This window comes from Corythoichthys intestinalis, chromosome 19 (assembly GCF_030265065.1).
Source record: "Corythoichthys intestinalis isolate RoL2023-P3 chromosome 19, ASM3026506v1, whole genome shotgun sequence".
Taxonomy (NCBI): Eukaryota; Metazoa; Chordata; class Actinopteri; order Syngnathiformes; family Syngnathidae; genus Corythoichthys; species Corythoichthys intestinalis.
In genome coordinates, this window is record NC_080413.1 from 35,121,390 (window position 1) to 35,243,285 (window position 121,896).

Here is a 121,896-nt window from a genome sequence, read left to right on the forward strand (position 1 = left end):
TCATTTCAATCAAAAAAAGAATAATTTAAATCATAGAATAAGGTTTTTGACTGCAAAAAAATATTTGAGATTGAAAAATTTGCATTTGAACACTTAATTTTTCATTGAAAAAGTTTTCTTTGATTGAAGCAATCCTTTTTGTGTTTGGGCAATATTATGATTAGGACATTTGTGTCTAAATCATTAAATCCCCCATAAAGTTGCTTCAATCAGAAAAAAAGAAAAGAAAGAAAGAAAAAGAAAAAAACGATTTTTAAATATATTTTTTCTCTCTAATATATACAGTAAATATATATATATATATATATATATAAAGTTATGTGAAAAGCAAATGACTGTCTAAGGTGCTCGAAAAATAATTTCGACCCATTATAAAAATCTTTTTTTGTTCATTTCATTCATTTTTGTTGCGGTTTTATTGCTTTGGGGTTAGGTAACTTTTATATAAATATAAGAAAGTCAATTACATGCAATGACACTTTTCGCCCCCCCTTAAAATCCGCATAAGGTTCATATTCGAGAGAAATGTATCCCTAACCCCCGTTAACCCAATCTGATTGGTCTCATTAATGTCCCGTCCACAGCAAAAAGTGGTTATTCAGGTTACGCTGTTATATCGTCCCTACCATTGTTAAGACCAAACTTACGCCATTGCCACAAACGGACCGACGAATAAACAAATAAATAAATAAATGGACCAACCGGAAGACGTGTGCATTTTTTCCAACTAGTTTTACATTGGAAAAAAATAACCGGAAGCAGTTTAGTTCCCACCCAGTAACTTGGCAGTTGATATGACAGCGCGCTGAGAGTCCGTGAAGAGTTGAAGCTGCCGGCTGGCAGCGATTACAGTACAGTTCGGCAAGAAACACCAGCGGCATCACGGGACTATTTTGTTTTTTGTTTGTTTGCTTAAAACCAAGAAACTGGCGCTTTTTTAATTATTTTTTCTTTCGGAGCATTTTCCCTAAAGAGTAACAATTATTTTGTTTCTAGAGCTTTTACTCTAACCCGGGGTGACTAATGACCGATCGCCCAAAGGTGAGCTGAGCATTGACTTAAATATACATTTATCAAATGCCTCAATGTCTTCTTGATGGGTTTAAGCAGCATGTTACTAACAGTGCTGATAAATGACGCTTTTTGTTGTTGTTGTTGTCTGTTCACGTGACATCATTTCCCTCTCAGTTCTGTTTATGGTAAGAATATACACACATGTTCACTTAAAGGCTATAATCCAACAAGGTAGAAATTCAGCCTTGAATAGAAAAGGTTTGATCATCTTTAATATTGATGTCTGTATTGAATAGATAGATAGATTTTTATTTAACAGACTCAATATCCAAATCACAACAACGCAACACAAGATATCAAAAACATAAATACCTTTTGTGTTCAATTAAAAAAAAAAAAAACATTCATACCAGTTATACATGCAACCTACATCAATAACAAATACACACATACACGAACACGCTAAAGGAATGCTCAATTCAATTGAAATAATCAGTTCTATTAATTTATCAGTATTATTAATTTGTGATTTAGTTGAACACTGAAATTTGTCTTAATTCAGTCGTGCAAATAAAATAATGATAAATGCTCATCGTTGCATATCTTAACCAACGTGAATGTCTAGACACTTTTTGTGGTGATCTATAACACAAAATCTTACAAACTGTTAAGTCCCATTTGTATTTGACCTCGCTCCTCTAACAATAGACTATTTTTGTTTTCATTGGAAAGCTCAAGTCCATAAATACCTACTTTTCTGCTTGTTAATTGCTCAAATGACCACTCTAATCACTCCTGAACATGTACAGTACATGATTCATGAACAGCAATGACTAATGCAACAACTGTCACGGCTGACACGAAAGCAACAATGAGTGACCACAGAATAAGTTGATACAGTACATTCAATAGTCTATGTCTAGATTGGAGCATTGCATTAGATCAAAATATGATTTCTGCTATGATTGCTTTATTTTGACTGTCTAGGCATAAATTGTTGTGTTTCTTTTTGAAAATACTGTGGATTTAATCATGCGTAAATCCATCTATGCATATGCCGCTTTTCCTCATTTCTTGTATTATATGAGCTGATAAAGAGCAAAAGGTGTTGTACTGAACACCCCTTGCCATTCAGTTTTAGCAAACATGCAGAAATTGTGAAGGAGACTTGTTGAGGGCTCGTCTATACTTTACTGCAATAGGGGAACTCAGTTATGAGTATGTTATGCAAACAGCCATGCTCAGCTCTACATGCTTTTCTGCAGTTTCGTCCTCACACCCAAGTCTCATTTGATTGTATTAGTGTTCTCTCGTCGCCATCAGCAATCATTTTTATAGAAGGCTTTTTTTTTTTTTTAGTGCAGCACTACGGGAAGTTGATCATTTAGGCCCCAAAGACACTTCCAAAAAGCTATTAAACGTATGAGGAACGAATAATGGGATAAGTATTTTATTGAGATGAGCAAATAAGCTCTTTTTTCCACATTTTAGTAATTATACAGGGTGACACAAACAAACAGGAACTAACAATCCAATAAAACTAAGAGTGATGGAAGAAAAATATTTATTCATCGTAATTTATACCTTAAAACATGCCGTTGAAGAAAGGATGGAATGCAACATCTCAGCTGGGTTACTGTGAATTTTATCCAAAGTTCACTATAGTTACTACAATGGGGGAGTGTTTACTGACGTGTTCTTTTTGGGTCCCCTGCATTTAATTGGCAAAGAAGCACGAATACCAGCTGTACGTGTAGTATAAGTGGAATATGTCAAAAAGTACCTGAACCTTTTGGAATTTCCCACATTTCTGCATAAAATCACCATCAAATGTGATCTGATCTTCGTCAAAATCACACAGATGAAAATACAGTGTCTGCCTCAACTAAAACCACCCAAACATTTATAGGTTTTCATATTTTAATGAGGATAGCACACAAACAATGACAGAAAGGGGAAAATAAGTAAGTAAACCCTAAGTAGTAAGTAAGTAAAAAGAGCAATTGAAACCAATTTTTACCAAACATTTTAGGTCAGGTGTGTGCCCAATCACCAGTGAGTGGTTTAAAGCCGCCCTGAACACTATAAAACATACACCTGGTAATAAATGTCTTGATTAGAAGCATTGTCTTATGTGCATCATGGCTCGGTCAAAAGAGCTGTCTGATGACCTGTGATCAAGGATTGTTGATTTGTATAAAGCTGGGAAAGGATACAAAGCCTTCTATTAAAAGCCTGGATATTCATCAATCGACAGTCAGAGAAGTTGTCTAGATATGGAGAGAGTTTGGAACTGTTGCTTCTCTCCCAAAGAGTGGCCGTCACTAAAAATAACGCCAAGAGTTCAGCGCAGAATACTCAAAGAGGTAAAAAAACAAAAAAAACCTCGGGTATCTGCTAAAGACTTATAGAAATCACTGGCACAGTCCAATATCTCTGTGCACACATCAACTACTGGACTGTCTCAGAAAATTAGAATACACAATATTCTAATTTTTTGAGACAGTCCTGTGTATATATACAGGACTGTCTCAGGAAATTAGAATACACAATATTCTAATTTCCTGAGACAGTCAGACTGTCTCAAAAAATTAGAATATTCTGTATTCTAATTTTCTGAGACAGTCCAGTATATGTAAAACTATGGCCAAGAATGGTGTTCAATGGTGGACTCCACGGAGGAAGCCACTGCTGTCTATAAAAACATTGTTGCTCGTTTAATGTTCGCAAAAAGGCACTTTGACACTCCACAGAAGTTTTGGCAAGCTATTTTGTGGACTGATGAAACCAAAGTTGAATTGTTTGGGAGTAACGCAGAATGTCATGTGAGGATGAAAAATGGAACAGCTCACCAACATAAACCCCTCATCCCCATCGTGAAGCATGGTGGAGGGAGCATCATGATTTTTGCTGCCTCAGGGCCTGGACAACTTGCAGTCATTAATGGAAGAATAAATTCAAAAGTTTATCAGGAAATTTTGCAGGAAAACCTGAGGCTGTCTGTTAGAAAGCTAAAAATCTAAAAAGAGGATGGATGCAGCAATAAGACAATGATCCAAAACACAGAAGTAAATCAACTTCAGAATGGTTTCAGAAGAACAAAATACATGTTCTGGAGTGGCCAAGTCAAAGTCTAGACTTGAACCCTATTGAGATGCTGTGGCATGCACTAAAAACAGCGATTCATGCCAGACATCCCATGATTCCGACTGAACTACAGCAATTTTGTAGAGAACAACGGGCAAAGATATGTCCTGATTGATGTGCCAGACATATCTGCAGCGACAGGAAGCGTCTGGTTGAAGTTATGTCTGCCAAAGAGGGGAGGGGGGCGCACAAAATATTAAATGTGTTGGTTCACTTACTTATTTTTCCCCAATCTGTCATTGTTTGCATACTATCCTCATTAAAATATGAATGTTTGGGCGGTTTTAGTTAGAGCAGACACTGTTTTTTTCATCTGTGTGATTTTGACAAACTTTAGATCACATTTGATGGTGATTTTATGTAGAAATGTGAGAAATTCCAAAAGGCTCAGACACTTTTTCATACCACAGTAAATTAAATACAAGGCATTTTACACTTTACGGTACAGCAGTTTATTCACTATTTTATTCATCATTACTTTATTTCATAAGCAATGGTCATCATCGGATTAGTGCTGCAACAAAAAGATTGTTTTTAGAATCGATTAATCAGACGATTACTTAAACGATCGATTCATTGGATAAATGCCACTTTTTTAAATTACCTTCACAATTTAACTTGTTTAAATTGTTTTAGGCATGTTGTAAATAACAATGAAGACAAAATGGATGACTATTTCCTTTCCAAAAAATATTTCGTTACAGCTTCCGGACTTAATTGTAGTCTACAGCTGTACTGTTTTAAGTACATGCAACTTATTCAAGTTTTTGATTTGAGGCTCTGAGTATTAAACATAAAAATGATTTCCCAATAAACAAATCAGACAAAAGCCCTGTTCATTCAAATAAAAATAAAAAAAATGCCGATTGACATTGGTTTTCCTGTTAGCAAAGTTCTGATATAAATTGTGTTAATGACTCATTTATTTTTATTGAGCAAACTAAACAACAAAATCAAATAACGTGGAGGCAGACTGTAATAAATCAGTTTTCTTTTTCAAACAGTTGTTCATAAAAACAATCAAAATCCAATTTCAAAGCTCTTGTATAACAATTTTAGTTTGAATGGGAGTTTGTGTTGAAATGAGACGCTAAGCTGTTCTATGAATAGGCTTATGTGTATGGTTTCTTTAGAAAAAGAAATGAGACCCATTTACTAGCTAACAATAACTCAAGTGCTAATATGCTTCTCCAAAACATAATACAAATGCACACATGAGACACTGATGAGCATAATTGCTAACTAGCTTAGCGCCCCATGCTAAGTAGTAACGTCTCATCAACAAAGAATACAAACAATACAATCGGCGTTATTTACTCACCTCTGACGGAGGCACACTGCATCTAACAAAACAAAAGACAATCTAAGTCTCTTTGTCATATTATGTATTCATCAACCTGACCTGAGTGTAGCAGTGAACTCTCTCTCTCTCTTGCTCTAATCACTGGCACGAGCGTACAGCCTGACATTACACACAAACAAGTACACAAACAGAACTGCTAATAGCTGCTGGCAAAAATCAATTATGAAATTCGTATGAAACAATTTCATTAATCGATTTTATTAGAATTGTTCTTGCAGCCTTGCATCGGATCCAACAAATCGTTACAATCCACTTATGGTCAATTGCAATTCTGGGTGCTATGAAAACTGCAATAAGTGGCTTAAAAATGATAGCAGTCCATATTTTTGACACAAATCTATCAAAAAAAGTGACAGGAAAAACTTAATTATGAAAGTACAACCCTTAGCGAAATGTATGGAATCACCAGTCTCAGACAAGCACTCACTCAGACATTTTATCATGTCGATCAAACTCAGATAAAAAGCTCGAAAAAATAATGAATTAGATCAAAAGTGCAACTCTTTAGCATTCAGAAACACTAAAATAAATGAATAAAAAACATTGTGCTGGTCAGTAAATTTTACTTTTGTAGAGCAAGTGCAGGGAAATATATATGGAATCACTCCATTCTGAGAAAAAAAATATGGAATCATAAGAAACAAACAAAGAAATATCAATCAAAACACATCTCTAGTATTTAGTAGCACCACCTATGCCTCAGAGACTGCATGACAGCCTGCAGTCTCTGAGGCATGGACTTGATGAGTATTCTTCATCATTTTGGTGCCATTCTCTTTGAGTGCAGTTGCCAGATCATCCTTGCAGGTCGGTGCCTTGCTATGGACCATTTTTTTTTCAATTTCCACCACAGGTTATCAATACGGTTGAGATCTGGGCTATTTGCAGACTATAACAGTGGCTGTATCAGCACCAAACAAAAGTTCCAGCATCATCACCTTGTCCAATGCAGATTCTTGACTCTTTACACCTTGTCCAATGCAGATTCTTGGCTCTTTACACCTTGTGCAATACAGATTCTTGACTCTTGACAAGGTGATAATGCTGGAGCTTTTGTTTGGTGCTGTTCCAGTGAGATTTACAAAGATGACTGCCCGAAGAAGACATTCCCTCAGTCCTTGGTGATATGGGGTTGTATGTCAGGCAAAGGCACTGGGGAGATGGCTGTCTTCAATAAATGCTCAAGTTTACATTGACATTTTTGACATCTTTCTATCCCTTCAATTGAAAATATGTTTGTCATTTTCCAAGATGACAATGCATCATGCCACAGAGCTAAAACTGTTAAAGCATTCCTTGGAGAATGACTCATCCAGTCAATGTCATGACCTGCAACTAGCCCAGATCTCAACCGTATTAATAACCTGTGGTGGAAATTCAAAAAAATGGTCCAGAGCAAGGCTCCGACCTGCAAGGATGATCTGGCAACTGCGATCAAAGAGAGTTGGCACCAAATTGAGGAAGAATACTCATCAAGTCCATGCCTCTGAGACTGTAAGCTGTCATAAAAGCCAGAGGTGGTGCTACTAAATACCGTATTGGCCCGAATATAGGACAGTATCTTTTTTGCATTGAAATAAGACAGAAAAAGTGGGGGTCGTCTTATATTCGGGGTCTAGACATTATACCCATTCACAACGCTAGATGGCGCCAGATATCATTGAAGCGAATGCTGAACCCCTAGGCCAAAGCGACCCCCTATGGTTAATGCAGTTATTGCAATTTTGTTGTTTTATCACAATAGATTGGTTTTCAAAAACCAGAAGCCATTCATTTACAAATGTGATTGCACTTTAGTTTACATATTTAAATGTTCAGATATTAAGATTTGAATGAGGCAAAATAACATGCTTTTTCTCTCAAATATATTGTTATAATCATTTGTTTCAGATATACTGTAATTATTTTTTGTGTAAAACTAATTTGGTCTTCAAAAAGTATTTTTTTCAAACTTGAGTCATGAAAAAGAGGGGGTTGTCTTATAATCAGAGTATCAAATATTCGGGCCAATATGGTACTAGAGATGTGTTTTGATTGTTATTTCTTTGTTTCTTTTCTCATGATTCTATATTTTTTTTTCCCTCAGAATGGAGTTATTCCAAATATATTTCCCTGCACTTGCTCTATAAAATTAACATTTACTGACCACCACAATGTTTTTTATTCAATCTTTTCTGAATGCTAATGAGTTACGCTTTTGGACTAATTCATTATTTTTTTCAAGCTTTTTATCTGAGATTGTTCTACATGATAACATGTCCGAGTGAGTGCTTGTCCGAGACTGGTGATTCCACACTTTTTGCTAGCGATTGTATTCCTATTTCAGCTGCTTTTGCCGTGCCCAGTAAAAAAATCTCTAAACAGAAGATGATGTCACACCCAGAATGTTTTGAGAGTTTTGCAGTCTGCTGGCATGTTATCCGAACGCTTTCTATTCTGTTGTTGCTGTGTGACCAAAAATTTGGCGCCGACAACTTTCGGCTGAAAATTGTTAATATTGCATTTTTGGTTTTTGGTCAAAAGATTGAAAGTTTACCACGAAAAAGTGTGAAGAACCTTAGTCCTATTGTGATGATGTCATCAAAACACGGCGAGAAGCAAAACTACTGGCTCACAGTCAACAAGTACGCTTTTTATTTTGGATTTTTTTATTTGGAGGTATCAAAGAAATATATAAATTGTTAAATGAAAGAAAATGAAATATATTTGCAAGTTGCTTTCCACTGATGGCCCGCGTCACATCGAGTTTAACCCATACAGACCTAAGCATGCTGCTGAAGGACATGACGTGTTCGCGTCTCTAAACCAATAAATTGAATTTAGTTGCTACTGCCACTTCTGGGAGATGATTGGATGAAACTTTACCCATCGAAATCAAATGATGAGGTTTGGCACTCCCTTTTTGCCATTTTTGGCTCTTTGAAAATGACTGACCAAACCAAATGCAACTTCAAAAGGATAACAAAAAGTGCTCATTTCTCATTAAAGACATTAACATTAAAAATAACTTATAAAGCATGAAAATGAAATGAAATGAAATTGAGCATTATCTGACAGAATTGCAGGGGTGCCAATACTTTTTGCCAGCAGTGTATATAAATAAATACATGCATGTATGGATATACAGTGGGGAAAATAAGTATTTAGTCAACCCCTAATTGTGCAGTTCTCCCACTTGAAAATATTAGAGAGGCCTGTAATTGACAACATGGGTAAACCTCAACCATGAGAGACGGAATGTGTAAAAAACCCCCCAGAAAATCTCATTTTTTGATTTTCAAATAATTTATTTGCAAATCATGGTGGAAAATAAGTATTTGGTCTATACCAAAAGTTCATCTCAATACTTTGTTATGTACCCTTTGTTGGTAATAACGGAGGCCAAACGTTTTCTGTAACTCTTCCCAAGCTTTTCACAAACTGTTGCTGGTATTTTGGCCCATTCCTCCATGCAGATCTACTCTAGAGCAGTGATGCTTTGGGGCTGTCGTTGGGCAACGCGGACTTTCAACTCCTCCCCTCACCCCGTGGCGTCAAAATGATAACAAGAACGGGGAGCAAGAATCACACACGGGGGGACCTAGTGAATGACCTACAGAGAGCTGGGACCACAGTAACAAAGGCTACTATCAGTAACACGATGCGCCGCCAGGGACTCAAATCCTGTACTGCCAGACGTGTCCCCCAGCTGTAGCCAGTACACGTCCAGGCCCGTCTGCGGTTCGCTAGAGAGTTTTTGGATGATTCAGAAGAGGACTGGGAGAATGTGTTATGGTCAGATGAAACCAAAATAGAACTTTTTGGTAGAAACACAGGTTCTCGTGTTTGGAGGAGAAAGAATAGAGAATTGCATCCGAAGAACACCATACCCACTGTGAAGCATGGGGGTGGAAACATCATGTTCTGGGGCTGTTTTTCTGCAAAGGAACGAGGACGACTGATCTGTGTAAACGAAAGAATGAATGGGGCCATGTATCGAGAGATTTTGAGTGAAAATATCCTTCCATCTGCAAGGACATTGAAGATGAGACGTGGCTGGGTCTTTCAGCATGACAATGATCCCAAACACACATCCAGGCCAACAAAGGAGTGGCTTCGTAAGCAGCATTTCAAGGTCCTGGAGTTGCCTAGCCTGTCTCCAGGTCTCAACACCATCGAAAATCTACGGAGGGAGTTGAAAGTCCGTGTTGCCCAACAAAGGGTACATAACAAAGTATTGAGATGAACTTTTGGTATTGACCAAATCCTTATTTTCCACCATGATTTGCAAATAGATTATTTAAAAATCAAACAATGTGATTTTTTCCCCCCCACATTCTGACTCTCATGGTTGAAGTTTAACCATGTTGACAATTACAGACTTCTCTAATATTTTCAAGTGGGAGAACTTGCACAATTAGGGTTGACTTAATAGTTATTTGCCCCACTGTACACAACCCCAACCACTACTACTACTGCTGCGCCATGTAATGCGGTGCGCCCTCTATATGGAAACGGTTTTAAAATAGGCCATTCATTGAAGATGCACCTTGTATTCCGATGCGTCATATATTGCTGAAAATACGGTATGTTTTTTTTTTTCATTGTATTATGTATGTGCCACTGCGCCTTTCATGTTTTCAACGATACTTGCAAGTTGTTAGTTTCAGTGATATTTTTCTAAAACATACAGTGGGGAGAACAACTATTTGATACAATGCCGATTTTGCCTGTTTTCCCACTTGCAAGCCATGTAGAGGTCTGTAATTTGTATCATAAATTCTCTTCAACTGTGAGGGACGGAATCTAATACAAAAATCCAGAAAATCACATTGTATAATTTTTAAATAATAAATTTGCATTTAACTGCATGAAATAAGTATTTGATACATTACCAACTAGTAAATATTTCGGCTCTCAGTTCTGTTTTAAGAACCCTTCCTGTTCTCCACTCATTACCGGAAGTAACTGTTACCTGTACAAAAGACACCTGTTCACATGCTCAAACAAACAAACTCCAACCTCTCCACAATGGCCAAGACCAAAGAGCTGTGTAAGGACATCAGTGATAAAATAATAGACCTGCACAAGGCTGGGATGGGCTACAGGAAAATAAGAAAGCAGCTTGGTGAGAAGGTAACAACTGTTGGAGGGATTATTAGAAAATGGAAGAAGTTCAAGTTGACGGTCAATCTGCCTCGTTCTGGGGCTGCATGCAAGATCTCACCTCGTGGGGCATCACTGATCATGAGGAAGGTGAGGGATCAGCCCAGAACTACACGGCAGGACCTGGTCAATGACCTGAAGAGAGCTGGAACCACAGTCTCGAAGAAACCCATCAGAAACACATTACGCCGTCATGGATTAAAATCCTACAGCGCACGCAAGGTCCCGCTGCTGAAGCCAGTGCATGTCCAGACACGTCTGAAGTTTGCCACTGACCATCTGGATGATCCAGAGGCGCAATGGGAGAAGGTCATGTGGTCGGATGAGACCAAAATTGAACTTTTTGGTCTAAACTCGGCTCGTCGTGTTTGGAGGAAAAAGAAGGATGAGTACAACCCCAAGAACACCATCCCAACCGTGAAACATGGACGAGGAAACATCATTTTTTGGGGCTGCTTCTCTGCCGAGGGTACAGGACGACTGCACCGTATTGAGGGGAGGATGGATGGGGCTATGTATCGCCAGATCTTGGCTGACAACCTCCTTCCTTCAGTGAGAGCCCTGAAGATGGGTCGTGGCTGGGTCTTCCAGCATGACAACGACCCAAAGCCTCAGCCAAGGCAACTAAAGAGTGGCTCCGCAAGAAGCATCTTAAGGTCCTGGAGTGGCCTAGCCAGTCACTAGATCTGAACCCAATAGAAAATCTATGGAGGGAGCTGAAAGTCAGTGTTGCCCTGCAGCAGCCCCGAAACCTGAAGGCTCTGGAGAAGATCTGCATGGAGGAGTGGGCCAAAATCCCTGCTGCAGTGTGTGCAAACCTTGTCAAGGACTACAGGAAACGTTTGGTTATCTGTAATATTAAACAAAGGTTTCTGTACCAAATACTAAGTTCAATTTTTGTGATGTATCAAATACTTATTTCATGCAATTAAATGCAAATTTATTATTTAAAAATCATACAAGGTGAGTTTCTGTTTTTTTTGTATTAGACTCTGTCCCTCACAGTTGAAGAGAACTTATTATACAAATTACAGACCTCTACATGCTTTGCAAGTGGGAAAACCAGCAAAATCGGTCGTGTATCAAATACTTGTTCTCCCCTCTGTATATTTTTAATTTTACACGTATCTAATAAGAATATTGTATGTGCAATTCCTGACATATATTGTTAAGTTCCCAAAATATACATGTTTCATTTTGTACAAATTTACTAAGGATATGTGGTTTGAATGTCACATGCTTTACATACAAGTTCAATATAAAACATGTATGAACTTTATACATTTTATATATAACATTTCCATATAGGAGCAGTGTTTTGGGTGAAATAACTGAAATGGTCGAGTTCCATGAGAGTTGATTGAAACGACATTTGAGTGCCAAATTTGTTTTCTACATGTTGTTTTTGTTTGGTCTTTATTCCTTAGAACCTTTGAACCCGTCTATTAATTTTATGTAATTACGTACTGCTGACTACACAAAAGCAAGTTGTGTCACAGCACATTTACAGTCAATCATCATTGAATTGAACGCATGGTTTAAGCGGGAGGAGGAAGGGGTGGTTAGGTCGTGCTTATCACTCTTGATTTCAAGGCAAATCACGGGATGCAGCTGTTTTATTGCATAAGAGTGAACCCTTTGTTCATTCATGCACTCTCTCTAACTAGGCTTGTCACGATAATTTATTTAATACGATAGGTTTTCTGAGAAACAATTGTGATAAATGATCGTGTTGCTGATTTCTTTTTTCCTGCTGGCGTGATATTACACCATGAAAATTAATCATCACAGAAACACTTTGAAGGTCATGAAAGGGGAGATTTAGCAATTGCAGTTGAATGAATATTAAATAGTTTCTGCTTCTCGGACCTGCAGTCACTTCGATCAGATCAATGCTAAAATATGCAGTATTGCATACTGGTATACTAGACACAGTCTATGTATAATTCCTGGCTCTTGTGGACAGCTTGTCGGCAAAGACACGACAAGGCAGTGTAATGTATGTCTATGACACATGTAATTTATTGCACCTTTTTATAACTATCGTATCCATTTTTTATATTGGACGTCAAAGTTGATATAATAATTATCGTTACATGTCTATCTCTGACACTAATGGAAGTTTTTTCATAGTTACTGGGTGGATTTATTCAGGGTTCCTGTGTGTCCTTAAGAGGTCTTAAAATGTCTTAAATTTAAAATCAGGATGATCAAGGTCTTAAATTGTCTTCAATTTCATTGAAAATTGCAGTAGGGATTAAGTTTTCAGAAGATGCGTTTAATGCCAGGGTTGCTCCCAAAATCTTCCATTAGAATAGTGTTAGCTCATTGGCGCTAGACATCCAATTCATTTTGACTGGATTGGACGTCACAGTCAGTCTTTTGTGTGCATTTACAGGTCACTTCCTGTTCATTTGAGGGCATTTACAGATTGATTCCGACTCACTGCCGATTCATTTGGGGACATTCTAGAATCACTTCCTTTTCAGTAACCCAAAATCATAGGCGGAGATTTAGGGGGGGCAGTGGCCCCCTGGTGGCTAAAAAAAATGGCATTGCATGTAATTGAGTATAAAACAATTTAAATGGTAAATGGTAAATAGTGTTATACTTATAAGGGAAAGTTTAGAATTTTTGACATGAAGCTTAAAGTGCATACGACTGGATAAAAAAAGTCTTAAATAGCATTGTGTTAATTAGAATAATATTTTGAGACGATTTGACTATATACAACAATTTGGCAAAGCGAACAAGGCGAGAAATTAGTCTTTTAATCTGCCGTTTAGCCACACCTACCATTATAGGCCTCTAGCGTCCCCAGCAGGATGATGATGTCGGCAAGGTCATGGTTTCATCTTATTTAGAATTCAGCCCATTGAGGAGGAATTATTCAGAATGAGGGAAATGTGACGAAGAGAGTTGCAACATGTCATTGTTTCAGTCTCTGTACTCCAATATTTTTACAGGATATTGTTTTTATCGAAGTATTTTCCCCATTTGCCAAATAAATGCTATGGTCATGACGAATAAGTCTTGTGCTAAATGGAATATGAAATATTAAATGGCAAAATTACTCCATAATGGTTAAAACTGTCCACTTCTTGCACCTCCCAAACATTTTATGCCACCGGAGTTAGTCCTGCTTTTGTCATTTCCCTGCCCCTTCAGAGAGCGTAAACAAACCAGGAGGCATGACAGCTAGCCGACATGCTAACCTGAACCGAGTGATGTTTCAAAGTCTATTTTCAGCTTTCGAAGTGAAAAAATAACCCAAGACCGGGATTATTTCACGCGGTGGCGGGGTTGTCGATTGTCTTCGAGCAAGTTACAGTTCGTCGGACTCGTTCCCCTGTTGTGGGCAGAGAGCTCGTTTGCCGGGAAAACATCTGGAGCAGTGTTGTAGGGAGGTCATCAGGCACTTGGAGGCCAAATACACTACTGTGCCTCATTTTGACTTGTTTACATGAAAGTTGAATCAGCCTGTAGTGTGTTTTTCCACTTTCATTTTGAGTATAAATCCAAATCCGGACCTCCATGAGTTGATACATTTTATTTTCATGGATAATTTTTGTCTGACTTTATTGGCAGCATGTCAACTATGGAAAGAACAAAATATTTAATAAAAATATTTCATTCATTCAGATCTACAACGTGTTATGTTAGTGTTCCCTTTATTTATTTTTAACAATATAGTTCAAAATGATGTTCTCAAATTTTAAAATGAACTGTTCGGTTCATAGGAGAGATAGACCGATTATTGGCGCCGATATTTGGAAATGTGATGAATCGATATCTGCCTCTTTTTTTTTTTTTTTTTTTTTAAATCCGACTGACCGATATGAAAAAATCAATTTAGAAAGGCATTATTCCGGCTCAGATGCAGCCGCGCCTGTCTCTCTTGCACTAGTATTCACCCTGTCCCCTGATTGGTTAAATGGTAATGGAAAATGGAGTTACACTTGTATTGCGTCTTTCCACCTTTTTAAGACCCTCAAAGCGCTTCACACTATATCTTCATCTACAGTACCTACTGGTGACGCAGTACCAGGAGAAACGTGGGGTTTAGTATCTTGCTCAAGGATACTTAGGGGAGGTCATCAGAGCGGAGAATCGAATCCACAACCTCTGGGTTGGGGAACGATTACGATACCACTGAACTACGCCATATTTTTAGCTATAATTTATCAATTTGTGTTATTCAATGAAAATGCTGTTGGCCTTTCGATAAAGTTCAGTGATTCAGCATGAATCAATTTTTACACTTTTAGTGTAAATGAATATCGGCTCCAAAATTCGGTTATCGGTTGCTCTAACTACTAATAGTATCAGTCCTGAAAAACCCATATTGGTCAATCTCTAGTTCATAGTTCATAATTCAAAATTTTCAATTACAGTTAATGGTTAAAAAAAAGAACTCTTCTAGTTCCGTTCTTTCATCTCTGTAATGATTCCTGCAAGCTATTATTGACAAAGTCAAGATAGAATGGCAGACAGCAATTATTTTATCCACTTTGCCACTTGAAACTGTGTCAAATTCATCTTCATATTGAATTTCAAATCCTCGTCGGTACCTTTTTGTAAAGCTCGCTTAAACAAAGAAACAAGTGTCTATGCCTTCAAAAGCATTTATTTTGGCTTCCTCAGATTGCACTTGCAAAAGAACATCAAATGCAATACACATAACATTCCTGAGTGTTTATTCAAACTATGCAGACTTGCACTTTCATTTCACAAGAGCAATAAATGCATAAAAAAAAACTAAATTAAAAGACCTGAGCTTAGCCTCAAAAGGTATTAAAAATGAGGATCTAAGTACAACAAAAGAATACTTGGCTAACTTGCATTGCAAAAGTCCGCTACCTTAACTCATTCACTCCCAGTCATTTTCACCGGAGCAAAGCCCTTCGCTCCCAGCCGTTTTACTGGATTTTGACTGATTTTGCAAGGCCACCAGAAAATTCTGTTCTATTGCTGTATAAACATGGAACCCACCAAAAGAAAGACTAGACTCTCTTCTTTCAGCAGAAAAAAAATAAGTTCATATCTTTTTTCATTCTTTAGAAATCAGCATTAGAAAAATAGCTTAGTTTGAGCAATTTTCCAATTTCTGATGAAAAAACGGCGAAAATGAGCTTTTTGTAAACGCATACATTTCAAACATAACTTTGACTTCAACACAGCTATTTTTTGCTTTAGTTACATCCCAAACATCTGAATAATGTTTTCCTTTTACAAAATAACATAAACAACCAGACAAATAGAGCTTTTGATAGCAAAGTAACAATTTATTTACACATAACTAACTGAGAGATGATGCTTGGTGGCCGCGACAGCGGGTTAAACCCCTCGTTGCCGCCTGACTCGTACAGATGGATTTTTTCTAGTCTTTCTTTTGTGGTGACCACTGCCTCGTTTGCCTGGGTAACTTGTGTTCCTGGGGAGGAACTGGTTTGGCTGTGCGCGCCGTGCAGGACACTGGAGGGTGCGGGGGACGCGACAGGCAAGCGCGGCGGCGTGGGCTATGCTCGGCAGGCAGCACGGACTCAACTACGCTGTACTGGTTGAATTGGGTTGGGGGTCTTACCAAATGCGCTACTGCCCTCCAGTGGCCAGTTTTATTACTTGAAAATGGGTTTTGAGCTTTGTGCATTCTATCATAGATACATGGGAACCTATAGATGCCGATTGTCAACAAAAAAAACAAAAAAAATGCAAAAGACCTATAAATACGTATTTGGGAGCAAATGAGTTAAATGCTATTAAATGCTAACTTCTTTTTGTTTTTACAAAGCTCTTAACAAATCATTCAAACACATATACCCACCAAAAAAAACGTTAAATGTACTCATATACTAAATAATTAGTTCAAACAAAAATATACCATATGTTGGTCTTAACAAGGAGCAGCTGGATTCAGTCACGTTAGACATGTTATGGCATATTCACTGTTGCCACTAGAGAGCAGTGTATCCACCCAATCAATAAAACTAAATGCCACACTTTCAAAACAAACCATTGCAACGTCACTCTAATTAAACGAATCCTCGACGCAGTAAAATTTGATTCGAAGCTTTTTTTTTTCTAATCGAATTATTCAAGTTAATTGATGAATTGTTGTAGCAGTACTTATGTTTGGTCATGGACGCAAACAAAGGAAAATTCTCCTGATATACTGGACTGTCTCAGAAAATTAGAATACACAATATTCTAATTTTTTGAGACAGTCCTGTACATTAGGGCTGTCCCAAACTACTGTTTTTTCCCAGACTAGTCAGCAGACTTTTTTTTTTAACGATTAGTCGACTTTTTTTTTTTTTTTTCAACTAATCTAGCAATTAAATTTTTGTTGACACTTATTAGTTCACGAAAACATTTTGGAACACTTACATTTTTTAATAATGTACAAATAAACACGTAAATAACAATAATAAATCACAAATAAACAATGAGGTCAAATGGTGATAACATTAACTAGTGCAAAAGAATGGACAGTAAACAGATCCAGGACACTAACATATCTAGAATTGATACAGTGGTATTAAAAAGTATCTGAACCTTTTCTCACATTTCTGCATAAAATCACCCTCAAATGTGATCTGATCTTTTTCAAAATCACACACACACAAAAAAAAAAATGTGTCTGCTTTAATGAAAAACGCCCAAACATTTATAGGTTTTCATATTTTGATGAGGATAGTGTGGAAACAGTGACAGAAGGGGGAAAATAGGTAAGGGAACCATCACATTTAATATCTTGTACGCCCCCCTCCCCCTTTTGGCAACAAGAACTTCAAACAGACGCTTTCTGTAGCTGCAGATCAGTCTGGCACATCGATTAGGACTAATCTTGGCCCATTCTCCTCTACAAAATTGCTGTAGTTCAGTCAGATTCCGGGGATGTCTGGCATGAATCGCTGTCTTTAAGTCATGCCACAGCATCTCAATGGGGTTCAAGTCTGGACTTTGACTTGACCACTCCACAACGTGCATTTTGTTCTTCTGAAACCAACCATTTTGAAGTTGATTTACTTCTGTTTTTTTGGATCAGTCTTGTTGCAGCATCCATCCTCTTTTTAGCTTCAACTGTCCGACAGACGGCCTCAGGTTTTCCTGCAAAACATCCTGATACACTTTTGAATTCATTCTTCCATTAATGATTGCAAGTTCCCCATGCCCTAAGGTAGCAAAACAGCCCCAAATCATGATGCTCCCTCCACCATCCTTAACGTTGGGGATGAGGTGTTGATGTTGCTAAGATGTTCCATTTTACTTCACACGTGATGTTGTGTGTTAACATCACTCAAACAATTCAACTTTGGTTTCATCAGTCTAAAAAATATTTCGCCAAAACTTCTGTGGAGTGTCCAAGTGCCTTTTTGCGAAGATTACACAAGCAACAATGTTTTTTTTTTTTTTATATACAGCAGTGGCTTCCTCCGTGGAGTCCTCCAATGAACACAATCGTGGCCATAGTTTTACATATAGTTGATGTGTGCACAGAGATATTAGACTGTGCCAGAGATTTCTGTAAGTCTTTAGCAGACATGCTAGTGTTCTTTTTTACCTCTCTGAGTATTCTGCGCTGAAATCTTGGCATCATCTTATGTGGACGGCCACTCCTTGGGAGAGAAGCAACAGTGCCAAACTCTCTCCATTTGTAGACAACTTCTCTGACTGTATATTGATTAACATCCAGACTTTTACAGATGGTTTTCCTTTTCTAATTATGTTCTCATTTGCCGTGTACGGAATTATCTTCCTCAGAATGTATGCCTTGAAAGACACCCATAAAAACGAGACCCCCACTTTCAGTGTTGTGCATGAACGCATTCAATGGACGATCGTTCATGAGCACGTTCATATTTTGGGCTAACGTGGTCTAACGTGAATAGAACACATCCTATTTCTGTCTCATTATTATCATTGTGAACGCGCTCCTTCTAGCGGTTGTGAACTGCTTTCATAACCTCGTTCATGAGCTCAAAATTTGAGACTTTCTGACAAAACTGCAGATCTAACCTGAGGCTTAAAACACAGTATGAAATAAACAAACCTTAATAGCGGAAAACTGCCCAACCTGACTGTACCTCATTGTAGACTGCTATCAGTTGATAAGATGCTAAGTTGGTTAGTACATTATGTTTTTTCCATGAACCTTAATGTAGCAATGCTAACGTTTTACAATGTTTGATATACTGTAATTTTCGGACTATAAGCTGCTAATTTTTTCCTTCATTTTGAATCCTGCGGCTAATAGTCCAGTGCAGCTTATTTTTTCACTTATTCGGGTTAATAGGTAACACATGCCTCTTAGCATGTACTGCAGCGCTAGAGATGTAAATAACAATCTAAATGTTGAGTGCTAATTATTTATTCAGTTACTGTTCTAGTTGTTTCATTAATTGCTAGTTATGGTAGTTGGTAACATTTTATTTGACAGTGCCGTCATAAGACTGTCATAGGACCGTCATAATTATGACATGACACTATCATGGGCATTACTCAATGCTTATGACAGATGTAATTAAGTGTCATCCGGCAAATTATTTCACTCCATTTACTGGACTGTCTCAGAAAATTAGAATACACAATATTCTAATTTTTTGAGACAGTCCTGTGTATATATACAGGACTGTCTCAGGAAATTAGAATACACAATATTCTAATTTCCTGACTTAGAATATTGTGTATTCTAATTTCCTGACTTAGAATATTGTGTATTCTAATTTCCTGAGACAGTCCTGTATATATACACAGGACTGTCTCAAAAAATTAGAATATTGTGTATTCTAATTTTATGAGACAGTCCAGTATGTGTAGCTCTGATCTTTTACATCCATTCAAAAGTGAGATCAGTTGCCGGATAACACTAAATGACATCTTTTATAAGCATTCACTCACTCATTATTCTGATTGTCGAATGACAGTCTTTCAGCGCCACTGTCAAATAAAGCATTACCAAATACCATAACTATCAATTAATGAAACAACTGGAACAGTAACTGAATAATTAGCACAGAACATGAATTTTGATTCTTATTTACATCTGGAGCGCTGCAATGCATGCTAGGAGGCATGTTGGACAACAACAGTGTTGACAGCAGGTGGCAGTAGAGGTTGACTTTCTCCCCCAAGGGAGCAGTGATGGCCAAATGAAGATTCTTGAATCAATGAAGCCTTCCAGCCAATTGGTTCAAAGCTTCAGGGTGGTTCATTTAGTTTTATGACAGCCGTATGATGCCGCTGTCAAATAGTGTTACTGGTTAATATCTTTAGTTTAGATATCCAATAATACAGTGAGGACAACTGCAACTTATAGTCCGGTGCATGTTATCTATGAACAAATGCTGTTTTCGTGTCACATTTGGTGGGTGGTGCCGTATAGTGCGAAAATTACGGTAGATGTGTTTCCTTATTTTGTATGTCTGAATTTTAATTCTACGGTGTATTAATTACCAACAAACATCTGTGAAAGGAACTGAGGTCTCATATGCAATCATTGTATTTTCTTACTCGCCACCCCTTGCTCCTTGAGTCAAACTTACATTATGGGGTGTTTAATACTGAGAGATTTTTTTGGGCACATAGACATTTAAGAAACTTTTTTATACACTTTAGATTCTCTACACGTTGAAATACTTCAAGCTCTTTCAGTATCACACTGTAAATGAAAACGACGTTCATAACCTCGTCCATGAGCTCAGAATTAAAGACTTTCTGACAAAACTGCAGATCTAACCAGAGGCTAAAAGCACACTAAAAAATAAACAAACCTTGATAGCTGAAAACTGTCCAACCTGGCAAACCTAGCTGCCTGTCACGACTGTGTTGTTTTTTGCAAATATGTTAGCTTTTGCTCCCTAAGATTTTATGGTGGTGAATAAGCTTTCTTTTACATTCAGTGGAACTCTAAATGTTATCTAAAGGTGCTAAATAAACAGGTTACATCATAAACATACATATGCAACATGAATACAGCATAAATAAATGTTTAACGGCACAGCGAAGATGTTACTGGACTGGGAGAAAGCGGTGTGCAGTCGAGTTGAGCACAGCCACATGTTGGGATGTACTGGACTGTCTCAGAAAATTAGAATACACAATATTCTAATTTTTTGAGACAGTCCTGTAAATAAAGATTTCTTGAGTTAACATCACATACTTTAGCTTTAAAATGACATGAAAAATCTGATGGGCAATGAATAATGTGGCTTCAAATTTGCTAACATGCGCAATTTCCACGACAAGATGTTAAAACTTGCTGTTATACAGCATTTGCAAACAATGCGGAAAAAAAATCTATTACTGACACCGCATGTATGCGAAAAGAGAAGACAAATGCACTTTTTTTTCCAGAGTGTAAAGCATACTGTTAGCGGTGTAGCTAACGTACTTCCGGTGAAAATTTCAAAAATTAAAGCACGTCATGTTCAACATGTAAATAAAGATTTCAGGAATTAACCTCACATACTTCAGATTAAACATTAAGGATAGCTTTAAAATGACATTATGAAAAATCTGATGAGCAAAGAATAATTTGGCTTCAAATTTGCTAACATGCGCAATTTGGAGGACAAGATGACAGTCATTTTGGATCAAATCAGCACTTTTGATAGGCTCAAATTGGAAGAAAACAAAAATGGCGTTGGCTTTCTCAACTATTTCATATTCTACACTTAGCTCGCTTTCAAATGACATGTTATGCATTGTGTTTTTTTTTTTAACTATTACTTTTAATATAGTTTGTGTTTTATTTAAGAATTAGTTATTGCATCTGAATGAGTGATTTATGTGAATGAATTGTCACTATATTAGTGGTTGAAATGATAAAAAGAAATGACAATGATAATAATAATAATAATATCGCAAATCGGCAATTTATGAGACAGTATATGGCTCACTAAAATTTGTTATCGCGACAGGCCTAATCAATGTTATCATTTGTATTGATACTGTTTTCATTGTAGGCTTATTGGAATTTCTGTCCAACGAAAGGAGGTTTGGGACAGTTGACAGCGGGAACAAAGCAAAAATAATAGAAAACGTGTAGAAGTTTTAATTTTTTCAAAAATACAGTTTTCGATTACTGGCTCGTTCTGAGAGACGTACAAATTAGGACAGAACAGATTTTCATCTTAAGCCGAGAAACACCAGCAGTCTATATTGCTGGCATTTAGCCAATGACATTGATAAGATGTCTTATGATATATATGCAAATTCATACAGACCATGACTTGATTCCCTGGAGTGGATGAAATCTGCCATTTTTAGTCAAAGACATGCAAAGGAGCAGATCTGATATTTTCTTGTGTCCTCATTTCTTAAAGTAATTTGAAAGAATTGCTGGATTTTGGCACTTATAAAATGAATGTCTTAGTTAAAGGAGATCTTAGGTAACTGAAGGTCAAACAGCATACTTCTTGACGGAAGAATGTCGAGCATAAGAATTCATTCCTTGTGATAGCTGGTTTTGTGCTTTAGTGTTGAACGTTAAATACCAAGATGACGTGGGAGGCTAGCGGTGAACAAAAAGCCAATTCAATGGAATTAAGTCGAATATGTTAGTGGAAAAAGGAAAAAAAAAGTGTTTTTGTTTTTTAAACATTTAAAATGGTCTACCTTTTAAAATAAGAGACAAAAAGACCAGCTTGGCAGTTGTCAATTCTTTTTCTGCTTTCAAGTCAATATCCTTGCATCAATCACTGGCCCAAACATCTTAAAGGCACATATCAACAGCTGAATACTGTCTACCATGTGAATTAAATGTGGCTTAAAGTGCCCGTGAAGCAAAAAAACATGTTTATTTCATATTACACACGGTATTTTATGTTCCTGAATGAAATGGACCGTTTGGATATTGTGGAAGCGATCGATATATTTATTCAATTTTTTGAATCCCATGCGACGAAAGAGAAACTCCCGGCTACGGTCTCCGATTGAGGAAGAAGGCGAATGTGACGTCAGCGGACTAATCATCTCAGAATACAACCATTACTATCGTATTCAGAACGACTGCAGATTGATCTGATTTTGAAGATGAATTTGTTTATTTTTTGCGTCACGCCAGCCGGGCTTGACACAGCAAAGAATGGGCAAAACAAGTCAGACAATCATGAGACCATTGGACGGATGACTAAGGCTATGTTCATACTAAAGGTCTTAACACATGAATCCGATTTTTTCGTGATTTTCCGACTCGAGTGAGGCATTAACTTGACAGTCTGAACGTGACATGTCGCATAGAACTGGACCATTTCAAATCCGATCTGGGTCACTTTTGTATGTGGTTTAAATCCGACCTGGGCCACATTTTCCCAGCTCTCTGTACTGTCAAGTCTCCCAGATCGAAATTCATGCTGCAATTACGTCATCAAAGAGCGAGAGATACTACGGTAGCGTTGCAGCTGTGCATTATTAGCGCCTAGCTTGCATTGAACACGGCTTTTAGGGAAGGGCCGGGCTTGACAAATGCCATAAAAAAATAAAAATGGGTTGAGGATAAGCCTGAGAATGATTGGTTTTCTCTCTGCTCTACTGTATATGAGCAATATTTCAACATTGCTTACACAGCCGAAAGTCGGGGCAAACTGCCCGTATGGGAGTGTGACATGCTCGGACAATGCGTGCATGGTTTCGATCTATATAAACTTTGAATATAAGCCTTAATGCGGATTATTTATGTCTGTTATTTGTGTCCTCTTTTTGAAAAGCAAAATTTGATATCCCTGGAATGACGGATGACAGCCAGCGTGTGTGGTCATTTGTTTTGATACTTCTGCGCATGCGGGTCTTCTTGCGCAGCACGTGTCGGACTGCGAATTAGTGCGCATGCGTAATACTTGAATAGTCTCAATGGACAAAGGCAGTTTGAACGGGCATGCCAAAAAAATAGATATGACAAAAAAATCGGATTTGTGCATTAAGACCTGTAGTATGAACCTAGCCTAAGTGAGTAAGCTACGTGTTTTATGTCAAATACTGGGATCATGGCAAACGTTTTAATAAGGAGGTGGCTTGCATTTTGTGGGTGACAATGCTCCCTGTCCACCGAGAAGGCCACTCTGCTGACAACCGGCGGCTTGTCGCAAACCATGGTCGCCGGCCGATAAAGGCGTGCCTGCTAGGGATGCAACGATACAGCTAAGTCACGGTTCAGTACAATTTTTGATAAGAGGAACACGATTTTCGATTCGATTCAATAGATTTAATGCTCTGAAACAAAAAATACAAGTGTTTTTTTTTTTTTTTACTATGTTGTTTTATTTTGCTAAAAAGCAAAAATAACATTGCCATCATATTAACATGCATTTTAGTGCATAATATTTATGTGCTTACTTCCTGATCTGAAGAAATTTTGTATAAATGTGCTGAGAACAATCTTTACTGTTTGTAGATTGAGGCGGGGCACACAGTTGATTGCTACAGCTCTCTTAGCAGCTTGGTTTACCACATGAGCAAAACATCTTATTTGTGGTTTGAGTCCATCTGTGTCACGTACTGAATTAACAATATTAGCCGCATTATCTATCGTCACTGGTTTGGATTGATTTGGCCTGCTTAATTTCCATTCAGTCATAGCGGTTCTTAATTCATTGATGTAGTATATGGACTACGTGTCCTATGATCACTCTGGGCTCACGTACCCAATGGCATGGGACTGGGGAGAAACTAACGTAGCACATTTAGTTTGCTATTTGATGATATGTAGTGTGTGTGCCCGAGTGTTTAGCATTAAAAAAGTTAACAAATGCCACAGAAGTCACGTCTGCTCATTACTGCACAACACCAGCATATAGCAATCGACTTTCATAAACAGGACGAGTTTGAAGTACAGCGCTCTAAATTTTCACTCACTGTTCATCATGTAACCGTGAGGTAGCTCTCAGTGTCCAGCTGTCTGTTGTGAAAGTGAGGTTGTTCGTAGCAGCCAAGTCGGAAGCAATGTTTCGGCGGACTACGTTGTAAATATCCGGGAAGACAGTCTTTGTGAAATACAGTGGGGTAAATAAGTATTTAGTCAATCACTAACTGCGCAAGTTCTCCCACTTGAAAATATTAGAGAGGCCCGTAATTGTCAACATGGGTAAACCTCAACCATGAGAGACAGAATGTGGAAAAACCCCAGAAAATCACATTGTTTGATTTTTTAAAAATTTATTTGCAAATCACGGTGAAAAATAAGTATTTGGTCAATACCAAAAATTCATCTCAATACTTTGTTATTGTACCCTTTGTTGGCAATAACGGAGGGTATACGTTTTCTGTAAATCTTCACAAGCTTTTCACACACTGTTGCTGGTATTTTGGCCCATTCCTCCACGCAGATCTCCTCTAGAGCACTGATGTTTTGGGGCTGTCGTTGAGCAATACGGACTTCCAACTCCCTCCACAGATTTTCTATGGGGTTGAGACCTGGAGACTGGCTAGGCCACTCCAGGACCTTGAAATGCTTCTTACGAAGCCACTCCTTTGTTGCCCTAGCTGTGTGTTTGGGATAATTGTCATGCTGAAAGACCCAGCCACGTCTCATCTTTAATGCTGATGGAAGGAAATTTTCACTCAAAATCTCTCGATACATGGCCCCATTCATTCTTTCCTTTACACAGATCAGTCGTCCTGGTCCCTTTGCAGAAAAACAGCCCCAAAGCATGATGTTTCCACCCCATGCTTCACAGCGTGTATGGTGTTCTATGGATGCAATTCAGTATTCTTTCTCCTCCAAACACGAGAACCTGTGTTTCTACCAAAAAGTTTTATTTTGGTTTCATCTGACCATAACACATTCTCCCAGTCCTCTTCTGGATCAGCCAAATGCTCTCTAGCGAACTGCAGACGGGTCTGGACGTTAACTTTCTTCAGCAGGGGGACACGTCTGGCAGTGCAGGATTTGAGTCCCTGGTGGCGCACTGTGTTACTGATAGTAGCCTTACTTACTTACTGTGGTCCCAGCTCTCTATAGGTCATTCACTAGGTCCCCCTGTGTGGCTCTGGGATTTTTGCTCACCGTTCTTGTTATCATTTTGATGCCACGGGGTGAGATCTTGCATGGAGCCCCAGATCAAGGGAGATTATCAGTGGTCTTGTATGTCTTCTATTTTCTAATTATTGCTCCCACAGTTGATTTCTTTACACCAAGCGTTTTACCTACAGTATTGCAGATTCAGTCTTCCCAGCCTGGTGCAGGTCTACAATTTTGTCTCTGGTAGGGATGGGAATCAAAATCCGATTCCAATTCGGAACCGGTTCCGAGTGTTTCGAGGCCTCAACATCACAATGAAAAAGCCTTAACGATCCCTTTAACAATTCCTAAAGACGCGTATTGCGTCGTGACGTGTCTTGTTGTCCAGACGCATCAAACTAGCATGGCGCCAAGAACCACTCGCTCCAAAGTTTGACTACACTTCACCAGGAAAGAGTGTGAAAATGAAAGGTTACGACGGGTAAGCATGAGCATTGCAGCCATAAACATAACAATGACAGCACGTAGGTTCAAACGCTCGAAAGTGTGTCTTCACTTCACGAGGAAAAAATACAACAAAGCGACTTGCAGTCATTGCAAGGTGGAGGTAACTGCATCGGGAGGGAATACGACTGCGCTGTCCTCACAGAGAGGCTAAAGCTCAGTTCTGGCTATACAGCTAGCTAAACTCCCAAATGACGATGTACAGCTAGCTAAACTCCCAAATGACGATGTAGAAGACGTTGGTATAATTTGCTGACTTTATTCAACCATCACTTGAAGAGTGAAACTAAGAATAGAAATTTAACAAATCAATTTCGTCCCCAATAACAAACAGGTTTGCATCAACGTAAATCAGCGATGATTAGCTGCTAATAACAGTATGGTTAGCATTCGTTCGCTAGCATTAGCACATCGTTCAAACCACTACACAACTGGATTTAAGTGTCCGATCGCGAGTGGAAACACAACAACAACAACACAAAAGATGATACATACAGGCGTTGCCTCTGTAGATATTAACATTAACAAAGAACGTAGGCTCGTAGAAGTGTTTCCCTCTCTCATAGAAGTGTTTCCCTCTCTCACTTCGCTCGCTCACTCGCTTGGATGCGGCATTTCTTCGGGTGCCAAAACTGCGGCCCGCAGCCCAAATACGGCCCGCCTCCACATTTGGTCCGGCCATTTTGATTTTTTTTTTTTTTCTCAATCGTGTTATTTATTTCCTGGCCTTTTTCCTTGAAGAATTCAGAGAACAGGAAAAAGTTTGGGGACCCCTGCTTTAACACATATTGCCAAGGGCAGAACAACAACCTATCTGCCAATATATACCAATATTTTATATTTCTATTAGATAAATGTTTCAGTAAAATGTTACACATTCTTGTGTATTTGCCACTTATTGCCACAGTTAACATTGAGGCTTTGGGCCTCTTTTGATTTCGTTGTGAGTTTGTAAGGTTGTGAGTTCTGATTAAACAAACTCGATGCCAATCAAAACGTTTGTTCTTCTTTTTCCCCAAATTAGAATCGATAAGAGAATCGATAAAGAATCGAATCGTTAAGCAATATCGATAATGGAATCGGAATCGTAAAAATCCTATCAATTCCCATCCCTAGTCTCTGGTGTCCTTTGACAGCTCTTTGGTCTTGGCCATAGTGGAGTTTGGAGTGTGACTGACTGGGTTTGTGGACAGGTGTCTTTTACACCGATAATGAGTTAAAGCAGGTGCCATTAATACAGGTAACGAGTGGAGCCTTGTAAGAACACGTAAGACCTCGTTAGAAAAAGTTAGACCTCTTTGACAGCCAGAAATCTTGCTTGTTTGTAGGTGACCAAATACTAATTTTCCACTCTAATTTGGAAATAAATTCTTTAAAAATCAAACAATGTGATTTTCTGTTTTTTTTTCACATTCTCTCTCTCATGGTTAAGTTTTACCCATGTTGACAATTATAGGCCTCTCTAATGTTTTCAAGTAGGAGAACTTGCACAATTGGTGGTTGACTAAATACTTATTTGCCCCACTGTATGTACGAGAGGGGATAGCATATCAGCAAACCCAAAATGCTGCCACACAGCGGATGTGTACGACGATGAAGCTGCCTCCTCAAACTTCAGTCTTTCCTCGCTAGCCATGATTGTCGTGTCCGTTACCTCTGCCACAAGCAAATGCAGCGGGCTTCACTCCGCTCTCCATGCAGTTTGGGGGAGGAGAGGAGGACGGCTGCTTGCCAGGAGGATCTGCCTCAAAGCTTTTCAAGGCACAGCCCTCAGTTTTCGATGCACCCCGGGCATATCAGCGAGTGCACACAACAAAAAATTCGGAAAATACATTTTGGGAGCTTTTCATTTGCATCGAATATTTTTGCGTATTGAATCGAAGAGTATCGAACGGTTCAATATAAAACCGAGTATTGTTGCATCCTTAGTGCCCGCCTATAGAGCGCTTTCCTCAGCTTGGGCCCGGGGAGCCCCCCGCTCTCGTCTGCGGTTCTTGATTGTGACCAGACTTCCAGCCCCCTCGGTACTCTTCACATGTTCGCCAAGAGAGCGCTATACTCGTCTTGGGCTCGGGTAGCCATGCGCTCTGACGTCGGCCGGTTTGTCCACCGAGAATGCGCCATTTTCGGCGTTCATTCCCCTCTCCGTCCCAGGCGATGAGCACTGCCTGCCTCCCGGGGCCGCAGCAGAATGACGAGCCAAAGCTTGCTCGCCACCGTGTGTGACACGAATCGGGGGAGTTTTGTGTGCTTTTTGTTTTCGAAAGGCTTGTAAAACACTTGGAAGAGCCGCTCGGTTTGGGTTAGCATGTCGCCTAACCCTCACGCCTCCTGTTTTGTTTACGCTCTTTCCTCCGTCCACGAAGCCAAGGCAGGGAAATGACAAAAGCCGGACTAACTCCAGTGGCATAAAATACCGTTCGGGAGGTTTAAGAAGTCGGCAGTTTTGACCATTATTGAGTAATTTAGCTCTGTCGTACTGAATAAATGCATTTTTAATAAGCTATATTCCATTTAGCACAAGGCTGTTATTTGTCATGACCATACCATTTATTTAGCAATTGGAGAAACATACTTAGATAAAAAGAATATCCTGTAAAAATATTGGAGAGATTAAAACAATGATGATGCTCTCTGTTGCATTTCTTCGTTCTGAATCTTCCCCTTCAATGGGCTGAATTCGAAATCAGCTGAAACCATTACTCCGCTGACGTCATCACCTAGATGGAGGCGCTAGAGGGCTATAACTACAGGTGGTGGTAAACAGCAGATTTCTTGTCATCTGCGGTGAGCCAAATTGTTGTATATAGTCGAATCGTCTCAAAATAAGATTTTAATTCAAATAATAATTTTATTTAAGATTTTTGTTATCGTGCCACAGGCACTTTAAATGTTGAAATTGTTATCTAACCGTTTCAATCATTTAGCGTCTATTTTATTATATATATATATATATATATATATATATATATTTTTTTTTTTTTTTTTTTTTTTTTTTTAATGAACCCCACCCTCCCGGTTCTAAAATGAGCACCAGAGTTTGTTGCTCGGTTCTTATTTTCATTTTTATTGAACCTCTGACCTGACTGGAGTTGCCATTCTACTACAATACTGTTATTATTCTTCACAGCGTTGTTAATAGAAGTAGCCTCTAGTAATATCTTCAGAGGTTGTCTTTTAGATGGATTCAAATCGAACACTTATATCAGAACAAAGTTCGTGGTGGGAAAGTACCGTATTTGTACAATATTGACGTACAATCATTGCATCAAGTTCTAACAGCTACTCATGAGACTCGAATTGATTCACAATAAATTCCATTGTAACTACTGTATATATGAATAGTTGCAATTGAACAACTGCTGAAAAATAGTTGCAATTGAACAACAGCTGAAAAAAAAAATGCATCGCTAAATGCATAAAAGTAAAATAGGATATACTTTAATATATTATATTTTTAATACATTTCTTTACATTCGAGCAAACTCCGTAGGGGGCCTATTTTCAAAAACTTAAAATTCTCATATTTTCAAAACCAAAGCTGCTAGCGACCTAAAACCAAAACAGGCACCTCTCATAGGTATATGTGTGTCTCCACGAGCAGGGACATAAAAAAATTCAAAGTCGCTCCCTAATAAAATCCCGATTCATTATTTTTTTTATACAAGTGCAACAAAACTTAAAATGGCTATTTAACTGAGAATATTACGCCAGATGCACACAAATCACACATATTTGCTGGATCAATAGAAATATTTAACATATCATATAAGTTTTTGCCCAAAATAGCAAATTAATTTTTTAAATTTAGTTTTCAACAGCTAATAAATCACTCAATTTTCAGATCAGAAGCTTAATACCTTAGGAAAGCATGCAGAATCATCTTAATTTTACTCAACAAAAGCAAAATTTGCCTTTTTCTATTTACAATCACAATTTATTTAGGTTGAATTTTGATGTTACTATTGCCTCAGTACGGAGGTGTCTTGCCGGCTATCTGGCCCTCGTCATTTTTAGATTGAAATGTTACATAAAATAAAACGTAAAAGGCAATTTTTTTTTTTTGTATGGACGAAGAAATGTCTAAATTCCTTTTTTTTTTGCCCCAAAAAACGGGCAGATGATTACCTGATTATTTGAATATAAACTTATGCTACCGTGTATAGATACAACATGGCAGCAATCACAAAACAAAGAGCTTTTTACGTTGAAAATTCTTGTAAATAAATGCGTACATCCCTGAATTTCTATATACTGAAGGAATTCGGCTTTCCAGCCAAGTCGCAGGAAAAGTGACAGCCAAACCAGTTGGCGTCTCGCTAGCGCAGCCCCAGCAAGTCGGACAGAAAACCAAACCCCGCGCGTTCACTCCAGCGTTAACCCTTTGTACTGACTCCATTTTGAACGGTTTAAAGATGGCTGACCGAAAATAGGTTGACAATTTATTCATCGACAGTGATTGAAAAGCAAGGCAAAACAGACGACGGAGCGGCACTGCTGGATCCAGGGTCAGCAAAACAATGGATACATCGAAATGTCCCCGAGAAGCGACAGTTGTTAGCTAAATGTTCATGCTTTTGAAAGCTGCGGTGGAGTGGGCCGGGCGGAAGGCGGGCCTGGGTGTTGTCTTGGGATCATCCTTCTATGGCAGGTTTGGGTGGTCAAGTTCATGTGTCATCTTTCGTGGCATGTCTTGACGTCTAAGGCGCCGAACTATCAACTTGTTGCCTTGGTAGGACGGGGGTGTCCTGACCCCACCGAAGAGATGCGGACGTCTTCTCCTTTGTTTATCAGGCGAGGGCTGATAAGCTGGTCCACTTTACTGTGTCAAAGGGCATGGAGTAAAGTCTGCCTAAACCATGGTTAAATGCTTTACGATAATGAATGTGTTAGACCAGTGGTTTCCAAAACGGTCCTCACGGACCCCTGTGGGTCCTGGTTTTTGTTCCTACCGATCGAGCACAGACCGTTTAACCAATGAGGTTTCTGCTAAAACAAGCAGCACCTGACTACAATCAGCTGATTACACTTGTAAAACACCAGATTGGTACACATGTGTCGTCCTGTTTTGTTGAAAAGAAATCCAGCACCCACAGCGGCCCGATGTGGAATAGTTTGGGAACCCCTGTGTTAGACTAATGCAAACATACATTATACAGTGTCAGCGAGAAAAGTAACTATCCCCAAAAAGATATGAACATAGAACAGTCTAGTCTTTCCATGCATTTTTTTCCACAACGTTTTAAAGTGCATTCATGGGGCTATTTTGTATAATAATTACCTTGAATCCTCGACCAAATCACTCTTGAGACACTTCAACCAGCTTGTATGCAGTAAAACTTTCGTCCTTTTTCCACCTAAATCCGGCGTTTGAACGCAGCTTGTGTTTGAGTTTATCATAGTGAAAGCCAAATGCTGTGCTTGGGTCGGCCCCCAACGGGAAGGTGTGGCGTAATGTTTGTGGGAGCTGTCTTGTCAACTGATAGTGAAGTCTATTATTAGAGGTATACATTAATTCATTTTCCATGTCACTTTTTCACACGAGGGTTGCGTGGGGGCTGGAGCCTATCCTAGCTAACTCCGGGCAGTAGGCGGAGTACACCCTGAACTGGTTGCCAGCCAATTCCAAGCAATTTCCACACGATACTTTTTTTTTTTTTGGATAGCTTTTGCATTACATGCAAAGCTACCATCAAATACATCAAAAACAAATCTTTTCTATATTATATATATATATATAGACAGTATATACAGTATATATTCATGATGATATACGACATGATCAAAGAGTGTAAACAAGGGTGTAGATATGCAGTCTTTTCCACTGTTTCATGTTGAACATACTGATGGTCGAGTGAGTTAGGCTGGTTTAAGTTTGTCATCTACAGGTATGCGGTTTGTCAATTTATTGCAATCGTCTTTGCATGTCAAGCGCCTCTTCAAACGAAACGTGCGATAAAGTGACATCACATCGTAAGCTTATTATGCAAGTACCTGCCGACTTCGAGGTTCCCACATGCACATTCTCCTCAGGAGAGGTGACAAGGCGCCTCAATGCTACATTTATGATGTGCAAAGCTGCTGAAGTCAGCTAAACTCAGGGGGGTTTATGAATGCCTGCACCTCATTTTCAGAAATATTCCTAAATGTTTTGTAACCAGGATTTTATTGTATTCTGGCCTGCAGGCGTCGCCAGACATATTTCACTGGGGCACATGCCCCAATATTGATCTGCAGTGCCCCATTATAAATTTCCCCGGTAAAAAATAAATACTTTGGAGTTTTAAGTCTACATAGCATAATCTACATAATGTGCTTATTTAATATGGTCATATTTTTCGAATCACTCCATATACTAGTACATGATCTGCACATGACTCCTTAACATGGTAATTTATGCACGTGAATTTGGCTGTGATAGGCATAGGAATTGACGCGAGATATGCTGCGTTCATTTGTGTCGGGAGATCTGAGTTCCTAAGTTGGAAAATCGTTCTGATGTGTTAGTCTAAATTGTTAGAGGTTATATCCCAAAGTGTGTATAGTCTTTTTGTGGGATAAAAACATGGTTGCTTCAATGAAGAGTAGTATTATTTTAACGCTCCAACAATACATCACAAGTTGAGTGACTGTTTGGTGCTTTTTATAGACAGCATTTGATTGAGATTCGTTTTTTTTTTTTTTTTTTTGATTATTCCCAACAACATGTGAATGCAGCATCAATATTACGGTGCATGTGCCACTCATAATGCCAATGGTGCAAATGACATCCTCCCACCTGCTGTGCAAGTTAATGACAGATAAACTGCCCATCCTTGTTGTTTGTTTTTACCTCTGTGTTGATGTTTGTTTTGTCGCCTATTCTCATAAATTGTGAATTTAAATGGTTCAACTTTATTCTTTCCGTATCAGGCAATTAACTGCGGTAAACTACTCTGGTCACAAATTGAAGTAGCAGATTAGCTGCTATATTTTAGCTAACAGGCTTTAAATACAATGACATTTAAATGCAATTTGAGTGAGAGGCTCTCACTCAAGAGCGTTGTCCAATATTGTGTTAAAATGATATGCGATATTTGAACTTAATCAATACTTATGCTATTTATTGCTATTTGTTTATATGACCAAAATTAATAGAATTAATCGGTATGAATTAATTGACTATCTTTTTGATATACAGTAACCTCTAACAATTTACTATGTGTGCTCATCATAATTTCCAGCTGTTTTACAAGCATTTTATTTGTTACTGCAGTCCCTGTAATATGTAAAAATATATAATATTTTTTATTTCTATTTGACTCAAACAGCATTACTCTTGCAAATTGATATTAGAAAGTATTTGCTCGCTGCAAGGAAAAATCGGCAAGGAAGAATGAGAGAGGTAAGCTAGGTAACCCACCTAGGCAACATAAACCAATTTTAGGTCGCAATTTACCATTTGAGAAATACTAATTAATTGAATAACAGTTACAGTGATATATCCCCATTTCTGTCCAGACAAAGTAGAGCAGCAGAACGTAGGAAGAGGTGAAGGAGAAATTAAAGTTGATGAGCTTGAGCAGAGGTGAACTGACTATCAACAAGGGATGTCCCGATTTTGATTTGGAATACTGAAGGCTGAAAAACAAAAAAAGTCACTATTTTAATACAAAAACTTTAATTTTGGTTTGATTATATACACTGCTGGCCAAACGTATTGGCACCCCTGCATTTCTGTCAGATAATGCTCAATTTCTTGAAAATGATTGCAATTACAAATGCTTTGGTAGTAATATCTTCATTTATTTTTGCATTTTTACTTTATTTTTATTGCCACCCTCAGCCTAATACTTGGTAGCACTACATTTAGATGAAATAACTGCAAACAACCACTTCCGGTATTCATCAATGAGTTTTTTACAATGCTCTGCTGGAATTTTTAGACCACTCTTCTTTGGCCAACTCCTCCAGGTCTCTGAGATTTGAAGGGTGCCTTCTCCAAACTGCCATTTTTAGATCCCTCCACAGGTGTTCTATGGGATTCAAACCATTTTCTAGTGCTTTTTGAAGTGTGTTTTTTGGTCGTTATCCTGCTGGAAGACCCATGACCTCTGAGGGAGACCCAGCTTTCTCACACTGGGCCCTACATTATGCAGCAAAATTTGTTGGTAGTCTTCAGACTTTATAATGCCATACATACTGTCAAGCAGTCCAGTGCCAGAGGTAGCAAAGCAACCTCAAAACATCAGGGAACCTCTGCCAGGGTATCCTACCATAGAGTCCCTTTTCATTCAGACGCCGACGGATAGTACGGGTTGACACTGTTGTACCCTCGGACTGCATGACAGCTTGAACTTGTTTGGATGTTAGTCGAGTTTTTTTATCCACCATCCGCACATTCTTTCGTCGAAATCTCGCGTCAATTTTTCTTTTCCGTCCACATCTAGGGAAGTTAGCCAAAGTTCCAAGGACTTTACACTTATTGATGACACTGCGCACGGTAGACACAGGAACATTAAGTCTTTGGAGATGGACTTGTAGCTTTGAGATTGCCCATGCTTCCTCACAATTTTGCTTCTCAAGTCCTCAGGCAGTTCTTTGGTCTTCTTTCTTTTCTCCGTGCTCAATCTGGTACAGACAAGGACACAGGACAGAGGTTGAGTGAACTTTAATCTATTTTAACTAGCTGCAAGTGTGACTTAGTTATTGCCACCACCTGTTATGTGCCGCAGGTAAGTAACAGGTGCTGTTAATTTCACAAATTAGAGAAGCATAACATGATTTTTTTAAAGGGTGCCAATACTTTTGTCCGCCCCATTTTTGAAGTATTGTGTAAAGTGATAATGATTAAATTTTTTCCCCCCATTCTCTTTTGTCATTTTTCATTGCAAGCAAAATAAATGAAGATATTACTACCAATGCATTTATGATTGCAATCATTTTCTGGGAGAAACTGAGCATTATTTGACAGAATTGCAGGGGTGCCAATACTTTTGACCAGCATGTATAGATAATATATATTGTACAGCAACACTTCGTAACTTTTCAGTTTTGGTCGAGTTTAGCGAGGCCGGTGGACAAAAGCGCAGTGTTTTGCCTTAAGAAGACTGTTTCCCATGATGACCTAGCGCTGCGTTTCCCATGAGGACTGGTGCACACCCGCACAGTGTCGTAAAATCATAAATCAATCAAAAATCAATCTCCCGGCCCCCTGCAGATGTATTAAACAACATTTCTGTTTCCAGCGGCTGTGTGAAGGATGAATAGACCTCATTCACTTGACGTCACAACATCGCCCCCTGACTTGTGCCGCCATACTGTCCGTCAGCTGATCGTGTTTACATGTTACCACTACATACATTCCTTCTATTACTGCGCGTTTTTCTGCTTGTCGAAGGAATCACCGCCTAGTAAACGAACCCAAAAACCTTCCTGACAATGGTTAACATTGTTTAATCAAAATAGTGAAGGCATGTGTGGCGGTTGGTTGCATTAACAGGGAAGATAAACAGAGACTTGAAGTTCTATCGTATACCGAAAGACCTGAAGAGGCGAATGAGATGGACTGCTGCAGTTAGACAACAAAACTGGGCACCAAACGATCACCACAGACTATGTAGTAGTCATTTTATATCTGCTAAGATGCATTTAATATATATTTACTGGGTTTTGGGCTGACAAACAACCACAATTAAGATCATTGCGAGGCTAATCGCCGACAACATACAGTTTGTTTCAAATTCAAAATGTTTATTTCTTCCCTTTCTTCCACCATCATTATTTTTTGAATAATATTTAGCTGGAACCAAGTGAAAGAAGCGGTCATTTTAGTAGTTACTGTGTGCCCATTGCCCCTTAACGCCGAATGTCGCGATTCGGCATCATACCGTTCCCGCTTTGAAAGCGGCCAAAATATCGTCTGCCTTTGTTCACTGCCGGTACATTAATGTCAAACACATGCCTAGGAACCTTTTTCAAGCATTAGTTTCAGTCGTGTCCGACCAGAGACAACTTTCAGTCTGTAACTGCCAGATCTCGTGCTAAACCGTCGGTCCAGTAGGTGGCGGTAATGCCCCACGGCACCGAGGGGTAAACTGCCAATAAACAAAAAGAAGAAGAAGACCAGAGACAACACCGCTTCCTTTTCCGGACCGTGATATTCAAGATGAAAGCCACGTCGAAGTCCTGCGCACCAACTTGACTAATTCATTCAATTCAAGGTAAGTCAGCTAAAATAAAAAAATATGTACCGTCTTATTGTGTACTTGTGTTGCTAACACGATGAGATAGAGTTTCTATGATGAGTATTTTTGAAGATCTATGACGATTTTGGTTTGTAGCGCTATCGCTACAGCCGGCATCATCGGAAAAGCACCTCCCCCCTCCCCCGCCACCCCGCAAACGTAAATGCGTTGTTTGTCGAAGGTTTGCAACACTCGCACGCATTTTATCTATAAACCATCACTCTCGTTATCATCTGTAAACATTACAAAAGTAATGTGTTGCATAAAAAAGGGCATTTGTGGTTACTATTTTTCTGTAGAACAAATAAATGAACGCATCCTTTATATGCAACGGTGCACACGGGTGCCTCCATGTCGTTCCACTTTTAGACACGTTTTATTCAGACATTGCCACACTTGTTGTCATCTGTAGACATAATAAACATAACGTGTTGCATAAACAATGTCATTGCTATTGATTTATTTTTCTTATTTCTATATAATGAAAAATGAACACAGCATGAGCTGATAACTATCAAACAGAAACAAATGTATGTATGTTGATGGTTTTCAGCACATTTTGTTTTGAAATTATAACAGTAATTTCTTTACCTTATTTTTCTGCAGAAATACAAATGAATGCAGCAGCTTTTTACGCAAAGCTAGCACACCGGGCCAAACCACCTCCTGTTGAGAGTGCTCTCAGTGAGAGTGAGGGCAGCGATGAGGAGTACAATCCTAATAAAGCAAGTGAAAGTGAGTTTGTGTCAACTTTGAGCTTGTTTGACATCTATGGATGTAACTATGTGAACACACTGAAAAGATAAAAATGTTTGGTGTTTCCTAAAGTGATTTATTATTTTCTGCACCAGGTGATGAAAGCAGCAGCAATGACTCTACAGTGGACATTAGCAGCAGTGAGGAAGATGATGATGATCCGCCTCATCCACCTCCAACCACCAGTGCTGCACCTGCAAGAGCTACATCAAGGGCAGATCGAGCCTAAAGCAATATATCCAAAAAAAAAGCCATACAAATTGGGATACAAGATTTTTGTACTGTGCGACACAAGAAGTCTGGTGCACTCATTTGACATATTCACAGGGAAAATAGATCCGGTACCAGGCCAACCAGACATAGGAGCCAGTGGTAACATTGTGCTCAAGCTTGCACAAGTAATTCATCCTGCTGTTCTTTGATAACTGGTTCTCATCTGTAGATCTGTTTGTTGCTCTTGCAAAAAAGGGCATACCTGCACTTGGGACCGTGCAGCACAATCGCCTGCGTGGGTGCGGTTTCAGCGCAGACTCATAGATGAAGAAGAAGCGAAGAGGGACATTTGAAGAGCAAGAGGCTCTTGTGGACAATGTCTGCATAAGAGCAGTCAAATGGTTTGACAATAGAGGGGTGATTGTTGCCAGCACATTTGCCAGTGCCCTGCCTGTTATGATAAAAATCATCTTTTATTTATTTATTTACATCATATGTCTTCTAGTCTGATTAAAAATGTGATGTACATCTGTGTTTAAACAAAAACAATAATTGTTTTTCAGAATTTCACAAGCAGTGAAAAAAGATGTTGCGATAAAAGTGTGTTCAGACCTGAGATGGGAATGTGCCTTTTTTGCCATTTGTTTTCCTTAATTGCCTGTTGTCGCTAATCGGCATCATACCTAAATGTATGACTATTTTATGGGCTATATTCAAATTAACAGTTTCAATTTAATTTAGCATCTATTTGAAAGTAAAAACACACCCCAATTATTTTTTTTATTATTGGAAAAAAATTTAGGCATTAAGGGGTTAGGGCAAATCTCTAAAGCAGCACGGTTTGTTTATCTCTGTCCATGATGCGTTTGTGTCGACAGCCGTCAGACAGTGGCAAAAACATCAATAGTCGTGATGCCAACATGATCGCCGACATCATCAGACGGAGACTATAAAATTCATCGCCACGGTCGCGCGCGGGTGTGTGCCGAAAAATAGCCGCCCCGCGTGAAATGTCCCCCCTGACGGGAGCGCCCACACGGAAAAGACTTTCTTGTACCAAGAATATGTATTATTTTACTCTGCTTGAACTAATACATCTTGTACTGTGAATATGTATTATTTTACTCTGTTTGAACTAATAAATCTTGTATTGTTAATATGTATTATTTTCATCTGCTTGAACTAATAAATGTCATACCTGTGTGATGTGTGTCGTGAAAACCTGTAGACCAGGGGTCAGCAACCTTTTTGGTGTGGAGTGCCACTTTCAAATTTTCTTGTCAATCAGTGTGCCACACCGATGATACACGATTAATGATGCACATCCATTTTTTTTTTATATCCAACAGAGCTGTAATTTTACCCGAAAGAAAACAACATGAACATATATTGAAATCGTATAACTACCATTCTTTTTCAATTAACTAAAAAATAAATTCATATTGTAGAAAATGTCAAAACTTGAAAATAAGTGCAACAGTTCACTAGCTAGTTGTTCACTATCAACTTAAACAGTAAATTATATGCAGCATTTTAGATATTTTTATATTACAAAGATAAAAGATGCCTACCTTAATGTGATCCCTGGCCCTGTTTTTCTTGGCTCAGCTCTGATTTCGGGGTTGTACTTTGTGACTTTTAGCTGCCTATCCTTTTTTTGGAGTGTCTCGTTGTTAGTCAAGCCATCAACCAAAACCTCTGAGCTTGACATGATCGCCTCTTTGATATATTCGCCATCAGTCAATGGTTTTCCTTGCTTTGTAATGTAGTGAGCAAAGTGATAGCTTGCTTCGGTGGCGGTGTTTTTAGCAGTGACAAAGGTTTTCAGGGTGTGTTTGTTTACTGTACCTGGACTCAGCACGTTTTAATGTCTCTGCCTTGTCAGACTCATCCTTGAATGAATTTTCATGATTTGTCTCGTAATGGCGTTTGACACTTGTTCTCCCGGGGAGAGGCACGGGCCCGGGCGGAGCCGCCGCGGCCCCCGGGAGGCTGGCTCTTGCGGTGCGCACAGAAGGCGCGGGCCCGGGTGGAGCCGCGAGGAGCGAGCCTTTCCCCGGGGAGAGAAAGCCTCCCTATCGCGGTGCGCACGGAAGCCTCGGGCGAGAACACGAGTGGAGTCGCCTCTCCCCGAGGAGGCTGGCTCTCGTTAGTGTTGTATCGGTCGCGAACGATTCGTTCTTTTTGAACGAATTGTTTGGGTGAACGAGACCGAACTAATCACCATCTGCACTGATTCGTTCTATGAAGTTGGTGGCGCTTGTTCGCTGCGTGGGAGGGCGTTGAGCAAGCGGCAGCGTCTTCTGACATCGCACACGACCAATCAGACGCCAGCCTCATTGCGTGCAGGGGAGGGAGCGGAAACAGAATCAAGGCGTCTGTCACTCATTCCCACGTGTGGCCAAATAAGCAGCAAGCGTGCAGGCAGGGGGGAAAGACTGAGTTTTGTCACTTCCCGTTCAGTGATTCGGTCCTCCGGTTCCTGACCTAGCTTGCTGCTAACTTGACTTTCCAGTAATGACTATGCGGTGAACGAGTCATAAAATGAAAGGAAATGACTTTGTCACATATTTGTTAACGTGGAGCCTATCAAATGCTGCTCAAACAGACAAAAACACCGCACAAATCTAGCGAGCATGGTTTAGTGTTCTACTTTTCTCAACAGACTCGGGACTGTACCTATGACGATATACTATCAAATTTACAGTAATTTAAAACACGCGTAGCTACGAGGCAGTGACGGCAGTGAAGCGGGCAGAGAACTGTCACTATATGGAGGCTTCATGACAGCGATATTTACCTCATATGTGCACAGAAAAAAAAAGAATATTTAGTATGATCACCATAATACTGATTTGCAATGAAACTGTATATACATGTCAATTTTTTCCGAGTGTTTTTTTTTTCCCCCGTGTCAGAGGGTGTCGGTTGGTTTGACAAATTATGTCAATCCGTCCATCATGTGCTACTCAAGCGCCCAAAACAAAGCGCACGGACACGGGAGATGTCGCATTATGTCTACATTTTTCTTAACAGACTAATGAGAGTAGAAAGGCGACATCATAAAGAGCAAACAATTATTTCTCGTCAGCATTTGACGATCTGAGATGCGGGGACGACAGGGGAGCTGACCGGATTATTTTATTTATTAATACCAGTGCAAAAATTCAATATGATCGTCTTAATAATAAAAAACAAAAATACAACAGAGCGAGAGGTAAATATGATGTGTTGGTCGTTCCATATTTAGGAATTAAACTTTCGATTTATTTTTATTTTCGTGACAGCAAGCATGCCGCGTTGGCTGGTAGAAGCAGCAGCATTGTATATGTGAGCAAGATCATGCTAAAGAAAGTCCGTGAGCCCCCGACCCCAAACCCCCACTTCCCCCTCAAAAGGAAAATGTTTAACCGTGTCCTAAATCGAAATGCAAGCACGAGCCATGACTTTGAGCCCATAGAACTAGGACAGACGACGCGGAAGTTCTCCCTCGCTTTTGGAGCAGCGGGAGGGAGACGAGGCTGTCTGTGAAAGCAGAATGATATCGCCTGTCACTCATTTCTGAAACTACGACGAGTGGTCAATGTGCAAGAGAGGGAGGGACCAAGCAATGTCACTTCCCGTTCAGTTATACTGCGAAGCGGTCTTTGGTGATTCGTTCGGCAACGTCACTTCCCGTTCACTAACCGAACGATTCATTTGGGCGGGGAGGGAGATGAGGGGGGCGAACGATTCGTTGAACGATTCGTTTGAACGAATCTTTTTACTGAACGAACCGGAATGGATTCGTTTACTCAAGTGAACGAGAGATCCCGTCACTAGCTCTCGTGGTGCGCATGGAAGCCTCGGGCGCGGGCCCAGGTGGAGCCGCTAGGAGCGAGCCTTTCCCCGGGGAGAGAGAGGCTCGCTCTCGTGGTGCCCACGGAAGGTGCGGACGTGTGGGGCTAGAAGACTGATCTAGCCCCATACCAGCCCGGGTGGAGCTGCGGGTGCAGATCTTGGTGGGGGAATAACACTCTTAAATACAGTCTTGATGAGATTGAATTGGCTGCAGTTACGACATTGGGAACGCTGACTCTGGAATAATACACGATTTGACCAACATTGTGACAGCCGATGCCTACCAAAAATGACGTAATGTCAGAGGTTATAAAATCGCGCCAGCGGCCCTTCCCGCACAGAGAGCGCCAGTGGGCAATACGGGACAAGTCTGTGAAAGCGTCCAACCCGCTCCATTCTCGGGACATCTTTTTATACGTGAAAGCAATGACGCGAGTAAATCCCATGTCTCTTTACACAGTAATTCCCTTGGATGTGTGTGTGGCTTAAATAACAGGGCGCGCAACCGAAAATGTCTGAATTTCAGGTAAAAAGGCGCTTTTTTCTTGTTTTTTTTTTGCCATGCGCTCGCGTGTCACTGGTTAACCCTTCGCGTGCCAGTGCTGACACGCGTGTCATAGGTTGCCGACCCCTGCTGTAATGCGTCCATGAAAACATTTGATGTTTTCACCTCAATAAATATAAATAAGCGCTCCCGTCAGGGGGGAGATTTCACGCGGGGCAGCTATTTTTCGGCACACACCGGCCCGTTGTCGAACCGCCGATCAGGTTTAATTTGGGTGGGCGTGGGGTTGGTGGTGCGTCCCCTCTTGCCATCCCTGAAGGCCGGTTGATGGGTGCGCGGGTGGCCTGGGGGACCACCCTGGATCCTGGGGTGGTGGGGGGGATGGCTCCTTTGCTAGGCTGCGGGAGGAGGTTGGGCTGCTCTGAACCAACCATCTGTCGACTGGATCGCCCGAAGCTTTTCCAAATTACGGCTTTTATGCAACTCATCGAATGAGTTTGCAGCGTCTAAAAGCAGCGGGGCTTCCATAATTTGCAAGTGAATCCACCTTTAAAAACTACGATCATTGACAATACGGACACACCTTACTAGTGACGGGATCTCTCGTTCACTTGAGTAAACGAATCCATTCCGGTTCGTTCAGTAAAAAGATTCGTTCAAACGAATCGTTCAACGAATCGTTCGCCCCCCTCATCTCCCTCCCCGCCCAAATGAATCGTTCGGTTAGTGAACGGGAAGTGACGTTGCCGAACGAATCACCAAAGACCGCTTCGCAGTATAACTGAACGGGAAGTGACATTGCTTGGTCCCTCCCTCTCTTGCACATTGACCACTCGTCGTAGTTTCAGAAATGAGTGACAGGCGATATCATTCTGCTTTCACAGACAGCCTCGTCTCCCTCCCGCTGCTCCAAAAGCGAGGGAGAACTTCCGCGTCGTCTGTCCTAGTTCTATGGGCTCAAAGTCATGGCTCGTGCTTGCATTTCGATTTAGGACACGGTTAAACATTTTCCTTTTGAGGGGGAAGTGGGGGTTTGGGGTCGGGGGCTCACGGACTTTCTTTAGCATGATCTTGCTCACATATACAATGCTGCTGCTTCTACCAGCCAACGCGGCATGCTTGCTGTCACGAAAATAAAAATAAATCGAAAGTTTAATTCCTAAATATGGAACGACCAACACATCATATTTACCTCTCGCTCTGTTGTATTTTTGTTTTTTATTATTAAGACGATCATATTGAATTTTTGCACTGGTATTAATAAATAAAATAATCCGGTCAGCTCCCCTGTCGTCCCCGCATCTCAGATCGTCAAATGCTGACGAGAAATAATTGTTTGCTCTTTATGATGTCGCCTTTCTACTCTCATTAGTCTGTTAAGAAAAATGTAGACATAATGCGACATCTCCCGTGTCCGTGCGCTTTGTTTTGGGCGCTTGAGTAGCACATGATGGACGGATTGACATAATTTGTCAAACCAACCGACACCCTCTGACACGGGGGAAAAAAAAAACACTCGGAAAAAATTGACATGTATATACAGTTTCATTGCAAATCAGTATTATGGTGATCATACTAAATATTCTTTTTTTTTCTGTGCACATATGAGGTAAATATCGCTGTCATGAAGCCTCCATATAGTGACAGTTCTCTGCCCGCTTCACTGCCGTCACTGCCTCGTAGCTACGCGTGTTTTAAATTACTGTAAATTTGATAGTATATCGTCATAGGTACAGTCCCGAGTCTGTTGAGAAAAGTAGAACACTAAACCATGCTCGCTAGATTTGTGCGGTGTTTTTGTCTGTTTGAGCAGCATTTGATAGGCTCCACGTTAACAAATATGTGACAAAGTCATTTCCTTTCATTTTATGACTCGTTCACCGCATAGTCATTACTGGAAAGTCAAGTTAGCAGCAAGCTAGGTCAGGAACCGGAGGACCGAATCACTGAACGGGAAGTGACAAAACTCAGTCTTTCCCCCCTGCCTGCACGCTTGCTGCTTATTTGGCCACACGTGGGAATGAGTGACAGACGCCTTGATTCTGTTTCCGCTCCCTCCCCTGCACGCAATGAGGCTGGCGTCTGATTGGTCGTGTGCGATGTCAGAAGACGCTGCCGCTTGCTCAACGCCCTCCCACGCAGCGAACAAGCGCCACCAACTTCATAGAACGAATCAGTGCAGATGGTGATTAGTTCGGTCTCGTTCACCCAAACAATTCGTTCAAAAAGAACGAATCGTTCGCGACCGATACAACACTACACCTTACGGACAGTATGGCAGCCCAATAAAGCGATCACGTGATTGTGTGACGTAGGTGAATGGAGTCTATAGTAATAAGGTAACGAATCCAATTGTGGCTAAACAATAGCATATCACGGTTAGCAACCGTGTTGCTTAGTTTGGCAAATCCCCCCTACCCCACCTGAACTCATCAGCGCTGACGAGTTCGGTTGTGTGTTGGGGTCACGCCAGTGAGTGAAAGCCATGTCGATGTTTATTCTGTATCTCCTGGTAGCCTCCCCGCTTTTTTCCTCCTCAGACAAAACTTTTTGTCTCTTTTGTTGTTTGCCATCTTTGCAGAATTCACACGAAAGCGTTCAACTTCTGTCTTCATAATGAATCGGGAAAGGGGGAAGTGACGTATTGCAAAAGGCAGTCAGCACATTTGTAGTTTTTTTTTTGTCTGTTCCTGCCACCCTCCTCAAAGTAAATTTGTGCCAGTGAAAGCGATACAGAACCCCTCAAGATATAAAAGAGGTGTCATTCAAGTAGTTGTCAGTCGGCATATTGTCATAAATGTTATGAAAATATTTTATACAGGTTAAAAAGTTACCTAATGTTGCTTTAAAGCGATATTTTTTTTTATGATAGATAGGTGCTAAATTTTTTTTTGCTCATTCACCAGGGCCCCAGTGTTATATTAGGTCTTGTAACGCCCCTGTTCCTAACCCATTATTCGAGTTCCCCCTCAGAAAGGAGTATTCTGTGCATGCTCCATTCTCAAGTAATCTTGGTCTTTTGAATTCAGGAAGTAGTTGTTGCTGCCTAACACTTTGCGAAAAACAATGTGAAGCATCTTTGGAGTGAGGCGTACACTCATGACTTTATTGGTGTATCGAAAGAACAATGTCTTTTATTGGCAGCAGAAAATACTGAGATTTACTCGGCGAGCGAGAAGAATTGAATTTGCGGGGTTCGGTGGAAGCTGAAATTGACAAAATTTGCGTCATCACCTTCTCTGTGCATGTCTATTTTGCTATTTGAAGGAATATGCAGACTGGCTCACAAGCCTTTGCGCGCATGTATGCCAACAGATAATTCCAAATGTCTAAAATAATGAAGCATTGACCTTAATCCGAACATTGCCTGCATTAAAATGTAGCCAGTTGTTTCATTGTTTCTATATCTTAATTGGAATCCACTGGTTGTATATTCAGTCTATTGGACATAATTTGAAGTGGCACACACTTAAATACATTCTAAGCCTTACAGTTGACATTGCATGTCAGAGCAAAAACCAAGCATGACGGCGAAGTCAATGGAATTATCTGTTATCCACAGGATTGTCTCGAGACTCTGATCTGGACAAGAGCATTGTTGCTGCTTTGAAATTTCGAATCAGAAAAATGGCCTCTATCATATGTTAATACAAAGTACAACATGCAGTATAGACATCCTAGAGCAGGGGTGTCCAAACTGCTGCCTAGTTTTTTGGGCTGACAACAAATTATGAAAATATCATTGAAAATGGCCCACACAAGAAGCTTGAGTTCAGGATACATTGTTTCACTTCTCAGCTTCAACACTAGATGGAAATAACACTTCATCAACCTCTCTGTTAGCTCAGGGGTCAAAACATGAAGATTTTCCATGGTATGAAAGCGTCACGGCTAAGGTATGAGCTATTTTTTATGTCCCAAAAATGCAAGGAGAAATCCCTTGCTTGCAGCTGCAAGGCTGGCTGTTGCTCAGTGTCAGTGTGTCAGCTGTGTTACATGATTGCTTGAGGAGGTGAAACTCCTGAACTTTTTGCCCCATCGAAGAAAACGAAATCGTTGGTATAGCAATACTTGGGCTCAAGATAAGTTACAGACAGCCGCGGCTTAGAAGAGGAGGGCCAACCGACTTGTAAAATATGTTTGCAAAGGGTGGCTGCCGTGGAGGCAATAGCACTCGTATGATTTTGCATTTATACAAATCAAAGGTTAGTAAACACTTTCATGATCGTTTCCCAACAGCTACGAGAGTCAACTTCAGTGTGTTTAGTGTGTCTAGCGGTGTTAAAACGTGGTGTTTTTTTCTCTCTGGCAACTGTCGGTGTTGAGAAAGAGAGTGTGTATAATGTAAACATGATATGAGTCATACACACATTATTTTTGTTCTGATGGTAATAATGTTGAGTTGCGGATGTGGGTTTAGGCTTCAGTTCAATGGAAAAAAGTTATTTTTAAAATCCAGATACCTCCAAGTAACATATTTTAGAGCTGTAATTGCAATACTGTGAAACTGAAACTTTAAAGTTATCATACTGTCAGGATCTCATACCAGCACATGCCTACTCATAATTAAACGTTTCGTATTTTACTAGTCGATTAATTTGCCAGCGACAGCATAAAAAAAAATCTTAAATAGCATTACTATGTGGATTAAAATTATATCGTGAGACAATTACACTATATACAACAATTTGGCAAAGCGCAGATGACGAAAAATTAGTTTTTTAATCTGCCGTTTGGACCTGCCTGTCATTATAGCGCTGTAGCGTCCCCAGCTGGATGATGACGTCGGCAGGGTCACGATTTCATCTGATTTAGAATTCAGCCCATTGAGGGGGGAAGCCATGATCCCAGTATTTGACATAATACAAAACATGATGTTTACTCACTTCCTCGTAAGTCGAGTGGTCCCACAGTTGTCGGACTTGTTTTGGCCAATCTCGGGGTGAACGGGAACTTTTTGCAATCCAAAAAGGCTAACACGCCTCTCCCTGGTGCAGCGACAAAACTGCAGCACATTTGGCTGGCGTGATGCGAAAAATAAACTAATTAATCCGCAAAATCAGCTGTCCATCTGCATGCTATAAATCAACGCTGTATTGTGAGATGCTGACCCAGGTGATGTCATATTTGCATTCCTCCTCAAAACAGGAAGTTATTCATTTTCATGGCGCAGGATTAAAAAAACTGAATATGTAAATCGATCGTTTCCACACACATTCAAGTGGTCCAGTTCATTCAGGAGCATAAAATATCACGTGAAATATGAAATAAACATGCTTTTTGCTGTCATAGGCACTTTAAACGCAGCATCATGCTTCTTGAGCCCCTTTCAGACATACGCTTAACTCTGGTTAAATCCCGGGATTTAAATGGGTAGCCCTTATGTCTGAAAGCAATTTCCCGGGTCAACTGACAAGGAGATGACACTGACATTAACCGGGTTGCGTCCTGTTATAATGTCCAGGACCTTAACGGGATGCGGCATGCATGAAAACAGCCGGTTAATTCCTCGGTCACAGCGAAAAGGCCGATGACCTAAATATCATGGCGGGCCGATCGTCATTTCTCTTTCTTCGCACTGAGACGAAAAGCGGTAAAAGAACATTGCAATTATCAACATGGCAAACTGAGAGGAGCAAAATTCATCTAGAAACAATACGAAATTAATTTGCTACGTAATCTTAGAACCGAGGAAGAGACAGCCCATCTTCCATCTTTGGAAATGTGTGGTTTATTTTGTTGCTGATGCTGACCAAAAACGACATAATGTCCGGCCGAGACACCAACATGGGACAAGTCTGAAAGTGTCCAAACCGGGGACATTTTCCAGTGTCTGAAAGCTATTATACGGGGGTATCCCGCGTCACATTATACGGGAATTTAGGGTGATATAAGTCTGAAAGGAGCATTGGTCTTTGTGCCTCTGCCTCGTTGTAAATAGGCTGAGCAGCCAGGGAGAGAAATGCACCCCCCCAAACGAACACACACACACACACAGGAGGGGGTAGGGACACAAAGTTTGTTTTGGCGAACATATCAGGAATGTATTTCTCTTTCAATTGTCTACCTTTATTCAGTCAGTTTTTGTTACATCAATAGAATCTACAGTGTATCACAAAATGAGTACACCCCTCGCATTTCTGCAGATATTTAAGTATATCCTTTCATGGGACAACACTGACAAAATGACACTATGACACAATGGAAAGCAGTCTGTGTGCAGCTTATAGAAAAGAGTTAATTTATTTTCCCCTGAAAATAACTCAAAATATAGCCATCAATATCTAAACCCCTGGCAACAAAAGTGAGTACACCGCATGGGAACTACGTACATCCCTAAATTGAGTACTCCTTGTCATTTTCCCTCCAAAATGTCATGTGACCCGTTACAGGAGTGCTGTCAGCATTGCTGCAGAGATTGAAGAGGTGTGTGGGGGGGTCATTCCCACCACCATGCTTGACTTCAGGCATTTATCTTTGTAGTCCTCACCTGGTCGCCGCCACACATGCTTGAGAACATCGGAACCAAATAAATTAATCTTCGTCTCATCAGCCCATAGGACATGGTTCCAGTAATCCATGTGCTATGTTGACATGTCTTCAGCAAACTGTTTGCGGGCTTTCTTGTGTACCGTCTTCAGAAGAGGCTTCCTCCTGGTATGACAGCCATGCACACCGATTTGATGTAGCGTGTGGCGTATGGTCTGAGCACTAACAGGCTGACCCCCCCCCACCTCTTCAATCTCTGCAGCAATGCTGACAGCACTCCTCTAACGAGTTACATGACATTTTGGAGGGAAAATGACTAGCAGTAATCAATTTGGACATTTAGGGATGTAGTTTCTAAGGGGTGTGTTTAGATAGTAAGGGCTATATTTTGAGTTATTTTGAGGGGAAAATAAATTAACTCTATTACAGTATATAAGCTGCACACAGAATCCTATTCATTGTGTCAAAGTGTCCTTTTGTCAGTGTCCCATGAAAAGATATACATACTTAAATATCTGCAGAAATGCGAGGAGGTGTACTCACTTTTGTGATACACTGTAAATAAACAACATGTCCTGACGGTTTGGGCTAAAATAGTTCATAACTACACTAATTACAAAATGCATTTGCTTTTCACTTTTAAACTTTTTATTCAATATGTGTTTTCAATTGCAAGCTTTCTTGCTTATAGACTAGTCGACTAGTCGCAAATAAAATTTTAGACTAGTCTGTAGGGAAATTAGTCAAAATTCCCATCCCTAATGAATACTGCCTGGATTTACTGTGCTAGTACAGTGTTCCCTTTTATGTGTCGTGTTTTTGTTTTTTAAAATATAATTCCAATTAGCATTTTCATAACTTCAGCCTTTCCCTCCTCTTCACAGACGTTCCCCCACTGATGGCAGTGATGACGAACGAGACGTGGCCACATCCATTTTACGTACCCCACTATCTTCTCCGCGGTGATCCATTCGCCTCAAGACTCTCGAAAGAAGCGGACATTGTCGCAGCTTTTTACATCCTCATTATAGGTCAGTTTCTTGTTGTGGAAACGTATTGCCTTTGAGCTCATAATTGTATCTTATGAATATATTTCTCAATCACTGCAATCTTAATGTGAGCAAAAAGTATTTGGAAGAAAAAAATTGTGTGTTGGAATTGACAGATTATAAACCCTAACTACACTATCTTCACATCAAATTGGGCCAGACGATCATTGTGGTGAACACAGTGTAGTTTTATTATATAATAAAGTTAACATATAGTACATTATGAACCTCACTGATATAAATTATAGCACTTGTCAAGCCAACATAGCAACGAAATATGCCTACCATGCATAATTAGCATGACATTTCGTATAATTTGTTTTCATAGACAATGAACAATAGGAAGATAGTGCCCACCACTGAGGAGAGTCTGAACAAAACTGGTTGCAAATGTTATCTTGAATCTATTAGCAAATGTGAAGTCCAACCAGGAACAAGTCCTCCATTTTACACTGCCCGAAGGGAGGTCTGAAGTTCTCGTTACATTGTTCTTCGTGTTCAGGACACTGACTAAAATTGCGCATCTGTTATTAAGTGGTACGTATATACTAGGCATATCTTTGCACTGATCTTCGGAGCTGTTTTTTTAATTTCTTTGTGTCAGGGCAGATTAATTCGATTAATTAATTTTGGAACAGTCCCTGGCCAGCTGCCCCTTGATTGTAATGCATCATACACTGAAGATGTGGGGCGGCTTGGACCTGGTGAGTGGAGGGGTCATGTGACAGTTGCTTCCCCGGTGTCAGCCCCGCCATTACCGCATCTCTTTTAATGCACAACGTACATTATGCTCTACGGGGGAGGGGCGTTGGGAACTTGCTGGGAAGAACTTCCATATAGTGGTCCCACTGCCCTCAGCCGGGTTCTCCTATTTTAATTGCTGCTAGTCGGGGACCTGTATTAGCCATCAGGCAGCATAGAATAGGATGTCAACATATTCATATTTCCAAATGATTCACATAATACTGGGTTCTACACCTTAAATTGCTGATTTGGGTACGCTCCACCCCGCCTAATCACAGCCCTCTTTCCCCTCGGTCATCAGGCACCCCACATGATGTCCATGGGAAATACAGTTAGCAAACGATAACACCACTACGGTGATTTTCGCACTATAAGGCGCACCTGACTATAAGCAGCCAATCACCAAATGTGACATAAAAACGGCATTTGTTCATATTGTTCTATAAGCCGCAGCTGTCCTCCCTGTATTATGGGATATTTACACCAAAATATATTAACCGGTAACACTTCATTTGACAGCAGCATCATACGACTGTCATAAGACCCAAATGAACCACCATTTTTGCTTTATGTATTGCTTTATAAAGCTTTATTTGGCCATCACTGCCCCCTTAGGGGAGACAGTCAACCTCTGCTGCCACCTGCTGTCAAAACTGTTGTTGTGCAAAATGCCCAATAGCATGCATTGTGTTGATGTAATTAACAATCAAAATTCATGTTCTGTGCTGATTATTTCTTCAGTTACTGTTCCAGTTGTTTCATTAATCGTTAGTTATGGTATTTGGGAACACTTTATTTGACCAGGGTACACACGGGACCTTAAAAAATGGAAAAAGTCTTAAATTTGATAACCGCAATTAAAGGCCTTGAAAAGGTCTTAAATTTTGTTTACAAGTCTTTATCAAATGTCTTAATTTTTCCCTGTCTTATCTACATGATAGAGCTAATAACTGTATAGTACGTAATTTAACGAAAAGGTATGGAATGTGTCGTAAAATTATTTTTCATTTTCTCGGTCTATATCGATCTCTGATAAATGCACTGTTTCGGTCGGAAAATCCAGAGTTCCGCGTTTTCCAAAATGCAGCATTAAGTTGGAGCTTTGCGTACAGTCAATTGCTGATAAGCTGTCGTCGTTGGCGCAGGAACTTTGGGATGGTAAAGTGCAGATTTAACCCATTGTGGTTGAGTGACTCAAAATATGACTTGGTTCAGGCTGTACCAGGGAATGAGTGGGAGGCTTGGTGCAGCCTGTCCCGTAAAAGCTTCAAGCTCGGCACAATGGGACATCTGCCCTTGGAGTGATTGTTACGTGTCCCTGTCTTATGCTGTTATTCTTAGTTATTCTGACAGACTCGCATTATTTTATAAATGTATGCCAGAATAGGTGCAAATTGGTCTTAAATTTCATTGGATGTGGTCTTGAGAAGGTCTTAAAAAGTCTTGAATTTGAATGGAAAAATCCTGGGGGAACCCTGTTGACAGTGCCACCATAAGACTGTCATTAGACAATCATAATTATGACATGACACTGTCATGAGCATTAATGAATGCTTATAACAGATGTCATTTAGTGTAATCCGGCAAATTATCTCACTTTTGAATGGAGGTAAAACATCCGAGCCAAGTTAGTAACATAATTTGCCGGTTTTATTAGCCTAAATAAATCAACAAATAAGCCACATTGGACTATAAACCACAGGCTCCAAAATGAAGGAAAAAAGTAGCGGCTTATAGTCCGAAAATTACGGTATATTCATAGGAAGTCCAGGCGTTTAATGTATTGATTGTTGTTGTTTGTTCTTCTTCTGTGTCTTTCTCCTCCTGTTTTCCTTTATGTTCCCCCATATACCCTTCCTGCTTGCTGCTTTCTCCTAATAAATGAAACACAATGAATAATCACAATGGGAGTATATCATACAGAATACATACAGTAGCAAATAAGTATTTAGTCAACCACTAATTGTGCAAGTTCTCCCACTTGAAAATATTACAGAGGCCTGTAATTGTCAACATGGGTAAACCTCAACAAGGAGAGACAGAATGTGGAAAAAAAAAAAACAGAAAATCACATTGTTTGATTTTTAAAGAATTTATTTGCAAATCATGGTGGAAAATGAGTATTTGGTCAATACCAAAAGTTCATCTCAATACTTTAATATGTACCCTTTGTTGGCAATAACGGAGGCCAAACGTTTTCTGTAACTCTTCACACACTGTTGCTGGTATTTTGGCCCATTCCTCCATGCAGATCTCCTCTAGAGCAGTGAGGTTTTGGGGCTGTCGTTGGGCAACCCGGACTTTCAACTCCCTCCACAGATTTTCTATGGGGTTGAGATCTGGAGACTGGTTAGGCCACTCCAGGACCTTGAAATGCTTCTTACAAAGCCACTCCTTTGTTGCCCTGGCTGTGTGTTTGGGATCATTGTCATGCTGAAAGACCCAGCTATGTCTCATCTTCAATGCCATTGTTGGTGGAAGGAGATTTTCACTCAAAATCTCTCGATACATGGCCCCATTCATTATTTCCTTTACACAGATCAGTCGTCCTGGTCCCTTTGCAGAAAAACAGCCCCCAAGCATGGTGTTTCCACCCCCATGCTTCACAGTGGGTATGGTGTTCTTCGGATGCAATTCAGTATTCTTTCTCCTCCAAACACGAGAACCTGTGTTTCTACCAAAAAGTTCTATTTTGGTTTCATCTGACCATAACACATTCTCACAGTCCTCTTCTGGATCATCCAAATGCTCTCTAGCAAACCCATGATGGGCCTGGACGTGTACTTTTTCAGCAGGGGGACATGTCTGGCAGTGCAGGATTTAAGTCCCTGGCGGTGCATTATGTTACTGATAGTAGCTTTTGTTACTGTGGTCCCAGCTCTCTGTAGGTTATTCAGTAGGTCCCCTGTGTGGTTCTGGGGTTTTTGCTCACCGTACTTGTTACAATTTTGACGCCACGGGGTGAGATCTTGCATGGAGCTCCAGATCGAGGGAGATTATCAGTGGTCTTGCATGTCTTCCTTTTTGTAATAATTGCTCCCACAGTTGATTTCTTTACACCAAGCGTTTTACCTATTGCAGATTCAGTCTCCCCAGCCTGCTGCAGGTCTACAATTTGGAAATAAATTCTTTTAAAAATCAATCAATGTGATTGTCAGGTTTTTTTCTCTACATTCTGTGTCATGGTTGAGGTTTACCCATCTTGACAATTACAGGCCTCTCTAACCTTTAATCTCTAATCTCTAAGTAGGAGAACTTGCACAACTGGTGGTTCACTAAATACTTATTTGCCCCACTGTAGTTCGATGTGATACATTAAAACTGTTCAGGCCAATAGGATGCTCAGTTAGGACGCTAACCCTAACCCATTCTCCGTGTCAGATGAATAGGACAGGTAAAAAAAAAAAAAATGCGGAATTAGTATTGCTACTCCTCCGTTATCTGTGGACAGATCAGAAGGAAATTTGGTAGTTATATTGTAGGAATGTAAATGCAACGATACTTGGAGCCCAATTTTTAATTATTACTATTTTTTTGTTTATCTCAGGACTGATTAATTACAATGATTGATTTGGGACTTATTGTTTCCTGTAGGTACTGAGATAGTCAATGGAGGGAGCCAGACTGTCATAGTTCATATTGAACTTGTATTTTTTTCTTTTTGCCCTTTGCTTGCAGAGGAAAGCCAATGTGGCACGTGTCTTCGTTGTCATGAGTAATTATCTAATTTAGCAGCCGTCGAGAACAACCCAAAAAATCATTAAGTCTAAGCTCGACACAACATTGAATCAGTGGCAAAAAAATAAATCAGTGAGGCATTCAAGCTTCTTTAAGGCCCACAACAACAAAACTATCACACACAAAGTATAAGCGATAGCCATTGTAAGGAAATGACCTCACACTGTTATAGCATGTTTTGTGCTCTCTGCAGTAACCTAGTTATATAATGTTGCAAACTCACACATTTCCATTCAGCTCTATTGAATAGAAGTTCCGATCAGTGAAAGTGTATGCAGAGATGGACAGAATCTGATTAAAAAAATGATTATTAGTTCTTTGACAGGGGATTTTGCACAAAAAGCAAATGATGAGTGATAGTATCTACAGTCATACACGCCAACAAGCTGCATTAGAGTATATAGCAACGAACCAAATATCGATATTATCGATACCATGTCGGCATTATTATCAGATCGATACTTACCTGGTGTAATCGGCTTTTTTACTCAAGTTCCACTCTTGATTGCAATGCTAGGTTTTCAGTAAAGAGGAAACTGCAAGGTTGTCGGACTCGCTGCTCCTTGCTTCTCTCCAACTCTGGTGTGACGGCACAAAGCAACATGCTGGCTGAGGTTCATCAACATACTAGGGCTGTCAAAATTATCGGGTTAACGGGCGGTAATTAATTTTTTAAAATTAATCACGTTAAAATATTTGACGCATTTAACGCACATGCCCCGCTCAAACAGATTAAAATGACAGCACAGTGTCATGTGCACTTGTTACTTGTGTTTTTTTTGTGCTTTGTCGCCCTCTGCTGGCACTTGGGTGCGACCGATTTGATGGGTTTCAGCACCATTGTGTAATTATTGACATTAACAATGGCGAGCTACTAGTTTATTTTTTGATTGAAAGTTCTACAAATTTTATTAAAACGAAAACATTGAGGGGTTTTAATATACAATTTCTATAACTTGTACTAACCTTTATCTTTTAAGAACTACAAGTCTTTCTATCCATGGATCGCTTTAACAGAATGTTAAGAATGTTAATGCCATCTTGTTGATTTATTGTTATAATAAACAGACACAGTACTTATGTACAGTAAGTTGAATGTATATATCCGTCTTGTGTCTTATCTTTCCATTCCAACAATCATTTACATTAAAAATATGGCATATTTTATAGATGGTTTGAATTGCGATTAATTATGATTAATTAATTTTTAAGCTGTGATTAACACGATTAAAAATTTTAAGCGTTTGACAGCCCTACAACATACACATAGACTAGGGATGTCCCGAACAGATCACGTCAGAAATCGGGCCGATCAGGCCATTTTTCAGAGGATCGGAATCGGGTGAAAAGGATTGTTTTTTTAACTTATGCTAAATAATAATGTTAAAAAATATCTGTTGTGCTGGCTAGAGTCACCATAGTTAAGAGCCAGTCAACATTTTATAGTACGTTACTGCAACCTTGTGGTCATAATACTTCACTTCATCCACCCTGTGGATGTTTGGAACACATGCTCGTTTACTTTTACAGTACACAGCCTGTAGGTTGCATTGACGCCGCGAGTGCTTTCTGTTACGCTTCTGCCTTGGAAACTATACTTCTGTAAGTATTTTACATCTATACCAACCTGGTAATATGGAGTATATGTGTGTTCATTGGGGAAAGCTATATGAACAAAATTTGTTAATAAGTCCTGCTGTATGGAAGCTAACCTTTACTTATAGCTCGTACAGTGCTGCTCGAAAGTTTGTGAACCCCACAGCGATGGTCAGATTTTTTGTAAAAAAAACTAAAATAACCTTATTAAATGTTAAGTTATACCCAAATCCACAATACTGACATTCCAAATAATGGACTGAAACAAAAGAAATAGTTATATTGTCATTCTTTATTTAACAAAAGTGGTTGATTTAAGAAAAACTCAGATATCATGTGTGCAAAAGTATGTGAACCCCTTCAGTTAATAGGATATTGCGCCTCCTTTTGCAGAGATTACCTCAACCAAACGGTTTCTGTAGTGACTAATCAGCCTCTCACATCTACTTTGGGGGATTTTTGCCCATTCTTCCTTGCAGAACGCAGTCAGTTGAGAGAGGTTTGATGGGCGTCTGGCATGAACTGCTCGCTTCAGGTCCCGCCACAGCATTTCAATGGGATTTAGGTCAGGACTTTGACTGGGCCAGTCCAGAACACGAATCTTCTTCTTTTTCAGCCATTCCTTGGTTGTATTGCTGGAATGCTTTGGATCATTATCATGTTGCATGATCCACCTTCTGCCAAGCTTTAACTTCAAAACAGATGGCGTCAGGTTATGTTCTAGGATTTGACAATATTCTTCAGAATTCATGATTCCCTGGACTATGTGGAGTTGTCCAGGTCCTGAGGATGAAAAGCAAGCCCAGATCTTGACATTCCCACCTCCATGCTTCACTGTTGGGAAAAGGTTCTTTTGGTGGTATGCAGTGTTGACTTTTCGCCAGACATGGCGGTTTTGGTTGTGACCAAACAGTTCAATTTTGCACCTACATCAGTTGATGAAAACTCTTTTTAATTTAGTCTTGACAACACAACTGTTAAAAAAACAAAAAAAAAAAACTACTGAATTGATTGATTAGGAAATCAGGTTGAAATAATAGAAAATTCCAAAATGTTGAGGGGGTTCACAAACTTTTGAGCAGCACTGTAGGTCAAGTGAAGTGTGGTTCTACATGGTATTTGTATACCGGGGTGTATTGTGCAGTGGTGTTGAATGCATGCATGTTTCTTTGTTAGTGTTTCACAAACTTAAATTACTTCATATACAGACAAGAAAAGACCAAGCCTTGTCTGTCCTTGGAGGACATACAATGTTAGCTGGCTGTCGGGCAGTGCACAAGGAACCGCACTGTTTTGGGCAGTACACTTATATATATATATATATATATATATATATATATATATATATATATATATATATATATATATATATATATATATATATATATATATATATATATATATATATATATATTTAAGAGCTAAAAAGTAACAAAATAATCCAGAAATACAATGGCATTGCCAAAAGAACCAAAAATATACGTTTTATCCTCAGAATCACTCCCAGAAAAAGAGGAGGAGGAAGTACTGTAAACAGTAGAGTGCTGTAACATGTTTGGATCTTTTGTTCAAATTAAAAAACAACTTTTTTTTCCGGTATCGGATCGGAACTCTGTATCGGCAGATTGTCAAAAATAGGGGACTCAGACTTGGACTCGGGTGCAAAAATATGTGATTGGGACATTCCTAACATAGAAGAATGGAATGGAAGATAAAGGGGACCTTGGGGCTGTATTTTCACGACAAAAGCCATACTGCCAAATGAGGGATTTATTAAAAACTCGTCAGCTTTAGAGGGAAGCACTAACAATTTATATAAACATATAAAAAAAAATAATAAACACCAACAGTATTTGTAGAAACAGTATTTGTTTTTCAATTTGCTTGCTTGTACGCGTGGACTTTATGTTAAAATATTTTCAGGGGAAAAAAAAAAAAGATACAGCATTTTATGTATAATTATAAACTTTATCCTAATTTAATAATAATAATAAAAAGAAAACATAACAAATAACGCCTAAGGTCGTGAAAATTAATTGAGATTTAACCATTCAATGATGCATCCACTTTGTTTATTCAAAAGTATTCCTATCGCACATGACAGCACATTAAAACAGTTTGAACCTTTCGAATTCACACAGATTTACTATTCTCTGTGTCTAAGTATCTGAATAGGGCAGGTAAAAAAAAAAAAAAAAAGTATTGGTATCATTAACGACAATCCTGGCTAGATTGATATCAAAATATGCAGCACAAACAATATGATTTATCAAACCACAGACAAATTGTCCTTGCTGGTTTTTCATCGTTCAATAGTACGCCAAAAGTTGTCTTTTTGGAACGTGCGAGAAGGAAAACCAATCACTGATAAGGTAGTGGTACTTTCGCATGACTCCACCGCAGGCAATCAGTTCCCACTCGGTGGCCGTGTGAGTGCGAATGGTTGAGTGTCGCTGTATGTCCCCTGTGACTGACAGTGACCAGTTCAAATTATCGTCTGTCTTTCACATGAAGTCAGCTGGGGTAGGCTCCAGAACCCCTGAACTGGACAAGCGGTGTTGAAGATGGATGGATGGATGGATGGATGGATGGATGGATGGATGGATGGATGGATGGATGGATGGATGGATGGAGAAATAATACCCACACAAGAACAAGGGGTGGAGATATCTTTTTAAATTTAGCGAGGGGACAATAAACAGGACAAATTTAGAGCATAATTACTAAGGGGGGGCAGTTATGCAACATCTTTTACTGCAAATTTTTGCCTTAATCTTTAAACAGGGATACTCATATCTTTCTTAGCACTACCTGAGTCCAGATTTAGAATCTAATGATTGAAATCAAATTAACCTAGGGCATAGGTTTGCATAGGGACGGTAGGGACAAAACCCGACCCACTTTTCAGGATGCTCAAATTATCCCCATCAACTTAAGCAAACATATTTACAGTATATAATGTGTTCAGTTACAGTGGGGCAAATAAGTATTTAGTCAACCACTAATTGTGCAAGTTCTCCCACTTGAAAATATTAGAGAGGCCTGTAATTGTCAACATGGTTAAACCTCAACCATGAGAGACAGAATGTGAAAACCCCCCCCCAGAAAATCACATTGTTTGATTTATTATTATTACTTATTTGCCCCACTGTATATACTGTAGATCATTTAGATTGTCTTCCCATCTGTTGTAATGATAAAATTGACCCTACCATTATTCAGTTAATTATTTTCATTATTTTCAGACTTACATTAACCTCTTTTTCACTTACTGAATGAGCCGGTCCATGCTATTTTTCCCTCTAATGCATGTTTGAATGGTTGATGACTTTACCCCAACACACACACACACTCTCTCAGAGTACAGAATTACGTTACAAATCGACATGCCGCCGCCTCTTCCACCTGCTTCGAAGAGGAGGGATATTAGAAGATTTTTTTTCGGGCAACAGCCAATGTAAGTAATGTCAAAAGTGAAAAAGTGGGAGACGCACCACTAACTTTGATACTGAAAGTCCGACCTGCATCACAGTTCAGCATTACCATTGCATTAAACTGTGTGAACTTGCCAACCTGAGTAGGAAGCTGCTTCAGGAGAAGTGTATGTCTATTCTACTACGTTTACGTTAATTAAACTGAGAAATATAATGAACTCTGCTCAGCTGTAAGAAATGTAGTGAACCAAGGTTTACCCCCTTCTTAACAGTTTTCATTTTTATTTTGCTTATGTGGTCCTAAAGCAGCCCAAAGGAGTTTTCGTTTTTTGTTGAGTTTGACTGTGCTTGTGGACAAAGGCAGTAGTGTTTTTTTCTGAAGGAAGGCTCTATTTTTATTTTACATTTTAGTTATTCCCTGACTAAGAAGTTATTTTTTGTTATATTTACTTTATTTAGAAAGACAATTTTGAGTGGTATTAAGACAAATATCTATTTTTTTGTATTCCTGGATAGTTAAGAGATGATTAACAATTTTGTATTTCTTTGTATGTATTTGTCTTCAAATATCGCAATTTAAATTTGTATATTTAATAAAATCTAGACATTTATTCTGCAAGTTTTCAAAATGTTTCTTTAGTAGTTTTCGAAAATAAAGGTTTGGAATCAGTGTAAATCTACTAGAAATAAGTGAGATTATCTGCCAGTGCTTCAAGTAAATTTTATTCAGATTTCTTGAAATAAGAAAAATAGCTAGCTGAAAATAAGCTTAACAGACTTATTTTAAGCAAAAAGCTCCTATATTTAATCTAAAAAAAAAAAAAAACTTGTTCATCAGAAATTCAAGAATAGATAGCGTTCAAAACATGATTTGAAAGCATTTTTTTTCTTGATTTAGATGAACAATGACTGACTTTAAGATTTTTGGCTTAATAAGAACAAATGGTAATATTTACTAAAAGTGGAAGAATCTAACACATTAATCTGTTAACCAGAATAACATGTTATACTGCAAATTTGCAGTGCTCAAGTCAATGCAGATTTATTTTGCATTTATCATTTAGTCATTTAGTCTATCAATTAATTATGTTCTTATTGGTGAGAAATGTAGCCCTGACCGCCATTCACCCTGTCTGTCTGGTCTTATTATGTCCCGTCCCCAGCAAAAAGTGTACATGCAGGTGCTGTTATCTCTGCTGTTATCTCGTCCCTACCAATATCTCGGCCAAACCTACACCCTTGGTGTAAACATTCAATGAATAAACTAATTATCACACCAAAAAAATCTGAGTTGGTTTATCAATTTCTCACAATCTGATAACTCCCCTTTTCTCAATGAATACTATCTTATTTGCTTTCTAGCTCTCTCTAAACCTCTCTTGCAGTGTGTCATGGGAGAAAATCCATTCTCCCTTTGTTTTTAGAAGAAAAAGGCTCCACCTCCAGAAGTCTTTTAAAAGTTTACTTATGAGGACACGGAGTACAATGATGCCCTGACGTGACAGAGCTCAGAACACTGTTATAATAACGGAAGGCGGGGTTAACTGGTAAAACAATGGTCCCATGATTACGAGACAAAATACGTCAAAACACGTCATATCATGAAGCGTGGGTGGCCAGGCTGCGCTTTTACCAATTAAATGTTATATTGTAGCTTTTGAAAAACAGCTTTACCCTTTAGAACGCCTGCCCTTTCTCGCCTCAGGATGTAGACAGCTTTGCTCTGAATTATGAATTTTTAGATAACATTTGTACAATAATAAAGCTTAAGCTATACTAGTATATCAACATTTGAGAAGCATATGTTGGGAACAATTCCTTGACACAGTGTTATGATAATAAGACAAGGGCGTAGGTTGGTCTCAACATTCGTATAACAGCATAACATTCATGTACGGTACACTTTTTGCTGGGGATGGAAGATTATAAAACCAGATAGGGTGAAGTGGCTACATATGTCATGAATATAATGATGAAGAACTACTACTTGTAAAAACCAGTCAAGTATGTAATAATTCGAATTTAATCATAATGTGTGCACGTAAGAATGAAATACATGGAACAATAAATTGAATCACTTTTTTGAAAAGCAATTTTAAACACAAAAGTAACATTAATATTTAACATGCTCTAGAAACAACATTATCTCAATTTCTCTCCCTATAGAAAAGAAGGATTCGCCAATTGCCCTGCTTTTTAATAAAATGGGACTGCAGAGGCCATTCAAATTAGAGAGGGGGCCAGTGCCCCTGTGGCCCCCCCATAACCGCCACTGGGAGGGTGCGTTTCTGGCAGCAGTGAGTGTTGACATACACACACGTCACGGCAAATTTGGGACACTCAAACAATGGGTGTCACGCCTCCAATTGCTAAACTAAATGAGATCTCGATGTACATTTGTGTGGAACAGTAGTTCACAACAAAATGTTATTGTTTTCCCCAAAAGTAGTAAAGCTCTTTACAAGGCTATTGAAATCTCTCCTACCACTGGAAATAAGACTTGGAGTGTAACAAGTGGAGTGATATCGATCGAGAGCCAGGCAAGTGGGCCGAGTTCAAGCGGCAAAGAGGGGGTGTGGAAGTCGCGGAAAAAAAGTGATGTAAAGAGAAAGTGGTCATCCTATAAACGTACAGGTAGTCTCCAGGTTACATCGTGATTTTGACCTTATGACACCCACAGACCCCACTCACCAACATCACACAATGACGTGTCGCTGTATCCGGCCACCATATTGTCCGTCATTGTTTATCCGTATTCTCAATGGTTTCAATTTGTCGTGCAATTTATAGTGCTATTCATGGAAGCCCCGGTGTTTTCAGACGCTGTAAACTCATTGGATGCGTTGCATAAAAGGCGTTATGTGGAAAAGCTTCAGCTTATCCATTCGCCACATCCATGTTTGATGCCTAAATCGATATTTTTCGACCCGCTGCCTTCGCCGTCTCTGCCGGACATCTGCTACCCTGATATCTACAACTATCTTGTCCACAGAAACTCAGCCTATTCTCACGAAACTTTGAAAAACTTTAAGAGCAGCACTCTAAGCAACATTACCCCGTGTGACCCTTTACTTTCAATTTTCTAAAATGGCGACAATCAATAAAAAAAAAAAGTTGACTGCGATGGCCGACGCTTCAAGGATAGGTGGATATTGGACTATTTCTACAATACAATACGCAACAACTGTGTCTGCCTCATTTGCAAAGAGACAGTCGCTGTTTTCAAAGACACGCTGACATGTACGACAACATTACAAGGAATATACGCAGCGAGAAATTATAGCAACTTGAAGCTAGTTTAATTTCACAGCAGCAGTATTTCGCAAGAGCCCGAGTGTCGAAAGAGAACGCCACAAAGGCGAGATTGTTGAAATTATGAATTTAAAAAAATAATAACAAAGCAAATATGACACACAGAAGGGCTTGCTAAAAATTGTTTAAATATATTGTCCTACGTAAATCAGCCAAGGTAGTCCCCCAGTAGCCCCCCACATTTTTACCACACCAAATCTGGCCCCCTTTGCAAAAAGTTTGGACATCCCTGTTTAACTGATGATCCGTAGACGAGGCCAGCTTCTTTCACTTGGTACCAGCTAAATATTATTCAAAAAATAATGATGGCGAAAGAAATAAACATCTTGAATTTGCAACTGTATGTTGTCGGCGATTAGCCTCGCAATGATCATAATTGTGGTTGTCAGCCCAAAACCCTCTAAATATATATTAAATGCATCTTACCAGGTATAAAATGACTACTACATAGTCTGTGGTGATCGTTTGGTGCCCAGTTTTCTCGTCGAATTGCAGCAGTCCATCTCGCTCTCCTCTCCGGGTCTCTCGGAATACGGTAGAACTTTAAGTCTCTCCGTCTATCTTCTCTGTTAATGCAACCAACCACCACACACGCCTTCACCATTTTGATTATAAATGTTAACGAGCAGAAAAACACGGCATAATAGGAGGAATTTACATAGCGGTAATGTGTAAACATGACGAGCTGACGGACAATATGGCGCGGAGGCGTGGTTGTGACGTCATGTGAGTGAGGTCTATAGACGGGACACGGGGCGCGGAGCCGATTAATAGGGGGCGTACCTTCGTCAAAGCTCATCGAGTGGAAACACAAAGAGCTTTTAACCTTTGAAAAATCTTGTGAATAAATGCTTAAATCCCTGAATTCTTTATAGATATGGACTTAAAACATTCTCGATTCTTGCTTGAAAGCAAAAAACCGGGCAGTTAGAATTTATTTTACGTAAATATGTCGAATGTGCTGCTAGTCTTTAAGCCACTGTGGTGCCGCCTTATCACCACAAAGAGCTTTATACGTTGAAAATTCTTGTACATAAATGCTTAAATAAATGAATTCTTTATAGATATGGACGTAAAACAGTCTGATTCTTGGTTATTGGCAAAAAAAAAAAAAAAACAACGGGCAGTTAGCATTTATTTTACATAAATATTGCGAATTATGACGTCAATGCCGTAGCGGTTAATTTCTCCCATTGATATTTTTCACAACGTTTGAAAATGCATGCATGGTACGAAAATATAATATTTTCCTTGAATCCTCCAACAAATCACTCCTGACACAATCCTTCCTGTTTGCATGCAGTACATTGAAGGAGAGTACCTTTTCTTGTAGGTACCGTCATTTTTTATTACTCTGACACACCCAATATAAAATAAATAGTACTTATACCATATTTTAAGGAAAACAAGCAGAATATTGGGCATAAGAGATAAACAACGCCTTCTTATCACGGTAGCCCAGTTCGTGCGTCATACAACTAACTGAGCAAGATTGACGCTGACAAGCACACGTCTGCACCACCAGGTCTCGCAATCAGTTCTCTCAGAAAGTCCACAACAAATGGCGGGACGGTCTGTCCTAACACAAGGAAAATAGGGGAACACCGGATAGCCAACTGATAACACGACTGACAAGACTCCAAGAGCCCCTTGGACGCTCAGGTGGCAAAATCCACAATCCTCGTTGCCCGGACAACAGTAACTACAGAGTCTTCCTGTCCAATCCACAAACAGACAATAATCCTAAACACACCCTTCTTTCTGCCCACAGCCCTCCCCGTGAGAGCCTTCAAAAGACTGAATGTTTAACTAAGCAGGGTCATTTTTTTCTCGGGAACCTTTTGTTGACTACCAATATGGTGACCTTGGAACAAGCTTGCATCCCCGCCTGAGTGTTTCTGTTTTGCCTTGCCATTTTGATCTCTGTCGACCCGAATAAATTGTCAGCTTGTTCTCGTTGAGCCTTCTTTAAACCTTTCAAAATGGAGTCAGTACAAAGGTTTAAGACTAAAGTGAACGCGCGAAATTTGCCCTTCTGGCCGGAGTGTCGGGCCCCCGCCGGCACGGCCTGTTTATTTGTGCGTTTTCAATTGGTTGAATACTTGGCGAGTTTATGTGATTGTTTTGATGATGTGCGGACGCTAACTGATACATGCTAATCGTTTGTTATTTCTGTATCAGCAGCTACTTGTAAATACAAATTTGAATTGCTGTTATTGAAGATGAGACTGATTTAATTTCATGATATTTTAGTTTCATTCTGCAAGTGTTGATGTCATGAGCAGCTGAATAAAGTCAGCAAACCACACGTACATATGACATCCTCATTTCGGAGCTTAGCTCACTGTCTAGCTAGGACTTAGCTCCAAAGTCTTGGTGAGGACATTACAATGACGTATAAAATATGTTTTTGGATATTTTTTTTTAGAGGGTGTTTAGAGGTATTCAAAGGGACAAGAACGGAACTCTTTCGTAAACCAAGTTATTTTAGTTTTCTTCATTTAATAATTTCCATATTTGATACCTCAAAATACTTCCAAACCGTGTACATGTTGGGTTTGAGCCAATAGTGTTAGCTCGCTGTGTTTTGATGACGTCATCACAAGGGGTCTAAGGTTCTCCACACTTTTCGGTGGTGAACTTTCAGCCTTTTAACCGAAAACCGAAAATGCAATTTTAGCTATTTTCGGCCGAATGTTTTCGGCGCCAAATTTTCGGTCACATTCAAATTTAAACGTTAATAACTTTATGAAGTCGTTTTTCTTTTTTCATCAAATAATAGACATCAATAAATGATTCTAAGCTAACAATGATAGAAAATTTGAATGATTAATGTCATTACTTACCTTCTTTTTGTGGCTAGATCGAAACAAAAGCATTTGTGATGTGTCCGTAACTGGGGGTCTCAGGGGTAAAACGGACACATTGAAAATAGTCTGAGGGTATATTGTGTGATGAAACTGCACAACAAATATTTTGTCTTAAAAAATGGTAATTTATTTAAAACTCGGCTGCACGAGCAGAAGCTGTTTTTTCAGCTTTGTGTGTTTTACGCCATATTTACTGTTTTTCTCAATTGCTTTTGTACATTTCTCTGTTCAGACTTGAAATTCTAAAAACTACTTGTTGAATCCTCACAACGTTGCTATCACTAGTGCACATCAAAAAAAACGTGTCTCATTGCAAGTTGCAGATGTTTTTGTAAATCCATGCAAATGATTTTGTACAATTCTCTGCTGTTTCCTACATTATCAGCTGCATCTGTCATGAGGGTCAAAATAGATTACCATGGGTCTCTACTGAATAGTTCCACCACCCACAACATTAGTCATTAGTTCATTGCATAAATATTTACATGCAAAATGAAAGAACATGTCAGAATATGTCAACATGTGTGTGCCTATTTCGAAGTAATTTTATTACTTATTATCTAAATCTGTCTTGAATTGGTAAATTGCTGCCAAGTGAATCTTTGGCCACAGAGCTACATTGCTGGCTAAAAGTATTGGCACCCCTGCAATTCTGTCAGATAATGATCAATTTATCCCAGAAAGTGATTGCAATTACAACTGCTTTGGTAGTAATCTCTTCATGTATTTTGTTTGCAATGAAAAAACACTACAGAGAATGAAATGAAGAAATAAATCATGATTATTTTACACAAAACTCCAAAAATGGTCCGGACAAAAGTATTGGCACCCTCTGCCTAATACTTGGTAGCACAACCTTCAGACAAAGTAACTGCAAACAACCGCTGCTGGTATCCATCAATGAGTTTCTTGCAATGCTCTGCTGGACTTTTAGACCATTTTTCTTTGGCTAACTGCTCCAGGTCTCTGAGATTTGAAGGGTGCCTTCTCCAAACTGCCATTTTCAGATCTCTCCACAGGTGTTCAATGGGATTCAGGTCTGGACTCATTGCTGACAATTTAAGAAGTCTTGGGTCACTGTCAAGCTGAATGACCTATGACCTCTGAGGGAGACCCAGCTTTCTCGCACTGGGCCCTACATTATGCTGCAAAGTTTGTTTGTAGTCTTCAGACTTCATAATACCATGCACACAGTCAAGCAGTCCAGTGTCAGAGGCAGCAAAGCAACCCCAAATCATCAGAGAACCTCAGCCATGTTTGACTGTGGGGACCGTGTTCTTTTCTTTGAAGGCCTCGTTTTTTTCCCTGTAAATTCTATGTTGATGCCTTTTCCCAAAAAGCTCTACTTTTGTCTCATCTGACCAGAGAACATTCTTCCAAAACATTTTTGGCTTTAATCCATTTTAACTGGCTGCAAGTGTGATTTAGTCATTTCCTCCACCTGTTATGTGCCACAAATATGTAACAGGTGCTGTTAATTACACAAATTAGAGACTTACCACATGATTTTTGAAATGGTGCCAACACTTTTGCCTGGCCCGTTTTTGGAGTTTTTTGTAAAATGAAAATGATTTATTCCATCCACTTTTGTGTTTTTTCATTGCAAGCAAAATAAATGAAGATATTACTACCAAAGCATTTGTAATTGCAATCCTTTTCTGGGAGAAATTGAGCATTATGCGACAGAATTGCAGGGGTGCCAATACTTTTTTACTAGCACTGTACAATTGATACGCCAGGCCAAAGAACAGGGAAGATAACCATGGGTGCTGCCATCACAGAAAATGGTGCGCTCACCCATATTCCCATCACGGGACCTTAAAATACAGAATGTCTTGTCAAATTTTTAGACACACTCTACAGGGGCCTCATTGCTGAACATGAGAGGGATCCGATTGGGGATAACCTGCCAAAATTTGTAATAGTTTGGGCCATGTGACTTTCTACCACTCCAACATAATCAGGGAATGGTTTGGTATAGGAGTTCCTCCCACCATACTCTCCATTCCTCAACCCCATAGAAGATTTTTTTCCTCCACATGGAGATGGCAAGTATATGATCGTCAGCCTCACACACACAGATGGCTCTTCTGGATGCCATAAATGCAGCATGCAGGTACATCACTGCAGAGGCTTCATAAGGAATTCAAGAAGTTTCTTTCCACGTTATATAGCAACGTTGTAACATGTATGAAAATTAGTGGTCCAACAGGGAGGAACATCAAGATAATGTTGTTTTACTACTTGTGCAACTTGTTTTAAGGAAGGCACAAACTGTTTTGAAAATTTCAATTCTGATCTGAGAAAGGTCTCCAAGCAGTTGAGGGAAAAAAATGATTTACTTTGAATTAAGTACACAGCTCCAAAAATACTTATTGTGTCCCAAATTGTGTGGGACAGCTTAGTTGAGGACGGGTACTTGTCCCCCCAGGATATCCGCCCCTGCGTACACAACGCGGAGATGCACAAGACCAGAGTCAAACCCTGAACTTTTTCTGATTTATGGACCAATCACACTGTCGACAATCAGAGCAATCAAATTCAAGGGTTTGGGTGCCTAATGCTCAAAATCATGTACAACATAGAACATACAAACATAGAACATACAACATGAAACTGAGCCTGTCGCAATATGCAATAATTTCATTTATCGCACGGTAAATAAAAATGTAAGTGGTAATTTTTCTGCTGCGATTTATCGCCTTGCGTGCACGTGCTGACGTGCTGTTAAAAGTTTGGTTTCCTTGTTACCAACTATGCAAAATGCATTTTCGTTCTGGGTCCGGCAAAAAAAAGCGCCGGAGCCAATTTGTTCCCATTATATCCTATTGTTCAACGTTTAGGCTATTTTTTTTATTTTTGCTGGAGACGAATCTGTCAAAATGGGCGGAGCCGGGCCTGGAGTCAACAGCCCAGTTGCTTATTCACGGTTTAACCAGCGAACATGGAAGAAGAACGCTCCATCATGGAGGTGGAAAGTCACAAAGTGATTCATGATGTAGCAAATCATCATTATGAGGACAACATTAAAAAGGAAGCTGTATGGTGTCCTATTATGTGTGTTTTTCTGGCAATGATATTAAACACATGACGTGCTGACAACTTTGTTTTTTATTAACACACAGCGCTTACAACACTTCAACCTGTGGCTCTCGGCAGGCTGTGTAGAGACGCTGCCTCTCTCACTGCCGTGTCACATGAACAAAACAACATCCACTCACAATATTAGACATGGAACGCCATAGCAGAAGCTATGAGGGGAAAAGTTTTCATTTGCCTAGATGCTTAAGTTATTAAGTGCAATTTATTTTTTTTCTTGAAAAAGACACTTTATTTATTTTGTGTTTCTATGCGGTATTAATATTGTTGTCTTTTACTTAAAAGAGGCATGGTCTATTGTTTTTAGTTGTGATTTCTTAAAAAGTATTTTTGAATTTAAGAGTAAACATTTATTGTGTTTAAATGGGTGTACTTGATCTATTAATATATACTGTATTCTCACAGTGTTATTGGTCTTTTTTTTTCTTTTTTTAAATGAGGGGCACAATAATATCGCATATCGCAATAATTTATGAAATAAATTAAAATATTTGTAATCATGATAGGCCTACATGAGAATGAGAATGCTATATTTTGGACATGAGAAAATAAAAGTAATAAACAAACCAAACAAAACAAAACATAGACAAACCAATTATAATACTTGAGCAACAATATTTAAGACAATAATAATAAATATTAGAATTTATTCATTGTGTCCAAAAAGGAGTAGGATGAAGCATTTGCTTATTAAAACCTACCCCCCTTTTCTATTCCTCAATAATATCAGTCCGCCTTATTTAATTAGGCCTCATATCAACAAAGAATTAATGCAACAATATACATAAGATGCAAGACAAAATAAACATAAAATGAAATGAAAAGTACCAGCCAAAAGCAGATATGTGAAAACCCCCTATATTAAAACCCTTCCTCTTCCCTATACCCTGTGAAAATCATGTGTTTGTACCACTTCCTAAACTGGGTCATGCTTGGACATTGCTTGAGCCCCTCATTTAACTTATTCCACAACCTTACTCCACGAACTGATACACAAAAGCTTTTTAATGTAGTCCGTACTCTCTGATGCTGTAAGTGAAGCTCCCCTTTCAAACTGTAATGACCTTTTCTGTTAGAAAACAACTTCTGTATATTGCCAGGATGTAACATGTGGATAACCTTATACATGAGCTGAGCTGTTTGAAGTCCGTGAGTTTTAAAGTTCTGGATTTTAAAAATAATATATTAGTATGATCCCTATAACCAGCATTATGTATTATTCTTATGGCTCTTTTCTGCAAAATGGATAGTGAATTTTTTGTACATTTATAAGTATTACCCCAGACCTCTGCACAGTAGTGTAAATATGGCAGGATTAAAGAGCAGTAAAGAATGTGGAGTGATTTATTATCAAGACGGTGTTTTGCTTTATTCAGAACTGAAATGCTTCTAGCTAGTTTACTTTGTATATGTTTTATATGAGCTTTCCAATTAACCTTGTCATCAATTACAACGCCAAGAAACTTATTTTCATTGACCCTTTCAATATTCACCCCGTCTATCTGTATCTGTACTGGAACTGCACATGAAACTGAATATTATTGTTGGTAATGCATTTAACACCTTTCTTTCTCTTCCAGGTGTTTTGTCTGCCACGGGAAATGGATATGTGTTGTATATGACTATCAAGCGCAAAACTAAGTTGAAGCCTCCAGAGCTCATGACTTTGAATTTAGCCATCTTTGACTTTGGCATATCAGGTACGTTTGCATCTTTTTCATCAGCAATGCAACAAAATGCGTGTCCAGGTACATGTAATGTTACCCCCCAAAATATTAGGATTGCTGGATAATTATATATTTTAAACATGTATGGTAAATCAATAGTAGGAGATATTCACACATAATAACATTTTTGGTAAAAGTCCAATGAATAAAAGTCTAATTAAAGTTGACGATGGTCGGCCTGTTAGTGTTTGTCTTTGGCGATAGGTCTGAGGCATCATATGCAAAGAATTGAACACGAACTAATGACTAGTATAATTTGGCATCTTGGAGATAAAGCGCCGACTCCACAAGGGGGAAATGTAATCTGTACGCCCTTTTGAAGGAGGCTCGAAGGGTGCATCACAGTTCATTGACGGAATTAAAATTTTGTTTAACCGCCATCTGTTTTTCCATCTTGCCAATCACATTGGATTACCAGATATCATTTTGCCCATTTGTTCATTCCAAACAGGCGACGGTTTTGCCAAAGGACATCTATTTAGATTTTGATGAATAGATAAACAAGTGGATTGATGTACGGAGACAGACGGACATAGGTTATTATCTTTGTTTACGTAGGTTAATGAGACAACCTCGCATTAGTATTGTATTAATTTTCATCACATTCCAAATCACTCACCAAAGAGCATATTGTACAGTTTATATACAGTAAGACAGTGATTGTCAAAGTCTATAAATGTATAAACTTGCTAATACATACATAATAGCATGATGACCCAAACATTTGATTAATGTAGTATCCTGACTTACAAAATGTACGTTTTTTTTTTTTTTTTGACAAAATTTTGACTTTGACTCCATATCCGAGCGCTGTATGGCGGCTCAGCTGAATTCACTTCACAATAACAAGCCCTTGTCATATAGTCAACAAGGCTTCCAGGCTTTTAATGCATCTTTCAAATTAAGTGTTTGCCAAAGAAATTACATTCTGTGTATTTCATGGAAGCAAAAAAGCTTAGTCACTATCTTAATGCTAATAAACAATGTGAAATGCTAACAAATAGCAATCGTATCGTAATGATTTAAGAACTACCAAGGATGGATCAGTTGATACAAATCCCTTTGTATCCAGAGAAGGGTCGTCTGACCTTAATCAGCATATCTTTTGTGAGCATTGAGGCCCTCTTTAGTCATTCCCATTCACACTCACAAAACCACAGGTTTGGATTGCTCCAGTTAGCGTCTTAAGTGCTTGCAGGGCAGTGTACAGTGGACCGCTCAGGCAGACAATCGGGTGGACAACCTTTTTACATATTTCAAAAGCTGCAGTTTGCCCACAGTACAAGGGATGGTGTGATAAAAAGCAAAACAATTTTTAAGAAGTCCACCCGTCGCTCTTATATTCAAGATGCTAATCGCAGCTATCCAGAGTGAAAAACCCCTTCACACCTAGGCAGCGACTCCATAGGAGTGTGTAGGGGGTTTGTCTGCTAGATTGCTTGTTTGAGTGGTCTATTGTTTGACAAAGCCAAGTAGTCAGTTTGGTATCAGGGTCATTTGACGCCCCTTCTGGTCTTTCTTTACAGTCAAAAAAAAAACAAAAAAAAAAACAGGACTTCCAGTGTTAAGAGACAATTGTTTATGTTTAATAAGTGCATGGGACACACAGTATACTTACAGGCATATACAGTATTCTTTATCCACTGTGAAAAATAACAAATACTACTAGGGATGTCCCAATCACATATTTTTGCACCTGAGTCCAAGTCACTTGATTTTAAGAATCTGTCAATACCAAGTCCCGATCTTATACCGAAAAAAAAAAAGTTGATTTTTTTTCTTTTAAACCTGTCCTGCTCAGCTGTTTGACACGGAGAATGGAAGTCTGAGTGCCCGGTTGGTCTGAAACAATTTTAATATTTCACATTGGAGCAAAACAAACTCCTGGAACTCCAGACTCACCGCTGTTCCAGCGATAGAGTCTGGCGACCATTCCACGGATCAAATTTCCAGGGTGGAGTAAGCCACAGCAAACAGACAGTGGAGTGGACCAATCAGCGACGGGTGGACATGACGTTGGTAAAGCGACTAGAAACTCTAGCACGTGGATATAAATGTATCAGGAGAGCGGGGAACAGAGAAGTTTATTCAGCATGGCTAGTGCTAGACAGACTGTTGGTTTCAGCAACTCGATTTGTTTTTGTTCATTTAAAACTGAGTTTACCGTGGATGGAACATATTCTCAGCTCTCCCGTTCGCCATCTGTGCTATTGTGGAGACGACTTTTGACGCGCAAGAGGGACATTGCTCGTTAAGAACACGTCACGCAAATAAATCTGATTGCATGGTTGCTTTCGTTCGGGCTCGAAAGGCCAATGAGGAGTTGGGTCCCAGACTGTTCTCAAAGCATTTAAAAATACAGGGAGAACGGTCTGGCCATGCCAGGCAAACAAACTCCCACTGTGATCATTCAAAATACTTCGTTTATTAAGACAAAGCAGCGAACAAGAAGGGGTTATGGGGGAACAGAAGTAAAGAAGAAGAGAGAAAGACAGAACAAACACAAACAACAACAATAAGTACATTAAACTCCTACACTAACAATGAATACGTTACTGCGATCGTCAGCTAGATGTATTTCCGGTTGACACCATGTGGGGGGCCTGTTAACCAGGGAAAGAGAGGGGGAGTCTTGAAGATAAGTGATTGGGAGGGGTGGAGTGCACACAAATCAGCCCTGTGATCTAGAACCCAGTAATCGTGTGAATGCCTTGTGAGTGTGAGCCCGCTGGCAACCCACAGTGGGCTGCCCCATTGCCAATCCCAGCACCGAGGTCCCCCACCCGATCGCACACAATTACATCCACCCATGTGCGAATCCCACCAAACATGCGACAGCCAAGCAGACGAGCCACCCCAGGGCCACGGCCCCCCCACAGCCAACCCGGGGGGGGGGCATTGCAGCCCATCCCTCCATCCGAAACCCAGCAAAGGGGCCATCGTGATCCCCCAGGGATCCAGTGTGGTCCCCCAGGCCACCCGCGCACCCATCAACCGGCCTTCAGGGATGGCAAGAGGGGACGCGCCACCAACCCTTACGCCCACTACCCCACCCACCCGGCCCGCGAGCCACAGCCGCAGCCCCCCAACTAGCAGGGCACATCACGGGACCCCCAACAGCCCACCAAGCCAAGGGCAGGGCCCCCCCGTCGGAGCAGGTGACACCCAGACGGCACACAAAAGTTTTATTTTGTTTTAACAAAAGTTCCAAACATGTTACTGTCCCACCGTGTCGCCTTCATAATGTGAATTATTTTTAAAATAAAGTTGAATAATGTGTGTCTATTAAATGCTTCATTAAGTGAGTCCACTCAAATCCACTCACGCTTTGACACTCTCGCTGCTGAGAACTGCAAGTTTAACGATAGTTAACACAATTGCGCCATTGATCGTAGAGCTAAAAAGCTTCTTTGGCAAGATCTAAGCAATAAACCTGTCAATCATCATTAACTTTAAGTACCACACGCAAGCTGCACTGGAAAGTTTAGTCACACTGCTTAGCGGGGGGGGGGGGGGGGGGGGGGTGGCGCTGTACGAGCATGAAGCAGACAAATATACTGTATATATTTTTTTAAATTAAATACCCGATCCTTTTCAATCGATTTCAGATCACGTGATCGGATCAGTACATCCCTAAATATTACTAATTCACTTGCAGTAGTTATAAAACTCTTCATCATTTGTGTCTTCATGAATGTTTTATTATGCCACTTGACTGTCAAGTTGTGAACACCAGAAAGACCAGCAAAGATGTTATACTGAGGCAATAATTAATCGATTAACTCGAGTAATTCGATTAGAAATAATATTATAATCAAGTTTTGCTGCTTCGAGGATTCATTTAATAAGAATGGCATTTGTAATAGTTTGTTTTGAAAGTGTTTGCATTTAGTTTTATTAATCTGGGTGGATACACCGACCTCCAGTGGCAATAGCGAATATGAAATACAGTAACTCATCACCTTGGCTGGATCCTACTGCTCCCTGTTAAGACCAACATAAGGTTGTAAATTTTTGTTTGAGCGAATATGATTCTTTATGCATTTGTAATTTAGTTTTTAGTGGGAATATGTGTTTGAAGTATTTGTTAAGAGCATTGTAAACATTGTAAAAAAAAAAAAAATAAAAGTCAGCATTTTATGGCTTTTAAGCTAGCGGACTTTTGCTATGCAAGTTAGCCAATTGTTCTTTTGATGTACTTTGATCCTCATTTATTTATGTTTTTTTATACTGGCTCAGGTATTTTAATTTATTTTTAAATGCATTTATTGCTCTTGTGAAATGAAAGTTTGAAAAAACTCTTTGGATTTTTAATTTGTATTCCCATTTAATGCTCTTTTGAAAGTGCAGTTTTAGGAAGCCTTTGTTTTACATCTCCTAAAATTTATTCTGCAACACATTAGATTAGTTCCTTAGACGATTACTCGATTATTCAAACTAACTACTTAATAGATTAATTGATTACTTAAATAATAAATAGTTGCAGCTCTAATCTTGATGCAGTTAAATTCCGTCACTTTCTGTGTTAGGTTCATAAAACACTGGGTGTAGTGTTATTTTTTCGGTTGTGCCAATACATGATGTTTTACATTAGGGTACCCTTGATGTCGAGAACGGCTTGTGATATGTTTCTCCGTAATGGGAAAAATTTTGGGACCCATCATCAGTAGTGTTCCAATTTTGAGTCATTGGGTGCTTTGGCCTTCATTGCTAGACACCCTTATCGATGGTGACCAGCGACAGGTTGATCGCACCTGCGCTTGTGTCCCATGCCCAATTAGAGGTTGTCTAAGTGGTGCAGCACAAGGGACTATGCAAGGCAGGGACGTTGTCTGAGTCAAGCCTAGTGCTGATGGCATACCTTGTCCGGGGCTCTGACCTGGGTTTGCAAGTGTAGTGGGGGGGGGGGGGGGGCTGGCATGTTGAAGACCTGTGAGACCAGCATGGGTCCAACCGCTTCAACCATATCCACTGGCTGCTTCTTTTAGCTGCGTCAGAAAGTGACCTAACTGTCTGCCGCAGAGCCTGTCTGGTAACCCTACAACCCTGAACAGAATAAGAAGTATAGAGAATGTTGACATTTGTTTAAAATCCGAGATCATAGAATTTTTTAATAATATTTTCATTTTTAAAAACATCACAAACATTTTTTTTTTTTTTTTTAAAGTAGGGCTGTACAATATATTAGATTAAAAATGGTCACTGTGATAATGGCATGTGCAATATGCGTATCGCTAAGATGTGAAGCATATTAATATTTTCAGATCTTTTTTTATAGGTGTAGGTGCATTTTTTTAGCTTTTGAGACCTTAAATATGCATTGCCATTCACCATATATATACCGTTCTATTTTCTTATTGGCTAGAGTGCTACACAGTTGTTACTCAGACAAAACTATGAATGTATGAAATAAGGGATGAAGAAAAATACCTTTTAATTTTTTTATTCTATTAGCGGGTTTATGGTAACACTTGTTTAAATGTTTGTGACACATATAAAATAAATAAATAAATAAATATCTTTGCATTAAAGGCTCTTATACTCTCACAGTAATATCAATATTGGCATATTCAATATCCAACTTTCTCTAATGTCTAATGTCGTGCAGCTGTTGTTTTTGGGTAAAGATGATTTCTGTACAGACTAGGGACAGGGGTTAATTTGATTTTGGCCTTCCTGTGTTCCGGGACTTATTTGGGCAGATCCATAAAAATCCATAAAAAAAAAAAAAAAAAAAAAAAAAACGGAAAATTTGCGGCATCTGGGGAGCAAGCAGCCAGGATCAAACGGTATTTCAACATGCCAATACGACAGTTACATTTACTGTCTTTTTTTCAAAAAGAAGGAAGAACGTTCAAAAAGAGTCAGAAAAGCAACAACCGGCACTGAGGGCAGCTGCAGCGATCATGCTAACGTGTGCAGCAGGAGGCTAGCGCTGCAGCAGCTAGCCAGGCTCATGTACAGCCAGCCAAGCCGGGGCAGGAGGCTGCTACTGTGACAGCAGCTTGTCAGGTTCAGCGCCACCTGGAGCGAAGCCAGCTACAGCGCCAGAAGTCAGGCAGGTGGACCACCAACAGCCGGAGCAACAGGCTAGTACCCTTATGGGAAATTTGTGTTTTGGCTGCACAATTTGTAAGGCGGTGGGAACTTTGGGGCCAGGGAAGACAGTGGGGATGAAACTCGCTAAAGAATGGGTTTGTGTTATTTATTTTAATCTTTTTTTTTTTTTCTTTTTTCATGTTTTACAAGTTAGACTGTACGTTACTGTAAGTCCCACTTGTGGTTATGTGGACAATTGCCCGTGCTGTGCAGAGCCTAAATAATTGTAAGTTGTTGTCATAACGTTTAAACCATGGATATTATCTGAAATTGAGGCTTGTAAGGATAGCAAGTGGGCATTTGCGTGTTGTTTTCAGCACCATTTTCTGCATATGTTCCGGGACCTATGCCCGTCTTGTCATCCCTGCGCTGTCATATGTATTTTGTGTTCCCCCTGCGCAGTCATATGTACTTTGTGTTCCGGCACCTTATGATTTACACCAGACATGTCCGAAGTCCGGCCCGGGGGCCAAATGCGGCCTGCGGTCAAATTTTATCCGGCCTCCAGCCTCTGTCATAAAATCAATAACTTTTGGCCCACACACAGACTTAATAAATTGGTCAGCAGTACTGCTACCAGCATATGATTGAGCTTACACACTAAATGCTGCTCCTCATTTACCCACTAAAAGTCAGCAGCACTCTAAACAACATTACTCCATTTGACCCTTTACTTGCAATTTTCTAAAATGGCGACAATCAACAAAAAAAGTTGACTGCGATGGCAGACGCTTCAAGGATAGGCGAAAATTGGACTATTTCTTCATTAAAATATGCAACAACTGTGTTTGCCTCATTTGCCGTCGCTGTTTTTAAAGAGTTCTATGTGAGGCGATATTACCAAACAAGACACGCTGACATGTACGACAAACACAGTGAGAAATTGAAGCAGCAGTACTTCGCTAGAGCCCGAGAGTCAAAAGAGAACTCCACAAAGTCTAGTTGCGAGATTGTTAAAATTATTACCGGTAATTAAAAAAATAAAAAGCAAGTGTGACACGCAGAATGGCTTGCTAAAATTTGCTTAAGTATATTGCTCTACGTAAAGGACGTCAGCCAACGTCGGCCCCCCGCATTTTTACCACACCGAATCTGGCCCCCTTTTCAAAAAGTTTGGACTTTCCTGATTTACACAATATATCGAAATAGTGAAATATCATGATACTTGGTATCCTAAGGGTTATTAAAAGGTTCCTGCAAAGAATCAATATATCGTTTCAAAAAGGGGGTCACTGTACAAAAAAAAAAAAAAAAAAAAAAAAAAAGGAACCCACAGGTTGTTACCAAAATTTTCCACTAGAATAGTATCTACGGAATGTACAAAATGGATTGGACGGCTAGTATCGTCATTGGCACTGAGGCATTCTCGGCCAGTCTTCCGTTTTTGGGAGAATTTACAGGTTTTTTCCTTTTCATTTTGGGATATACCCAGTTGAGACATTAAACTATAAATAAACTAATTTAAAGAACTGTAACTTAATGAAAGTGCACATTTAGGACGTTTCTAAATATCGGTACAGTAAAAATGCATAGTTTTGAGTTTGTGAGTAAAAATAGAGGTCCACTACTAATATTTGCCAATCTTGGCCAGAATTTATTCTGAATTGCGGATTTACAGTCCCACAAAAATGTGAACTGTAATCTGTAACCAGATCAAAGTTCAAATGTAGGACATTTAACTTTGTTTTCTAAATATTGGTCCAGTAAAAATGCAGTATTGAGTATGTGAGCAGTCAGAGAGGTCCACTACTAAAACTCACCAACCTTTGCTGGAACTTCTTCAAAATTGTGGATTTAAAGTACCACAAAAATGAGAACTGTAAACTGATCAAAGTATACATGTAGGACTTTTAATTCATTTTCCTAAATATTGGTATAGCAAAAATGCATAGTTTTGTGTATGGGAATAGACAGAGAGGTCTAAGAGGTCTGCTACTATTATTCACCAACCTTAACCAGAATGTATTCATGTTTGTGGATTTACAGTGCCACAAAAATGAGAACTGTAACCTACCATTGCTAAGAGAAATCACAAAATATTATATTCCACATAACTTAAATGTATATGGATAAGTTTTAAGATCAGGCGACTTTATTTCCTTTATCAAATGATAACAATGGTGGCGTTATATATTTTAGAGTGTTGAGAGTTTTTAAGAGTTGAGAACAACTCGAGCAGACTGAAGTCAACTGCCTTGCCGCTCGGTCGTTTACCCTAATGCTTGGATTACGCGGGTGCGCTAATTTTATGGTCAGCTCACGACCACGGGAACACAAACGTCCGCAGGCTTGAGCGCAGTCACCAATTCCTACTATTTTTCCCGTGTACAGTGTATCACAAAAGTGAGTACACCCCTCGCATTTCTGCAGATATTTAACTACATATCTTTTCATGAGACAACACTGACAAAATGACACACTGACACAATGAAAAGTAGTCTGCCTGCAGCTTATATAATAGAGTTAATTTATTTTCCCCTCAAAATATAGCTCAAAATATAGCCATTAATATCTACAACCCTGGCAACAAAAGTGAGTACACCCCTATGAAAAAAACGTACATCCCAGGAGGAAGCCTTTTCTGAAGATGGTACACAAGAAAGCCCGCAAACAGTTTGCTGATGACATGTCAACAAAGCACATGGATTACTGGAAACATGTCCTATGGTCTGATGAGATGGGTGGGCTTTCTTGTCATTCCCACAACCACAACCATTCTTGACTGTAGGCATGACACACTTATCTTTGTACTCCTCACCTGGTCGCCGCCACACATGCTTTCAGCCATCGGAACCAAACAAATGAATCTTCGTCTCATTAGACCATAGGACATGGTCTACCGTCTTCAGAAGAGGCATCCTCCTGGGGTGACAGCCACGCACACCAATTTGATGTAGAGTATGTTGTATGGTCTGAGCACTAACAGGCTGACCCCCACCTCTTCAATCTCTGCAGCAATGCTGTAACGAGTCACATGAGGGAAAATAACAAGCAGTACTCAATTTGGACATTTAGGGATGTACATAGTTCCCATGCGGTGTACTCACTTTTGTTGCCAAGGGTTTATATATATTAATGGCTATATTTTGAGTTACTTTGAGGGGAAAATTAATGATCTTTATTATATAAGATGATACACTGTATGTAGGGTTTCACTTCGTGCATGTGTAATGACAACAAGCCCGACTTATTTTAGGAATTACAATCCTACTTATTTCTCCCGACACCTGCCCACCAGCCCACTGGGGAAATGCACTGTATCCCTGTATGCCAGTCCGGTCTTGATGGTTTGTAATGATAAAAAGACAGGATTATCAGTAAAGCAAACTCCATACATAAAGTATGCCCGTAATCAGTGAACCAAGTTGCATACAGGAACCGAGTATATTATTCAATAATACATACAAAACACACCTCTAATTGGGCTTATTATATAGCAGCCTATTCATCATGATACCACAAATTGTCGTGACATTATATGTACTTGAGCGAACACACAACAGCATAATGTCTTCAATCTCACCTTTTGCCATTTTCACAAAACAAATTGTAAATACAGACTAATGGTAAAAGGTAATGGAAACCACACATGCTTTCAGAAGCTGTATCGTGACAGAAGTGAACAACTTACTTGGAGTGAATGGCACGTTAAAGAACTGCCAATAAAATATGAGATCTTAAAACAAGATGGAAAATATAATACTAGTTGAATAGGCATAATGACACCAAACATGTAAACATCGTAGGCTGGCTAAAATAAAACACCATGTTCAGGTCTAGGGTTCACATGAAAGGATTTCATGTGGTTTAACGGATTACGTATATTGGCTTTTAGTTTGACATTTGTGCTAATCAATAAATAAATCCTGCTAATTGCTGTTCTTCCGTTTGGTTTCTGCTGATCAAATCAAATAAAATTATTGTACAGTAATTATTGGTGAAGTTTATTCAATCACTTTAGAAGGATTACCACTGTGTACCAGTCTGCTTTCACATGCTCCAATTTCTTAAACAAGAATCAGCAGGTCAGGAATTCTTTGCAATTCAGTGGTGCATTGGAAACTGAAGAAAATTGGTTGGTGCCCCAAGCCTGACTGCCTTCATAAGTGCTGCATTCTTCTTTCGTTTCAGTAACTATTCAATGTTTTTTAATAGCTGTTGAAATCCTTTGGGAATTTAGGTCATGTAGTTTTCTCATTTGTGTCAGACAGCCTTTGCTCATATCATTCTGGACTGATGGCAATCTCAATTTGAGGGATGTTACATTCATACATACAGTGGGGCAAATAAGTATTAAGTAGTGCTGTCAAATGACTACAAAATTTAATCTAGTTAATCATATGTCAACTGTGTGATTAATCATGATTAATCACATTTCCCTCGGGATGAGTAAAGTTGCTTTTCAGGAAAAAATATCTAGCAAAATACTATAATTGACTTTAAAAAAAAATTAAGATGAAATGTATGACGAGTGAATGAATTAATACTTAACCAAATAGAGCTTTAAAATTTTATTAAACAACTCAGCTCATATAAAATAAAATAAAATAAAATAAAATAAAATAAAATAAAATAAAATAAAATAAAAAATAAATTGTCTGTATTATACAATAGAGAGCTTTAACAGATTAAAGTGTAGACTAACAATGTTTGCCGTTTGGCATATTACCCAAAATTAACTGCCAACTTAAAGAGCAGACAAGCACAATACAGTAACAATAGCTAGTGTTTCAAAAAATGTGTAACAACTTGTCTGTTAAATTGAACATTTCACACAAATTAATGCAGCATTTGCAGTTTGACACTAAATGGCCTGAAAGGTGTGTGAGATATAAAAAAAATAAACTGTCAATTTTCACACACTTAACTGAAAAACATTACACTAAACTGTGTGTAAAGGTGTTTAGAAACACTGCTTAAGTTAGCCAGTCATACTCTATTTTAGAAAACAGTCTCTCGCAAGGAACGATTGTGGCATGTGTTGCCAGATACTTTTTTGCAAGGTGGGCCAGCTTACTGTTGGCACCACTGTGCGCAGACCGCCACTGTAGTGGACATGGATCTACAGTCTCTGGCTACCCATGTAGCGATAGCAGTAGTCAAACTACTTGTTGTCTTTTTGTTGACAAGTCCGAATCCGCACTCTGCCAGTGTAGCTTGATGACTGCGGCTTGTACCCGCGGTGTTAGCGTCATTGTTAACACTAGTGAAGTTATGCTTTGCCCGAAGGTGGTACTTTAGGCTGGTTGTGCTTCGATGGAAGGACAGTTCATCACAGCAGCATGTCCACACAACTTTGGTTTTATCCAAATTTCCATTAAGCAGCTTTTTAAAACAGAATTTGCCATGAAGCAGTCCTGGGTCATCATCCTCACTCATCGTGGCTGGCTGCATTTTGTCCTGCATTGCCGTGCGGAGAATGTAAACATCAGCGTGTGGGACTACGGGAGGCAGTTGTGGCCAAACTTGTGAGCGGTAAATTGCGTTATTTTTTTTTTTTAATGCGTTAATATTTCCAGATTAATCATGGTCGTTAAAGCGTTATTGTTGACAGGCCTAGTATTTAGTCAACAACTAATTGTGCAAGTTCTCCCACTTAAAAATATTAGAGAGGGCTGTAATTGTCAACATGCGTAAACCTTAACCATGAGAGACAGAATGTGGAAAAAAAACAGAAAATCACATTGTTTGATTTTTAAAGAATTTATTTGCATATCGTGGTGGAAAATAAGTATTTGGTCAATACCAAAAGTTCATCTCAATACTTTGTTATGTACCCTTTGTTGGCAATAACGGAGGCCCATTCCTCCATGCAGATCTCCTCTAGAGCAGTGATGTTTTGGGGCTGTCGTTGGGCAACACGGACTTCAACTCCCTCCACAGATTTTCTATGGGGTTGTGATCTGGAGACTGGCTAGGCCACTCCAGGACCGTGAAATGCTTCTTACAAAGCCACTCCTTTGTTGCCTTGGCCGTGTGTTTGGGATCATTGTCATGCTGAAAGACCCAGCCACATCTCATCTTCAATGCCCTTGCTGATGGAAGGAGATTTTCACTCAAAATCTCTCGATACATGGCCCCATTCATTCTTTCCTTTACACAGATCAGTCGTCCTGGTCCCTTTGCAGAAAAACAGCCCCAAAGCATGATGATTCCACCCCCATGCTTTACAGTGGGTATGGTGTTCTTCGGATGCAATTCAGTATTCTTTCTCCTCCAAACACGAGAACCTGTGTTTCTACCCAAAAGTTCTATTTTGGTTTCATCTGACCATAACACATTCTCCCAGTCCTCTTCTGGATCATCCAAATGCTCTCTAACAAACCACAGATAGGCCTGGATGTGTACTTTATTCAACAGGGGAACACGTCTGGCAGTTCAGGATTTGAGTCCCTGGTGGCGCGGTGTGTTACTGATAGTAGCCTTTGCTACTGTGGTCCCAGCGCTCTGTAGGTCATTCACTAGTTCCCCCCGTGTGGTTCTGGAATTTTTGCTCACCGTTCTTGTTATCATTTTGACGCCAAAGGGTGAGATCTTGCATGGAACCCCAGATCGAGGGAGATTATCAGTGGTCATGCATGTCTTCCAATTTCTAATAATTGCTCCCACAGTTGATTTCTTTACACCAAGCGTTTTACCTATTGCAGATTTAGTCTTCCTAGCCTGGTACAGGTCTACAATTTTTTCTCTTGTGGACAGGTGTCTTTTATACCGATAATGGGTTAAAACAGGTGCCATTAATGCAGGTAAGGAGTGGAGCCTCGTTAGACCTCATTAGAAGAAGTTAGACCTCTTTGACAACCAGAAATCTTGCTTGCTTGTAGGTGACCAAATACTTATTTTCCACTGTAATTTGGAAATAAATTCTTTAAAAATCAAACAATGTGATTTTCTGATATTTTTCCACATTCTGTCTCTCATGGTTGAGGTTTACCCATGTTGACAATTACAGGCCTCTCTAATCTTTTCAAGTAGGAGAACTTGCACAATTGGTGGTTGACTAAATACTTTTTTGCTCCACTGTATCTAATGATCGTTTGGTTGAGATGATTATTTGAATTCTGAACTTGACTTGTCAATTGATTTGTCAAGGTGAATGTTTTCTGTTATGACAACCTTAAGTGCCTACTCTGTAAACTATGATAAATTGACTGAAATTGAATCAAAATTGAAAAAAAAAAAAAAAAAAAAGCCTCAGAAAATATAATTTATGTTACTTACATTATAGATGCAATTTACTTAATTATTTCAAATTTTAAGAATTCAATTTAACCTTAAATTACCTATGACACCAAAATGCATGTTTATTTCGCATTTCATGACGTATTTTATGGTCCTGAATGAAATGGACCGCTTGGATGTGTGTGGAAGCGAAGTGTTTTTTAATCCCACGCCATGAAAATGAATAACTTCCTGTTTTGAGGAGGAATGCGAATGTGACGTCACCTGGGTCAGCATCTCAAAATACAGCATTGCTTTATAGCATGCAGATGGACGGCCGATTCAGCTAATTTTGCGGATTAAATAGTGATGGAGAATGGCCAAAACAAGTCCGACAAATGTGGGACCATCGGACTTATGAGGAAGTGGGTAAACATCGTATTTTCTATTATGTCAAATACTGGGATAATGGCACACGTTTTAATACGGAGGTGGCTTGCATATTGTGGGTGACAAAACTCCTTGTTCACCGAGAATGCCACTCGGCCGACGATTGGCGGCTTGTCGCACACCCACCTCGGTCCTTCGCGTGCCCGCCGGGAGAGCGCTATACTCGGCTTATGGCCCTCTTCGTGTGCCCGGTGTTCCGTCAAATTTTCCACCCCATCAGAAATTGCAACTTTGTGTTAAAAATGCCCGTGAATACAGCGGTTACAAAGTAAACACTACAAACTCTCTTTAAATAAAGGACTATTTACTTTCGTTTGATCATGGACGGACATGTAGAAAAGTGAACGAGCTGTCCTGCCCGCAGCAAGGGAACGATGAGCTGTAACTTGCTCGCTGCCGGGCGGGTTGCCGATCGGCGAAGACATTTGACAACCCCGCCGCCGTGTGATATGATCCGGGGTAGTTTTGTGAGATTTTTCGCTTCGAAAGGCAAGAATAAGACTTTGAAAAATCACTGTGTTCGGGTTAGCATGTCGGCTAGCTGTCACACCTCCTAGTTTGTTATGCTCTCCAAAGCCAGGGCAGGGAACTGACTTGTTGAAAAGCTGGACTAACTACGGTGGCACAAAATATCATTCGGGAGGTGCAAGAAGTCGACAGTTTTGACCATTACGGAGTAATTTTGCCATATTGTACTGAACAGAGCCGTATAAAGAGAGTCGCGACTCTCTTTGTTCTCGCCGCCGGTGGTCACGTGGTTCATGTGGGGCGTGACTGGTGGTTTACAATGGAACTGACAGCGGTAATTGTGACATTTATGGAAAAATGGATATAATCACGTATCTAAGTACTTGTTTGATTATGTCATTGCATTATGACATATATGTAAGCGCTAGTTTTACATTTGGAGTGGTCAGGCGACAACTGAAAACTATGTAAACTCTAACGCAGAAGGGAACTTTCCAATGCTGTGGAGTGAACACATCATGTTTCTGTTAGGGGGAAAGTGACTTTTGCACTGAAATGCAAGATGATTTAGGTTTTTCTTTTTTCACAACTAGAATACTGTTTTTTTTTTTTTTTTTTTTTTTTTTTTTTTTTACAAGTAATTGAGTTAATCACAGCTTCAAAATTAATTAATCGTAGTTAATCACAATTCAAACCATCTCTCAAATATGCCATATTTTTTTGTAAATTATTGTTGGAATGGAAAGATAAGACAAGACGGTTATATACATTCAACTTACTGTACATAAGTACTGTATTTGTTTATTATAACAATAAATCCACAAGATGGCATTAACATTATTAACATTCCTTCTGTGAAAGGGATCCATTGATAGCAAGACTTGTAATTCTTAAAAGATAAATGTGAGTATAAGTTATAGTGATTTTATGTTAAAACCCCTCTGCATCTTTTCGTTTTAATAAAATTTGTAAAATTTTCAATCAAAAAATAAACTAGTAGCTCGCCATTGTGGAAGGTAGTGATTGAAATACACCACAAGGTGTCAAGGGCGAGTTTTAAATTAATTAGAGATCTAGCCAAGTTTTTCTAGTGCGTTTTGCCCCTCGACTGACGCCGTGGTTTCCGAGTTCATTGTATTGTACCTTACGCTCATTTGATTGTTGACTTCGCAACGTACGAGACCTCTGAGACTTTGTATATTTTGACTAGATATTGCCATCTAGTGTATTTGTTGAGCTAAAAGAAATGTTTGAATAGAGTTTGACAAAAGTCTGAGTATTATTTTTGCATGCTATTTTTATTGGGAATGCCAGTTCTCTTTGCATTGAGCGATTTTCTTTTTGTGAGCATTTTTTGAGAGATAGGAATATTATTTTTGTTGTGCTTTCAGTAAATGATACTGTCGCGACTTAACTGTTCCACCCAAATGCATGATGGGAAGTTGGGCAACCATGACTGTCAGTGGTGGCTGCAAATGGTATATCTTCTCTGCGATGTGTAAATACAGGGTGTTAAGAAAAAGATCATCTCCAGTTATTCTTCCCCATGTTGCTTTCCACAATAGTTATAACGGTTGTGGAGGAGATGCCACCGCTTATTCCATTAAATCGCGTGGCTCCAATAAATGCCTGCGTTACCAATTCGCCCTTCTTGGTAAATGGCGGTGCTATGGACCTGTGATTCATGTTGGTTTGTTGTCGTCGGTTGGCTCGGTTCATCCGATTTCTGGAATGGAAAGATAAGTCACAAGACAGACATAAAGATTCAACATACTGTACATAAGTACTGTATTTGTTTATTATAACAATAAATCCACAAGATGGCATTAACACTATTAACATTATTTCTGTTAAAGGGATACACGGATAGAAAGACTTGTAGTTCTTAAAATATAAATTTGAGTACAAGTTATAGTAATTTCATATTAAAACCCCTCTTAATGTTTTCGTTTTAATAAAATTTGAAAAATTTTCAATCAAAAAATAAACTAATAGCTCGCCATTGTTGACGTAGCCGAGCGGGATGTCACATGGGCTCCCTGCCGTTCTTCCACAGCGTCTTTAACTACGTAAGGTAGTGTTTGAAATACACCACAAGGTTTCAGTGGCGAGTTTTAAATTAATTAGAGATCGAGCCAAGGCAAAGTCTGCATTTCATGTGTATTTTGCATAGCTATTTTGATTGAGAATGCCAGTTTTCTTTGCATTGAGCGTGTTTTCTTTTCGTGAACATTATTTTTTTGAGAGATCGGAATATTATTTTTATTGTGCTTTCACTAATTGATACTGTAACGACTTAACTGCTCCGCCCAACTGCATGATGGGAAGTTGGGCAACCATGACTGTCAGTGGTGGCTGCAAATAGTATACAGTATGTTCTACGTTGTGTTCGATTAAGCGTGTCATGGAAAAGATCGTCTCCTGTCAGTTTTCCCCACATTGTTCGCCACAACGCGATAAATTTGACAGCACTAGTGTTAATATCAAATATTATAACTAACTAACTAACTAACTAACTAACTAACCAACTTTTATCTTTTAAGAACTACTTGTCTTTCTATCGGTGGTTCCCTTTAACTGAGATATATCAAGTTAGGCATGTTTTTCCTGCCCCAAATTACTTGCTCTTTAAAAATTAGTGTCCACACCAGGTTATTAAAATTGAACTTGGTTCACTTATCATATTTAATTAAGTTGTATATTAACATTTACAGTGTACTTGCAGTGTCATTGATACAATATATGGTATATATTTAGCGTTTTTTTATCTAATATGTTTTGGTAAGATTAGCAAACCCAGAGTTAGAAATGGCAAGAATGAGTGATTACAAAGTGTTTAGTTTATTTATTTATTTAATTTTTATTGTTTTAATACATTGTTTACTCTATAACGTGAAACATACTTGTTCATATACTGTTTATCATATCATATCAATAGTGTTTATTTTAAAACACGTCCTTAGGTTTTGTATGGTTTTATTACTGGGAAGTGTGTATGTGAATGTTTTTCTTGGACGGTTTATGATTCTGATCAATGCTTGTGTAGGTGGTGTAGGAACAGTAAATATTGATTTCGAGTGGGGTAAACGGTGTGTCTGATATAGTCAGGAAAAAAAGGCCACATTATTATGGCTCACATTCTCTGAGTGACTGTTTTGCAGTGGATTGCTTTTCTACTATGCTATATTGAGTCTTCCAGTCATATAACCTCAACATGACAAGAAGTCAAAGATTCTTGTGGTTTTTCAATGAAATATAATTATTTCCTTACAGTGCTGGCCAAAAGTACTGGCAACCCTGCAATTCTGTCAAATAATGCTCAATTTTTCCCAGAAAATGACTGCAATTACAAATGATTTGGTAGTAATATCTTTACTTATTTTGCTTCAAATGAAAAAATACAAAAGAGAATGGGAAAAAAAAACTAATTATTATCATTTTACACAAAACTCCAAAAATGGGCTGAGACAAAAGTATTGGCACCCTCAGCCCAGTACTTGGTAGCACAACCTTGAGACAAAATAACTGCAAACAATAGCTTTCGGTATCCATGAATGAGATTCCTACAATGTTCTGCTGGAATTTTAGACCATTCTTCTTTGGCCAACTGCTCCAGGCCTATGAGATTTGAAGAGTGCCTTCTCCAAACTGCCATTTTTAGATCTCTCTACAGGTGTCCTATGGGATTCAGGTCTAGACTCATTGCTGGCCACTTTAGAAGTCTCCAGTGCTTTCTCTCAAACCATTTTCTAGTGCTTTTTAAAGTGTGATTTGGGTCATTGTCCTGCTGGAAGACCCATGACCTCTGAGGGTGACCCAGCTTTCTCATACTGGGCCCTACATTACGCTGCAAAATTTTTTGGTAGTCTTCAGGGTTCATAATGCCATGCACACTGTCATGCAGTCCAGTGCCAGAGGCAGCAAAGCAACCCCAAAACATCAGGGAAGCGCCGCCATGTTAGACTGTCTTTTCTATGAAGGCCTCGCTTTTTTTCCCTATAAACTCTATGTTGATGCCTTTTTCCAAAAAGCTCTACTTATGTCTCATCTGAGCAGAGAACATTCTTCCAAAACGTTTTTGGCTTTCTCAGGTAGGTTTTGGCAAACTCCAGTTTGGCTTATTTATGTCTCTGTGTCAGAAGTGGGGTCTTCCTGGGTATCCTACCATAGATTCCCTTTTCATTCAGACGCAGACGGATTGTATGGGTCGACACTGTTGTACCCTTGGACTGCAGGACAGCTTGAACTTGTTTGGATTTAAGTCGAGGTTCTTTATCCACCATCTGCATAATCTATCGTTGAAATCTCTCGTCAGTTTTCTTTTCTGTCCACATCTAGGGAGGTTAGCCACAGTGCCATCCATTGGGCTTCACACTTATTGATGACACTGCGCACGGTAGATACAGTAACATTCAGGTTTTTGGAGATGGACTCGTAGCCTTGAGATTGCCCATGCTTCCTCACAATTTTGCTTCTCAAGTCCTCAGACAGTTATTTGGTCTTCTTTCTTTTCTCCATGCTCACTGTGGTGCACACAAGGACACAGGACAGAGGTTGAGTCAACTTTAATCCATTTTAACTGGCTGCAAGTGTGATTTTGTTATTTCCACCACCTGGCCAAAAGTAAGTAACAGGTGCTGTTAATTACACAAATTAAAGAAGCATCACATGATTTTTCAAAGGGTGCCAATACTTTTGTCCGGCCCATTTTTGGAGTTTTGTGTAAAATGATACTGATTTTTTTTTTCCATTCTGTTTTGTGTTTTTTCATAGCAAGCAAAATAAATGAAGATATTACTACCAAAGCATGTGTAATTGCAATCATTTTCTGGGAGAAATTATGCAGTATCTGACAGAATTGCAGGCGTGCCAATACTTTTGGCCAGCACTGTATATCTACACAGCTACAGTCAAATGTTTAAGGGTTATTATTGTTGGTAACTTGACAAAATTGATAATCCAGAAATACAATTGCTTTTCCAAAAGATACAAAAATATATAAGTTCGATACTCCGCAACACTCCCGGAATAGGCGGATGAGGAAGTACTGTAAAAAGTACAGTACTGAAAAATGTTTAGAACCTTTGTTCAAATAAAAACAAAAACTAAAAAACCCAAAATAATCAAGAAAAATACTTTTTTTTCGGTATCGGATCTTGACTCGTTTTGGCAAATTCTTAAAATCAGGTGACTCGGACCCGGGTGCAAAAATACGTGATCAGGGCATCTCTAGACGAAACACTGCCGTGACCATCAACAAAAACCTGAGGTAATTGTCTTGTGCAGACTCAATAGGGCCTATTCTCAATGAGCGTCCTTCAGTGAAAGGCAGGATGAAGCTCGACAAGCGCTCAAGAATAGAAGCTATTACTGTAATTGCCAATCATTATTTTGTACATTGGTTCATTGACAGTGTTGTGTTTGGTCACGTGGTTTGATGTATATAGTGCGTGTTGAGTTCCGTCTCAATGACAGTGTGACTCTTTGGTTGTGATGTCACGTGACAAGCAGCTGCATGGCGAACAGATGATGTTTATGTTTGTTAGTTATTATTAATCATATGAAAAAATAACTCTTTACATTTGTGATATGACTATGGTAAAGCCTATTGGGAATGCTTAGATTTATTATTTTTAGCTGGATACTTTTATTACGCTACAGTAGTCAGAGTAGAGTAGAATGGCTGTGTTGATCATGCGTGTTTAGCGGTTTGAAATTTAAATTTCTGGCATAATTCTGTGGATGCTTTGTCAAGTGATTAACAGAACAATGCTGGGATTTTCCAGGGAAAACGTTTCATACAAATCAGGAATTCTTTTACACAAAGTCAAATCATTTCTGAGAAACATTTTTACCTTTTTTATTAGCCTCAAATACAAAATGCATTGGCATACTGCGAAATTACACCTCCTTAAAACTTTTTCAATTCCCTTGTTTTCACTGTAAATCTGCTACAAATAAGTCAAATTATCTACCAGTGCTCTTCTTCAGCGAAGAAGAGCGCTCAGACGCCAGTAGAAGACAGACAGCTACGCAGCTCTGAGCAAGTGGGCGAGTTAGCGAGAGAGAGAAAAACACGGCTGCGAACCTGCAATCATTGTTTATGCGTGTAAAATATCTCTACAGGGGCAACGCCTGTGTGTATCATCTTCTCTGCTGTTGTTGTGTTTTTTCCACCCGCGATCGGACACTTAGAACCAGTTGTGTGGTTGTTTGAACGATGTGCTAATGCTAGCGAACGCATGCTAACCGTTTGTGTCATTTCTATGATAGCAGCTAATTATTATTTATTTATGTTGATGCGAACCTGTTTGGTATCGAGGACGAAATTGATTTGTATTATTTCTAGGGCTGTCAAACGATTAAAATTTTTAATCAAGTTAATCATAGCTTAAGAATTAATTAATCATAATTCATCGCAATTAATCGCAATTCAAACCATCTCTAAAATATGCCATATTTTTCTGTAAATTATTGTTGGAATGGAAAGATAAGACAAGACGGATATATACTGTACATTCAACATACTGTACATAAGTACTGTATTTGTTTATTATAACAATAAATCCACAAAACGGCATTAACATTAACATTCTTTCTGTGAAAGGGATCCATGGATATAAAGACTTGTAATTCTTAAAGGATAAATGTGAGTACAAGTTATAGTAATTTTGATAATTTGTATATTGTGACTAAATATTGTCATCTAGTGTATTTGTTGAGCTAAACTTAATGTTTGAATAGAGTATTATTTTGCATAGCTATTTTGATTGGGAATGCCAGATCTCTTTGCATTGAGCGATTTTCTTTTTGTGAATGTTATTTTATTTTTGAGAGATAGGAATATTATTTTTGTTGTGCTTTCACTAAATGATACTGTAGCGACTTAAATGTTCTTAACTGCCCAAATGCATGATGGGAATTTGAGCAACCACAGTGGTTGCTGCAAATGGTATTTCTTCTCTGCATTGAGTACTATACATGGTGTTAAGAAAAAGATCATCTCCAGTTATTCTTCCCCATGTCACTTTCCACAATAGTTATAACAGTTGTGGAGGAGATGCCACCGCTTATTCCATTAAATAGCGCGGCTCCAATAAATGCCTGCGTTACCAATTCGCCCTTCTTGGTAAATGGCGGTGCTATGGACCGGTGATTCATGTTGGTTTGTTGTCATCAGTTGGCTCGGTTCATCCGATTTCCTCGTGAGGAAAACTGTGGCATACATATAAACACCGAGAGGCATTGGATTGCTTATTGTGGGTACTTTTAATAACAAAACAAAAGCATGTGTGGGACGCAGCACTTGAGCCTGCGCTAACTGCGCACTTTCTCTACTTTCTCGCTCCCTCTCTCGCTCAACCACTTTTTTCCTCACTGTTCAATCTGACAATGCCGGTCACATTGAAAATAACAGCGGCCCCCTTGGCGGGTGCCGGTAACACCTGTGTCCACTCCACTTGCTTGTCTCTCCCCTTAGCTCTCAATATACTTCAAACGACGCCATTGTACTCTGTTCGCGGCAGTGCTTGAGTGGGTCGTTCCGCGCAGGCATTAATTGCGTTAAATATTTTAACGTGATTAATTAAAAAAAATAATTACCGCCAGTTAATGCGTTAATTTTGACATCCCTAATTATTTCTATTTTTAGTTTCACTCTTCAAATGATGGTGTCATAACGACGGCCAAAGTAAAGTCAGGAAATTATATGGACGTCCTGCATCGTAATTTGGGAGTTTAGCTCGCTGTATAGTACAGTACATTTGCATTTCATTGTTCATGCATCATGTAACATTATCATATTGTACACTTTTTCAACATGTGTTCTCTATTGTATTTTTATTTTAAATTGCCTTTCAAGATGACATATCTGTTCTACGTGTTGGATTTTATCAAGTAAATTTCCCCTAGAAATGCAACTTATACTCCGGTGCGACTTATATATGTTTTTTTCCTCCACGGTATTTTTCAGACTTCTAGTATAAGCTTGTTCCTGTCTGGCAAGACCAGCCTCTGATTGGTCTTATTATTATTCAAACGCAGTGGATTGTTGATTGATTGATTCTCAAGGTCAAAAACTGCACTGATTAGAGAGATTTAATGGCTCTATGGAAGAAGATAAAGTTAATAAGTCTGTCGTGCAATTTGGATGTTGCTGCAAATGCATGGCATTGGGCTGTTCATGAATAAAAAAGCTTTTAAACCATGAATAACGACTGAACCCCTGTTAAATCTTGGTTGTCTACATCAGTGTTTTTCAACCACTGTGCCGCAGCATATATGCCACTTTCACCTAAAGCCCCTTTCAGACTTATATCCCGCTAAATTCTCACATAAGATGACGTGGAATTTACCAGTTGCTTCCCATGCTTTCAGACATAGGGAGATGTACCAGGAATTACTCGGGTTGGACACTTTTAGACTTGACCCGTGTTGCTGACTCAGTGCTCTGTGTTGGGAGGGCGTCATTTTTGGTTGATTTGGCAACAAAATAAAGTACACATTTCCAAAGATGAACGATGGGCGGTCTGTTCCTCACCTCTAAGATCCAATAGCAATTTAATTTTGTATGTTACCAGTTTAATTTTGCTATCTTTCCAGTTGCTATGATGAAAAATGCAATTTTTGTATACGTCTTTTCGTCTTACTGCAAAGAAAGAGGAAATGACAATCAGCCCGCCATGATATTTACGTTGTCAGCCTTCGCGCTGTGACCCTGGAATGAAACGGCTGCTTTCACGCATGCCGTGTCTCGGGTAAATCCAGGAAATTAAAATAAGTCGCGGCCCGGTAAATATCTCCGCGTCAGTCGACCCAGGAATTTGCTTTCAGACATAAGGGATACCCGTTTAAATCCCGGGATTTAACCGATTTCAGCGTATGTTTGAAAGGGGCATGATAGATATAAAAATGGTTTTTGAAAATGCGACAGTAACAAAAAAAATTAAGTGATAGTTGTGAGGTGGATATCCGTGACCTATTCAAAGACACAATTTTTTTTTCATTGACGTAAGTTGTTTAAAAGTTTAAAATATGCAAATAAATAATTTTTTAAAGTCGTTTTTTTTTTTTTTTTTAAATAAATATTAGACATCAATTAAAGATTTTAAGCTAAAAATGACAAGCATTTTGGATAGTAAATATAATTACTTAACTTCTTTTTATGGCTGGGTTGAAACAAAAGGGGTTGCGCGGTGTCCGTAAACGGGGGTCTCCAGGGTAAAACGGACAAATGAGAAATAGTTTGGGGGCTCAATGCACCATGAAACTCCTATGGCAGCATATAGACATCTTGTTCTATCAAACACAACAGTTCTTTTGGCTTAAAATACAGCAGTTTATCTTCAAGAGGGGTGCAAGAGCAGAAACTGCTTTTTCAACCTTGTCTGTGTTTTCTGCCATATATACAGTGCATATATACTACAACTCCGTCATATAATGCTCAATTTCTCAATTACAAATGCTTTGGTATTAATATCTTCATTTATTTTTCTTGCAATGAAAAAACACAAAAGAGAATGAGAAAAAAAATAGTTTGTATTTTTGTTTTGTATTGTAAAATGTATTGGCACCCTCAGCTTAATACTTGGTAGCACAACCTATAGACAAAATAACTGTGAACAACCGCTTCTGGTATCCATCAATGATATTCTTACAATGCTCTGCTGGAGTTTTAGTCCATTCTTCTTTGGCCACCTGCTCCAGGTCTTTGAGATTTGGAGGGTGCCTTCTCCAAACTGCCATTTTCAGATCACTCCATAGGTGTTCCATGGGATTTAGGTCTCGACTCATTGTTGGCAACTTTAGAAGTCTCCAGTGCTTTCTCTCAAAGCCTTTTCTAGTGCTTTTTGAAGTGTGTTTTGGGTCATTGTCCTGATGGAAGACCCATGACCTCTGAAGGAGACCCAGCTTTCTCACAATGGGCCCTACATTACGCTGCAAAATTTGTTTCTTCAGACTTCATAATACCATGCCCACAGTCAAGCAGTCCAGTGCCATAGGTAGCAAAACAACCCCAAACCATCAGGGAACCTCCGCCATGTCTGACTGTGGAGACCGTGTTCTTTTCTTTAAAGGCCTTATGTTTTTTTCCTGTAAAGTCTATGTTGATGCCTTTTGCCAAAAATCTCTACTTTTGCCTCATATGCCCAGAGAACATTCTTCCAAAACGTTTTTGGCTTTCTCAGGTAAGTTATGGCAAACTCCAGCCTGGCTCTTTATGTCTCTGGGTCAGAAGTAGGGTCTTCGTGGGTGTCCTACCACAGAGTTCCTTTGCATTCAGACACCGACTGATAGTACAGATTGACAATGCTGTACCATCGGACTGCAGGACACCTTGAACTTGTTTGGATGTTAGACGAGGTTCTTTGTCCACCATCCGCATAATCTTGTTGAAATCTCTCGTCAATTTTTCTTTTCCGTCCACATATAGGCAGGTTGGCCACAGTGCCATGGGCTTTACACTTATTAATGACACTGCGCACGGTAAACACAGGAACATTCAGGTCTTTGGAGATGGACTTGTAGCCTTGGGATTGCTCATGCTCCCTCACAATTTTGCTTCTCACGTCCTCAGACAGTTCAGTGGTCTTCTTTCTTTTCTCCATGCTCAATGTGGTACACACAAGGACACAGGACAGAGGTTGAGTCAACTTTAATCCATTTTAACTGGCTGCAAGTGTGATTTAGTTATGGCCACCACCTGTTATGTGCCACACGTAAGTAACAGGTGCTGTTAATTACACAAATTAGAGAAGCATCACGATTTCTCAAAGGGTGCCAATACTTTTGTCCGGCCCATTTTTAGAGTTTTGTGTAAAATGATAATTAACTTTTTTTTTTCTCCATTGTCATTTGTGTTTTTTTGTTTGTTTGTTTGTTTGTTTGTTTGTTTGTTTTTGCAAGCAAAATAAATTAAGGTTATACTACCAAATCATTTGTAATTGCAATCATTTTCTGGGAAAAATTGAGCATTATCTGACAGAATTGCAGGGGTGTCAATACTTTTGGCCAGCAGTGTATATACAAATACACAGATATAAAGTGAGTAAGTAACCAGCAGCAGGTGGTGAGATAGTTATATAACAGTGCATATATGACAGTTTACAGTACTCAGACTTGGAGGCAGATGGCTGACTTGATATAACAGTGCAAATAACAGTTTGTGCCTATATATTGACGTAACAGTGCAAAAATGTTATAATGTAACATCAGTACCCAGATTTAGACCGATGTTTGAGAACATATTTTTTAGTGGGATGCATGTGACAATATTTTGGCATTAACAGTGACTTTTTCAGTGGTGTGCAGCATGTCAGAAATATATGTTTTTCTTTGTGTTTGTTTGATTCCTATTCAATACACGACTTTATATTGTTAACATAGGCTACAGAAATTCATTTTAACATTTTTTGCCGGTAGTGTGCCTTGGGATTTTTTAAATGATGAAGGTGCACCGTGGCTCAAAGAAGTTGAAAAAACACTGTTCTACATCTCCCATTAGACAAGAAAGTCATTTTGCTACTGAAATGTGTTGGTTTCCGATAAGTTACTCAGAAAAGTAAAACAATTATATCCCTGCCTGTGGATGTCCGGATATTACCCCAATGAACAGCTCAACAGAGACTAGCCTGGGAGCATAGTTGCAGCTGGACTTCATCTTAAGAGCTTCCTTGTATGAGTTAGAACATGGACAGACATCAAAGAAGCACATTTGCCAGTAACCTACAATATTAGTAACCTGGGGTAGTTCTTTAGGGTGTTCATGTTCTTAACAGTATTAAGGGATATTCATTTTTGGGAAAATCCCTATTTCATGCAGACCATATCCTTTTTTCTTTTTTCAATATAAAGGTTTTCCCTTATACGTTGACTTAAAGTTACTGCTATCAATAATAGTGGTCTTTTATCCGTGATTTTTATGGTGGTGATTTGCCGTTATGTTTTTGAATTTGCCGTTTTGTTTTCTGATTTGCTGTTGTTTTGGAATTTGCCGTTTTTTGTTTTTTTTTTAATTGTGTTTTGGAATTTGCCGTTTTTTTTTTTTTTTTGGTGTGTGTTTAATGTATTTATTCAGATTTAGCATTACAAAGAGATAAAGACGGGGTTTCCCCTAGAAATAAGAGATTGTAGCGCACCACCACACCAAAATAAAAGCTGCCACGCCTTGCAAATGAGAAGTATATGTATATATATATATTTTTTTTAATAATATTTTTTAATGCCATTTCAAACTAGCGGCAGCCGAGTGTGAAGGGTTCAGCGACAAACTATTCATTGTGTATTGTAATGTCCGTAACTAAACGCAGCCCCCTTAAGAGACGATCGGACTGGGGAGCTGTGACGCAGGGGGATGCGAGTAGCAAGAATGGGAACGAGCGAGATAGCAAGAGATAGCGGTTGCAAGTCGCAGCAGCCCGCTGTTATTTTGTTATTGTTTTTCTTTGTTACCACAATAAGGTGGGTAAGCCAATACCGACTCTTCTCCTTCTTCCTCATATCCGGGTCATTACAGTAGTTTGGATCGGACTTTTCCACGAAAGTGAGTGGTGGACAGCCGTCTTGGAGGGAAAACCAAGTATAAATGAATTTGCGCCAAGAGGTGCGGCCAAAATAGAGCCTTGCTCTATTTTCAGAGCACCGCTGCGCTAACGTCAACAATAAGATGCAGGTGTACTTATGTCTGGGCTATCAGGCTGTATCGGCGGACGGATATACGCAATCACAGCTGACCAAATTTTAATAAATGTGTTTTTTTTCCAAGTTTCGCGAGCTCTGGGACACTCGAAAAATGACTCATATACCTCTCCTTGCTAAGTTAATGGTACTTCGATGTGTGTTTGTGTGGAAATGTAGTTCACGAACAACAACAACAATAAAAATTACCTTCTCACCGAAACTAGTTAAACTTTACACGGCTATTACAATTTTTCCCCTACTACTCCTTGAAATTGGTCCGTTAACATAAGGACTATTATTGTTGTGGTAATGTCATGCATATTAGGACCAAATAAAAGGAAAAAGAAGGACGACAATGGGGGTCTGCAACCCGCAGCTGTAGAGCCCCGTGCGGCTCTTTAGCGCTGCCCTCGTGGCTCCCTGGAGCTTTTTCAAAGATTTTTAAAATGGAAAAAATGGGGGAGGGAAATATATTTTTTGTTTTAATATGATTTCTGTAGGGGTACAATCATTACCCAAACATTCTTTCAATTCATTAATATTGTAATGAGGTTAAACTGGTGGCATCATACAACAGAGTAGTCACGTGGTGCGTCATTCTCTATAGGATCCACTGCAGGGAAAATAAACATTTAATCATGAAGGCTAACTATGTATTTGTAGCCAACTTAGTCTTTTTGATAGCAGGCTAATATTACTAATATTGATACATACACCCGGTGTTGCTTCCATTATAAGACTTACACAAAGCTTTAAATTTTTTGTGGCTCCAGACATACTGTATCAGTTTATTTTTTTTTGGTCAAATATGGCTTTTTCAAAAGTTTGGGTTGCCGACCTTTGGACTACAAGATGTAAGTTTTACTACTGCTACGAGAAAAAAAATATTATTACGTAGGGTAACGTAGCTGTAATCATCTATACATTTCATATACATGTACCGTAGCTGAGAGCTACGACATAAGCTTGGTGAATTAAATACCTGTATTTCAAATATATCTTTGTTATGGTTCTTCTTGGGGAAAAAAATGTGATTTTTTTTTTTTTTTTGGCATGGCACGACATGATGAGGATGTCTGACTCCGATGAAGCCCGCCAACACAGCTTCAAAAAATCCTACGGGAAACCCTGTAAGACATGTTTTTTCACCTTTTTCCCCAAAGTATAATTACAACAACAACAAAACATGTGTTATACAGGTACTGTATATATTTTAATTAGGGGTGTCGAACAATTACAATTTTTAATTGAATTAATTACAGCTTAAAAATTAATTAATTGCAATTAATCGCAATTCAAACCATCTATAAAATATGCCATATTTTTCTGTAAATTATTGTTGGAATGGAAAGATAAGACACAAGATGGATATATACATTCAACATACGGTACATAAGTACTGTATTTCTTTATTATAACAATAAATCAACAAGATGGCAATACCATTATTAACATTCTGTTAAAGTGATCCATTGATAGAAAGACTTGTAGTTCTTAAAAGATAAATTTTAGTACAAGTTATAGAAATTTTATATTAAAACCCCTCTTCATATTTTCGTTTTAATAAAATTTGTAAAATTTTCAATCAAAAACTAAACTAGTAGCCCGTCATTGTTGATGTCAATAATTACTTACACAATTCTCATGGGTGCTGAAGCCTATAAAATCAGTCGCACCCAAGCGCCAGCAGAGGGCAGCAAAACTCTGAAAAACACAACAAGTACAGCTTTCACTGTGCTGTCATTTTAATCTGTTTGAGCAGGGCATTTGTGCGTTAATTGCGTCAAATATTTTCACGGGATTAATTTAAAATATTATTTACCGATCGTTAACGCGATAATTTTGACAGCCCTAATTTTAATAAATGTTTTTTAACCACTTCAAATGTAATAATTATGTTTTAAACATGTTACTGTCCCTCCGAACTATTTTTAAACAAGAATAAAGTGGAAAATTGTTGTCGTTGTTAAATACTTCATTGAGTGAGTCCACTCAAATCTGCTAAAGCTGCTCACTTACACACAAGGAGTTGCCAGAGCAACTGCTCATCAAGTTAAACGATGACTGGCGCGTGTGGCGCTTTGAAATAAGGGTTTCTGTCAAGCTCAAACCTTAACCATCTGTTTAATAATCGGATGGTAATGATCGGATTGGACAGCTCTATAAAACACTGCATTGGCATTATTTATTTATTTATTTTTTTTAAATTGAAAAAAAAAAAAAATCCGCGATGGACTGAGGGCGCGAAGTTTGAAGTGTGAAGTAACAAGGGATCACTGTACATTTTGAAAAGCATCCGTAAAGCAAAAAATACAATAACATTTACCAGTAATTGGCTTTAATCATTACAGATATTAACAGCCATTTTATTGGAATGTTAATATAATAATAATAATAATTTCAATTCAAAATATTCACCAGAGCTTTTTCCATTTTTTTGTCATCTTGTCCTTTTCAGAGTATAACTGCTGCTTGCATCAAGTTAATTTCATCAGCTGTCAGAGAAAATGTAATCTTGCTGTTTTTTGCCTGCATTGTCGCTTTGGCGGGTTTACGAAGACGTGTGGTTCCTTAGGATTCTGTACATAGCCATACCATGCATACAAATCAATTGTAGAGTGACTAATGCATTTCTTAGTGTGTTTCATCGGTAACACGATATGTATTTTATGCAGGACTGTCATCTCAAGGATTAAGATGGAATATGTTATAAAACTGAAAATGCTAATGTTGTATGCACACATTCTTAGACAAACAGTTGAGAGTAAGCCTATGGCTGGCAATGATAGTGTCTCTCTTGTTTCTTGGTTTGTCCTATCCATAATTTTCCTTTTTCATGATGCTAATGTTTCTACGAGAGTGTTATCATTAGACAGTCCAGACTTTCATTCAACTGCATTCTAATGACTGACTAGTAGACAAGTTGATGCATTGACTTTGCCTTTCCACAATGATGGTTATTGTCAGGGATGAAAGTGGCTAGAATTTCTTGCCCAAACTCCTTGACATAAAGGTTTCCTGAATTTTTTTGTTGTAATTTTTTTTTTAAGATGGGGTCAAACCTATGAAAACCACCGTAATACAAAGAAAACTGCTTTCAGTGATACCGATAACACGACAGGTTTTACACATGCATTAGGCTACTGCATGTAACAACGCATACACAAGAAACTGATTTTCTTTTAAAATACTATTTTTTCAAATATGTGCAGAATAACAATTGACAGAAAAAAACAGTAACCATAACCTCCATTTCCTAAATTTTGATTTTCCCCTCATTTCCTTATATCAAAATTAGGGCTGTCAAACGATTAAAATTTTTAATCGAGTTAATTACAGCTTAAAAATTATTCATTCAATTAATCGTAATTGATCGCAATTCAAACAATCTATAAAATATGCCATATTTTTCTGTAAATTATATACATATTCTGTAAAATAATTTGTTGGAATGGAAAGATAAGACACAAGATGGATATATACATTCAACATACGGTACATAAGGACTGTAGTGGGCATTTCACTCTACTGTCATTTAAATTTGTCTATGCTGTCCTCACTCCGAAGCGTCTACTTTTTCCAAAGCTAGACAGCTAGTGAACGACGCCTTAATAATCAGACTTCTTCCTTTTTCATCTGATTTATTAATAAAATGGCGTCAAACCACTGTCCTCTTTAGACCGTAGTGAAACTACAAAAAAAAGTACACAAGCATTGCATTAGCAACAACGTTAGCTTAGCACGCTATACAGGTTCACTAAACATAAACAAAAAGCGTCTCATACAAAAAATATAACATTTCGCTTACTAACATAATATGTACATTCTTTACAACAACCATACTTACGGACAAATCTTGTCCAAGGATCATATAAGCATAACATTACAACGTAGGCGTCAGCCCAAGACGTCGTGCAGCCATATTGAACTAGCAAGAAAGCAATAAACCATGTCGCAAAGCGACCACAAGAGTTCGCTGTTACATAAAACACAAAAACCTTGCTTGTAAAACTTACCAAAAGGCAGAATACTGTCTGAGCGGGACATGTGCGTTAATTGCGTCAAATCTTTTAACGTGATTAATTAAAAAAATTAATTACCGCGCGTTAACGCGATAATTTTGACAGCCCTAATCAAAATGCAAAACCTCAATTTTATCTACTTTAGAACATAACATGAAACGATTGGGTGTACAATGGTATCTCGACATACGAAGTTAATTTGTTCCAGGACCTTCTTTGTATGTCCAAATGGCCGTATGTCGAGCAGGATTTTCCCATAAGAATACATTATAATTAGGGCTTTCAAACGATTAAAATTTTTAATCGAGTTAATCACAGCTTAAAAATTAATTCATCGTAATTTATCGCAATTTAAAGCATCTCTAAAATATGCCATATTTTTCTGTAAAGTATTGTTGGAATGGAAAGATAAGGCACAAGACGGACATAAACATTCAACATACTGTACATAAGTACTGTATTTGTTTATTATAACAATAAATCCACAAGATGGCATTAACATTATTAACATTCTTTCTGTTAAAGGGATCCACGGATAGAAAGACTTGTAGTTCTTAAAAGATAAATTTGAGTACAAGTTATAGTAATTTTATATTAAAACCCCTCTTAATGTTTTCGTTTTAATAAAATTTGTAAAAATTTCAATCAATCACATCAGGCTCCCTGCCGTTCTTCCACAGTGTCTTTAACTAAGTCTTAACTAAGTTTTATGTGTATTTTGCATACTGTAGGTATTTTGATTGGGAATGCCAGTTCTCTTTGCATTGAGCGCTTTTCTTTTTTGTGAACATTATTTTTTTGAGGGATCGGAATATTATTTTTGCTGTGCTTTCCCTAAATGATAATGTAGCGACTTAACTGTTCCGCCCAAATGCATGATGGGAAGTTGGGCAACCATGACTGTTAGTGGAGGCTGCAAATGGTAAACAGTATATTCTGCATTGAGTTCAATTAAGTGTGTTAACTAAAAGATCGTCTCCTGTGAAAGGTAGGAATATTAACTCATTCACTCCCAGCCATTTTCACCGGAGCAAGGCCCTTTGCTCCCGGCCATTTTACTGGATTTTGACTGATTTTGCAAGGCCCACAGAAAATTCTATTGCTATATAAACATGAAACCCACCAAAAGAAAGATTAGACTCTCTTCTTTCAGCAAAAAAAAAAAAAAGTTCATATCCTTTTCCATTGTTTAGAAATCAGCATTAGAAAATAGCTTAGTTTGAGCAATTTTCCAATTTCTGATGAAAAAACGGAGAAATTGAGCTTTTTGTGAAAGCATACATTTCAAACATAACTTTGGCTTATACACAGCTTATTTTTTGCTTTAGTTACATCCCAAACTTCTGAATAATGTTTTCCTTTTACAAAATAAGATAAACAACAAGACAAATAGAGCTTTTGATCGCAAAGTAACAATATATTTACACATAACTAAACTATTGAACTGTTGAACTATTTGCGCACATAACAACGGGGAAGGCTCTCGGCTTCTCCTGTGGCTAATCAGATGAGTCCGGATCAAGATCGGTCTCACTTTTTTCATCATCTTCATCGTTGGTTTCAACCTTGGGCTAAGGAGTAACGGAACGTTAGCTCCGCAGAAGGCGTGTGGAACCTGACGCTGTTGTGGACGTCACCGTCTGTCTCATCAAGATAGATTTTTTTTTTTTTAATCCTTTTTCGACGATGGTTTCGTTTTCTTCTCGAAACACTCCTCCAGTGTTGTTTGCCTTATTTTCCCGACCGTTCTCACGCGTCTTCACAATATCCCTCCAACTTCCGTTTCCTGACTATTTTTCTTCACTTCCTTTCGTAGCCCGAAATGAGTTCTTACCAAATGCGATACTGACCCCCAGTGGCCAGTTTTATTGCTTTAAAATGGGTTTTGAGATTTGTGCACTATATTTTAGATAGATCGGAACCTATAGATGCCTCTTGTCAAAAAACGCAAAAGACGTATTAATACGTTTTTGGGACACTGAAGCAATTAAAAATAGAACACATTTATACGTTTTTGGGAGAAAATGAGTGAATTTTGTTGTGCTTTCACTAAATGATACTGTAAATCAGAAAGAGTGACTGTGAGGTCTGTGTACCTTTCATTCTTCCTTCTAATGTTGGAAAACAAATAAGGGAAAATGAGCCCAATTCCGATTTTGTTTTTATGTGGTTCACAAAAAATGAGAAATTAATTGTCTCCTGTTTCCCGGTAAAACACTGATTCAATCACGGAAAACTAGCCCTGATCCGTTTTCCATTAATTGTTTATTGAACTGAAGTGGAAAAACAAAATCGCCTAATATTTGTTTTCCACCAAGTTCGCTTTTACAAGAAGCCATGACCTGGAAGACGATGTTCTTCTCCTTCTTATAAATACAGTGCTGGCCAAAAGTATTGGCACCCCTGCAATTCTGTCAGATAATGCTCAATTTCTCCCAGAAAATTATTTAAATTACAAATTCTTTGGTAGTAATATCTTCATTTATTTCCCTGCAATGAAAAAACACAAAAGAGAATGAGAAAAAAAAAATCATTATCATTTTACACAAAACTCCAAAAATGGACTGGACAAAAGTATTGGCATCCTTTGAGAAATTGTGATGCTTCTCCAATTTGTGAAATTAACAGCATATGTTACTTACCTGTGGCACATAACAGGTGGTGGCAATAACTAAATCACACTTGCAGCCAGTTAAAATGGATTAAAGTTGATTCAACCTCTGTCCTGTTTCCTTGTGTTTTCCACATTGAGCATGGAGAAAAGAAAGACAAAAGAACTGTCTGAGGACCTGAGAAATAAAATTGTGAGGAAGCATGGGCAATCTCAAGGTCCACATCCATCCAAATCCAAAGACCTGAATGTCTACAGTGTCATCAATAAGTTTAAAGCCCATGGCCCTGTGGCTAACTTCCCTAGGCATGGACGGAAAACAAAATTGACGAGAGATTTCAACGAAAAATTGTGCGGACGGTGGATAAAGAACCTTGACTAACATCCAGACAACGGTACAACAGTGTCAACCCGTATTATCCGTCGGCGTCTGAATGAAAAGGAGCTCTATGGTAGGATACCGAGGAACACCCCACTTCTGACCCAGAGACATTAAAAAGCCAGGCTGGAGTTTGCCAAAACTTACCTGAGAAAGCCAAAAACGTTTTGGAAGAATGTTCTCTGGTCAGATGAGACAAAAGTAGAGCTTTTTGGGAAAAGGCATCACATAAAGTTTACAGGAAAAGAAACGAGGCCTTCAAAGAAAAGTACACAGTCCCCACAGTCAAACATGGCGGAGGTTTCCTGATGTTTTGGGGTGGCTTTGCTGCCTCTGGTACTGGACTGCTTGACCGTGTGCATAGCATTATGAAGTCTGAAGACTACCAACAAATTTTGTAGCATAATGTAGGGCCCAGTGTGAGAAAGCTGGGTCTCCCTCAGAGGTCATGGGTCTTCCAGCAAGACAATGACTAGTGACGGGATCTGTCGTTCACTTGAGGAAACAAATCCATTCCAGTTCGTTCAGTAAAAAGACTCGTTCAAACAAATCGTTCAACGAATCGTTCGCCCCCCTCACCCCCCTCCCCGCCCAAATGACTCGTTCGGTTAGTGAACGGGAAGTGACGTTGCCGAACGAATCACCAAAGACCGCTTCGCAGTATAACTGAACGGGAAGTGACATTGCTTGGTCCTTCCCTCTCTTGCACACAGACTCCTCATTGACCGCTCGTCGTAGTTTCAGAAATGAGTGACAGACCATATCATTCTGCTTTCCCAGCCTCGTCTCCCTCCCGCTGCTGCAAAAGCGAGGGAGAACTTCCGCGTCGTCTGTCGTATTTGTATGGGATCAAAGTCAAGGCTCGTGCTTGCATTTCGATTTAGGACACGGTTAAACATTTTCTTTTTGTGGGGGGTTTGGAGTCGGGGGCGCACGGACTTTCTTTAGCATGATCTTGATCACATATACAATGCTGCTGCTACCAGCCAACGCGGCATGCTTGCTGTCACGAAAATAAAAATAAATCGAAGGTTTAATTTCTAAATATGGAATGACCAACACATCATATTTACCTCACGCTCTGTTGTGTTTTTGTTTTTATGCTCATCACTATTATTTTTGGTAACTATTGTTAAAACTAAAGTGTAAATAGCTAGTTGTCAAATGTGTTGCTCTGAAATGAAAACAATGCTACATTTTGATATTAGACAGTTTAATTGCAAGTCACTGGTATTAATCAATAAAATAATCCGGTCAGCTCCCCTGTCGTCCCCTCATCTCAGATCGTCAAATGTTGACAAGAAATGATTGTTTGCTCTTTACGATGTCGCCTTTCTCCTCCCATTAGTCTGTTAAGAAAAATGTAGACATATTGCGACATCTCCCGTGCCCGCGTGTGAAGTTTTTGGGCGCTTGAGTAGCACATGATGGATGGATGGACATAATTTGTCAAACCAACCAACACCCGACACGCTCTGACACGAAAAAAATAAATAAAACACTCGGAAAAAATGGACATGTATATAGTTTCATTGCAAATCAGTATTATGGTGATCATACTAAATATTCTTTTTTTCTGTGCACATATGAGGTAAATATCGCTGCCATGAAGCCTCCATACAATGACAGTTCTCTCCCCCCTGCACTGCCGTCACGCGACCGCAGCTCAGCTTTTGCTTACCTCGTAGCTACCCGCGAAAGTGTTTTAAACTACAGTAAATTTGATAGTATGTCGTCATATGTAGTCCCGAGTCTGTTGAGAAAAGTAGTATACTAAACCATGCTCACTAGGTTTGTGTGGGGTTTTTGTCTGTTTGAGCAGAATATGATAGGCTCTACATGAACAAATATGCGACATAGTCCTTTCCTGTCACTTTTTGACTCGTTCAATGCGTGACTGGAAAGTCGAGAGCAGCAATCTCAGTCAGGAGCCGAAGGACCGAGTCACTGAACGGGAAGTGACATAACTCAGTCTTGCCCCCCTTCCCCCGCCTGCACGCTGGCTGCTTATTGGCCACACGTGGAAGTGAGTGACGGACGCTCTGATTCTGTTTCTGCTCCCTCCCCCTGCCCGCGATGAGGCTGGCGTCTGATTGGTCGTGCGCAATGTCAGACGCTGCCGCTTGCTCAACGCCCTCCCATGCAAGTCCCGACTCCCAACTTCCTTTAAGAACTAATCAGTGCAGAAGGTGATTAGTTCGGTCTCATTCCTCCAAACAATTCGTTCAAAAAGAACAAATCGTTCACGACCGATACAACACTAACAATGACCCAAAACACACTTCAAAAGCTCTAGAAAATGGTTTGAGAGAAAGCACTGGAGACTGGAGAGCAGTTGGCCAAAGAAGAATTGTCTAAAATTCCAGCAGAGCATTGTAAGAAACTCATTGATGGATACCGGAAGCAGTTGTTCGAAGTTATTTTGTATAAAAGTATTAGGCTGATTACTTTTGTCCGGCCCATTATTGAAGTTTTGTGTAAAATGATAATGAGTTTAAAAAAAAAATCTTTCTCTTTAGTGTTTTTTCTTTGCAAGCAAAATAAATGAAGATATTACCACCAAATTTGTAATTGCAATCATTTTCTGGGAGAAATTGAGCATTATCTGACAAAATTGAAGGGGTGCCAATACTTTTGGCCAGCACTGTATTATGCGGCTGCAGCAGGGTCTCGTCTATTTATTAGAAGAAGAAGAATGTCTGCCGGGCCATGTCTCATTTAATGAATGAACGCTCATTCCATAGAGTTCATTGAGACACTATTATGGTGGAAGATTTTGGCAGCAACTTGTTGGTTCCTTTTTTTGGTTTTGTTTTAACATTGACACCATTTTAAAACGATATCTCCATTTTTGTCATTAGCATATCGATAACCTTTTGAGATGCAAAGTATAACGATATATCACCATTTCGATATTTTTCACATCTCTAGTATGAACGTTCCAATCTGTCGGTCAAGACCTACCCTTCGTATCTCTGAGAAAAAAATTGTGCAATCATCCTCGTTGGCAAAACAGACAGGTGAGTAGGAAAAACACGAGGCACGGGATGTATTCACATCGGCAATCGATAAGACCAGAAGGAAAACAGGAGAACTGTATACACAATCAAAGTGACAAGATAATGAGCAACACCTGGGCAAGATATGAAACTGAGGGAAGCTGACACACAAGGGCATGTTGACAACAGGTTCAACTCATGGGCAATCAGACATGACAAGACAGAAATTAGAAACAAGGGCCAAGTCAAGGACGAGGAGGAAAAAAAAAGCCAACATGAAGTGCTTTTTTTTTTTTTTTTTTTTTTTTTTAAATGAAAAATGTATTTTCAATAGAGTTTCTTTAAAAAAAATAAATATTGCTTCTGTGGAAGAAAATATCCTTTGAGTGCTACGAAAAAAGTCAGCGCTTACTCGACTGCAAGTCTTTTTATTCTCTCAAGTGGACATAATAATTGTGTCTATCTATCTCAAGAAGATTAACTAAAAAACTAACACAAATAATGATGAGAGGTTCTTGTTGATACGGAGAGGAGTTAATTTTGGTCAACAGATGTTGTCCTCCAATGACCCCCTTGAAATCAAGATAATCACTTCCATTGCCATAATGAAGGCTAACCGAGAGATTGGACAGACTGCCATAAACGCCACTTTTACTGATTGCAATAATGTGTAATCCGTTGTCATCGGCAGTGTTGTTAATAACGGCGTTAGAGCATAAAAGCCTTTCTAACGTGTTATTTTTTTCAGTGGTGAGCAATCTAATTAATTACCTTTTGGTCGTAACCATTACTGAGGATGTAGAGGGGCGCAATAGTAAAATTTGGTTGAATGAAGCGCGAGTTGTCTGATTTTGTCACATATCATCTGTCTCTGAAGAGCAGAACTGGAGGGAGGTGGAGGGAGGGCGTGGTGACGCTGGCGTGGTGATGATTGGCTAGGTGGGCGAATCATGGCCTGCTTCACTGCACGCTCTGTCAAACACAACAAGACGGCGATAATGCGACGGGCCAGGGAATTTCAAAGGTAGCGTTCTCAAACTTTCAATATTTAATATTGTGACTTTACGGAATATTTATTGTGTAGTAGGCCTAACATACAGTTTCAAAGATTTGCCCTGGTTAATAGTTTATATTTGTGTTCTCTTAACATAAGGATACAGTGGGGCAAATAAGTATTTAGTCAACCACTAATTGTGCAAGTTCTCCCACTTGAAAATATTAGAGAGGCCTGTAATTTGTCAACATGGGTAAACCTCAACCATGAGAGACAGAATGTTGAAAAAAAAAAAAAACAGAAAATCACATTGTTTGATTTTTAAAGAATTTATTTGCAATTCATGGTGGAAAATATGTATTTGGTCAATACCAAAATCTCAATACTTTGTTATGTACCCTTTGTTGGTACATAACATTACCAAGATTAGGTAAGATTAGGGTCTTTAGTGGGGCAAAGTGAATCTCCACTCACCATTTTGGCAGTGCTCTCTGGCATTTTATGCTCCACATTTTCAATCCTTGGTTCTTGCTCAGTAGTTGTTGTCGCTTTTGAAAAGCTCTTCGGTCCTCGGGTGGTTTTGGCTAAGCAAAGCAAATGACCGTCTAAGCTGCTAGTCACATGATCTGTTCGAAAAATTATTTTGAACCATTATAAAAATATCTTTTTTTGTTCGATTAATTCATTTTTGTTATTTGTTTTATTGCTTTACAACTTTTATAGACAGTATTTTACCAGAAAACTCTTAATTTTGAAATCATATATAGGAAAGTCAACTACTGTACATGCAGTCAAGCAGACAACCCCCCTAATACAGTCCTGTGGAATCGCTGCCCAGGTGTGAAGGGAGGGTTTCCCTCTGCATAGCTGCAATTAGCATCTTGAATATTTGCAAATCCAGGGCTCGCTTGGCTTTATCAAACAGGGAGGAACACGGAGATGGCCAGTTGCCGTGTTCTACAATATAATTGACATGGCAGCACTGAATGCATATGTGTTGTATTAGACATGCACCGGAAGGCAAGAGAGACGGGTGGACTTCTTGGTGGGTCTTGCAAAGAACTTGGCTCACTCTCATGCGGGCGCAAAGAAGACGCAGAAGGAAACATTGCTTCGACAACAACCTCCAACACCTAGCCCCAGGAAAAGGGCAAAGTGTCATATGTCACCACATAAAAAACGTTTTGTTTAATTTTTTTATTACACCTTCCTTGTACAGTAGGAAAACTGCAGCTTTTAGAATAGGTAAAAAGGTTGGCCGCCCGATTGCCCGCCTGAGCGGTCCACTGTCCAACAAAGCCAAGGCAGCCCTTCCCTGCAAACACTCCAGATGTTAATTGGAGCAATCCAACCCTGTGGTTTTGCGAGTGTGAAAGGGAATGACTGATGAGGACCTCAATGCTCACAAAAGATATGCTGATTAGGGTCAGATGACCCTTCTGTAGATACAAAAGGGATTTGTATCAACTCATCCACCCTTTGTAGTTCTAGTTTCTTCTTGTATGCTTCAAACATTTAATATTAATCTTTATTTTTTTTCTTATTTATTTTTTTGTCTTTATTAATCTTTGATTTGAAATATGTTATGGAATGTAGAATGTAATAACATGTAGAACATGAAAAGGAACGTCATTTTGCTGATTACTATTACAATGAGGTAACTGAGTTACTAACTCAAATACTTTTTGGGAGAAGTAATTTGCAACTGTTACAAAATACTTTTTGCAAACACTGGTCATAGGGCAGAATGATGTGATACTTGCTGGCACATAAAATAAGGTAAAATTAAAACCAAATAACAGGAGGAGGATAGAACTAAAGAGCTTTGTGGCACAGATTATTTTATGCCAATTTAAGGAACAAGAAGAAAAACTTCAGTGATGACAATGTCATGGAATTTAAAATAAGCTTGATACTTGAAACTTTGCTTTACTCAGTAAACGAAAGGCCAAAAGTTCATTTAATAAAAAACAAGAGCTGAGTATGAGTGTCATGTGGCTCATGGGAAAATAAACAGATTTGAATATTGATATATATGATGTTATCTTTCGATTGTTTTTGCGCATGACTTACAAGGAACAGTTTTCAAAATTCTTAAATATCAAATGTTACATTCAGTTCAGAACCTTGGTGGAAGCTGCTTACTTAGGAATTCATTTGACGTTTGAAATACTTTTAGCTGACTGCTGCACCCAGTGTCGGCCACTGCTGCACGATACACCGCTTGTCGGTGAAGCCTTAATTCATTAACTTGCTGGCTAGAAAATGAATGAAGTTAAAGCTGCGCTAAAGTGCAACTTTGGGTGAAACAGCACTCTGCCCTTATGCAGTGGGGAATGGTCTACTGATGCCAGCGCTCTGTTTATGTCATCAATTCTGTTATTTGAAATTATTTAAGCCATCCCTCTTTTCTAGAATACAGCAGTAATAATGTAACTATAAACATGTAAAATACTATAATAATTACAACTCATAAAAATACTAATCTTATTTTCCATACTTTTACTCTTTACCCTTTTTCTGCCTCCCTTTTCTCATGCATATTACATTATTATCCTTGTTTAAACACTATTACACGTCTTTCCAATGTTTTTTCTTATTTCTCCTTTTCTGTGTTTGTCACCCTCTCTTTTCTGTTACATCCTTTATTCCACTACCCCTGTCCTTTAGTGACAGGAAAGCCCTTTTTTGTTGTTTCTAGTTTCTCCCACCGTTGGTTGTTTGGTTGGGAGGGCTGTCAGTTCTATGGCTGGGCAGGCTTTTTCTTCGGCTGTGGGAGCCTCACCACTATGACTATGGTCAGCCTGGACAGATACCTCAAGATCTGCCATCTAAGTTACGGTACGTTTCTATAAATTGTTATTTTTTTGCCCACAATGGATGAACTTAAAGGAGCAATTGGTGGTCAAAAATGGTACTGCAACCACAATTAAAATATTGAAGCGCACAATGTCAGATAAGTAAACGCACAAACACACTTGTAGAACAAGTACACACAATTGTTGTACAAGTAAACTCACCTGTAATGCAAGTACACGCAAATACATGTACTTGTAATGCAAGTACATACAAGTACATGTACTTTTAGTGCAAGTACACGCAGGTACACGTACTTGTAGTGCAAGTACACGTACTTGTAGTACAATTACACGCACGTACACATACTTGTAGTGCAAGTACACGCAAGTACACACACTTGTAGTGCAAATACACACACTTGTAGTGCAAGTACACACACTTGTAATGCAAGTACACATACTTGTAGTGTAAGTATATGAACTTGTAGTGCAAGTACATGCAAGCACACGCACAATTGTAGTACAAATACATGCACTTGTAGTACAAGTACACACAAGCACATGCATACGTACTCGTATAGTGCAAGTACACGCAAGTACACGTACTTGTGGTGCAAGTACACGCAAGTACACACACTTGTAGTGCAAGTACTCACAAACACACACTTGTAGTACAAGTACACACAATTGTAGTACAAGTAAATGCACTTGTAGCACAAGTACACGCAAGCACATGCACACGTACTCGTATAGTGCAAGTACACGCAAGTACACGCACTTGTAGCACAAGTACACGCAAGTACAAGTAGTACAAGTAAATGCACTTGTAATGCAAGTACATGCAAATACATGTACTTTTAGTGCAAGTACACGCAGGTACACGTACTTGTAGTGCAAGTACATGTACTTGTAGTACAATTACATGCACGTACACGTACTTGTAGTGCAAGTACACACAAGTGCACACACTTGTAGTGCAAGTACACGCACTTGTAATGCAAGTACACGTACTTGTAGTGCAAGTATATGCACTTGTAGTGCAAGCACATGCAAGCACATGCACACTTGTAGTACAAATACATGCACTTATAGTACAAGTACACGCAATCACATGCACACGTACTCGTATAGTGCAAGTACACGCAAGTACACGCACTTGTAGTGCAAGTACTCGCAAACACACACTTGTAGTACAAGTACACACACTTGTAGTACAAGTACACACAACTGTAGTACAAGTAAATGCACTTGTAATGCAAGTACATGCAAGTACATGTACTTGTAGTGCAAGTACATGCAGGTACACATACTTGTAGTGCAAGTACACGTACTTGTAGTACAAGTACACACAAATACACGCACTCGTATTGCAAGTACATGCAAGTACACACACTTGTAGTGCAATTACACGCACTTGTAGTGAAAGTACACGCAAGTACACACACTTGTAGTGCAAGTACATGTAAGCACAGGCGCTTGAAGGGTAAGTACACGCAAGCACACGCATACTTGTATTACAAGTATACGCAAGCACACGAACACTTGTCGTACAAATACACGCACTTGTAGTACAAGTACACACAAGCACACGCACGCGTACTCGTATAGTGCAAGTACACGCAAGTACACACACTTGTAGTGCAAGTACACACAGTTGTAGTACAAGTAAATGCACTTGAAACGCAAGTACATGCAAGTACATGTACTTTTAGTGCAAGTACACGCAGGTACACGTACTTGTAGTGCAAGTACACATACTTGTAGTACAATTACATGCACGTACACGTACTTGTAGTGCAAGTACATGTAAGTACACACACTTGTAGTGCCAGTACACGCACTTGTAATGCAGGTACACGTACTTGTAGTGCAAGTATATGCACTTGTAGTGCAAGTACATGCAAGCACACGCACACTTGTAGTACAAATACATGCACTTGTAGTACAAGTACACTTAAGCACATGCACATGTACTCGTATAGTGCAAGTACACGCAAGTACACGCACTTGTAGTGCAAGTACAGGCAAGTACACGCACTTGTAGTGCAAGTACTCGCAAACACACACTTGTAGTACAAGTACACACAATTGTAGTAAAAGTAAATGCACTTGTAATGCAAGTACATGCAAGTACATGTACTTGTAGTGCAAGTACATGCAGGTACACATACTTGTAGTGCAAGTACACGTACTTGTAGTACAATTACACACAAATACACGCACTCGTAGTGCAAGTACACACAAGTACACACACTTGCAGTGCAAGTACATGCATTTGTAGTGCAAGTACATGCAAGTACACACACTTGTAGTGCAAGTACATGCAAGCACAGGCGCTTGAACTGTAAGTACACGCAAGCACATGCATACTTGTATTACAAGTATACGCAAGCACACAAACACTTGTTGTACAAATACACGCACTTGTAGTACACACAAGCACATGCACGCGTACTCGTATAGTGCAAGTACACACAAGTACACACACTTGTAGTGCAAGTACTCGCAAACACACACTTGTAGCACAAGTACACACGATTGTAGTACAAGTAAATGCACTTGTAATGCAAGTACAACCAAGTACATGTACTTGTACTGCAAGTACATGCAAGTACACATTCTTGTAGTGCAAGCACATGCACTTGCAGTACAAGTACACACAAGCACAAGCACACGCACACGTACTGGTATAGTGCTTAATAAGTACTTTGTACACGCACTTGTAATGCAAGTAAACGTACTTGTAGTGCAAGTACACACAAGCACACGCACACATAGTACAAGTTCACACAATCACACGCACACGTACTGTATAGTGCAAGTATAAGCAAGTACGCTCATTTGTTTTACAAGTACACGCAAGTACATGACCTTGTAGTGCAAGTACACGCATGCACACATGCTTGTAGTGCAAGTACACACCATTGTAGTACAAGTAAACGCACTTGTTGTGCAGGTACACGCAAGTACATGTACTTGTAGTGTAGGTACACGCAAGTACACGTACTTGTCGTGCAAGTACACACAAGCACATGCACACATACTGGTATAGTGCAAGTACACGCACTTGTAATGCAAGTGCACGTACTTGTAGTATAAGTACACGTAAGCACACACACCTGTAGTACAAGTACACACAAGCACACACACACACCTACTAGTACAGTGCAAGGACATGCACTTGTACTGGAAATACACACAAACACACACTTGTAGTTCAAGTACTCGCAAGTACACGTACTTGTAGTACAAGTACACACAAGCGCACGCACACACACGTACTGGTATAGTGCATGTACACGCACTTGAAATGCAAGTAGACGCAAACACACATACATGTAGTACAAGTACATACAAGCACACACACTTCTAGTACAAGTACACACTATTGTAGTACAAGTTCATGCAAGTAAACAAAGTATTATAACAAGTACCTGCACTTGTAGTACAATACACATACTTCTAGTAGTACAATTAAACATACTAGTAGTACAAGTGCACAACATACTGTAGATGCATATCATTGTCATATTTCTGCTACCTTAGTTTCTGAAGACTACAGAGCTCAGGCAACCTAGACAAAGACAAAAAAACTTATCTCGTAATTTGCTGATTGGTGGAGGGCGGCACATCATCATAAACACAGAATCAAAACAATAACAACTAAAATGGGCTGAGTACCGATTTTTAAAATGGGAAAATTTTGGCTTAACCATTGAGAGCTGTATTAGAAGCATTTCCAAAAAATGTTTTTTAATGTCTATTTATATATTTGGGCCATTTAATGAAAAATTAAAGTGCAAATCTTACATATTGCTCCTTTAATAATATCATTAATACCTTTGCTGTGACCCATTATTCCTCACAATATTTTTTTAATCTATAGGGACATGGTTAAAGCGACATCACGCCTTCCTCTGCTTGGTCTTTGTGTGGATGTATGCAGCCTTTTGGGCCACTATGCCCATTGTGGGCTGGGGAAGCTACGCCCCAGAGCCTTTTGGGACCTCCTGCACTCTGAATTGGTGGCTGGCGCAATCTTCTGTATCTGGCCAAAGCTTTGTAATGTCTATCCTTTTCTTCTGTCTTGTCCTTCCGACTGGTATTATGGTCTTCTCTTATGTGAGGATTATCTTTAAAGTGAAGTCTTCTGCAAAAGAAATCTCACACTTTGATGCCCGAGTCAATAACAGCCAAAACCTTGAGATAAAACTAACAAAGGTTTGTGAAAGAATCATTTTTGTCACTGTAGGAATGAGCTACATGATGACTAAATGACTCGTATCTGTTCACACTTAGGTAGCAATGCTAATCTGCGCAGGATTTTTAATAGCCTGGATCCCGTATGCAGTTGTGTCGGTGGTGTCTGCGTTTGGGGAGCCAGACTCAGTGCCCATACCAGTGTCTGTCATCCCTACTCTGCTCGCCAAATCCTCAGCGATGTACAACCCAATTATCTACCAGTTGGTGGACTTGAAGAATTCCTGTTCACCCTCTTGCTGGAAGGTCCTGGAGAAACGCAGGCATTTTCGAAAGTCAAGGTAAGGCAGTGTGTTTGGATTTTGTTATCTCATGTAAACAGTATTTGCCCCTGTGTCTGGTAGAATGATCATCAAGATTGATTTGATGTTAGAGTTGCCATTTTCTAACAGACAGGGAGTTGTTGCTGCAGCTGTTGAAACAACTTCATATTTTAAGCACGTTTCAGGCTGGGAAATAGTGGTAATAGATGTAATAGTTTCTTATCTTAAATACATTTCTGGGCTAGTCTGTGTTTTAATATAAAAACACATGAATTGTGCATTGTTATAAGGCAAAGGGTGCTAGAGCACCTTGAGATTACCCTTCTAATAATACTTCTTTTAACGTTGAGTAGATAATCGAGTTGTCCTGGTCACATATTTTTCACCCAAGTTCGAGTCCGAGTCACCTGATTTTGAGGATCTGTTGATACAGTGTACTGATCCGATACCATGGCAATTTATTAATTATATGAATAATTATAAAACATTTTGTTTTGATAATATCCTTGTCCTTCTTGATTATTTAATTGCCTAGTAGCCTTTAAAAAAGCTCTAAAAACACAATATTTTTCCATCCGATTCCGATTTTCTTAAAATGTCGCGTAATACAAAACATTTTTTTTTTTTTTGTTTGGCGATATTCTTGCACATCTTAATTTGTTGCTTAAAAAAAAAATTCTTAAAAACCCCATCTTTTTCACCTGATTCCGATCCTCTAAAAAGGACGTGATCAGGCCCGATTTCCGATCACGTAATCGTATCTGGGACATACCTAATCATTATACGTCTAGATTATACAGTTGCTTGCAGCACTGAACTAAATTTATTTGAACTGGCAAAGCTGGCATTGAGTGATGATGTTTCAGTGCCATTGACGATAGACATCCAATCGAATTTGACCTCCAGTCAAAATAGAGTACACGTCTATCGCCGTCAATAACAGTCAACGAGTTAATACTTTAAAATTAAATGCCGTAATTTTCTAGCCTGGCTCTGCCAGACTATTCTCCCTGTATTTTTCAAACACTGAGAGAAATAGTCTGGAACCCCTCCCATTAACGGCCTTTTCGAGCAGATACAAAATCAATCGACAAATCAGATTCGTTTATTTGCGTCACGTGTTCTTCACAAGCAACGTCACTCTTGCGCGTCGACAGTCGTCCCTTCAGCAACACAGACGGTGAACGGCAGAGCTGAGAATATGTTCCAATCCACGGTAAAATCAGTTTTAAATGACCAAAAACACATCGACACGAGTCACTGACAACAATCTGTCTCGCGCTAGCCATGTCGAATAAACTCCGCTCTCTTCGTATGTTTACTTCCGCGCGCAAGTCCGTCATCCTGAAGTCGCCATTTTTCTAACGTCACGTCTGCCCGTCGCTGATTGGTCCACTCCGCTGTCTGTATGCTGTGGCTTGCTCCGCCCTGGAAATTGTTTCCGTGGGAAGGGTGGCCAGACTCAATAGCTGGAACAGCGTTGAGTCTGGTGTACCAGGCTAGTAATTTTCGGTGTAAGTGTATTGATACTGATATGTGATATGATACGATATTTTAGTACTCAGTTATCTATTTCTTTTTTTAATTTTTTTTTTTTTTTTTTTAATTTTAATTCAGTTCAGTTATCTATTTCTATTGGGCTACCACAGGTTAAGAGAATTTTGTTGTCATGGGGTAATTTGATTCTGCACGATTCTTGGTAGTCGTGTAGGATATTTTTGCATTTTCCTTGTTAACTCATTAGCTGCCATTGACTGTGCTTGACGTCCAAACCTATTTGAAGTAGGAGGGCATGAACATTCATTCGCTGCCACCCTCCCACTTCATATGAATTGGACGTCTACTAATCATAAATTCTTTTAAAGAGTTTTAATTTTTCATGAGCCACTAGACTGGACATCTAGCATTGTCCAATGGCACTGAAAGAGTTCCCCAAAAAATATACAGTATATATTTTTCTTTATGTAGTATCGAAAATGATATATAGTATTTTTTTGAGTAGAGATATTAAGTTGAAGATACAGGTAGTCCCCGGGTTACGATGTACTCTACTTACACGATTTCGACTTCACGACGCCCGGAGTCTTTTCCGCCATTTTGTCTCCAGTCATTTTTTTAAATTTTTTTTTTAGTCACTTAAACAGCACCTTATTGTACCGTACAGTATCTTTATTTTTTATTTTACTTTTTTACTAGTAATTTGAAGTGTTCTGTCCTCACTAAACGTGAAGTTGTCCAGCTTAAAGAATAAAAGATTTGATACAAAACAATCGGTGTTCAGACGTCCATCGTCAAACGACAATAGGTAGATGTAGTAGATTAAATTAGCCTAATTTGCCTAACAAAAGTACGCTAGCTTAAATGCTACAAATGCTAACATATTTACAATCCTCATAGCAAATAGCTCACGTGTAACTTCAAAAACTGTAGCTGTAAACTTAATTACAGATGCATACACAAACATACAGTGTTATGAAAAACTATCTGAACCTTTTGGAATTTCTCACATTTCTGCATAAAATCACCTTCAAATCTGATCTGATCTTTGTCAAAATTACACAGATGAAAAAGTGGTGTATGCTTTAACTAAACCCACCCAAACATTGACAGGTTTTCATATTTTAATGAGGATAGTATGCAAACAGTGACAGAAGACGGAAAATAATTAAGTGAACCATCACATTTAATATTTTGTGCCCCCCCTCCTTTGGCAGCAATAACTTCAACCAGATGCTTCCTAGAGCTGCAGATATGTCTGGCACATCGATCAGGACTAATCTTGGCCCATTCTTCTCTACAAAACTGCTGTAGTTCAGTCATATTCCTGGGATGTCTGGCATTAATCGCTGTCTTTAGGTTATGCCACAGCATCTCAATGGGGTTCAAGTCTGGACTTCGACTTGGACACTCCAGAACGTGTATTTTGTTCTTCTGAAACCATTCTGAAATTTATTTACTTCTGTGTTTTGAAGCATGCGTACTGTTTTTAGCTTGAACTGTCTGACAGACGGCCTCAGGTTTTCCTGCAAAACATCCTGATTTGAATTCATTCTTCCATTAATGATTGCAAGTTGTCCAGGCCCTGAGGCAGCAAAACAGCCCCAAATCATGATGCTCCCTCCACCATGCTTCACAGTGGGGATGAGGTGTTGATGTTGGTGAGCTGTTCCATTTTCCCTCCACGCATGACGTTGTGTGTTACTCCCAAATAATTCAACTTTGGTTTAATCAGTCCACAAAATATTTTGCCAAAACTTCTGTGGAGTGTCCAAGTGCCTTTTTGCGAACATTAAACGAACAACGTTTTTTAGTCAGCAGTGGCTTCCTCCGTGGAGTCCTCCCATGAACACCATTCATGGCCATAGTTTCACATATTTGTTGATGTGTGCACAGAGATATCGGACTGCGCCAGTGATTTCTGTAAGTCTTTAGCAGACACTCTTGGGTTCTTTTTTACCTCTGAGTATTCTGCGCTGAACTCTTGGTGTCATCTTTGGTGGACAGCCACTCCTTGGGAGAGAAGCAACAGTGCCAAATTCTCTCCATTTGTGGACAACTTCTCTGACTGTCGATTGATGAACATCCTGACTTTTCGAGATGGCTTTGTATCATTTCCCAGCTTTATACAAATTCACAATCCTTGATCGCAGGTCAAGACAATTTTTGTCAGGTGTGTGTTTTATAGTGGGCATGGCAGCTTTAAACTACTCATCAGTGATTGGGCACACACCTGACTTAAATTGTTTGGTAAAAATTGGTTTAAATTGCTCTTTAAGTTTCCTTAGGCGGTGTGTTCACTTACTTATTTTTCCCCCTTCTGTCATTGTTTGCATGCTATTCTCATTAAAATATGAAAACGTATAAATGTTTGGGTGGTTTTAGTTAAAGCAGACACTTATTTTACATATATGTGTATTTTGACAAAGATCAGATCATATTTGATGGTGATTTAATGCAGAAATGTGAGAAATTCCAAAAGGTTCAGACACTTTTTCACACCACCGTATACAGTATTAGCTGAAACATCTACAGCCTAATGTGGGCAAGAACCAGAGTGCAGCTGTCCTTTATCCATGTCAGATGAGAGTCAGCTCCTCAGTCATTGGGCGACAGTCCAGCCAGACCCAACGCTACCACCAGAGGGCAGTGTATCCTCCATCATTAAACAAAATGCAATACTTTTGGACTTTTTGGATAGTTATTTTGGGGTACTTAAAGGGTTCATTCCGACTACGCGGAAATTTGGTTTACGTCGACAGCGTAGGAATAGAACTCGTTCGTAACCCGGGGACTACTTGTATAATAGTATCGTGACAACTGTAGTCTTTAGGTGTGACTATCCCTGTGGCTTATCGTCCAGTGCGGCCTATACATGAACAAATGGTTTTCTTGTCAAATTTGGTGGGTGCGGCTTATCTTCCTGTGTGGCTTATCTATGAACGAATGCTGTTTTCGTGTCAAATTTCGTGGGTTGCGGCTTGTAGTCAGTTGCGCCATATGGTCCCAAAATTACGGTAAATACATTGTTTAAAAACTCTGTCATTTTCACCCGATTCCGATCTCCTAGAAATGATGTGATTGGGCCTGATTTCCGATGACGTGATCAGATCTGGGACGTCACTAGTAAATTCATTTACAGTATTGGCCCGAATATAAGACGGGCCTGATTATAAGACGACCCCCTCTTTTTCAAGACTCTAGTTTGAAAAAAGACGTTTTGAACCCCAAATTAATATACATACAGAAAATAATTACAGTACATTCGAAACAAATGATTATAACAATATATTTGAGAGAAAAAGCATGTTATTTTGTCTCATTCAAATCTTAATATCTGAACATTTAAATATGTAAACTAAAGTGCAATGACGAAGGCTTCTGGTTTTTGAAATGTAAATAAACCAATCTATTGTTATAAAACAACAACATTGCAATAACTGCATTAACCATCAAATTGAAGTCTAACTGTAACTGTAGTCTTGAAACAAATCTGAATAAGGAAAAACATTGCATTAAAATAATGCATACGGTTAAACTTGAGCGTAGCTGAGATCTGTCATGACAGAACATCGCTTCAATGATATCTGGCGCCATCTAGTGTCGTGAATGGGGAGAGTAGCTGAGATCTGTCATGACAGAACATCGCTTCAATGATATCTGGCGCTATCTAGCGTCGTGAATGGGTATAATGTGTAGACCGCGAATATAAAACGACCCCCTCTTTTTCAGTTTAATTTCAACGCAAAAACACCGTCTTATATTCGGGCCAATACGGTATTTCTTCTGTTGTGTTTTATTTAGAAAGTAATTTTGGTTTCTTTCAGGTTGTACACAATTTCCGGTTCGCTGAAGGACAAACGAGAAGCTAAAGAAGCTCATGTTGAAATGTGAGCGAGACAGACTGTATGAACTGCTTACGACTACTACTTGGGACAGTTTGTCTTCTACCCTGTTCTCTTTGCCCTTCACTTTGCCCATTCACATGCTGCCTATCATCTACACCTTCACTGAACCTGTGTGTACTTCTGCAACTCAGCACCTGATTCTTTTCCACCACACACACAAAAAAATATATACTCTTTCCAGAGAGGTTTAAGTGGTTGTATTGTACTGGTATTTTTTTTCCATGTAATTGCTTGACAAATATTTGCAGTGTAATATGTAGACGTACCGTCCACATTTTATTGTGACATCAGATAACTGTTTCCTTAAAAATTTTAACTGAACATCTTTTGCAATTACAGTATAATCTTACCTTTATATTTTCCTTTTACACAATGTTCCAACCTCATAGGATTTGTATGACAAACTGTTCATGAAGATAAACATTCACACGACATGGTGTCTGGTATTATCCTATTTGTTACACTTAAATCAAAGCTTGTGTGTAACCCTCAAGGCTGTCGTAACTTGCACTCCTACACATGTGGCTTTTGTGCACCATAATATTTTAAACTGCACTTAGTATTATCAGGTTGTGTAAGCATTTGAAGAGAGTGTAAATTGAACTGGTATGACCCGGTTAACATTTTATTTTTTTAATGCAGTAATTCTCTTATGAAAGCAAAACATCAGTTATTAGTGAATATATTTTTCAGTTGTAACAATAGAGATTGTGATTAATTCAGGGACACATTTTAAAATATATTTTCAAATAACCTTTCCTTTCGCAATGTAAGCAATTGTTCTTTGAATGTTTCCATTTGCTTATTTTCTTTCTTGTGTTGAAGAGTAATATAATGCAAGCATTACTAACGGGGGTTTAAAGCATCAGACTCAGGGACAAAAATTGGTAGTACCTCTAAAATTGGGATTCATTTCAGCAACATGAGGATACACATTAAAGAGTGATATATTTTTGAAAAACATTTGTAGGAGTTATAGCACAATCAGGGAAAAGAAGAAAGAGTTTTGTGAAAGATGATCGAAAAGTGGCTTTTTATTATGCAGGATTCAACACCCTTTAAGGGTTAAGTTTAACTTTGAAAGAGTGCAATTTCTTTTTTGTACACTGTAAACCCAGATGTTAGTTTAAGAAAAAAATATACTAACTTAAAAAAATATTGCGTTCATGTACCTTGTTCTTACTATTACATTAACTGTTTGTAACTCTCAGTGGGGCAAATAAGTATTTAGTCAACCACCAATTGTGCAAGTTATCCCACTTGAAAATAGTAGAGAGGTCTGTAATTGTCAACATGGGTAAACCTCAACCATGAGTGACAGAATGTGAAAAAAAAAACAGAAAATCACATTTATGTATTTACAAAGAATTTATTTGCAAATCATGGTGGAAAATAAGTATCTGGTCGATACCAAAATTTCATCTCAATACTTAACTACAATAACGGAGGCCAAACGTTTTCTGTAACTCTTCACAAGCTTTTCACACACTATTACTGATATTTTGGCCCATTCCTCCATGCAGATCTCCTCTAGAGCAGTGATGTTTTGGGCTGTTGTTGGGCAACACGGACTCTCAAC

The 121,896-nt window shown here is 39.1% G+C and overlaps 1 protein-coding gene across 2 annotated transcripts; it reads left to right on the forward strand.

The window, feature by feature from the left end:
- Nucleotides 1-797: 797 nt before the first annotated feature.
- On the forward strand, nucleotides 798-121,527 carry opn5 (opsin 5). Of its 2 annotated transcripts, XM_057823376.1 has the most exons (7): nucleotides 798-1,041; nucleotides 49,046-49,192; nucleotides 69,584-69,703; nucleotides 110,262-110,432; nucleotides 114,276-114,610; nucleotides 114,689-114,930; nucleotides 120,237-121,527. In XM_057823376.1, the coding sequence occupies exons 2-7, from the start codon at nucleotides 49,060-49,062 to the stop codon at nucleotides 120,301-120,303; spliced, it is 1,068 nt and encodes a 355-aa protein (XP_057679359.1). In that variant the 5' UTR covers nucleotides 798-1,041; nucleotides 49,046-49,059; the 3' UTR covers nucleotides 120,304-121,527. The 2 variants fall into 2 exon arrangements, with proteins under 2 accessions (XP_057679359.1, XP_057679360.1); XM_057823377.1 differs by lacking the exons at nucleotides 798-1,041; nucleotides 49,046-49,192; nucleotides 69,584-69,703 and adding an exon at nucleotides 107,502-107,621 and having other exon boundaries at nucleotides 110,293-110,432.
- Nucleotides 121,528-121,896: the final 369 nt, after the last annotated feature.

What these genes read in the sequence shown, in the direction of transcription:
- opn5 (XM_057823376.1), top strand. Translation starts at nt 49,060, where the DNA reads ATGGCAGTGATGACGAACGAGACGTGGCCACATCCATTTTACGTACCC. An exon ending in CTTTGACTTTGGCATATCAG is followed by an intron (nt 69,704 to 110,261) that starts GTACGTTTGCAT and finishes CCTGTCCTTTAG; the next exon opens with TGACAGGAAAGCCCTTTTTT. An exon ending in GATCTGCCATCTAAGTTACG is followed by an intron (nt 110,433 to 114,275) that starts GTACGTTTCTAT and finishes TTTAATCTATAG; the next exon opens with GGACATGGTTAAAGCGACAT.